At 37.7% G+C, this 144,179-nt stretch overlaps 6 protein-coding genes, 1 long non-coding RNA gene and 1 other non-coding gene across 11 annotated transcripts; 3 read left to right on the top strand and 5 right to left on the bottom strand.

Annotated features, from left to right (window-relative positions):
- The first annotated feature begins 144 nt into the window (after positions 1-144).
- LOC145791585 (uncharacterized) lies at positions 145-824 on the top strand. The gene is made up of 2 exons (XM_082871953.1): positions 145-214; positions 475-824. The coding sequence occupies exons 1-2, from the start codon at positions 145-147 to the stop codon at positions 822-824; spliced, it is 420 nt and encodes a 139-aa protein (XP_082728079.1).
- Positions 825-10,995: 10,171 nt separating this feature from the next.
- Positions 10,996-18,581, bottom strand: LOC114267495 (receptor-like protein EIX2). The gene is made up of 8 exons (XM_082871952.1): positions 18,321-18,581; positions 17,082-18,210; positions 15,558-16,818; positions 13,859-13,911; positions 11,937-11,995; positions 11,620-11,820; positions 11,293-11,527; positions 10,996-11,210 (listed from the first exon to the last, which is right to left on the bottom strand). Exons 1-8 carry the CDS (start codon positions 18,579-18,581, stop codon positions 10,996-10,998), a joined length of 3,414 nt encoding a protein of 1,137 aa, XP_082728078.1.
- Positions 18,582-34,488: 15,907 nt separating this feature from the next.
- Positions 34,489-37,583, bottom strand: LOC114320516 (uncharacterized). The gene is made up of 6 exons (XR_014328827.1): positions 37,145-37,583; positions 36,355-36,503; positions 35,954-36,263; positions 35,758-35,855; positions 35,125-35,607; positions 34,489-34,701 (listed from the first exon to the last, which is right to left on the bottom strand). It is a non-coding gene; the product is annotated as an uncharacterized LOC114320516 (long non-coding RNA).
- A 10,012-nt stretch (positions 37,584-47,595) lies between these two features.
- Positions 47,596-54,397, top strand: LOC114301098 (uncharacterized). The gene is made up of 5 exons (XR_014329934.1): positions 47,596-48,120; positions 52,101-52,170; positions 52,458-52,532; positions 52,629-52,744; positions 53,731-54,397. It is a non-coding gene; the product is annotated as an uncharacterized LOC114301098 (transcript).
- Positions 54,398-65,160: 10,763 nt separating this feature from the next.
- Positions 65,161-66,365, bottom strand: LOC114301096 (ethylene-responsive transcription factor ERF039). The gene has a single exon (XM_028246010.2). It carries the CDS (start codon positions 66,241-66,243, stop codon positions 65,503-65,505), a length of 741 nt encoding a protein of 246 aa, XP_028101811.2. The 5' UTR covers positions 66,244-66,365; the 3' UTR covers positions 65,161-65,502.
- Positions 66,366-74,045: 7,680 nt separating this feature from the next.
- On the bottom strand, positions 74,046-76,492 carry LOC114301104 (uncharacterized). Its single transcript, XM_082871951.1, has 6 exons — positions 75,980-76,492; positions 75,426-75,894; positions 74,837-75,233; positions 74,786-74,795; positions 74,462-74,686; positions 74,046-74,324 (listed from the first exon to the last, which is right to left on the bottom strand). The coding sequence occupies exons 1-6, from the start codon at positions 76,490-76,492 to the stop codon at positions 74,046-74,048; spliced, it is 1,893 nt and encodes a 630-aa protein (XP_082728077.1).
- A 3,092-nt stretch (positions 76,493-79,584) lies between these two features.
- On the bottom strand, positions 79,585-84,580 carry LOC145790773 (protein SEMI-ROLLED LEAF 2-like). Of its 4 annotated transcripts, none has more exons than XM_082869453.1 (7): positions 84,236-84,580; positions 84,055-84,137; positions 82,215-82,273; positions 81,278-81,392; positions 81,004-81,132; positions 80,334-80,381; positions 79,585-79,854 (listed from the first exon to the last, which is right to left on the bottom strand). In XM_082869453.1, the coding sequence occupies exons 3-7, from the start codon at positions 82,262-82,264 to the stop codon at positions 79,819-79,821; spliced, it is 378 nt and encodes a 125-aa protein (XP_082725579.1). In that variant the 5' UTR covers positions 82,265-82,273; positions 84,055-84,137; positions 84,236-84,580; the 3' UTR covers positions 79,585-79,818. The 4 variants fall into 4 exon arrangements, with proteins under 4 accessions (XP_082725579.1, XP_082725580.1, XP_082725578.1 ...); XM_082869454.1 differs by having other exon boundaries at positions 84,055-84,114; XM_082869452.1 differs by having other exon boundaries at positions 84,055-84,580.
- Positions 84,581-112,121: 27,541 nt separating this feature from the next.
- On the top strand, positions 112,122-112,541 carry LOC145791584 (uncharacterized). The gene has a single exon (XM_082871950.1). It carries the CDS (start codon positions 112,122-112,124, stop codon positions 112,539-112,541), a length of 420 nt encoding a protein of 139 aa, XP_082728076.1.
- Positions 112,542-144,179: the final 31,638 nt, after the last annotated feature.

Raw genomic sequence — 144,179 nt, 5'->3', positions numbered from 1 at the left:
GGAAGCTATACAGACGTTCTTATCTCGGTCCTTATCTTTTATGTGTGCATCCAAATCTGGTCGAAAATGTTCTCTACAAAATTCATGATGGGATTTGTGGATGCCACGTTGGTGGAAGGTCACTAGCGCATCGGGCCCTCACTCATGGGTACTGGTGGCCATAGATACAACAAGACGTACAGTAGTACGTTCAGAAGTGCGATAAATGTCAAAGGTTTGCTCCACTAATTCATCAGCCAGCCAAAACTCTTACTCCACTCACCAGTCCATGGCCTTTTGCCCAATGAGGTCTGGATATAGTCGGACTTTTGGCATGAGGCACTGGGAACAGGTGATTCTTCATCGCTGCAACCGACTATTTCACCAAGTGGGTTGAACTCGAAGCACTGGCAAGTATCAAAGAAGTAGACACAAAGCGGTTTGTCATGAGGAACATTGTGGTCCGTTTCAGCATCCCTCGGGTACTGATTACAGATAATGGAACACAGTTTGATGGAAAGATCTTCAGAAAGTTTTGTGTTGACCTCGGAATCGAATATCAGAACTCTTCTCCAGGCTACCCACAAAGTAATGGGCAGGCAAAAGTGTCAAACAAAACCATCATCAATGGAGCAAATAAGCGACTCGAATATGCAAAGGGAAAATGGGTTGAAGAGTTACCCCACGTGCTATGGGCTTACCAAACCACAGCATGGCGCTCAATGGGGGAAACACCTTACTCCCTAACCTATGGAATGGAGGCCATTATCCCACTCGAAGTAGGTCTCCCAACCCTCCGGTCTGAATTGTCTGAAAGCACAAGTAATGAGAAAGCTATTGCATAAGCACTGGATATGACAGAAGGCTAAAGAGAAGCCACACTGATCAGACTTATAGCATATCAGCAGCAGCTCATCAGAAGTTTCAACCAAAAAGTTTTCCCAAGGCAATTCACACCTGGAGAACTGGTTTTGAGGAAAGTGATGGATCACAAAAGGGTGCCTGGCGAAGGAAAACTTGGGCCTAACTGGGAAGGTCCGTATAAAGTCATAGTTGTTGCTGGAAATGGAGCTTACTACCTAGAGGATCTTAAAGGCCGAGCCATACCTCGGCCCTGGAATGTAGCAAATCTCAAGAAATACTATCAATAGAATTATACCCCAACTTCTCTATCAGAATGTAAAGAAATTTATCTGTTGACCAATGCAAATGCCTCCCCACTTCCCTCAAATTTACCAAATTTTTTTAATTAGCTTTGGTGTTCACCAAACGGAAATAGCTTTGATGTTTATCAGAAGAAATTAGCTTTGGTACTTACCAAATGGAAATAGCTTTGATGTTTATCAAACGGAATTAGCTTTGGTATTTACCAGACGGAAATAACTTTGATGTTTATCAAACGGAATTACCTTTGATGTGTATCAAACGAACTCAGTTTTGGTGTTAATCCAAACGAACTTAGTTTCAGAATGACTGAATGGAATTAAATTTTAGTTAGCACTCAAACAAGCCAAGTGGAATTGCTTGGTGGAATTATGTTTGGCAACTAAATTGGACTTTAGCCAAATGGAATTGCTTGGTGGAAACCGCAGTAACATATTTTAAGTAAACATCTCTGAGTCCACAAAATTTCTTAAGTATCGTCACATCAGCACTTCAGTATTGCTACGTACAACCAGAGTTGGAACAAACCTGGACCTAAAGATCATAGTCTTCAGTATCGATCTTACTTAGCTTCAGGTGAGGGCAAACAATTATTTTTCAGAACCAACCTGGACCTAAGTAAGACCTTTTTCTTTCATTACAAAACCAAGTACACCTATGTGTAGACACTCCATTTTTGACCGTCCTCAAGACTTGGACGTCATTGTTTGAACACTCGATGATCATCCATGTTCGTGTTCGTTTTGAGTTCCCGAAGGTCTCGGCCGCGAGCCTTGCCTCAGGATCTCTCAACTTGCCTATTCTGTGCTTGGTTGTGGACCAAGAACTTGTTTGTTTTTGCTTCTGAGGGCAGAGAATGGCTTGTTGGTCATCCCCACACCTCACCGGCCTTGGCTTGAGGCCACCGACCCTATTTTGTTGCTACCGGCCATTGGTGATGGCCGTTCGGCATTGTTTTTGGTTGGCCGGCCGTTTGTTTGGTCAATCAGTCATATTTTCTAGCCGGGGCTTCTTTTTTGCCTTTTTCAGGCATTGTGCATGCCAGTTATGCCAGCTGGAGCACACATACCTGTCCTCCATACACGTGTATGGAGGATTTGCACCCTTTGCACTCTTTTGCTCTAGCTTCTTGAGGAAGCTTGAACCCTTTGCCTTAGCTTCCCGAAGAAACTTGAACCCTTTGCCTTAGCTTCCCCAAGAAGCTTGAACCTTTGTTCTAGCTTCTTGAGGAAGCTTGACCCCTTTGTCTTGGCGCCCTTTTTGTTCTATAAAAGAGGGCCTCCCTTCTCCTTTAGAGGGGTTGAGCAAATCAAAGATATATATCAGAGATGTATATCACATATATATCACTCCCTCTCTATATCTTCCTCTCTCTCTCCATTTGTGTGTGGAATAGTGTTCAAAAGGTGCTTTTGTTCTTAGTTTTGCACTAAAACACCTAGTGTTGCACTATACTTCGGTTTCTAAGGTGTTGAGGGACTAGTTTCAGAGCTTTTAGGTTGGTTTTGATCAGAGGAAGGGGCTAGGGTTGGTGTTCTTGAAGTATTCTTCAAGGGTGAGCACTATTTGCTTTATATTCTCCATTTTTGTACAGGCTTTTAACCTATCTTGCATGCTGTTTTAAGCTTAGTGTATAACTAATAAAATTCCTATATTTTCATGCTTAAGATGTTTGTTTAAGGTTGCTTTTGATTGGGGGTTGTCTACCCCCTCTTAGGCCTTGTTTGGCCTCTTTTTGTACCTTTCTTGTTGAGCTTTGGTACTTTCGTGTATTGGCCTTCTCACCACTGAAATCTAGAGGATTTTCAGTGGTGAAGAAGTGGCTTTGAGGTCTTGTATAGGGGAGGGACACCCCTCTCCCTTTGAGTCTCCTTTGCTTACATTTAGGGCTCACCATAGTAGCATGTTGGCATAGCTTTGTTTGGCTTTATTTCAGAGGGCTTTTGGTGTTATTTGATCATATTATACCTCTGTTTTTGGTCGGATTGTTAGTCCATTGAATGCATAATACACTTGCCTTGCATTCCCCTATTTTGTCTAGAAATGCATCATGCATTTAGACCACCATGCTTGCATGTTTTGACTTAGCTTTGTGAAGTTTTGAATCATGTTTCACCATGTTTAAGCTCTGATTGGTGTTGATTTGGTCATGCTTGCCATGCTTTGTATAGCCACCTTGCATTTTGGCTTGTTAGCCTTGGGTGTGTGAGTCTTGAGTATGCTTCATTTGGGTTATTTCAGTGATTTGGAATCACTTCTCATGCCATTTTAGTCCATGTTCCATGCTCGTATGCTTGCATTTAATACCCTTTCAATGCTTTGAAGAGTTGTTGTCTTATACTCCATGTTTAGGCTATTATGCATGCCTCTTTGTTTAAGTCTTCGGGCTACCATATCAGTGGGTTTTGGGGCTTATTTTGACTTGTTTTAACTCTGACTTCATTAGTCTAAGTCATGCCATGTTTGGTTATAAGAGGTGTAGTGCATTTGCCCTTTTAGGCCTTGTATGCGTTTTGTTTTGTGCCTTTCTTCATAGCATGTTTTGGCTTTGTTCCATATGAGTTTTAGCTTCATTTTGGTCTGCCTCGGGACTATTTTGGGTCGCCTCGACCATTTGGGGCTTGGTTGACATAGTCATGGTTTAAGTCCCGTAGCTAGCTTTGAGCTTTAACTCCATTAACATGCTATGTTTGCATTGTGTAGTCGATTTGGCGTCATTCTTCATGTGATTTCAGAGTTTATTTGCAATGACATATCCTCATATTTATCACATCTTGCTCATGTTTGAAGGTTGTGCATCGTGGCCTAAATTGATGGACCAACATGTGTGCATGTTTATCTTGCATTTTGGTGCCTTAATTTTGGTATTTTGGACACTGTTTTGGGATTGGCTGAGGTCTTCCCATTTCGATTTAAGCCCATCTTTGCATATAGTTGCATGTTTGATATGTTGCATTTGTGTGTTGTTGCATGCTTGCATTATACCATGTTTGCGTGTTTATTATATTGCATGTCATTTAGCTAGTTGCATCACATAACCGTGTTGCATACTTGGTGTGTTTGTGTTACATTAGCTTAGCTTGCATGTTAGGTCACATTGCATTGCATCTTGCATGCTTAGCACATTGTACATTTGCACGTTTAGGTTGCACTGCATTTGGCATACTTTGCTAACTTAGCCTCATATTGCATACATGAGCCATTTTGCATATTTGAGCCATATTGCATACATGCATTGCATTGTGTTTAGTTTGGGGTATCAAACCAAACATGAGATATGAGGTGTGTTCGTACTTAAAGTGACGAAATATGTCTCAATCCTCGGTCGCCGACACTCTTGATCCCAACATGATAGTGTGTAACATTCATTTGTTTTCGTTGCATTCATTTTATATTGATTTGCAAACTTGGCACCTTTGGCCATTATGCATCGAAATGCGTGATTAGTGGCCCGAGGACCAAGAACCATGCTCCCTTGAGTTCATTGCATGATAGGGAGAGTGGCTATGCACACATTGTCTTGAAAATACCTTGCCATGCACTGTCTGTCCTCTGCTGCAGCAAAACCAGTGTTCTGCAGGAAGAAATGGCCGGTTGGCAACTTTCAGTGCCGGCCGACTACAAAAGTCTAGCCGGTGGTTCCACTTTTGGTCGATAACAGTATTCCAGTGGCCGGTGGACTTGCATTATGGTCGGTGACATCCCACGGTGCTATGAGAGTGTTCCAAAAGCATCATAAGTATTTTCACAGTTCTCAGAGGTGCAGAACAGTGCTAACAGAGGCAACAGTGGCATGGCAGCGGGTTTCCGAGCAAGGCGAATCGAGCATACATCATCCAAGCATTCCGAGGCGGGGCTGCAACGGCCTCCTGTAGACGTGCCCGTGGGCTCCATGCTACAGTTTGGACTCAGATTGTCACGGTTCTAAATCTGAACCAAAGAGTCCAGATCCGGCAAATCGTTTTTGAGAAAACAGATTTTTAGAAAAAAATGCCAAACTGGACTGCTTTGCCAGATACAGAGTCACCACCTAAATATTTTTTTATGGGGGAATTTGGGAAACCCTGACTCGTTTGCCTAAGGCCACGTGTCCGTCATCACCAAAGTTGCCTTGGCTCGGGAACTTGGGTACGATTGGGGAAGGTTAGCTATGAGCACCCCTGCTCACCCGATCCGAAGATCGGCCTCTATTAACCATGATATCTCGTTTTGAAAACGTTATGTGTTCTTATTCCGATTAATTAGCTAATCTTACTATGTGATGCGCATAACACAAAAGTATAGACTAGATCGCCTAATTTGGAACAAAGCATCGCATATCCGTTTGTTTGGAAAATGGTTTGAAATTTACTACTCACGAGTAGGCTAAAACACGGATTTTCAACGAGTTATTTCAACTCAAACAATCCAACCTTCACCCACAGGCATTCAGGCAGATATATCACATAAGCATATAGCCATATGGTAAGCATGCTGTCATGTTAACATTCACATTCATGCGAGATGCTAAATCACAAAACACTTATAGTGTACTCCAAGCCAAAACAATGAATATATTAGTAACCAAATGTATGATCTAAGTCCATGTTAAATGGCTAATGTATTGCATATAAAATGCAGTCTATAATAGGCTCAGTCAATCCTAGGATGGCGTATGGAATGCAACAAGTAACACGTATTCAAGTTAGATTTGAAATACTATGCAGTTAGCATGATGCGCCGAGCCCGGTGCATGCAAGACAAATGAATGGATGCACACATGCATAGCATAAGGTATGCTAAATTAAATATGACCTAATACTAACCATCAAAAGCAGGTAAGTAAAAGGGAGAAAGAAGTGGGGGTTGGAAGACATGCACACATGCACCCACACTTATTACACATTCGCCCTCGCTCGGAGGGACCAAAGGAATAATACACTTTAATTAACCTACAAGCTAATTAAATAAATTATACAACACTTAACTAATTAACGAATCAATTAAGCTATTGAAAGCAGCAAAGGGCCTCGGGACGAGGGATGCACGCATGCTCGGATTGGCTTCGCCCGGAAATCCAATGGCATGCACAAGCTGCCTCTATTTTCCCTGCTCTGCTCCTCTGAAAATGGCACAATTCCTAAGGTATACCTTATGAACACTGGGGAATGCCACCGGCCATGAGGGATGGTCACCGGCCAAATAGAAGTGGTCATCGACCGTCTATGGAGTTATCGGTCATAAATAATTGGTCGATCGGCACTTGATGTAGTCGACCGGCCAAAGCTTCCTGCAGAACTTGTTTTGACAGCAGCAGAGGGCAAAACAAGGCATGACAATGTATTTTAAGCAAATGTGTGCACCAATACACCCCTTATCATGTTTATGACTCAAAGGGGGATAGTACTCGATTCTCGGACCACCAATCGCGCATTTCAATGCGTGATGGCCCAAGAAACCAAGTTGTACACTTTCATGTCAAATGAAATGCAAACCAAATAAGCACATAAAGCCTAACCTCAATCATGGTGATTTCAAGAGGCAAGGCATGCATGCAAAATGCAATGCAACTTAGGCATGCAAGCTAAGTATGCAACATGAATATGAGAGCAAGCAACGCAAACATGCAACATGGACAACACACAAACATGTAACAACATGTTAAGTGGCTAAAAGAGAGAATACATGCCAAATGCATTACAACCTAAGCATCACAACCTAAGCATGCAACAACATGTCACATAGCTCAAGCAATGCAACAAAATGCAATATGGCTAAGCATTTGTCAACAATGCAAATAATGAGCATGCAAAACATCATACGACCAAAGCATGCAAACATGAAGCAATGTAACAACATTTCAGCAACATGCAAAAGGTGAACTTAAACTAATATGGACAAGCCTCAGCCATGTCTAAAATCAGTAGCCAAAGGCTATGAAAATGGGGCCAAATGCACATACAAACATGTATGCATACATGATCCAATTCTTAAGCATCAAAAGGCAACTTTTAAGCACACTAAAAGGGAGGACAATCATGGGCTAATGGCATGCATACTAAGCTCTGAAATCATGTTATAAAAGGTGCCAAACCAAGTAAACAAGACAAGCCAAGCATACAACTAAGGTCCAAGGCCTAAGGCTCGCCAAAGGGGTATTGAACTACACTTAGCAAAACTAAATATGACATGATTTGAACAACCAAAATCAGAGTTTTAGCATGCTAAAACAAAGCCAAAACACATTGATATGGTATCCTAGAGGCCTAAACATGATGGCATACGCAATGGCACATTCATGGAGCATGAAACACAAACCCTCTAAGGCCTTAAAGGAACATCAAATACAAGCATACGAGTATGCCACAAGGACTGAAGTGACATGGTAAGTGGTTCCAAACCATTGAAACAAAGCAAGTAAAGCATGCTCAACATTCACACACCCAAGGCTAGCAAGCCAAAATGCAAGGTGGCTATACAAGGCATGTCATGGATGGCCAAAACAACCACAAACAGACCTTAGGCATGCTAAAACATACATAAAAGCTTCACAAAGCTAGGCCAAAAACATGCTAGAACGAGGCTCAAAGCACAAAGCATGTCAAGGCAATTCATGGCATTACAAGACAAGTATGCAAAGCAAGCATGGTGTGTCCAAACCAACTTAAAATAGAGGTAAAACATGGCAAAATACTGCCAAATACCCACTAAGACATGGCCAACATGGTCTTAACAAGATGCTCACACATGAGGCTAAAATAGCCAATATTGAAGGCAACAAGGAGAGGGGATGGCCCTCTCCTTCTTAAGACCTTAAAGCACCATCCCCACCACTGAAATACAAGTGGTGAGGAGGCCCAAGCAAGGTGGTCCCGGAGCTCACCAAAATAGCACAAAATGGGGGCCAAACAAGGCCTAAGAGGGGTCAAACAATCCCAAAGCTCAAAGCAACCTTAAACAACTATTTTAAGTAAGTAAAAACAAGACTTTTATATGTTATACACTAAGTTCAAAAATAGATACAAGGTAGGCAAAAAGACTATGCAAAAATGGGGTAATTAAAGGTAAAGTTCTTACCCTTGTAGACCCCTTCAAGAACAGTACTCCAGCTGCTTTCCTCAGCTCAAAACTAGCTCAAAAACTTCAAGAACAACCTAATGGCTCCTCAGCAACCAAGGTAAGGTGTAAAACTAGGTGTTTGTGCACAAAAGTAAGGACAAACACACACTTATACACAAAGAGAGGGAGATATAGAGATAGAATAGATACACTATGGCTAACCCTAATCCAGACCTTTGGAACTCAACCCTCTAACCCCTGAGGAGGGAGGAGAAGCCCTCCTCTTATAGAGGATCACTCTTGCAAAGCTTACAAGACAAGCTAAGCAAGAGTGAAATCCCTCCATGCACGTGTATGGAGGGGGTACAAAGTGTATGCCAGCTAGCACAGTTGGCATAAAAATATCTACAAAAGCAGATGCACAGTGATCGGCCAGTCAAAAATGACAAATTGGCAAAAACAATGGTCAGCCGACCATCAATAGTGCCGACCGGCCAAATATATGGCCGATGGCAACAAAACAATGGCTGGTGGCCTCAAGCCATGGCCGGTGAGGTGTGGGGGTGGCCAACAAGCCATTCCCTATCCTCCAAAGCAAAAACACAAGTGTTTTGGTGCAAAACCAAGCACAAAATAGTTGAGTCGAGCAATCCTGAGGCAAGGCGCGTGGCCGAGACCTCCGAGAACTCAAGACGAACACGAACATGAATGATCACCGAGTGTTCAAACGGTGACGCCCAAGTCTTGAGGACGGTCAAAAATGGGGTGTCTACATCTCCCTTTGTAACTAATTTTTTAATTAATTTAGCGTTTTATAATATTTAATTAGCTAGAGTAGTTAATTATTTATTTGTTTTGTATTATTTATTCGGACCCTCTATGAGAGGGCAATGTTGTAATAAGTGTGTGTGTGTGTGATGTATGTTTTCCAACCCCACGTCTTTCTCTCTTTTATTTACTAGCTTATGATGTTTAGTTTAGGGCATATTTCAATTAGCATACTTATGATAGCATGTTTGCATACATTCATTCGTATTGCATGCACCGGGCTCGGCGCACCATATTAATTGCATAGTATTTCAATTCCAACTTGAATACGTGTATCGAGTTGTCGCATTTCACATGCCATTCTTAGGGTAGCCGAGCCTATCTTAGTTGGATTTTGCATGCGTTGCATTGGCCATTGCTAACATCAACTAGGATCATGCATAACTACTAACTAGTTTTTTGTTTTGACTTGGAGTACACTGTGAGTGTTTATGCTTTAGCATCTTACATGTATGTGTAAGTGTTAACATGATAGCATGCTTACCATGAGGTTATTTGCTTATGTGGTATAACTGCCTGAATGCCTGTGGGTGAAGGTTGGATTGCTTGAATTGGGATAATTCATTGAAATTCGTGTTTTAGCGTACTTTCAAGTAGCAAATTTCAAATCATTTTCCAAACAAACAGATATGCGATGCTTTGTTCCAAATTAGGCGATCTAGTCTATACTTGTTTTGTTGCGCGCATCACATAGTAATTCTAGCTAATTAATCGGAATAAGAACGCATGTGTTTTTCAAAAACGAGATATCATGTTTAGTAGTGGCCGATCTTTGATCGGGCGAGCGGGGGTGTTCATAGCTGACCTTCCCCAATCGTACCCAAGTTTCCGAGCCGAGGCAACTTTGGTGATGACAGACATGTGGCCTTAGGCAACGAGTCAGGGTTTCCTAAATTTTTCAAAAATAAAACATTTAGGTGGCGACTCTGTATCTGGCAAAGCAGTCCATGTTTGGCACTTCTTTCTAAAAATTAGTTTTTCAAAACGATTTGCCGGATTTGGACTCTTTGATGATTCATCAGTCTTGCATCACACTTCGCGAGATTAGATACAGGACCGTGACATTGAGTCCGAACTGTAGTGAGCCCCAAATAAACAAAACGAGATTCCCTCCCAGGGCGTTCGGGGATGTCTACACTATGCAACATATTCGTTAACCAGACCGAGCATCTGTTCGGCCCTGAGGTCCCAATAATGCTCGACTGGGGGCAAACAGTACAGATAGCATTCAGACATAGGAGTAAGAAAACATTAGATTGCAAAATCAAAAGGAAAATTCCATCATCCAACAAAGGCACAGATGGCCTAACAAACAGCAACAAAAAGAAGAAAATTGTCTTGGCAAATATAAGGAGACAACTCGTCAGGAAGACCGAGCCGCAGTACATCAGAAACTTGAAAACAAAAGAAAGTTAGAGAAAAACAAAAACTTCGAATCATTCCAAGGAAAACTTTAGCTTTCATCAACAGAAGGAACCTCAGGAGCAGCGTCCACAATCCTGTCCAGACCGTCTTGGAGAGGAAAAGTAGAGGCAATACCAACTTCCTGAGAAGTAGAAGCTTCCTTAACCATATCTCCCATGACTTCAGTCTCCAGGGTTTCACCCCTTTCAACGTTCACCATCTCAATGGCGACATCATTCTCTTGAGTCTTGTCGTAGAATCAACTTCCAGGAGAACCTCAGCCGGAAGAACTGCAGGAGTAGGAGCAATCTTTGAGCCCAAGGACCTTGAGGGAACAAGGACATCCTGAAACAAGGGAGACCCCTCAGGAATGTGAGCAGCGACTAGAGCACTGGACCAACCCTTCAAAAAGAGCTTATCCCGCAACACCAGCACCTCTTCTTTATAAGGAGCCCCCAAAGCATCAGAGGAGCCAAAAGCCTCAGCCTCCAACTCCACTAGCACTCTTCTTTTCGACACAGAGCCATCCCCCGTGAAACTGGGGGCAGGAGAGGGCATCCTCTCAGACGGTGCACCTTGGTTTCAGCGGCGATTCGTAACCAGAGGGGTGAGGGATGTATCAGTCTCAGTGTCAGAATCTAGAAGGGATACAACATGCCTCGCCTTCTTCAAAATGGTAGAGCGGTAAGTCGCTTGATAGTCCAACAGCTCGGGCATAGACCTCTTCTTGTACCTCAGAACGACTTTGATGGCCTCGGTGTTCTCTCGGTTCTGCCTGCGTTGAAAACAGGAAGCCTCTGCAGAAAAGAAGGGCAACATTAGATCAACATTCAAAATAAGGCAAGAAATACAAAAAGCACTAGAAGGAAAGACTCAAACCTGGGTAGCCATTCTTCGGGGGCATCCGTTCAGAATGGAACTCGGTCCTAGCAGGGAACTCCCAATTACCACCGACTTGCAAAAAATCATCATTATGTTTATCCGAGTTAGGCAGACCAGTCACAAGATGGCAATCAATCGAACGAACACGAATGTAGTACGTGATGTGATCCTTGTTATGTGAAAGAGTATAACAACCCAAAATATTCCAGATGTCAAGATTCAAACCCAACCGCTTGTTAAGAATGGACACATCGAGACGACTCAGAACAAATTAATAGACACATGCATTGGTATAAGCTGGACTTGATGCAAAAATCAACGCACCAAAAGGTCGAGGGGAAACCGAACCCCTCCCTCAACAATGGACGCAATTGGGAAAGCGACGGTACTCCTAGTGCCTATACGCTTAGCATCAACCTTTACCAGCGAAAGGGTCACGTCATCGAGGATATTATAGTCTTGATGAAACATGGCCATGGCCTCAAGGGTATCAACTAATGAACGGAACTTCCCCATTAAACAAACCTAATGGGACAGGGGCAAAACTCAAATAACAAGACACCAGAAAGAATGACGTAAGGGCCAAACAAGACGATCAAAACAGAAAAAGATAGAAAAAGAAGAGTCACAAGTGAACTTACAGAGATCAGAACAGCGGTGAAGAGCAGGTGGCGCAGAAACGTGAACGGTAGCGGAATGTCTGAGCAGAGCACCGAACAGACTGGTTCAGAGGAATGAAGAGGGTTTTGATCTCTCTAAAAGATCGAAAACAGACGAATGGGTTGGGATTGATAGCTCCAGAGCATTTATTGCACCAGCTGGTATGAAGGCATATGAAGCACGACCCTCGGTATGGAGTCAGCACACTATCTTTGTGCACTAATACCACGCTGCTACGTGCCACCATGAAAGGACACGTGCAGGGGATGTATGTCAGGATTGAACCGTCACCAAGGCCGAACTAGGATGGATCTGAAGCGATGCGACGCTTGGAGTACAGGACAGTAGCTCCTCCCAAGGGGAACCTTAGCGCGAGTTAGGGGGCAAATGAAGGGGCTAAATATGAAATGGGTCGGATCCAAACCTTAGGTTGGTGCAATCTCCTAATCCCAAACCCAAAGGGATCAATTGGGCATGTGGGCAACCCAACTAAGCCTAACTCGTAGTGGAAACGCCAGGCCAGCCGCGATACTGGGCTAGGGCCAAGCTGCATGATTCATTCTATGGGCCGAACTGATGGGCCGAACCTATCACCAGAACCAAAGTGGGCCGAGTCCATACACAGACATCCGAATGGGCCAGCTCATCCCTACAATAGTCTCGCAAAGGGCCAAGCTGAGGCATAATGGTACCGAGTTGAGGAAGTCTCTCAGAGAAACATGGAAGCTGTGAGTATATGCATGTGCAAGTTGCCACCTCAGCTGGTCCCCTACACCTAGAATCACGGAAATAGTTAAACCAAAAGAATGTGGTTTGTTATCAGCATGATCACAATGAGTATATGCACCCTTTGACAAATACCAGATGGTCCCCCACCCTGGGCAATGATTAAAAGGAAACTTGGCAGCACTAGAGCTCCATGAAACCATGAGGGGCAACAAGCAAGGAGTTCTATATAAACCACACTAACTTCACATTGAAGGTAACTGAACTGATCTAAGCTAAACGCTACTCACTAAAACACTCTACACTTAAAGAGAACATTTTTCTTCTTCCCCGATTACTAATTCCCACACCGGAGGGGTTATCCGGCCAACCTTGGCCGGGCAGCTCTGACGGTGCTCCTTGTTGCAGGACCTCAATCCCGGATAGTCCAACCAAGTGCGAAGCTCCGATCCACAATCATCTAGTGCGGTATTCGGTACGCACAACACCTATCTACCCAAACAATTTGGCGGTGTTGATTGATTTTTGCCATGATTTGAGGGTGTTGATTTTTGGTGATAGGTTTTTTTGGGATTCTAAGTCATGTGTTGTGAGGCTTGCGTTGGTGTTGGTGTTGGTGTTGGTGTTGGTGTTGGTGTTGGTGTTGGTGTTGGTGTTGGTGGTGGGATTAGGGGGTGAGGTTGTGTAACGGTGTTGGGGCTTGGGCAGTTATGGTGCTAATGGGTCTTGGGTTTGGTTGATGCTGTGGTTTGGGGCTAGTAGTAATGGTGTTTTTGAGGGTGCGGCGGTGCTGGTTTTGTAGCTAGGCGAAAGCAGAGTTAAAGTGAAGAAATGTGACAAATGTTTACAGCAAGATTTGTTAAATTTTTGGCTTTCTACACTAAAATTAAATAAATAGATGATAGTAAAAATGTAAAAATACATTTTCCATTAACAGAGTTTGTCAAATGTGACTGACCAGGGAGGTGGTTGTTGTTTTAGAAAGTTGGAGGGAGATCTTTGTAATTGTCATAAACCTTAGGGGAGGTTAGTGTAATTTACCCAAATTTTTTTAGCATTTGCTAAAAATATTTTTTTTTAGGAACAATTGTATCATAAAAAAAGTAAAAAAATATAAAATGCTAATAAATGACTTCTATATAGGACTAGAATTAGTTAGAAATTTGGATGGAAAGACCTGACAGATTGATCTTTGGACCAATGAGCTGAAGGTAGCTTCCAACATAGACCCTACACAAGAATTACAAATTCAAGCGATACATCTTATGTAAGAATTGAAAAGGAAAAAGAAAAAGAAAAAGGAATGATCATGACACAAAAATGTAACGTAACAAAATTGAAAAAAAAAAAAACCTTACCGATACCACTAAAGCCTTCTTTGAAGTCTAGCCATATTCAATGCAGTTGTCACATAAAAAAAAATGCAATTGTCACATAAAACCAATTCTTTATGCAATCCAAAAAATTAAAATAAGCATGTCTAATGGATTGTTAAAAATCATAATGCCCCAAAACTGCCCAAAATCCAAAGGTAAAACCAAGCCCCATGCTAACATAAAATCCAAGGGTAATAAACTTGTCCTCGTTGTCCTTTCTTCAATCCTTTTGTCTTTGCAATGGGATTTCATAACTATTTTGTTTCCCCGACACTTATTTGGAAGTGGAAACTCACATAGTTTAGGATTCCGAGAATATGCAGATGCATCAAAACTTTGCAATTAAGTGCTTATTGGGATTTTTCTCGACAACTTGTTATTTGACAAATTCAACACACTAAGAAAATTTTAATCAGCAAGATTGGTAGGAACCTCACTTAGAAAACTTATTTGCAGACAAGTCAAGAGATTCTTGAAAGTAGAAAAAATTCCTTTGAACAAAAGTCTCACACAGAAGCCATATTTTCATACAACAAGCAGGTCACGAGTAAATAATCATGCCCAATAATTTACAAAATTAACTAGACTTGTAATAAAACAAACATTTGATAGCAAAAACAGATTGCAATCCTTCCAAACACACAATCCACAATATAATTACCCTTGAAAATAAATATTGATGAAGTTATTTTTTCATTTCAAGAAATACATAGAGGGCCTAGTAACAGTTGGTGATGATTGCTCCGAACACGATGCTCATGTCTCTCTCAAGTGTAGCCTAGCTTCCTTGGAAAACATAGCAAAAAAATGGAAACAATAGAAAAAAAAACAACAATGTGATTATCAGTTAAATTAAAGCCAACTGACTTTGCTGATGAAAAATAAATAAATAAATATTGGGCAGCCACCAATATAGTTTATAAATAGAGGATCAATTCAGTACATTGCATGAATATGGCACAACTGTAGTGTTTTGTGTTTATGTTTGCAATGGCAGTGCACATCATGATCACTGCTATTACAAGATTAGTTTTGCAAAATTATAGTACAAGTGAATGACTTCTGTAAGAAAAGGAAAAAAAAATGTATGGAGGAATAGAAGTTCGATACAATTAAACCGAAGCGGATCAGAAGGTAAAGCTAATTTTTGGATCATTTTATCTATCAATGACAACTAGACAGATAGTGGATGTCAAGCAGATTCCTTGGTTAAAAATTAGGGTGGCAATAGAAATTACCATATAGATAGATCTTGGCAACAATGAGCTGAAGATAGCTTGCAAAATAGACGTGCACATGTGTAGGGCAATTAGAAAATAAACCTAAGTAAAACCACAAGCTCAAGCAAATAGCAAGTGTACTGTGCTTAAATCAGCTTATGTAGGATTTCAAATAAATAAATAAATAAATAAAATGCAAAATATCTAACTTGTTGGCAATGATCAAGACACAAAAAGATAAGAGGAGTAACAAAATTAAAAAAAGATACTTACCATTTACCTCTGAAGCCTCCTTTGCAATCTAGCCATACTTAGTGCAGTTGTCACATAAAACCAATTCTTTATGTGGTCCAAGAACTCGAAATAAGCATGTCTAGATGGTTTGTTAAAAAGTATAGTGCCAAAAACTATCCAAAATCCAAGGGTGAAACCCAGCCCCAAACTAACATAAAATCTAGTGGTAATAAACTTGTCATCGTCTTCTTGAATCCTTTTGTCTTTGCCATGAACAAGAACTGGAGGTTCCACAACTATTTCTTCTCCTGGACACTTATTTGGAAGTGGAAGTCCACAAAGTTCAAGGTTTCCCGAGTATACAGAGGGATCAAAGCTTTGCAATTGAGTGCTTATTGGGATTCTTCCCGACAACCTGCTATGTGACAAATTCAACACACTGAGAAAATTTAGATCAGTGAGGCTGGTAGGAATCGCACCCGAAAGCTCATTTGCAGACAAGTCAAGAGATTCCAACATTTTCATCCAACCAACTTCTTGGATGATATTTCCTGTCAAATTGTTTCTTGATAGGTTCAAAGAAACCAACCCCGCAAGACTTCCAACTTGTTTAAGAATTTTCCCAACAAGTTCATTGCCAGAAAGATCAATGATTTTTAGTAGTCTCAAATTATTTTCGTATTTTGACTCTTGTCTTTTCCACAACACCAATGCATTCTCAATATACCTGGTAAATCTAGCAAAGAAGGGTTCAAATGTCCCATAAGAAGAAAAAATGATTGCCCTAGAACTCTTACTTTCCGCCAAGGCAGTAAAATTGTGAAAACAGTGTGGTATGTTTCCTGATAAATGATTTTTGGAGAAGTCCAAAATTTGAATTTTGGTAAGGTGACATATATGTCGAGGTATGCTTCCCTTGAACTCATTGGATCGCAGACTAAGAACAATCAAACTTGTTCGATGTGTCCCTATCCACACTGGTATTTTTCTTGTGAATTTATTTCCTCCCAGATCAATCATTCTTAACTTTGTGCATCTCTTTAATGAAGAAGAAATTTCCCCAGAGAAATTGTTGTTGCTCAAGTGCAAAGAATAAATGCCTAGGGAACTCATTGAGCTTGGAATTTTCCCATACAAATTATTGTATGCCAAACTAATTATGGATAGTCTTGTGAATTGCACCCAACAATTGGGAAGCTCTCCTGATAGCAAGTTATTTGAGAGGTCAAGATAGATGAGCCTCATACCCATAATTGCGCATAGGAAAGAAAGTGAACCTGAGAACTCATTTTTGGAGAGATTCAAAACTGTTACATTAGGAGGAACTAGTGGCATTGAACCCATAAAATGACTCGACTTAAATCTATACCAAGGTAACCATGATACTTCAATGATAGATCAGGCAACACGCCTTTGATCAGATTGTAAGAGAAATTTAAATAAATTAAACATGGGGATAGATCCCAGAACCAACTAGGAATAACATCTGAAATTTCATTACTTGAGATATCAAGCCAGGAGAAGTTATTTTGTGTTTGAAGCCATTTTGGGAAATGAGGCCCCAACTTACAAGATGACAACATTATAATATCAAGTTGGAAAGGAGGAACCCAATCAGAACTGAAGTTAAAAGTTAACGGGTTTGAAGATAATGACAAAAACTTCAGACTGGAGAGATTAGAGAAGTGAGTATCAGAGCTTATGCCTTTTAATGAATTGAAAGAGACATCGAAATACTCAAGCTTAGAAAGTTGTCCAATATTTACATGCATGGTCCCATTCAATTGATTGTCTTCAAGATCTAAATGCGTCAATGATGGAAACGTTGAAAGGTTAGGTAGTGACCCTGAAATCTGGTTTCCATACAACATAAGAGAAGCAAGATTGGGATGTCGTCCAAAAGTTTCTGGGATGGACCCACTCAATTGATTAAAGGCAACAGATAATGCTTTTAAGGAAGAAAATCTTGTAAAATCAGGCAATGGTCCACTGAGTCGGTTGTAATCCATATTCAAAACTTGTAACGAGTCCTCTGCCCCAGACAATTTCTTAAGGAATTGATGAAGTTCTTCAATTAAATTGTTTTCGGACAGATCTAAAGATCGTAAATGACTTAAATTTGCAAAGGATTTTGGAAGGCTACCTTCAAGATAATTGCCATAAAGACTGAGATTTGTGAGAAAAATCATGTCTCCAAAAGAATCAGGAATGGGACCTTTTAGCTGGTTAACAGAAAGGTCTACATCAGTGAGGCTATAACTAAAGTTGAACAACCAACTATATATTGAAGATGACAGATCATTTAAAGATAGATCAAATATAGAAAGAGACAAAGAAGAATTAAAAGGAAGTGAGAGATGAGTGATATTAGGAAGACTGCACTCACTTAACCTTAACTCTTCTAGGAGAGGGAGATTATTGATAGACTGAACCCAGTTGACTGCTTTACTGAGGTTAACATAAGTAAGGTCCAAGTGACTTATCAAAGAAAGATGAGAAATCCACTCAAGATTTCCACAGTTCAGATCAAAGTTGTTGGCAAGATTAAGATATTGCAAGTTAGAAAGGTTCCTGAACTGATTAGGAATTGGACCAGAAAAGCCATTATATGCAAGGTTGAGGAATTGTAGTTTGCCGAGAGAACCAATGAACTTTGGGATGTGGATATCCACGAAATCATTTCCATGAAGATCCAAAAACTTCAAATGTTGCAATTCAAGCAATGAAGGACTAATCTTACCTCTCAGTGCTTGATATGTCGGGAGAGAATAATTGTGCGATACATGAAGATCGAGCATGGTGACATGACCAGTGTGGTTGTTGCACCCAACTCCTCTCCATTTGCAACAATCTTTTTATCTTCTTCACTCCCCCAAGAAGAGAGAATACCATAATCATCTATAAGAGTTTCTTTAAACTTGAGGAGAGCTTGTTTCTCCCTCTCTATGCACCTGGTTTTAGCATCTTCTTCAACTCTTGAGGAGAGTCCAAGAACAGGTTTCACGTATAGTAAAAGCACGATGACTATAAACACATGGAGAAGTCGAGGAAATTTTTTGCCAATCACCATTTTCATGAACATGATCATGATGCAGCAAAATCAATATCAGGATGAGGTAGCAAATACAGCAGCCAATGATAGTTTTCAATTATTGGTTCTCTTAGACATGGAGTGGTCACCTTTAATTTATACTTTAGTTACACCACAAATTTCCCAAAAATATTCATAGGAAAAGACTTGGTAGTCAATAATTCAAGGCTCGTCGCTTGAACAAAATTAAATAATCAATACAATATTCGTACACTTCTATTTTGAAATCCTTCGGTCCGTTGATTTTGCTTTTCCTTTCATTACTAAAAGTGCGAAATTAACGGACACGGTAAACCCCCTTATATTTTCCTGTGTGAACTGTAAATTCATGTTCAAACACTTCAATTTTTGACAACTTTCAGATTATTTTTTCAGCCGTTACATTGTAAATTTGTAACATGTTAATTAAAAGTTACAAATTCTCAAAATCCAATGCCAAGGCCAAGCATGTCTTTTACACATCACTGGATTTTAAAAGTGGATATAGCTAAAAAATGGATTTCTATTTCATTTTCTATTTTATTACGTTAAAAAGCTTGAAATAATGAAGCTCTGCAATTGGTTAGCAATTATATGATTATAACTTTCACCAGCTCTCACTGGTATTTTTTTTTTTGTTTTGGAACTGCAACTCTCACTGGTATGCTTGCATGAAAAATTGTCTAGTCTAGTATATGACGTAGATGAATTTTTATTTTAATCACGATCATCCATGGCTGAGTCAAGGTCATGATGAAATTTTATTTAATCTTAAGAAATGACAAATTGCAGGCCATCTGTGACTAAGTCAAGGTCAACTTTGAGTAAAAGACAACCTTGTTTCGATCCAAAGTGTACTTCAGCAAGAAAAAAACTTTTGAAAATAAAGTTAGAATTCCATCCGGTCATGATCTGGACTAGAGGAAATTGTTCATATTTGTGGAGCTCAATAATTCAAATAATTAATTTTATTGGATACTTTATGTATATCATTCATAAAAAAAAATTAAATTGATTTGATAATTGTAACCTATTTAATTTATTATTTCTGTCACTAAAAAATGAACAGGTGTGTTTTTTTATAAAAAACTATTCATTTTTTTAGTGACGAATGCAACAAATTAAATACGTTACGATTATCATATTAACTTAATTTTTTGTGTGTGAATGATATATACAAAATGCTCGACAAAAAAAAAAAATTAATTATTGAAACAAGACCCATGATGAGCCAACAAATCTAAACAAATTCCTTTGGTCCAAATCATGACCGGATAGAATCCCATTTTTGTCATAAAAAAAAAAAAATTGTATTTAATCTGATATTTTTTGTCGGCAAAAAATTGATAATCTGATGTGATCTGATATTAATATAATACTATGATATTTTCTTGGCCAAAAATTAATATTTTATGAATAATGATAAAATATTACAAAATGGAAGAAAAGAAGACTGTAAACGAACAAAAAAATTGTGAAGGAACCAACATACAAGCACCACAAGGCCAAGGACATAAAACAAGAAACAATATGCATATTTGTTACACATATTTTTGTTATATGTTACTAACTTTTGTGACAAATTTTATGTAATATTTTGATAAAATTATAATAATTTGTGATAGTGTTATGCATTTCTAATTTTTTTTGATAAAAAATGTATAACATTATCACAAAATGTATTTTTATTTTTGAACCACAAATTTTCATAATTCTATTAAAAAATTATATAACATGTACCACAAAAAAATGTAAGGGACTAATTGTCGGAATTGAAAGTGAAAGGACCACAATGAGATTATGGTGAAAGTGCAAAAATGCTAAGTGTAATTAACCCTAAAAAAAAATTCTCATGCATTTTCATTTCTTGAAAGTAAATCAATTTCCTCACAATAGACAACTCCAAAAGAAGCTATCTTCCATATAGCAAACAATGACTTCATATATAACAAAAATAAACATGAGATGGTCAAGACCGTACAGATAGATAGTTCACAACAGAAGATCCCAATCCTTTCATACATAGAATCCATAATAATTACACATCAAATATTTATCAAGTTAATATTATAATCCTTTAAGGTCATGTTTGTTTGGGTGGACATGAGTTTGGGATTGGACTAATAGTCCAATAAAATTATTAATCCGATACTTGGTTAAACAATTAAAGTAGGGACTAATTATTTTAAACTTGACTATTAGTTAAGATAGGATACATAATCCAACGGATTCGTAATCCTAAGACTATTAGTCATGGGAATGCTAATTCAATCCGTCCAAACAAACATGGCCTAAAAGTACAAAGATTGCCTAAGGAACAAGTGCCAAAAGCTCATCTTCGATCTTCTGTCTGTGAACTCACAGCTAGCGTCTCTGTTGCATCGACTTACTTCCAAAATAAAAACAATAAACAATGTGATGATCACTTTCAGCAATAGTTTTGTACAACCATAAAAAATGATCACATAACCAGACATTGAATACAAATAAATGGACAATAGAAGATACCAAATAGATGGTCTTCAGACCAACGAGCAAAAACCAACTCCACAACATGACCTGCACAAGTATTATAATCACACCCCCCCAAAAAAAAGACCTAGGTAAAACCAAGAACTTAAGCATGAAAGTAACAAAATTAGGAGAAAAAAATAAAAAAACAAAAGAAACAAAACTTTCTGATTATCTATAAAGCCTCATTTGTAGTCTAGCCATATTCAATATAGTTGTCACATAGAACCAATTTTTTCTGTGGTCCAATAACTTGACACAGGCATATCTCGATGGATTGTTTAAAAGCATAATGCCCCCATAACTGTCCAAAATCCAAGGATGAAACGAAGTCCCATACTAACATAAAACCCCTAAGGTAAAACAAATTTTACGCATTTTTTTTTAGGAAAAATTAGTCTAAGGTCCCTCTTCCATTTTTAGTAATGAAAGAAATCCACAATATTATGGTGTAATGTCTAAGGTCCCTCAGTGAGCTGCTTCCTGAAGAGCGTGAGATCAATTTGTATAGTTCAGTGAGCCCTCTCTGTCTCTCTCTGTCAGTTCCATAGAGGCTTGTTGGACTTCGATTTCTAGGGTTTCTTTCTCTTAGATTCTTCTAATCGACTCACTTTTCCTTCGAATTTTTGTTTTTGGAGGCCTTTAGGGTCAAATTCGTAGCTGATCGAGAGATATTGATGGTTCAGTTGATGAATTCTGGGAAATCTCCGCCGGAATTGGAATCTTAGAGCATGAAAATGGTGTCGGTGAAGCTGGAGGTGGAGGACCCTTTGGAGGACAAACATGGCCCCCTCAACAAACGATCTAAGCTCTTCATGGCCCTGGTGCAGAGGCTCACTGGTCTCTTTTCTTCCTCGCGATCATCTGAAAAGAATGAAACTTCACAATCTCAACCTAGAAACAATACAAATAGTTATGAAATGAAGAGTATCAAAGTTGATGATGATGAGTCCATTTTAAGCCCAACATATCAGAATTGTGGTGGTCACAAGTATCGCTCAGTTTTGTTAAAAGTTGAAAAATGAGGGCAGTAAAGTTACATGGTGATGAAAAGGAAAAAATGGTGATCAATAAAGACTCCCATGTCATCCACAAACAACTTTCATCCCCTGGTTTGCTCTCTCTTTCTCTCTCTCTCTCTCTATATATATATATACATTGTTGATTGCTAAGTGGGTGTGAGAGATAAGTAGAGAGACCTGCCATTGGAAATCATAGAAAATGAAATTTCTCTGGGTTGGAGAGAATTTCTCTGTACTTGAATTTCTCTGACTAAAAAGAAAACTGTGTGCATTGTGCATGCCCATGCTCTAATTCATGGGGCACACTTTTGTTTGTCCTGTAATAACTACTCTGGAAACAAACAAGGGGAAAGAGACCTTTACTAATAAGAACATACTTTCAAGATCTTGAATTGTCTTGGCACTTCATTTTTTCTAAAATAGTCTGAGAGATAAGTAGAGACCTACCATTGAAAATCACAGAAAATGGAATTTCTCTGGGTTAGAGAGAATTTCTCTGGAAAGGTTTCTCTGGGAATTTCATTGATTTTGAGAAAATTTCCCTGGCTTATAGTGATCCAGAGAAATTCTTCCTTCATTTTCTCTGGAGAGAATTTCTATCCAGAGAAATTCTCTAGGACTTTGGCCATTGTGTAAATTTTCTCTGAGAAATTCTCTGGGAGGTCCAGAGAAAGAGAGAAACCTTATAGAGAAATTCTCTGGGAAGTCCAGAGAAATTCTCTAGATGAAATTTCTCTGGATAAATTTCTCTGGGAGGTCCAAAGACATTTTCTGGATGAAATTTCTCTGAATCAAATTGAGGGGCCTTAGACATTATGAAAATATTTGGTGTTCTTTATGCTATAAAATCTTAATACTAGGGACCTTAAAAAAAATCTCATTTTTTAAAATTAATTTCTTGAAAGTAAAACAAATTCCTTTGGTGCATCTATCTAGTAATGGGCTAATATAACTAAAAAGTAAAAAATCCATGAAAATAAATATTTATGAAGTTAACTAGACTCGTACACTACAAGAAATTAGTGATTTAGGGACTAATATTTAGAGACCAATTGAATTTAGTCTCTAAAAACCATCATTTAGAGACCAAAATAAATTTTAAGAGAAAATTATACAAACACCGTATATTCTTTTATGATAGCCCAAAAAAAATTATTTGAAGACTTTTAGGGACCAAAAAAGTTAAAGTTTATGTTGATTTGAGTACTTGACCCCGTGTGTGAGGTAGGCAAAAGCTAGAGACGAATTAATTTGGTTGCTAAAGGTCGTCAAATACGTGCTTCACTCGATCGATCCCTCCTTCAGTTGTCAAATACGTGCATTCTTAAGCTGGATTCCTTCCTTCACTACAATCGGTCTCAGCTAGGGCTCAATCAATCTCAACTATTTCCTTTGTCTAGGACTCAATCGATCTTCAGCTTCGATCGATCTTTGTGCTCAAAACAGTTAGGACTCAATCAATCTTCAGCTTCGATCGATCTCAGCTAGGACTCAATCGATCTTCAGCTTCAATCCGAATCGATCTTTGTGCCGTCTCGTATCAGAATCGATCTTCACTTCATTTCAGAATCGATCTGAGTTCTATGGCTTCAATCCGAAGGTAAATAGCGATTTGGTATGTTTGCAATCTCTTTCTCTCTGCACAGACACATCATATATACATGTACATATCTATATATATACTCCTCTGTATTCATTCAAATTGCTTGAATTTGAAATTCTGTATTCCTCTGTACTCTACTACTAATGCTTGAGTTTTTCATGGTAGTTATTTGTGAGATCACAACAATCCATTTTAATATTTTTACGGGTAGTTTCCTTACGGTTGGGCCGAGACACCATCTCTGAGGAAGTTATTAATGAAAAATCTTAATTGCCTCAACCTTATCCTCAAACTTGATTGGCAAGGCTTAAGAGGAAATTCGGAGAATTGAGATAATGTATTGATCGTTGAAACTTTCTAGAACAAACGATCCAATTTTATTATCTATTTGGAAAGTCTCTCCTGCTTTCTTCCTCTGAATGTCATTTGTGTATGGTTCTTTTGCCAAGGAAATGATGTTATACCTGTGTCAGTTTATTTGTTACTTTTTTTATGAGTTTATTGAGTTGAGATGGATTTGGCTCAAGTCTTTCTGCCACAGTGGTAGTTTAAGGATTTGGGTTTGAACTTGGCTTGATTTGATGCTCAACTCCTTTCATAGGTTTGATCCTTAAAGAAGCTTCTTAATTTGAAGTATTCTAGATTGTGAAATTCTCTTACCACTTACCTGATGAAATGTTCCACTTTTTTGGCCTTAAAAGTAATATAAAATTCAGTATAATTTGTAAAACATGTTCTTAGATGCTACAACATTAATTAAAAACTGTTACCAACACTCAAATTGTGATAAATAAGGTCATAAATTGCTTATCAATTATTATTATTATTATTATTATTGGCATTTTTTGTGCTTGAAGAAAATTCATGGCTCTAGTTTTGATTCCTATTATATGATATCATTAAACCACGACTGTTACATCATTCAATACTGTGATTTAAAACCATGAGCTGGGAATACTGGTGTATGTCTTACCTATATCTGTATAACAATTATTTATAATTTCAAAATAAGTATACTTGTCATTGGTATACCATATTTTTCAGGGTGATACATTTCAACTTTTAGTGACCGCTTGAGCATGTGTAAGCTTCATGTTGAAATTGAATTTGATTAATTTTGCTCTCCACATGTTTGTGACCTTTAGTTTCAAACTTTAAGAAGAAATTAGGCTTAACTCTTAAATTTTTTCTTTGAAGGCTTGTGAATGGTGTTGTTGAGAAGACACGTAAGAAGATAGAGGTATCAATTGCAGAGGCAGCTGATGTAACCATTATTCCATGTATGCTGATTGATCAAGAAACCAGAGTGAACAGAGCTATATAGGTACTTGATTTCATATATATATATATATATATATATTGTTGTACATGCATATGTATACTAGATTTGTGCTTATGATTTTGGTGGTGAAGATTCTTGCTATAATATGTGACTGTTAATTGAGAATTATGAAGAGGTTCTTTGTATTCGAGCTATCTTGTGGTGGGTTGTTAAATTGAGGTTGGGATAATTTAGGCAACTTTTCTACTGATTAACTTTGAGTAGATGTCGGATCTTGTTGAATTTATGTGCTTAAAAGTGGTCTTTTCAAGTAGTTATCTGTCCTTTGGCTACATATTACATCTTGAAGTTGCCATGTTACCTTGATATATGGACCTTTAAATTACCCGTTGCTTGTAATATAATTGCCTTGCAGCATGGAAACTGTTGTGCTTGAATAGATAATGGATGGGTTGTTTTCTTGTTGGTTGAAGAGTTTAATCTCTAGTGTTGTTTTTGTATTGTTGTTGCTGTTTGAACCTAGATTTGAATATTTTGTTTGCACCTTTGATTTCTTAAGTACCTTTTTTTTTTTGATAACTCGTTATCCAGCTCATTGGACTGACTAATTAAGCCCATTTGATATTTTTTTTTCTTAAGTACCTTAACAAATGTTATTTGGTGTGCCTTGGCAATACATCCCTGAATTTATGTTTGTAGAAAGGTAGATATGAATTACATAGTCCAAAGTAGATATACATATTAGTGAAACTTCTTCAAGAATTTAGTTGTGTTCCTCCTTCAAGACCACATATAGAAAGTAACAAGATATTGGAATTTAAGGATAATGTCTTTGTGTACTTTGTAATAGGGATTTCAGGATGGATAGGAGTTGGATGCAACTTCATAATAGAAGCTAACATCAATACATTGATGGGGTAAAAGAATTTATCATGTTTGCTCGTGATCATATGAAGCCAGGGACGAGTAAGATTTGGTGTCCGTGTAATAGATGCAACAACCGTATCCAAAAAACCATAGATGATGTTGAAATTATTTGTTTACGTATGGGGTTGTCACAACTTACACTAGGTGGGTGTATCATGGGGAAGACTTTGAGTTAAATGACAGTGATCCCTTGGAAAGTGAAAATGATGAATATTTCAATGATGTGACAGAGAAATCAAATTCTCCCAATACCGAAGTGCGAGAAATTGTCCATGACATACATAGTGGACCATCCACATTTGCTTATACCGGGGAAGCAGCTAGTAGTCGTAATCCTGACTTGTTTGATGCTCATGGTAGTGAAACAAATACATTTGCAAGATTAATGAGGGATGCAGAACAGGAATTGTATCCGAATTGCCAACGATATTCCAAATTATCATCCATTGTTAAGCTGCTACATCTAAAGATGCTCAATAAGTGGAGCAACAAATCATTCACGATGATGCTAGAACTGTTGAATGATGCACTTCCCATCGGTGAAACACTCTCATGCTCATACAATGAAGTTAAACAAATAATTCGAGATTTGGGCCTTGATTATCAAAAAATACATGTATGCAAGAACGATTGTGTACTGTTTTGGAAGGAGTATGGAAATGAAGATAAATGCCCTACTTGCAAGGAGCCTAGATACAAATTTCATAAAGGTAAAGGTAAAAAGATCCCTCACAAGGTTCTGCGGTACTTTCCTTTAAAACCAAGGCTACAAAGGTTATATTTATCAAGGAAGATAGCTACTGATATGAGGTGGCACAAAGATAAACGCGTAGAGGAGAAAAATGTAATGCGCCATCCGGCGGACTCTGAAGCATGGAAAGACTTTGACAAAAAGCATGAGTCATTCGCCAAAGATCCTTGAAATGTTAGGCTCGGATTAGCAAGTGACGGCTTCAATCCATTTGAGAATATGAGTACCTTATATAGCATATGGCCAGTTTTTATTGTCCCGTACAATTTGCCACCATGGAAATGCATGAAAGATCCATTTTTTATGATGCCTTTGCTTATTCCTGGGTGTAGAGCTCCTGGATTTGACATTAATGTGTTTTTACGACCGCTAATAGATGAGCTAAATGAGTTATGGGAGATAGGGGTAGAGACCTACGATGCATCAAGTGGCTCTAATTTTCAATTGTATGCGGCATTATTATGGACTATCAATGACTTCTCTGCGTATGATAATTTATCCGGTTGGAGCACCAAAGGCAAATTGGCTTGTCCGTCATGCAATGAGAATGCATCTCACCAATACTTGCATCATTGTAGAAAAACTTGTTACATGGGACATCGTCGTTTTTTGCCTCATGATCATTTTTTGCGAACAAGCAAGTCATTCAATGGTGAGCCAGAGCTTAGGTTAGAACCTAAGTTGTTGTCAGGAGAGGAGGTTTTGGACAATTGGGGCATATAGACCCATCATTATTTGGGAAAATAGATCAACGTGGGAAAAAGTGAAAACGTTCTCCTCAATATTTAAATTGGACAAGGAGAAGCATTTTCTTTGATTTACCTTATTGGAAAACCCTCAAAGTTCGTCATAACCTTGATGTTATGCACATTGAAAAAAATATATGTGATAGTGTTCTAGGAACATTGATGAACATTGATGGAAAAACCAAGGACACATACAAGGCTCGTCTTGATCTAATGGATATGGGTATAAGGCCTGAATTACATCCAAGGGAAGTACATGGCCAAACATTCCTACCTCCTGCTTGCTTCATGTTGTCTCCAACTGAAAAGAGGAACTTTTGTGAATTCTCGAGTTCAATTAAATTGCCAAATGGCTATGCATCGAACATATCACATTGTGTGAACACTAGTGACTGTCGAATTACGGGGTCGAAAAGCCATGATTGCCATGTTATCTTGCAAAGATTGCTTCCTATTGCTTTACGTGGATGTTTGAAAAAGGATGTGAGTAAGGCATTAATTGAGTTTAGCTTGTTTTTTACGGAGTTATCATCAAAGACATTAAGAGTTGATGTCTTAGAACAATTTGAGAAAGATATTGTTTTAATTTTGTGCAAGCTCGAGAAGATATTTCCACCATTTTTTTTTGATATTATGATTCATTTATCCGTTCACTTATCGCGTGAAGCAATCTTTGCAGGACCGGTGCAATTCCCGTGATGTATGGATTTGAAAGGCACATGCATATTCTTAAGGGTTATGTGCGCAACAAAGCTCGTCCAGAAGGATCTATTGCTGAAGGTTACATTGACAATGAGGCTCTCACTTTTTGCTTTATGTACTTCCATGAAGGTGAGACAAGATTTAATAGACCTGAACGAAACTATGATGGGCCTATTGAGGCAGCACAAGATGGAAACTTGTTTGTATTTAGGCAAAAAGTTCGTGGATTAGGAGCTGCAATTAATGATGTGTTGAATTTAGCGGATTTGAAAAAAGTTCGATGGTACGTGTTGAATAATTGTGATGAAGTTTAACCATATATGCTGTAAGTAAACTACCATATGATTATATTCACTAGAATATTTTACTTTTGAATTATATTATTTTCACAACCATTTGTGTCGAATAATGTTGTTATAATTTATAGGCAATACATGGATGAACTTGAAGGACAAGGTTTGACAAATATGCAAGAGAGGCTAGAATCAGAGTTCCATACATGGTTTCTAAAATACGTAAGAGTTATAATTTTTGAACATTATTTGTGTATTGAAATAATGAATTTAAGTGTATGCTAATGCATTTCATATTAACAATGGAATTAGGTCACAATGCTGCAAGTTGAAGGGGCAATGGATGCTTCCAATCAACTTATGAACTCAGCTCGAGGTCTCGATAACCGAGTGACACGCTACAATGGTTGTATCATCAACGGGATTCGGTTTCGCACTCAAGATTATGACATGTACCGAAAAACTCAAAATAGTGGCGTGGTTGTGAAGGGAGATCATAAAGGGAAACCTATTGATTTTTATGGTGTTATTAGAGAGATAATTGAGTTGAAATATCTAGGTGGGAATAGTGTGTTTCTTTTTAAGTGTGATTGGTGGGATGTTGGTAACGAAAAAATTGGAATAAAAGTTGATACGTTTAACTACATTAGTGTAAATGTTACGAAGACTTGGTACAAAGATGAACCATTTGTGGTGCAAAGATGAACCATTTGTGCTAGCATGCCAAGCGGAACAAGTGTTTTATTTGAAAGATACGAAGTGGGGCAATAATTATCGAGTTGTACAAAGAGTATTACCATGGGTTATTTATGACATCTTATTGAAAGAGGATGAAGAGGAAGCGGAAGAGGAAGACAAAGACAAAGATGAACCATACCAACAATTTGAGTCGTATGGACTTGGGGATGTCGTGCACATTGATGATCAACCCATAGAATTATGCAAAGAAGACATGGAAATGATATGTGTTGATATTACTGGCGAATTTCACGAGGAGGAACTTGAAGTTGATGATGAAGTGCTCATTGATGATAATAATGTAGATGATGATGACACTAACATGGATGATCAAGTTGATGATGATATGATTGATGATGATAGTGATCTGGAAGATGAAATTGATGAAGATTATATCTATCGATGAATATTTTGTCTTGTTTCCAAATGATTTCCATTTTAACATCATGTAAGATTTATAATTGCTATTGCTTATTTCCATTTCAAGTTTTCTTGCCAAAAAAAGTGTGCTTTGTTTTGTTGCTTATTTCATTTTAATATTTTGTCTTGTTTCCAACGTTATCATATTTATCCTTTAAGATGGAAAAGCTTGAGAAAAGTTACTGTGTGCTTCTGTTTCTAACTACCTTATTTTGAGGATGTATGCTTTGTTTTGTTGTTCGTTTTTAGTATCATATTTGTCCTTTAAGATGTTGTGTTTGGTGTTCATGTTGTAAATTTCTATTGATCATAGGGATCTTGTGGATTTTAGGATGGGCATCAATCTTGGATCCCCCATCATGAGTAGAGAGGAATTTGAAACTCGGAAAGCTGATCTATGGAGGAAGCGTGCAACGGAATCTGTTGCTGCAAAGGTACTATCAATAAGCATCATTCCTTATTATCTATTAATAAGGAATCTTTAGTAATTTCTGCAATTCCTTCACTGGTGTCATATTTAGACTGTTTTGCAATTTCTTCACTGGTGTCATTTTTTGTTTGAACCTATAACAACTAACCGACCTCATTATGTTTGAATTTGTTGTAAGCTAACCCAATTTTTTTGCTATTTTGTTATTTATTATCCTCACTTGGCTTCTACTAAAATATTTTGTTGTTTTTCACGTGATATGATCAGGCACCTGTCCCTGCACTTGTAGTTACTGTAGAAAAGGTCCTCAAGAAGACAAGTGCAAAAGTGAGTGTACAGAAGGGAAAAATTCTTGAATTAGTGAAGGAAGTGCCACTGAATCCTGTGACTGAAAAACTTCGCCAAGAAAGGTATGGTAGAAAAAAAAAAAGCCTCAATTCTTTTGCTTAACATTCGAAAACTTATGACATTTCCATCTTGAAGTGCATAGCTACAGTTTGAAATTTAATAAAATCCAATGTTTATGTCAAAAAAATGACACAATTATTTTGTTTTTAGGGAGTTCATAAGTTAGGAGGTCTAGTTTTTGTTTTTTTAGCCAAATAGTCTATTTCATTTGTAGTTTTGATTAGCTTATTAAGTCTATCATCTTCACTAAGGAGTTTTTAGGCAATAAACTAGCAAGAGAAGTTCTTATGCATTTCAATTGAATTTGAATAAAAACTTTTAAATGCTTATTACATTATTTGGCTTGGACCTGAATGTGTTTCTTATGCAGCAAATTGACTTCTTTTTATCACTTTTATTGTTCTTGTTATTGATTTTTAGAGGTAGAGGACGGGGAGGCTATGTGCCCAACAAATTAGCAGCTACATCTTTTGCATCCACATCAACTCAGTCAATTCCTTTATTTACGTCGAAGTTTGTGCCCCTAACAACATCTGCATCAACATCTGCAGCTGCATCAACATCAGCATCTATGCATGAAGTTACATCACAATCTTCATACTTGGATACTTCTAGCACGGATTGTTGTGTTGCTGGTAGGTTTGTAAATATTTTAGTTTTATATTCTTTTTTGGTTGGTTGTTCATTCTTTTCATCCAATTCATATGTTAGACATTGATGTGTTTTTTCTATATGTTGTTTTTAATAGATACAACCGAGCGTAAGAAAGGACGTGGGAAGTCATGAAGCCTCGCATTACTCAAGATAAAAAGTCAAGGGAAGCGATTGGATGTTGAAATTTGTAGGATTACTGGGAATCCATTGGGACCGTGGTCTGATAAATTCACCACCGAGTTGGGGATCGTCACTAGGCAATATGCCCCACAAAATATGCCTAAGTGGAGTTTTATTAGCATCGAGGATAAAGAAACGCTAATTGCTTACTTTCGAGTAAGATAGTTTTTTTTTTAGTCTAGTTTAATATTCCCTTTTAGTTTATGAATTATGTTGCTTAATATTTTGAAGTGTTTAATTTTATTGGTATGGCAGGAAGGTTTCATTTTTAGTAATGAACCTTATGCTATTGCTTCTATCCTTGGAATGATGAAGCTCCGGTACAATACCTACCGCTTTAATCTACGCCAACATTTTAGAAGTTTCCCTACGATGGAATCAGCCCTTGCAAACCCACATGAAGATATCGAAAAAGAGGTGTGGCGATACCTGTGTCAATTATGGGATGATAAGACGTAGTAGGTAATTGTTGAGCACACTTGTAATGCACTTGCACACACTTGTGGTGAGGCTGCAGCTCTTGTGTAGGCTGCTTGTACTTGGGCTGATGATGATGCTACAGCTGCTGCTGTGGTGGAGGCTGCTGCTATGCATGTAGCCACAGCTGTTAGCATTTGGGCACATGGACTTGATTTCTTTTGAATATATTTTTACACTTCATGCAGGAGAAATGTCAGAAAAGCAAGGAAAATCGGTTTGAGCTTAAAGTCCTCCATACAGTTGGCTCAAAGGCATTTAGAAAGGTGAAATACGATGAGGTAAACAACTGACCTTTAAATCATAGGGTCTACATGGCATTTTTTTTTATTTCTTTTATTTGGTGATGTATGTACTGCATAGGATACTAACTATAAAGGTTTTTATAGCGAGACAAGGATGGAAAGGAGCTTGGACTTGTTGATTTGTATCACAAGACACACTTTAGTCAAAAAAGGCAAGCATGGGTCCATAATGAAGCTGAAATTAGACATTTAAGAATTTTCTAATGTTAAATATAAGTATTTTCCTATTAATGATTACTTGCCTAAGGCTCATGTGTTGTGAATCTTTAGCACTAAGAATGAACAATGTAAATGATTAGGACTAGATCATCCAAGCGGTTTTTGAGTTACAATTGGCTACTAGATTATGTCCTTACTGCCCTGGCTGTGTATTTGGTATTTGGCAACTTATACTAACTCAAATAAACTAGGTATTGTTAATTAATGTTTGCTAAGCCTGAATAATGAAACTTATGATTGATATGCTTCTGTAGGTTGTCTGGTACCTAGAAACAAGGATGGCATGGCATCTAAAAACCCATGTTTGAAGAGAATATTAAACCTGCTAATACTTTAAAGTTAGAAAATTCAGCTTTTGGAAAATGGTTTGTATGATTTGTATGATTGATTTGCTTCCTTGTTAGGAAATGGTTTGAGAATTCAGCTTTTGGGTTCACTCCTTACTATTGTTTCACACTTAAACATTTCAATTAGCTCTCTTAGTAGATAGTGTTGCTTCTATGGATCATTATCACTTGTTAGTAAATCTTGTGGGATATGGAAATCTTGGTTTGTTTGTGTTAATTATTTGTAGTGTTTGCTGCTCTGAAGTGTATGAGGGATATTACCTATAGAATTAGTTAGATGAATCAACTGGATTTAGTGCTTCTTGGTTCTCTTTTATATACTTTTTTGCTATTGTAGACCTGCTATATAGAGAGATAAGTTTATAAAATATCAACTTTGAAAGGGTTATTTGTGACTATATTGTAATTATACCATGCAATACTGATATAAGAGAGCCATTAATCAATGTCTAACAGTAATTATACCATGCAATACTTTTTTTCTGTTATTCTACCAGTTATTATGTTCTCTCTAGAATAAGTACATAGGAAAATCAATGTCTTCAGTTGCTCTGGTACAATGTATATATAAAATGACTATATTTAATTTCATGAACAATTGTAGAAAAAACTTAAAGAGCAGGAGAATGAAGCTATAGAAGATGGATCTAGCCCACTATCTGATGAGCAACTTTCCATTGAGGTGTTTGGGCATAAGTCTGGCTACATAAGTGGTTTAGGATGTGGTCCTAAACCTAGTATAACAGCATCCGGTCGATGCACTCGTGCTGCTCTTGAGATAGAAAATGAGGAAACTAGAAGGGAGCTTGAAGAGCAACGGAGAATCAATGAGGAACTGAATGCAAGAGTGCACAACTTAGAGTCTAATAGCGTGGAGGTCAATGCCAAGATAGATTTGGTGCTGCAACAGATTAGTCGGGGAGGTTTTACTTCTGATTTACCATCATAGTAAGTACCTTTTGCTCTAGATAGATCTGTCATATTTATCAATTTAGTGTTTGTTATTTAGAACATTTTATTATGATAACGTGCTTAGATTATGATAACCATATTGTGTTAATTCTAGGTGACTCACTTTCTTGTTGTGTTGATTCTTATTATAGCTCACTACTACTCCAAGTACACTGAGATAACTTGTTTTTTCATTATTTGTAACTTATTTGATTATGAATGACTATTGATTATTTAATGAGGTTATGTTGTGTTGATTATTATTATTTGATTTTTCTTTTTGAATTTTGGGTTGCAGGGATGTCCAAAGAGTGTCACACCTAAGTACAGCTTGAAGCCTCTTGTGCCAAGGCTGTGTGATATAAAGCCTGATATTGATGTTGAGAAAATGTTTTTTTAGAGATTCTCTTTGAAGAAACTATTGCTATTCTTCATTTAAACTGTTACTACTTTGATTTGAACTTGGAAATTTTCAGTTTTAATTTTTGTAAAATTTTACTTTCTATATACTCATTATGGTTTGGGAATAGAGTGCGTTTGATATGTGAATGTCAATTTTTTTTTAATATGATTGGATGACATTTAATTTTGTGCATTTTAAGCTATGAGATTAAATGATTACAAAATTTAATTTTGATTTTTAGCAACGAAAATGTGTTGTAAAGTTATATGTCTTTTAGCGACAAAATATCATTGTCATTAAAAATGTCATTATTTTGTTTTTTGCGACCAAATTGGGACGTTTTATGACGAAGTATTAGCGACCAAATGTTTAGTCTTGTAAAATTAAACATTTTGTGACAATATAAAATTGGTCGCTAATTGTCATTTTTAGCGACGTTTTCAAAAATTTGTCGCTAAAGACTTTTCTAGACGCACTTTTAGTGATTGTTTTAGTGACAGAATTAATTTTGTCACAAAAACTATTTAGAGGCCAAAATAATAGTTTTAGGGACCAAAATAATTGGTCGCCAAAAGTCTTATATGTTGTAGTGGTAATAAAACAAACGTTTGATTGCAAAAACAGATTGCAATCCTTCCAAACACACAATCGACAATATAATTACACACAAAAATAAACATTTATGGAGTTATTTCATCGTTGATAGCTCCAAACTCAATACTCGTGTCTCTCCCAGGTATAGCCCAGCTTCCTTGGAAAACATGACAAAAAAATAGAAACAAAAAACAAAAATTGATTATCAGTTAAATTAAAACCAACTAAATATTGGCTAGCCATCAATATAGTTTATACATGGGATCAATTTAGTATCATTGCATAATTATGGCACGACTTTAGTGCTTTTGTTAGGTTTCCAATGGCAGAGAGCACATCAGCATCATTATTATTACAAGAATAGTTTTGCAAAATTATAGTAGAACTGAATGACTTCTGCAAGAAAAGAAAAGAAAAGAAAAGAAAAAATGTATATAGGAATAGAAGTTGAATAATTAACCAGAAAAAGATCAGAAGTTCAAACTAATTTTAGGATCTTTTTTTTTTCCAATGATGACTAAACATATAGTGGATGTCAAGCCATTGCTTGGTTAAAAATTAGGGTGGCAATAGAAGTTACCATATAGCTAGATCTTGAGACCAATGAGCTGAAGACAGCTTGCAACATAGACCTGCACATATGTATTATAATAACAAAAACCACAGGCTCAAGCAAATAGTGTGTGCTTAAATTAGTTTATGTAGGATTTGAAAAAATAAAAATAAAAAATGTCTAAGTTGTTAGCAATGATCAAGATACGTACCGTTTACCTCTGAGGCTTCCTTTGTAATCTAGTCATACTCAGTGCAGTTGTCAATAAAAACCAATTCATTATACTCTGGAAAAGTTCGGAAAATGTATACCTGCATAATTGATAGGAGCGAACCAAGTCTATCCAGTGATGAGGCGCATACAGGAACACCAATAACAGGCAAAGGGGTTGATGCAGCTACCATGCACAAATGAGAAAGAGCATATCAATGCTCATCTGGCATTTCACGAATATTATTAAATGAGCACCACTAGCATCGGTAATGATAATCTGAATCCCCCGCTCCTTACCTGACAAGGCATAAGAAAACATATGGTTTCAGCGGTCTGGTGTGCTGACACTACTCTCATCTGCGCAACTTAAAAGCAACAATACAATTGCTAGCTACAAGTAACATATTTAAATTTTGTAAATGAACACTAAGTATAAGCAAACATGACCTCATGAGACATGCCAAACATATTCAAAATCTTTGCAGCATCCTTCATAACAGGAATATCTGAATCAGAACCCATAATGATCCCAACACGTGGCATGACTGTCAAGCAAATAATGCAAAACAACATGAATGCAAAGTTCATGTATCAAAACTGATTAAAGACAGACAATCTTATATGAAATAAGAGAGAAGACAACCTTCATGCATTTGTAACTAGCGGCAGAACAAATTTTTTTAAAAATTTAAATTGTCACTGGTTATCCTTATGCGTTTCTGAAATGTAGTGTCAAACAACATGCAGATGCTCCAAATATGACTCAACTCCACTGTCAAATTAAAATTGAATCAGACACTGCTCAAGAAATTATGTCTACATAACTGCCCTGCAGGCTGCAGTCTAACCATCCAAGATTTCTTCATTAAGCATTGATTTTAGCTTTGCTTCTGCAATGTCCATAGAAGGGCCAACTATACTTACATGACCTATCTTTCGTTGCTTTTGTATTTCTGCTAAAAGAGTGCAAGATAAGTATTAGGAGAAAAAAAGAACAAGCAAAACATGATAAACATGAACCTTAATGATTTCATATTATCTAACCTGGCTTATCATACTGATGGACACTTGCCCCTGAAATACCTAATGCCTTTCCAATCAGTTGATGCGTTAGAAGGAAACCTGGTTCTTCTTGGATGCATAATAATAGATATCATATCATATCTGATTCGTTGCTACATCCTCTAAAAGCACTAAATACAAACAAAAAAGATGTCAATGGATGCTTCATAGTCTATAATATATATATATATATATATATATATTGATTGGCACTGAGGTGTCCGGATCAAAGTTTGACTAATCTCCAGGGGTGTACAACCCTCGACAAGGAGTTTTTCGTAATTGCACCACGGTTAATTCAAGGATTTTCCCACAATCCGATGGCCCCAAGGAATTGTTAGCACTTAAGAGGTTTTAATCCTTAAACCTTAGAGGGAGCACACCCCCAAAACCCAAGGCATTGCCACCAGGCCAACCCCTTGGGATTTCATAGTCTATAATACGAATTGTGATTTTTTTTTTTATTTATAAAAATAAATAATAAAAAAAAACTTGAGATAAACCAGAAAAAAAACATGAGAAAGTCATATGAAAACATAGAAGCAGGAGATAACATAATATATGACATATATACTATGAAAATATATTGTGTATATATGGTTATGTGTATATTTGGCATTGTGTATATTAGGAATTAGGCACGTATTAGGCAAGATTGTTGTATTTCCTTTATCATATTTCTTTTTTTAGTCATAGATTTAGGGCTATATAATCTGATGAACGCTTTTGTCAATACACAAGTTGAATATACAGATTATTCAGAAACTCTTACATGGTATTAGAGTCTGGTTTGAAACCTAAGCTTGCAGAATCGAAACCCTAGTTGCTGTAATGGGTTTGCTTCATCTGGTTCTTCGTCTGACTCAAAGGTTTCGTCTAGTTCGAAGACTCTTCGACCATCTGGTTCTTCGTTTGGTTCGTCAACTCCTGGTCGCACGGTTTGTCGATCGCACCCCATCTACCATCACACTTTTCTCTCTCTGTCTCTGTGGTTTGGTTTTCGACTGGTTCGTTGATTGCACCCCATCTGCCATCACACTTTTCTCTCTCTGTCTCTGTGGTTTGGTTTTCGATCGCAACCCCTGGTTCGTCTGGTTTGTCGATCGCACCCCATCTGCTGTGCATCGCAATTCTCTCGGTTCATCTCAGCACTTCATCACACCTTTCTCTCTCTGTCTCTGTGGTTTGGTTTTGACCCCTAGTTCACTCTCTGTCTTTGTCTCTGTGTTTTGATTATCAGTACTGATTATTTGATTTTTTTTAAAAAAAACCCTTATTTCCAGTTTTATTATATTTCGACCTGTTTCTCTTTGATCTATTACAATGACGGATACCAAAATTCAAGCCATCAGATGTAAACTCACTGGTACGAATTATGTTTATTGGGCTAGTGTTATGAAGAATTTTCTTCTTGGCCAGAAAAAATGGGGCTATGTTTATAGTTCTATTCTTCGTCCATTGGACCCGAAAGAAGAAAGATATCTGACTTCCCTTGACACTTGGAATTGTGATAATGCCCAAGTTCTGACCTGGCTTCATAATTCTGTGGATGACCGTATTGAAATGATGTTTTCCAAATATAGTATTGCTAAGGAGGTGTGGGATTATTTATTAGGTGTGTATCATCAATCCAACTTTGCCAAACGGTATGAGTTGAAAACAGTTATTCAGAGTGCTCGTCAGCAGGATCAATCTATTCATGATTTTTATATTGAGATGACAGGTCTCTGGGATTAATTGGCTCTTATGGAACCATTTAGCCTCAAGGCACTAGATGCTTATATTGAGTTTCAGGAGCAGTCGTTTAGTGTAGTTTTTAACGGCTCTTTCCCTCCTAGTATGAAGCTATCCGTGGTGGCATCCTTCATTGGTCTCCTCTCCCCTCTGTGGATGCTATTGTTCGTGAGCTTCTCTCCGAGGAAACCCGCCTTAAAATGGCTAGTCAGACTCTGTCTCCATTTGTCTTCTTGGCTCCTACTCAACATCCTTTGTTGTTAGCCCCACCATCTCATCAGCTTCAAGGCCATGTGAAGTCCAAGAAAGGGCCACTAGTCTCTTATGAGTCTGATTTTTGCTATCAGAAGGGCCATTGGAAGAGCAACTGTCCCAAGAAGAGCCGTCAGTTTGCTCAGTCTTCTCAGCCACAATTCCGAGGTCCTGCTTCGAGTAATTTTCGCCCTCCTGCTACTTATACTGCATCTGCTCCGGCTTCTAATCCTGACTTGGCTTCCTTGAGTGCCCAAATTGCCCAGCTTCAGCATCTCTGGTGCACTTCTCAGTTATCTTCTTCTGCCTCTGCTCTCACCTCTTTTCATTTAGGTTTGCTTGGTTCCTCATCAGGTGTTCTTTCATTTGCCTGGCTTTTTGATTTTGGTGCCTCTTATCATATGACTCCTCACCTTTCTTTACTCAAAAACTGTATCCCCCCTCTCATTCTTATTACTATTAATACTGCTAATGGGTTTGGTATGTCTGTCCTATCTATTGGATCTGTTTTATCCTCTGCTCTGTCTATTGTTTCTATTCCTTTTGTTCTTTATGTTCCTTAACTGTCTGTTAGCTTGCTTTCTATCAGTCAGTTTGATGCTTCTGATTTTGATGTTATCTTCTCTTCTTCTGTCTGTTGTGTACAGGATCGGGTATCCAAGAAGTAGATTAGGATCGGCTGCAGAGTTGAAGATCTCTATGTGGTGGAAAGCTTGCATCTTCCTCTATTTACCTCTCCTGTTACATTTTTATCTTTTCAGTTAGATTCTCAGTCGAGTCAGTTTTATTTATGGCATTCTCGCTTAGGTCATTTGTCTGTTGACCGCTTGCGATTTTTAGCTCAGTCAGGATTGTTAGGTAAAGTTTCTCCTAGTCAACTTAATGAGTGTCGCGGATGTAAACTTGCTAAAATGACAGCTTTACTTTTTAATAACAGTACTTCTATTTCTGCTTCCCCTTTTTCTCTTGTCCATACTGATGTCTGGGGACCTTCTCCAAACAATGCACAAAATAATTAAAATACGATTACACAACCTGACTATCCCTTGTCAAAAACAACTTCATTGCAGAAATACCAGCACCCTCTAATGAACTAACAGCTTTATAGGCAACATCAGTAGCATGATTCCTGATCTTCCACGACACATTAGCAGGTGCCTTAACGATGTGACAAATGTTTTCTCTATCAAAATAAGGATCCACAGGTAAATAGAATATATTCACTGATGAAGGAGGTCACAAAGAAGAAATATAAACATTAACATGATGATGTCATCAAAATTTGAAATAAAAGAAAAAGGAAAATTGCAACAAAAAGCTATACAAACTACTAAAGCCAACATCTTACCTGTGGATAATTTCAACAACAGGATAACACAGAATAGAATTATATCATCCTCTAGCTACAATGACGGCTAGCTCCTATAAAGGAAATAAAAATTTCAGTGATTCTTCAGCCCCGTAATCTGTATCTCAAATGAAGAAAAAAAAAAGAGAGAGAGAAAGCAGCATATTGCATTAAATTAAAGGCACATAGTCTAAGTAAACCTTTATGAATGGTGCCTACATCTCAACATATAATGCATGATCATGCCCTCCAAGCACTGGAAAGAGAATGGCCATGAAAATTAGAGAAGCTGGAAGCAATTTATCTAAGAAATCAATTGATAAAGGTGAATTTGTTTTCCCACATTAGTTGCAGCATATTAGATTGAAGCTAAAGGGAAGCTCTATGAAACAGCACAAAAGCAACCATAATTTATGAAACATGACGGTATAGCAAACATATGTAATGGAAATGTTTTAACTAACAAGAGTATCGACTAGTTAAGAAAACATTTTAAAGATTTCATGACAATCCCTGGGGCAGACTGTGATGGGTTTTGAAGAATAGCTTGTTATGAAGCATACATAGTCGCATTGACTAAACTAAATAGTCGCATTGACTAAACTAAATGTGACAACCAACCTCTCATGCACAATGCATATCATGACATTCATGTATTTTAAGTTATGTCAAACGTTACATGTTTGCATTACGACTTGATAGGGATTCTAAGAGAAGGAGAAGCTAGTTTGGAAACCTAAACTTAGAAAATATTGCTTGTTTGCTTTGAGTTAGAGGATACCTTAGAACTTGATTCGAGAATCATAGTAAATGCTTTAGCTTTAATTGAGCAGCTTAAGGACCTTAGTCTAATGTGCTTGTCCATTTCATGTTATTTGTTATTTTGCTAATTAGGATTAGTGATAATTAAGTATGATTAGTGAACCTTAATTAGGATTAAGTATAAACCTTGATTAATTAGTTCTAACCTAGATTAGCTAAACTAAGTAACCAAGATTAGAGAACTAATGATGTTGCAACTTTTGCCCAACCACACCAAATAAAACCTTATATCTAACTCATCAAAACCAAACAAGCCAAAGGAAATTTGCTGGAGAAATTTGGAAGAAGCTAGAAAAAAGAAAAAGGAAAGAAAGAAGAGAGAAAAGGAAGAACTCAAAGAAGAATTCATCAAAACTCAACTTTTAGCAAATCTAAGGTAAGATTTCTACCCAAAAACTTGTAGTAATCATCCCTAACCTCTAAAATCAAGAAGAAACTAGGATTGATTTGGTTTAGAAAGGAATAAATGGAAGCAAGAATGAGGAAGGTTAGGTTATGGTGGAAAACTAGATAAATAGCTTAGAATTTCACCACTTTGATTGGAGATTTGATGTAACTAGGTCCTTATCTTCACATGTTTGTGTCATTTCTAAGGGTTTTACATACTTGAATCCGTGTGTGAAAGAAAAGGTTTGAGAATAAAATGAGAAGAAAGCCAAAAGATAGAAACTTGAAGATTTAGTTTTTGTTTTGATATTTTGATTTAAAAAGAAGGATGCATCTTTTCTTATGTTTTTGAAGTAGTTTGAAAGCTAAAATTCATGTCTTTGAACCCTAGAAAGAAATGGGAAAAAAGGGAGAAGAGGAACCATTCCCGGACCTAAATCAATCGCACTCGAACAGCCATTTCCGCATGTGCGGAAGTCATTGCCACACTTGTGGCCATCTTCCTTCGACCCAAGTGCAAGACTGAAATAATTGCATGTTCGTGGGGGCACGTGCCCTGGCCAACCGCATGTGCAACCCTGTTTTCTGCACGTGCGAAAATACCTAGTTTTGTTCGATTTCTTGTATCGAAGGCCCTGATCTCGTGGAACACCTCTTTTATGCATTTGACACTTAGGTCTCGTTTGACAAGTACTGTTTTAGTTTAAAAGTAAAAAAATTACTAAAAAATAGTTTGTTGGAGCTAAGAAATATAAACATTAACAAAAGATGACTTGTTTGTAATCGATAGTATGTGAATATAGAATAAAAAGTGAAATATAAACATTAACATAATCTATAGTATGTGAATATAAACCTTAACAAAAAGTTACTAAGAAATATAAACATTAACATGATTTTATTCATTTTTTATTTTTTTTTACCAAATTAATCTTTTGTTTTCTGAAAATAGTTTTTGACAAATCAACAAAAGATTTTAACTTTTTTATTTGTAATCTATAGTATGTGAATATAGAATAAAAAAGTGATTCACTCATGAACAGTGACTTGTCTGGTGGCGAGTTACTGTAGTAAATATTATTATAACTAGTCAAATGACTAGTTTGTTGGAGCTGTTTTTGTGCAATTTTACGAACTATTTTAACAAAAATGATGATATCAAATGATTAGTTTGTTAGAGTTGTTTTTGTGCAATTTTACTAACTATTTTAACAAAAATGATGATTTGTTTAGTCTTTTTGGAGATAATCTAAATATAAATATATAAAATTAGAAAAATTATATAAAATTTATACAAAATTTTTTACAAGAATAATGTGATAATATTATTATTATTATAAATAAATACATTTTTAATGGTATTTTGTTTTAAAATGAATGATCCCTAATGAACTACATCATTATGTATAAAAATTATATATAATTTATTTTATTTTATTTATTTCCATAGCATTACTCATAAAATTAAAAATCATGGTGTTTTGGTTGTATTTTAAAATATAACTTACTTGATATTTTTTACTTATTTTTACTAAAAAAGTGAGATTTTTTAAAGTATCTGTAATTTTTTTCAATTTATTTGGAACTCTTAAACGTATAGACATACAAATTTCATCTTTTTTTTTTTTTTTTTTTTTTTTTTTTGGTTATAACTTTTGAGGTTAGTTGTAACTTTTATGATGTTTTATTTTAGAAAATTTTTAATATACATCACTTTAAAAAGAATGTATTATATGCAGGGGCAGAGGGGAGAAGGGTTCAGGTGAGTCACGTGCCCTTCTTGGGTTTTGGGAATTTTTTTTTTCAAGCATAAAGAAAATATTTTAAATAAAAAAATTTGTAAAAATATTATTTAGAGTGAAATGTCAATGACATTTTTAAAATTATAAAGACAATAATGATTGTTTTGATTGAAAATAAAGAGATTGTGATATTATTATCTAAAAAATTTCAATATAATGGTGATATTTATCATTATTAACATGCAAATATAATTAATCTCAATGAAAGTATAGTATTTATTGAATTGTTAGTTATATTTGACATGTAGGGTTTATACTCTATGTGTTTCTTTGCTATTAGTTGATGTTATCTCATGTCAATGATGACGTGGTATGACTATTATATTGAATTTTTACGCATATTTTGTATAAAAAAATTACTTTATCATTATATAATTTATTTTAAAACTTTATATCCATGACTTTTTTTAATATTGTCCATAATATACTAATTACAAATAACATTCACTTTGTTTGATTTGAATTTTCTAAAAATACTTTTCAGAAAATTTTACTTTTTTATTTTCCGTCTTTTTTTGTTCATACTAAATTTTTAAAAATATTTTAAGCAATTGTTTAAAATTTTTAGGCACACCTAACATAAACACACTTAAAAATTATAATTTTTGAGAAAAGAAATCTTTAAAAAATTCACTAAATACTAAAAATATAAAAAAAATATGAAAAATAAGTACATTTTTCATATTTTCATGTATTTATTAATTTTAAAAAATATTTTTTCACAAATATTTTATTTTTTTAGACACATCTAAGTAAGATGCATCTAAAAAAGTAAAAAAAAAAATGCTTAAAATTTTAAAAATATTCACAAACAACAAAAAAATACGAAAAATAAAAAAACTCAATTTAAAAAAAACTTAATTCAAAAAACTTAAACCAAACACACTATTATTATTATTATTATTATTTTTTTATCTTTCTTGAAGTCAATCGTAAAACTTTATGTGAAATATTTTTATAAAAATTTTCAATATTATAATTAATAAGTATCCCCTCTGAGTTAATTTCTTGGTTCCGCCACTAATTATATGTACTTTCAATTATGTCATTTTCTTTTTTAGTTATGACATTATTTTAGTTATAATACATGAATTCTTTAATTATGTCTTATGCTGTATTTAATTACAGTATGATATATATATTTTTTAGTTAAAAAATTAAAATTATATTATATATTTTTTTAATTATAAAAAATGTGCACTATAGTGTTTCACTTTATTTTATTATAATCTTTTCATTTTATCCACCTATGATAAACTCACGAACCTAAATTTAGAATTGAACTTTAAAGGAGCCAACTTTAGAATTGAACTTTGACATGTAGGTATCCATTAATGAGACTCGTATATAATAGAACTTTATATCAACTTGGTATCATATATAATATTAAAAATGTGACTTTTTCCTAAATTAAAATTTAAACTTTTGAACGTGAGATGCCTGTGAAACTCATCAGGACTCTCGTTTCAATAATTAAAATTATTTATTTATAAGATTTTCCATATATATCATATATGAAAAAAAAAATAGATCAATCTACTCCCTCCTTTCCAAAATAATAGATGCTTTTGGAGAATCTAATTTTTTTGGTAATACAATTATTATACTTTAAAAAAATTAATTTTTCAAAATTATTCTTTGATAGTATATTTTTTTGGAGAATATCAATTGCCACAATTGTACTTTTAGTATTGTTAAAAAATTTAAAAGAAGGACAAAATAAAAAATTCATATTATTTTAGTCCTTAATTTTTTAAAAGAGACTAATATTTTAGGATAATGAAAAATGAAATAAATGACTAATATTTTGGAACGAATGGAGTAATAATTATAATATTTTTATTTCATCGTATTTATATTCAAAAAAATTAATTGTCTATTTTTTTAAAACTTACATATTGTCTTTCTTTTTTTTTGAAAATAAAATCAATAAAATGAAAAAACTATAATTATCACATCAACACAATTCTTTTTCATAAATAATATACATAATTTTTTTTTAAAAAATAAATAATTTAAATTATTAAAACAAGACTCCTAGGAATTTTATAAACCCCTTAAACATAAACTTGAGAGAAATCACGTCTGCTAGAATTAGGGCACGTTTGAAAATTGAATTTTAAATAATTTATGAAAAATATGTAAACAAAATAGAAAAAATAATTGGATAACTTACAATAATTTTTTTTTTTTGACTTCTAAACAAACCTATGTAAAATGGAAATGGGGTAGTCACTATTGTGCACCGATATGGATCTATTTCAGAGTCTATTATAATAAGTTAAATTGTTCATTTTTTAGAGTATATCAAGTAGAATATATTTACCAAAAATTAAATTGATTGGATATTGAATAGAATATATTTGTATTTATAAAAATAAATGACAAATATAATTTGATAAATTGTTCGATTAATTTAATTTTTTTCAGATATGTTTTATTTAATATATTTTAAAAAATGAATGATTTGACTTATCAAAACAAATTCCGAAATAAGCCTACACAGTAACTGTTGTGCCAAAAGTACAACCACCGCTTCATTTCTGAGTTAAAAAAATAATCAGTGTGTTTGGTTTGAGTTTTTTGGATTAATTTTTTTGAAAATTGAGTTTTTTAGTTTTCGTATTTTTTTTATTTTTAGTGAATATTTTTAAAATTTTAAACATTTTTTTTTACCCTTTTAGATATACCTTATTGAGATGTATCTAAAAAGTAAAAAAATTATAAAAAAATATTTTAAAAAATTAATAAATACATAAAAAATATAAAAAATATACTGAATTCTCATATATATATATATATATTTTATATTTTTGGTATTTAGTGAATTTTTAAAAGATTTTTTTTCACTAATTTCTTACTTTTTAAGTATATTTATATTAGGTATGTCTAAAAAGTAAAAAAAATTGCTTAAAATATTAAAAAAATTTAGTAAAAATAAAAAAAAAATGAAAAACAAGAAAGTATAATTTTCTGAAAAGTATTTTTAGAAAAGAGGAACCAAGCAACGTGAATAATAACAATAAAATAAAATAAAATTCACCACAAGTTGTATCCAAACACGACCTACATTAAGTCATCGTTTGGCATTGGATTTTTTAGTTGGCTTTTTTGCGTTGGGAATTTTTTAGGCTCGTTTGGTTTGGTTTGTTTGACTTTTATGAAAGAAAAAGTATAATGATTATAAATTGAATGTGATAATTATTTTATTAGTTTATTTAGCCTATTTTATCTTTTATACTTTTGTAGCCCAACGAAGTTGCTAAACGAAGGCTAATTAAGATAAACCAATTGGCCTTGGGCGTACAGACCAATATCTTTAATTAATGGGTAAATTACAATAATATTCTTTGAGATTTGGTCAAATTACATTCCATCCTCTGATATTTTACAAATTACATTCTCATCTTTGTAGTTAATAGTCTTATTTCACAAACTTTCTGTTTATATATAAGATAACAACACCTAGTAAAAAAATAGAAGAAATTGCATTGGAAAAAAAAGTAAAGCAACAACAAAAGAAAAAAAAAAGAAAAAGTAAAGAAAAATAAGAAAATAAAGAGTGTATAAATTTAATATCTTCATTTTATCTAAATAATTATAATAATAGAGACTAATATAATTTCTCAAATGTCAAATAACGAAATATAGGGGTGTTTTGGAAACTTGACTTTTAGTCACTTTTTTTTTGTTTGTAGCAAAAGTTAAAAGTTGGCTTTTTTGTATTTTTGTTTATTTGGGAAGTTGGTTTTTAGCCATTGTTGAAATTACAATTCTACTCCTTATGAGTCAAAATGTGCTATATGGGTGAAGTTGTAAATATTTTAAATTGAATGGAGGTAGTTTGATCATTTTATTATGATTTGACATCATAAACAAATATTAATAAAAAAAGCCAAAAGCTGCTTTACCAAATTCCCAAATCATTTGTCTAAAAAAGCCAAAAGCTTAGTTAAAAGCTAAAAAGTCATTTTTTACCATTTTTCCAAAATAAGCCATATTAAACCCAAACTTTAGTGGTGTGTGTGTAATTTACCCTTAATTAATTAGGCCATCTCCAACGGTTCACCAAATTCAACATCAAATTTAAATTTGATGAAAAAAAGTTGCTTTTTGTGCTCCAATGGTTGCACCAAAGCAGTATCAAATTGAGAAAATATCAAACGTTTCACCAAACTGAGGACGGCTCGTTCTTTTCACCAAATAACTGTGCCTAGCCGTTAAAGCAAAAATTTGTAAAAATTTTACACATGGTGGTCGACCACATAGTTGACCAACTGGTCGACCAGCTCATGAAAAAATTGACTTGCGAATTGGTTCAAATGGTTTAAATTACTAGTTCAAACGGTTCAAAAAAAATTTGAATCGATCAATCCACCGGATGTCCCTTTTCTTTTTTGATGCACACTATAGTAACCATAAACCATTAGAGCTACGTGTATTAGATCAAGAAAATCAACTTTTTTTTACTCAAATTTGATAAAAATTTTACTAAACTGTTAGAGCACTAATTTTGATTTTTTAAATAGAGCATTAATGATATGATAATGAAAAAAAAAAATTAAGATCAAAACATCACTTCAAGTGAGACCCACTATCAATCCATTAAAACTGACTTTAAAATCCAAAAATTGGAGCTGTGAAATATTTTTCTAATTAATTAGGAAAATGTCTTAGACTACTAATTAGTGGTGACTCTAATGATGTGACAGTGAACCTCACCCACTATCACAATATGTTTATACCTTGATTTTGTTTTGTTTTGTTTTTTTTTTTTACATTGTCAAGTCACTAGTGATGAAGTTAGTAATATTAAATTAGTGGTATAGTATTACTCAATTAATTAATGGGACCTTCACATCACGCCCCTACTGAGTTCTCTGTCTCTGCAATTGTGCAAAGCAAGCAGGTCAAGCCATCCATGGCAAACCTCTCAAAAAACCTTCTCTTCTCTCTCCTCCTCCTCCCCCTCCTCCCCCTCCCTCCTCCTCCTCCCATCATCACCACCACTTCTCTCTCCCCTCTAACCTCCCCTCCTCCACCACCACCTCCCCTCCTCCGCCCAAAATCGCCTACTTCATCTCCGGCACCGACGACGACGGAGCTCGATTTTTCCGACTCCTAAAAGCCATTTACCACCCCAGAAACCACTACCTCTTGCATCTGGACGGTCGATCGTCCAAGGATCAGAGGGATGAGCTCGCTCGGCTGGTGGGTTCGGTGCCAGTGTTCGTTGATGCGGACAATGTGAATGTGATTGAGAGGGCCAATTCGGTTAGAGAAGAACGGCCTTCGAGTCTCGCTTTGGTGCTTCACGGTGCGGCCATTTTGTTGAGGTCTAGGAGAGATTGGGCTGGTTTGTTAATCTCGGTGCCTCGGATTACCCTCTCATTTCTCAGGACGGTACGTACGTTTCACCTCTTCAATACCCCCCATTATATATACGGTCTGGCTTCCATACAGTCCCATATCGGACTGGAGGCACTGTTGGGCCATGGGGCCACACGAGTTTTGTTTTGATAATTCGAACCGTTTAATGTGCGAGTACTATATGTCTTGATAATTCGAACAGTTTAATTTGTAGAACATATGACTGTAAAAAATTACATTGATCGGATATCAATAGTTACGTGATCAAATTAGTTTTGTATAAAAAAAATAGATAGTGAAAAAATAAATGGTAGACAAAAATATGATCCGATGAAATAGCTATCGATATTAAATCAACGTGATTTTTTACAGGCACATATTACTCGACGAGTTGTATATATTGAACGATTCGAATTATCGAAACGGAACCCGTAGTGGCCCCCTATGGGTCCAACAGTATCTTCCAGTCAAATCCAAACCAATCTTGATTGGAGGGAAGCTAGTCCCTTATATATATATATATATATATATACGGTCCGGCTTGTCTCTAATTGGAGATCAAGATTGGACCGTCTAGTCCGGCCTGTAGGCTCACCTTTGGGCCCATGTCGATAATTCGAACTATTCAATGTGTAAAACTCGTCGAGTGTATCACGTATTGATAACTATTTGATCAAATAGCTATAGATATCCGGTCAACGTGATTTTTTACAGGCATATAGTACTGACGAGTTTTTACACATTGAACGGTTCGAATTATCGACATGAGCCCACAAGTGAGCCCACAGGCCGGACTGGACGGTCCAGTCTTGATTTGCAATTAGAGACAAGCTGGACCCATTGTCAAACTTGCTAGTTTACAGTTTTTAGTAGATTGTTTTGATTTAACCTTGATAAGATCAGTGTGTACTAGTTCTGCTGCAAAATGGGTAATTTATTTTATATTTTAGTGCTCAATGTAAAATTAGTTTTTTTTTTAATTTTTTTTTTTTTGAATATTGTTGGAGCCTTAGAAGAGACCACTTAAGGAATTTAGTGTCATAGTGCTTGTAATTAAAAGTTTTAGGTTGCCTTCCCTTATGAAGTGCGGTTTGTCCCAACAGCTATGAAGCATGGACACGGCAAAATGGGCGCCGTGGCGGTGTCGGACACGGGGACTGCCAGATGGCGTGTCCCTTTAATTTAATTATTTTTTTGTATGGGACATGTCGGGGACACGCTTGTCCAGATCTGGACAGGACGTGAGACACGGCGAGGAGAGAGAGACAGAGGAGAGAGAGTGTGAAGGAAGAGAGTGAAAAGGCAAACCTTCGACTCCAGTCGTTGAACATCCAGTTGACTCGAACCATCGATCTCACCATCGAACCATTGATCTCGTCTCGCATCGAACCATCGAACCATGTCTCGCTTGGGTCGTCTTCTCTATCGCGTCTCTGTCTCTCTCTCTCACTCTGTCTCTCTTTCTCTCTCGCCATCTCTATCCCTTCGCTTTCTTTCTTATCTCTTATATATATAAGTATATATAAGATAATATTAATAAAATCATATTATTTTGTAAGTATATATAACATAATATATACTATTTATACACATAAATAAAAAAAAACACATGTATATAAAATAAAATAAAATAAAAAATTACCAAAAACACATTATTTAAAAAAGGAAATAAATAAATAAATAAAATAATTAACATATATTAAAATAAAAATAGTTATAAAAAAAATTTGCCGTGTCCTGTTTCCGTGTCTGTACTTCTTAGCCCAATGGTAAGGCTCATCCTTGGTGACACTTGTTCGAGTCACAGAAACAACCGTTTCAGAAATGGAGTAAGGTTGTGTACATCTTGTCTTTTCTAGATCGTGCTTTTGCGGGGGTCTTGCTTTGGGTCGTTTTAGTCCATCTGTTGTTTATGGGCTTGTTGCAAAAGTAGGGAATAAGGGAACAAACCAGGCTGGGTAATTTAAAATTAGGCGCAAAAAAAAAAAAAAAAGAAAAGAAAAAAAGAAAAAAAGAAGAAGTAATCTTGCCCATGGGACCAACTTTTGTTTATTCTGGATGCTGACATGGTGTCAACATCAGACATCCATTGTGTCACCAAACATAAATTGGCACCTTTCATGTAAACACTAAGTGAGGGGGAAAAGCTTTATGCGGTAGGTGTTGAAAACCACACTTTAAGATACCTTATTTTATCTACTTCTTAAAATTAATACATCTGTACATTCCTTGGTGTATTCCAAAATGTCTTTTGCATTTGAAAGGTAAATGCATTCTCGACCGTGAAATAATTACAACCAACAACAAAGGATTGTGAGAATTTGTGCATTTAGTTGATCGAACACACATAAGTTTTATTAAATCAACTCTCTTATGTAAGTGAATGAATGAGTGCTTGCTTGTTTTCTCTTGATAAGGTCCTATCAGATTCCCAATGTGTGGGATGGAATTCCCAGCAAAGTTTTTTTCAAGATTTCAAGAATTTGTGATCATAAATGATTTTATGTGCAAATTGTTCTAGAGAACCATCTCTAGAAATTTGATCAAAGTCAACTGTCCAGTATGTGTTCATAGCTTATAGTTTTCCTGCTGCCTTGAAAATAATCAATTACGAAACTTGGAGAACAAGAAGTGAAAACTTTGCTGAAGGATTTAAAAAAGTTCCATTCACTGTCCAAAATATATCCAACAGAGATTCATTTACTGTTCTTTTATAAACTTCCTTAAAATGTATCCAAGGACATATCTGAAGAACCAAATAAGCAACTATAGCAGCAATAAATGAGCTTAATCTGGTTGGCCCTTTTAGATTAGTATTACTTTAGGTTGTATTGGAACACTCATTCCCAAATTTGCTAGCAGAAAAGAGATGTGAATAGGGGGAATCAAACACCTTGTTTGGTTCCAATTTTTGAACTTAAATTTTTTGAAAGTTGATTTTTTTTGTTTTTCGTGGTTTTTTTGTTTTTAGTGATTTTTTTCCCAATATTTTAAGAATTTTTTTTACTTTTTAGATACAACTAACCTAGATGTACCTGACAAGTTAAATATTTGTAAAATAAAAAAATAAAAAATTGATAAATACACAAGAATACTAAAATGTATTGGATTTTTGTATTTTTGGTATTTTAGTAAATTTTTTAAAAAAATTTCCACAAATATTATATTTTTTAAGTGTATTTATGTTAGGTGTTTTTAAAAACTAAAAAATTTGCGTAAACTATTAAAAAAATTCAGTGAAAACATAAAAACACAGAAAACAAGAAACTCAATTTTCTGAAAAGCGGAATCAAAATTCTGAAACCAAAAAGTTATTATGCTAGTAGTATAATCATCTCCTCCACAACTGCCAAGCCAAGTCTACTGTTAAAACTGGAACAAGTGTTCCAACTTTTAAATGAAACAAGCCATTCAAGTTCATAAGCTTGTCTTGGTGAGAAGTTTATTTGAGTTTATTCAAGGGATTAATGAGCCAATCTCTCAAGAATATGTTTTGAAACTTGATTCCTGAAGAAGCCAAACTTGACAATCACAAACAAAAGTTTTTTAAGCTTTTGAATAATTAGTATTGGTGTCCTGCGGTTATAGTGATATAATCCCTCATTAATTGTAATTACAAGAACGGCTTCTGAGGCAATCATTGTTAAATAAATGAGTAATTATGAACAAGTTGTGTTGTGTGTTCAGTACAGAAAAGAAAAGAAATTAGGAGCACTAGACTTTTTGACTCGGAAATTATTGTTTACTGTGCTACTCAAGAAACTTGATTTGACTTGGGAAGAAGGGTTTTGAGTTTTGAAAATAAGAAATAGAGGGCTGGTGAAGTACATGCTAGTTGAGCTTGACTCAAACATCATGCTCATATTGAGTTTGATAAAATATCTATCAAAGTTTTTAACTACTTAATATTCTGATTTATTACAGCCCTCAACTCCAACCATATTAAAACTGTGATATCTATCAATGCCAGTGCATCTGACCACTTTTCTGCTTCACCTCTGTTTTTGCCACAGTTGTTGCTGGCGTGCTACTACTATATCACTATGTGACTGTCTCATGGAATACTTACAAGGCCTTTAGTAGGTAACACATCATTTGTGCATTTCTATTCGTCCATGTTATGCAGTTCATGTTTTATCATGAATTTTTTTTTTTTTGGGTGGGAGAAACCATCAATTCATGTAGCAACTTGTGCAGGTATTCTCATTTGAAACATCTTATTTGTGTGTTACATGCTAGTTCTTTTTCTTGTTCTGTATATATATGATCCTTTTTAGAGGTGCACACTATGGATTTTTTCATGTATATATGTATATATTATTCTTTGCCTGTTTGGGGGTTAATATATTTCAGTACTCATCTATTTACAGATTTTCTTCACGTCCTGTCCTTTGCACCAAGGGATTTTAACTTCTAGAGCATACGAGTAATACTAGCTGGAAGGAGTGAGTGCTATCCTTTATCTAGGGCTTGTTTAAACATTTTTAGCTGCCCATGATTGGGAAGTGGATGCTGATTATAAGCTTGAATTCTGTGTCCAGGTATCAAAGAATTACGGAGGTAATTGTTGATCCTGGCCTATATCTCGTATCGAAAGGCAGAATGTTCACCGGCAACAAAAAACGCACCCTGCCCAATGCATACAGATTTTTCACCGGTACATTACTCGTAAATATTACCTTGTTAGCTTTAATATTTTGATGACACATTTACCAAGCATAAGAAAGTACTTGTAATTTAGGTTAAACTATTTCAAACTTCCTTCTTGTAGGAATAAATTAACTGCATGCACATGACCTAAATTTATCTTACCAAGCATAAGAAATTACTTGTTATTTAGGCAAAACTATCCCAAGCATCCTTCTTGTCGGAAGATATTAACTGCATGCACATAACCTGAATCCGTTCCAAATTTCTTGGTTGGTGAATCTTTTGATATGAGACCGTTGCGGGCTTTTTTGTTATGTACAAAACTCTGTGAGAAGTTCAAGTAATTAGCTTATGTTTGTGATCTTTGACTATCTTATTATTTTCTAGACACTTCTATTCCACTCTATGTTGACATGGAATCGGGCATGGTGGTCGGATGCGGGTATGCGTCTAAGTGTTCAAATCATCTAATTCGATATCGAAGGATACAAGGATACGGAAAAATATTTATATTTCTTATTTTTCGTCTATTTTCTAATGTAAAATGGTGTTCACAAGGTTCTATAGAGCATTTCATGCGAATTTTGAAATTTTTACATTTATGGTAAAACTTGGATTACTAAATATGTTTGTTGGGTGATTGTCTAACTACACATTTCAAACACATATCCCATACACTTGACACTAGGTGTCCGACACATGGTTACTTAGTGGTGGAGCCACATAATGATCAGAGGGGGTAGTTGTCCCTCCTGAAATTGTAAAATCCTACTATTCCATTCTGTTTCTTTCCGTCAACAATGGAATTTAATCACAGACCCACCTTGCTCTTGTAAATAAATTTACCACTGCGTTGTAGCGCTTATCTTAATAGTTTACTAAAGATAACTCATATTTCTTTTGTCTTCCTCGTCTCCCATTTGTGGAATATCATAAAATATATCCGTTATTTATTTACTGCATTCTTAATCGATATTCCCTTTATTTCATCAGGTTCTCCACCCCTGATTTTGAGCCGGAAGCTTGTTGAGTTTGCCATCCTCAGATGGGACAACCTACTGAGAAAACTCCTATTATTTTTCTCCAACATTAAATACTCACAAGGAGACTACTTTCAGACGCATGCTTGCAATTCCAAAGACTTCTCCAAAACTGTTGTCAACTCCAACTTGCGCTTTACTGTATATGATGATAATCCTCGAGACCTAACCGTAACTGATTTGAAAAAGATGTTGAGCAGTGGAGCTGCATTTGCTGGGAATTTCCGTGCAAACGATCCAGTTTTGGACAAGATTGATTCTCTTCATAGGACTGCGGGTATGATATTACCAGGAGGTTGGTGTTTGGGTGGGCGAGGAAGGGGCTGAGATCCTTGTCAGCTTTGGGGTGACATGAGTATTTTAAGATCGGGCCAGCATTTGAGAAACTTGAGAAGCTTCTTTCGAGTTTAATGCAGAACACTACTTTCCATTCCATTCAAACCAATGTGTTTTTAAAGGGTTGTAATTTGTTTCCATTTCTTGTAGCACGTTGAAAATATCGGGTAGATTATAGATGTAAGAAACTGTATGAGAGAGTTCAAGAATGTGGTCTAAAAATTCGAAGATCTTCGAAGAAAACTTAAATTCTCTATAAATGATGAGAGGTTTAGATTCTTCAACAGTCGCAACTAGAAACACAATAATGACAATGTTTTCTTATGGATCTCCCACTTTCACTCTCAAGGTAGAGAGAGAATAATGACAGTAGTTAGTCACACATAACCAATGATACCCAATCATGCCAAAAGATCAGGGGTAGTTTTAGAGAATGCCCTGCTGTAGAAGGGTCAGGAGTAGTTTAAGGCCTCGTTTGTTTTCAGAGATAGAAGGGAGGGGATTGATAGTGAGGGGATTAATAGTGAGTGGATTGTTAGTGAGGGTCGTTTGTTTTCAGAGATAGAATGGAGGGGATTGATAGTGAGGGGATTAATAGTGAGGGGATTGTTAGTGAGAGGATTAATAGTGAGGAATTATTAAATTATTTTTATATAAAATAATAAAACAAATAAAAAAATATAAAAATTAAACATTAATATTTAAAAAAAAAATTCCAATATATAAAAAAAAAAAAATTTTTTTTTAATCCCCTCACTATTTTTCTAATACTATCTCTATCTCCTCACTATGAATCCCCTCCACAAAGGTATTAGTAATACCAAAGTATTAGTAGTACTCTCCCCATCTCTCAAAACAAATAAGGTATTAGTAATACCAAGGTATTAGTTAGTCTCAAAGTATTAGTAGTCCCAAGGCTATCTCTCAAAACAAACACCCCATATACTAGTATCAAGGTATTAGTAATCTTAATCCCTTTGCTATAACCTCAAACAAACGGGGCCTAAGAGAACATCCTGTCGCAAATATTGCTGAGTCTCAGGGACCTTCTAGATTGTGCCACCTCGACTTGGGTATAGGTTAGTTTAACTGAAGAGTGAATTTATCTCCACTAATCGTCATCGGGATCGGGTCTATTTGATAGTGATAACTGACATTAATTTCAACAGCAAAAATTTTAATTATTTTTTTTGAAAAAAAATTATGGCCAACATGGATCTTGTTTAATATTGGCGAGAGAGTTCTAAAATTTTTAATTTTATTAAAAACCAACACATACATCAAAAGTTAAATCATTTTAAAGTTTAAAATATTAAATTAGTCACTAAAGATATTTTGATAATAATGAAATGTATTGGATTTTTTAAGAATCTTTTTATATTTGTTCTTAATGTATGAAAGTTTTATTATGAAGAGGTTTTGACCAAATTCGCCTTTGAAATATTATTGGAACAATGCCACACTGAATAACTTCTTAATAATACCTAGATCCCAAAGTAATAATAATTAGAGCAACACTACAACCTCAAGAAAAAAAATTCAAAATTTATCCAGATTCAAATTGTGTGGATGAGATTCATTCTACGTGACTCACTACACAATTTTTTATCTAGACCGCACACTCATTTCTAGATAACCTTCATGGTTGATAAATTCGAGACAGTATATATACATATCATTAATTGTTACTAATTTTATTCGAAAATTATTTGGTGATTATGGAGCAAATATTTTTACCAATTAAAACAATAATTTTTTAGTACTTTTGCATTATATTTGAGAAATAACATCACATGTGTCATGTAATGAGTAGTGTAAAGTATTACTGCAAAATCACCAAATAACTTCTCATACTTTATTGTTTATTTTTTATTTTTTTTTTGGGTACATCGGAAATGAAAACCAAAACAAACAGACAAAACAAACAAACAAAAAAGAGAGCTAAGAGTCCCTAGAACGGTGTCTGAGATAATTCTGACCAACCATATCCGCAACTAATTGACCTCGGATTTCTTCAGGAGGATCATCCATCACAACCAGCACTTCATTTTGATTTACCCCCATTTTAGCAAGACCATCAGCACTCATATTGCCTCCCTCTTGACATGTTGAATCGAAAAGCCACATCTTCGAATGAGAAACTTGGAATCCTCTACTAAACTTCTCAGAGGTGAAAAAACCTCAACGTTTTCCTTTACCATATCAATAGCATATTGGGAATCTATCTCGATGCTAAGATCCTTATAGTCTTTCTCGGTGCTAACACTTTATTGTTTATGCATAGTCATATAGGTATTAGTGTCATTATCAATGGGTTAATACCCTGGTTGTCAAGAAAATGAAACAAAGGATTGTCAGTGATATATAATGTCTAGTCCTTTTCCTCGTTAATAATATAGAAATTTTGCAATCATACCATTATTTTTTTTAATGATTTGCTGAGTTTCTTCACTTGTAATAGAGATCGGAAGAATTTGAGGATGTGTTTGAATTTTGAATTAATAAAAAAAATTTACTAAGATAATAGAAAAAAACAAGCAAATCAATTTGAAACTTTTTTTTTTCTCACTTTTTTCATTTCTTTTTCTTTTCCTTTACAAATCTACTAAATCTGAGATAATCTTGAATAAAATATCAACTACCAACTATTGTGAAATTATAAATTTCTACCCTTTCTCTAGCTTTTCTCATTGGATTCATTCGATGTCATTTAATAATGTTTACCATTTACTATTTATTTAAGCATTAAAAAAAAAACAAATCTGTGATACAGATTTATTTTGAACATAAGCAAGTAAAAGTGACTAGAAGTAATGTCCAAAGGTGTTTTTCAACTGTCAGAATTGAATACAAATTAGCTACAAAATAATTATGAAATTCCAAATTCCTTTGCTTTCCCTCTATTTCCCATTCGATTCATTCAAAAATCTCTGTAGGCAACTTACGTGTAGGTTCTAATAAGTAAACTTATTATTGAATCGGTCCTATTATAATTAATGACATTTTTCATTAAACACTATTAAAAAATGTCACTAATTGTTAATTTTCAACGATAGTTTAAAAATTGTCACAAAAAATGCCACAAATTATAAGTTTTAGCAATAGTTTAAAAAAATCATCACAAAAAAAGTCACTAATTTGCAGCTTTAAGTGATAATTTGAAAAATTCATCACAGAAAAAAGTCACCAATTGTAAGTTTTAGCTACAGTTTATGAAAACTGTGACAAAAAAGTCACTAATTGTCAATTTTTCGTGACATATGTAAAAAATATCACAAAAAAATTATTTTTAACGACGATTTTATTAGGACTTATTTTCAATATGACTTAATGAAAATTAAGTCAAAATATTAGGATCTATTGATAATTTATTTCCCCCACATACCTTGATAATGATTTTGAATTCATAAGTGTCACCCAAATAATTAAGCTCCTTGTGGGGCCACATAATTAAGAATCTTGTCACACGTCTCTCTCTCTCTCTCTCACACACACATATATATATATATATATATTGATATTGTTAGATGATATTTGAGAAATATTAGCAATTAGGATGATATTGAGAGATGTTGAACATTGTTAGCATCGCGAGAATGTTGTAGAAATTGGGAAATTGATTATTGAGAATGTATTTCATTGCATAGCTTTTGAATTACGTTTTATTAAAGTTATGATCTTGGAAAATCAATTTATGGTTTTGAGAAACCTTCGAACTTGAATTATTTGGGGTAAATATGTTTGGTAAGTTCGGATAGGCGGTGTAATTTGGTATTTGTTAAGTTGGCTTGAGGTCTTTGGTGAATGTAGGGATGGAAGAAAAATCGAAAAAATCAACCAATCCGATTGAACCAGACTGAAACAGCTATATTTGATCTGTTTTTTTAACAAGAATCGATCTGTGCGGTTTTTTTATTTGATTTTTTTTTTCTATTTTTGGTTCAGTATCGGTTCAAGCATCTTGTGCACCGAACTAAACCGAAATCGACCGTTTCAACATATATTGTATTTATAATATATATATATATATATATATATATATATATATATATATATATATATATAAGATAATGATATTAATAAGTATAATAAATTATTAATCTCAATTAATTAACCTTATCATCTCTATAATTTAAGTTAGTAAACTCTTATTATATATAATCTTAATTCTAACTTATTATTCTTGAAACTTTGGTATTTATTATTTTTTTGTATTTTTGTTCATTTAGGAATTTGAAAGTATTTATTAAATAGATAGATTGAATATGTTTGAAGTGGTAGACAAATAACTAATTCAATTATTTTTATATAGATTGGTGACTATATTAAAAAATGGCTCAAGTTTAAAAAGTCATAAACTGATTAAATCGTACCAAATCAAACCCTTTCAATCGGTTCGGTTTGGTGCGGTTTGATAGGAGAAATGGTCTGTATTGGTGCTCAAAACAAGAAAACTGACATTATCAGTTCGGTGAAAAATTTCACCTAAATACTGACCGAACCGAACCGAACCGAACCGAACCGATTACATCCCTAGGTAAAAGTCCAGAAACCGCGCAATAAGTTCCAAATTTTCTTTCGGTTAAGAGCTGGTAAAGTAGCTATTGATAGTACTTGATATGCTTACTTGCAAACACCAGTGTAAGAATTATCTGAGTCGTATTTACTGCCCCGTATTTGTATTTCAAATTCATTGAAATGAAAGTGTTTTTAAAAAGAACATTGCATGTGATTTCAAAGGGATAAAATTCATGGTTTTGGAGCATGGCATGACATTGCATCCATATTATAAGGCAGCTTAAAATATGTACACTTTGTTAAGATCTTCCTACTGGGTTTTGTGTCCACCCCTAGTGGATTTGTATATGAAAAGATGTGGTGATTCCGCCGCAGTGAAGGCGGGTGCATGTTTTGAGAGCGCAAGGTTCTTGTGCTTTATTTGTTATGTTTTGACAAGCCAAGGGCTTAAATGTATGAGTTGTAAACCATTTACTTGTAATCAGGCCTTGGAACTTGTGGCCTGAGGGGCTTTATTTTGTATTTGTTCTATATTATTATTTGTCTTACATGCTATAGATTCATACTTGAGAGGAGATTGAATATATAATTGCATGTGGACTTCTTTTGTAAATCTCTTATATGTTATGAAATACAAATATAAAGACTTGATTAGTAAATGAGGATCAGAGTGTTATGAGTATTTAATTAAGAAGGATCTCACACACTCTCTCTCTCTCTCTCTCTCGCGTAATGGGGATCACCACCGGTGTTCTCACCAACCCTACTTCTATTTATCCTTGTCGGATCTATCACCATTGGAGCATCCCACCATCTCTATAGCCATTAGATTTATTACCGGTGACTTCGAATTTATCACCGACGGCCTTAGATCTATCAGTAATTTGTTACAACCAACGCCAGTAGATTTATCAACAACCGACACATATCTATTTTATTTTTATTTGATCTAGTAATATGTGGCTAGTGTTTTATTAGCTGATATGCTCTGTTTTAAAATGGCAATAAAATTTTGCTCTAGTTTGCTATAACAATATGTAATCTGTCTTTTGTTTGATGACTCTATTTTAAATCAACAATAAAATTTTACTTTGTCAAAATTATCATTTCATTGTTTTAATAAATTTTTTATTCTATATTTTTACTTGTGATGGTAACAATTATAGTGACTATGATGTTTAGTGATAACGATGTGGTATTTCACTATTTAAAACAAAAATTTCACAGTAAAATTTACTATGAATCAGAATAAAATTTTACTATAAAACATAATAAAATTTTACTGTTGACATTAATTTCGAAAGTAAAAATTTTAATTTAAAAAAAAAATAAATTTATGGCCAACATGGATCTTGTTTAATATTGACGAGAGGATTCTAAAAATATTAATTTTATAAAAAACCGACACATATATCAAAAGTTAAATCAATTTCAAGTTTAAAATATTAAATTAGTCACTAAAGATATTTTGAAAATAATGATGTGTGTTGGACTTTTTTAAGAATTATTTTTTTTGATACTTGTCCTTAATACATGAAAGTTTTTGACCAAATTTGCCTTTGAAATATTATTGGAACAATGTTACATTGAATAACTTCTTAATAATACCTGGATCCCAAAGTAATAATAATTAGAGCAACACTACAAACTTCGGAAATTTTTTTTAAAATTTAGCCAAATTCAAATTGTGTGGATGAGATTCATTTTAAGTGTGACTCACAACACAACTTTTCATCTAGACCACACACTCATTTCTAGACAATCTTCATGGTTGATAAATCTGGGACAATATATATACATATTATAGCGATTGTAGTTTAGATCCGACCCGTTGTTGTTTTGGATCTGGGTTTCATTGTCTTATATGGTTGTTCATGTCTTGTTTCCCCTTATTCCTCATTGAATTTGGTTATCAGGGTGTGCTGGTTGCATTTGGAGTAGGTTGGTTGCATGTTTCTAAATCTACTGTTGCCCTGAATTTTGTCTTTACGCTCCAGTGAAGCTTCTTGCGCTCGAGCGGTGTTTGAAAACTCTCAGTATTTTTACAAGTCTGCAAAAATACTAGGAGGGTGAATTCTTCGCTCGAGCGGTCACATTTGTCGTGTCTGGACGCTCGAGCGACACTTCTTGCGCTCAAGCGGACTATCCGAGTTCAACAACTAAAAAAGTCACTTTTGGTCACATCTGGATCACTTTTCTCTCTCTCTTCTCTCTCCTTCCACCATTATTGAGCTCTCAAGCTCTTTCTCCTTGGTTTTCATCTACTTTTATACATCTTTGGCTCCTAGTTCCATATACCAAAACGTTGAGCTCGACGAGGGCTTTCATTTGATTTGAGCTGATCGTGTTTTCGTTAAAGGCTTTCTTCTCTTCATTGCTTGAGGTAGGGATTTTTTTGCTCATTTTTAATACTTCTTCTATAGATAGACATGCGGTATCTTTTATTGCATGAAAATCATGTCCATTATGGACTTCTTTGAAAATCATATAAGGGGGTCTAGGATTTGAATGTTTGGAGTAGAAATTGGAAAATTGATTGTTGTTTGGGTTAATGGAAGGGTGGCTCATCTTGCCTATGTTGAAACAGAGAAAAGACCCTAATTTCATCTTTTGACCTAATGGATTAAAAATGGGTAAAGTTGAATAATGGTTGTGTTTTGATAATTTGAGTTATGTTATTGTGTTATTAGCATAAAGGGTGAATTAATTTTGGTATTAGAATTTAATTGGATAACCATGTTAAGTTAAGTTGAGTTATGGCTTGGAATTCATGGATGTGATTTTATTAAAAAGTGGAAATTGGTTTTTGGAATGAAAAGGACTCGGGCATGTTAACTTGGAAAATAAAAAGGGTTGATTTTGAAAAGAGAAAGAAACCATGGTATATTTTACATGTAGAGATGAACTAGAGGTTGAATTTTGAAATCTTTGAATATTATTATCATGGTTGTTGGTCTTGAGGTCAAATGAGCATTGGATTATCGTATGATGTGTTTTTAAATAATTATGCTTAGAGGTTTTGTCCTTGGTCATCAGTGGAGGATGACATTGTGATGTTGAATAGATTATGTGTATGTAGTATACTTAGAATTATTTGTATTGGTTGAACAAATTTTGTGCATGTAGTACACTTGAATTATGCTTGTTTGTTATGTGATGGTTGGAAATATGCACGCGTTGAGAATAAGAGGTACCATTACCTTCCAGCTAGCGCTTGGAGAATTGGCTGCGCTAAGAATGTGGGGTGCCAGCACCTTCCAGCTAGCGCTTGGAGAACTTGGCAGAGGTACCATTATCTACCAGCGCTGGCGACTGGTGAATTGGCATGGGTATTGGAAAGGTGTATCCTTGGCTTATCGTGCTTGAGACAAGTAGAGCGTTGTTGGGTTTTTCGTTATCATTGTGGTTCCATTTATGTGTATCATGCTCTGAGATGATTATTTTGTTGAGGATGTCAGTATCTTAAATGATTATGTAAGGAGTGTTTTATACATATCGTCATCGTGTTCGTTTGGGATGTTTCTATCTAGAAATTTAAATTTGGAATTGGGTTTAAGTTCGGTAATTGGGGAAAGAGAAATTGGACTTTGTGAATTTGTTTTCAGATACTTGTTATTGTTTGGCGAGTTTAAAACAATGAGGTAACAAGAAGAAAGAAAAGCGAATGGTCCGTGTTGTTGAATAAATCGAATGATCTTGGGAAAAGAATCTATGTAAGTATATCTTCATGTATAAACCGATACTTATGTATATGGTATGACTTAAAACATTCATGATCATAGCTATCTTTATGTTGTTATTGTTTAGGATCATGTTGGGATTCCTATTGGACTTTATATTCATCCCATGTTGCTAATCTTTTTTCAAGTGAATATTGAGAAGTGTTTCAAGATTAAGGAACTTCATTATCTGTTGGCCATGGGGCCTTGTAATTGTTGGCTGAATGCCATTGTTGTAAAAAGGGTTGAATCCCTTTCTCTTTCATGTATTGATGTAAGCTTGCGGGCAATTTATTGTAATTATGTCTTATGTTACATTTGTTATGTATTCGAATGAGAGAACATTTACTTAATTATCTTTATTGATGCATTGAAGTTCCATACGTTATCTCTGGAATTGTATTATAATAAAGGATTTGGTAATATTACCTGAGTAATAAAAAGTGGGGTGCGACACATATCATTAATTATTACTAATTTTATCTGAAAATTATATGGTGAATATGGAGCAAGTATTTTTATTAATTAAAACAATAATGTTTTAGTACTTCTGCATTGTTTTCAAGAAATAACATCACATGTGTCATGTAATGAGTAGTGCAAAGTATTACTTTAAAATGGCCAAATAACTTCTCAAACTTTATTGTTTATGGATAGTCGTATAGGTAATAGTGTCATTATCAATCGGTTAACACCATGATTGCGAAGAAAATGAAACAAAGGATTGCCAATGATATAAAATGTCTAAGTCTTTTTCCTCATTAATAATATAGAAATATTGCAATCATACCATTATTTTTTTAATGATTTGCTGATTTTCTTCACTTGTAATAGAGATTGGAAGAATTTGAGTATGTGTTTGAATTTTGAATTAATAAATTTTTTTACTAAGATAATAGAAAAGATCAAGCGAATCAATTTGAAACTTTTTTTGTCCCTCACTTTTTTCATCTCTTTTTTTTTTTTTTTTCCCTTTACAAATCTACCATATCTGAGATAATCTTGAATAAAATATCAACTACCAACTATTGTGAAATTATAAATTTCTACCCTCTCTGTGGCTTTTCTCATTGGATTCATTAGATGTGATTTAATAATGTTTACCATTTACTATTTATTTAAGTAATAAAAAAAAAAAAATGCCTCATCACCCACTGGGGGTCGGCCCCCAGTGAGGTGGCACTCCATAATTGGACAAAAAAAAAATTTTTTTTTTTTTTTTTTGGGTGTCAGCCAATGGGGGCGCGACACCTCACTGGGGGTGCGACCCCCACTGGAGGTATGCAGCAGTGTTGTAAAAAAAAAATAAATCTGTGGTACACATTTATTTTGAACATAATCAAGTAAAAGTGACTAGAAGTAATGTCCAAAGGTGTTTTCAACTGTCAGAATTGAATACAATATTAGCTACAAAATAATCCTGAGATTCCAAATTCCTTTGATTTCCCTCTGTTCCCATTGGATTCATTTAAAAATATCTCTAAATTAGGTTGGGCCCATATCTTGATAATGGTTTTGAATTCAGAAATGTCACCGAAATAATTAAGCTCCTTGTGGGGACAAGGACAACAATTTGTTTATGTATATGTATATGTATATGCAAGATTTGTTGAGAAGACAGATATTATAATTTGTCCCTTTTCTAGCCACCATATAGCCTCCTAATTGAATTGTGACCAAAATGATGGTGGAATAGACGATGGAGGAGAGAGAATGTGATGGTGAGGTCAGTTATCACTAGCAAATAATGGCTTAAATAATGTGTAATAGGGCATAGAATACTCTTTTGCTTTGCTTAGTTAATTCTTCTTTTAATAAAGAGAGATAGATTTTTTTTCCTTCTTCTTCTTTTTTTTTTTTTTTTTTTTTTTTTTTTTTTTTTTTTTTTTTGAAAAAGGTAAATCTACTTTGCTTAGAAGATGCTGTCACCTCCTTGGGCACTTGTGTATTTGCTATAGGCATCGTCTCAATTGCTTAATCATAGTATAAAAAGCGAGGTAGGAAAAATTGAAAAAAATATGTATTTTAAAATAATATTTTAATTTTTTTAAAAAATAAAATAAAATATATGGTGTAAATTTAAATTTAGTATAGGGTGAGTTGCATTTAGAATAAATTTAGTTAATATATTTTATTTTTGTAATAAGTTTTTAGATACTTTTTGTAATAGGCAAAAATATTCTACAATTAATGAATCCTCTTTACATAGAGATTCTTTTTGTGATTTGATAGATAAAAGTATGAAAGCAAATGTAGTGTAAACATATCATGCATTTCATTAAGTGAATTACATTTCTACCAAAATAATGAGAAGAATCTAAATTTAATAAGGATTAGTTATTATGGAATGAGATTGTACTACTAACACAAGTAACTTAATGATTGTTTGAATTATAAAATGAATCGTAAATATAAATTTCATAAGTTTGATGCTCAATAGTGAGACATGTCAAGTTTAACTAATATTACACGTTTTCTGCGATTTTGTGTATATGATGAAAATTAGTCTTAGGCCTCGTTTGAGAACAGGCTAATTTAGTAATTTTTTGGTTATTTGGTTAAAAAGGTAGGTAAAAAAAATTTGTATGTTTGGGATGACTTTTTGGCTAATTACGAAAAGATGTGCAAAAAGTAGAGAGAAAAGAGAATCTTTGACTTTTTGGTATGGGTTGTTGGCTTTTTGATTAATTTAGTAACTTTTTGCCTAATTGGCTAAAATAGCCTCTGGCCAAACGAGGCCTTAATATCCTAAAAAAATGTAAGTTAAAAAGGCAAATGCACTAAACCCCCTTAAATTAAACTCTTCCAAAGATAAAACGACAAACCTTGCCCAAGATATTATTCCAATGACAGTACATTCATATACTTGCATAGAAACTTGTGATTTATTTATTTATGTATACAATATGCTCAAATTTTTATATAGATGAAAGTTAACAACCATGTACACATTAGTAGGCGCATGTTAGCACCCTTTCATGCTTCAAATAAAAAACTGAGCCAAAGTAGAAAGAAACCAAACTCAAATTATCAGATATAAACATCATAATCACTTTCCACATTTGGACAATGCACTGACCATATGACAATCATACCTGAAAGTTAGTACTGTTGACACGAGGCTTCTAAGCACTAGTACTATATAGCTAATACTACTCCCATAAAAAGGGCTCCTCGTGTCGGAAACCCGTGTCGACTCCAGCCAGCTGCCATGATGAAGCATAGTAAATATACTTATCGCTTGGATCCGTGGCGTCAAGAGAGAGATCAGGTAGATCAAGAAAAGTGTCGTCGTTGTCGTCGTCATCGTTATCTGATGAAAAAGTGGTTGAGGAGCGAGAACTAGGAAGCTTGGCTTGGCTTGGCTCAGCTTCACATGAGAGTGTGGTTGAAGTGGCGGCCGAGGCTGCCGCCACTTGGATGTCCTTGGGTGAGGTGCTGGCAGGGCAGGGGAGTCTATGAGCCAACTCAGGGAAATTGAGATATGCTGACTCACCTTTGATCGCTAAAGCTGCCACATCATGGGCTCGAGCCGCCATTGTAGCCGTTGGGTATGTCCCGAGCCATATTCTTGATTTCTTCATCGGCTCGCGAATTTCACACACCCATTTGCCCCAACTACGCATCCTTACTCCACGATAAGTCGGATGCTTGCTCTCACCCCCATTTTTGTACCTCATCCTATCCTCATTGCCATTTTTCACCTCTTGAAGAACTCTCTTCAAGCCTTTTTTAGCCTTGCTCTCTTCTGGAGCACTCCTTGTAGTTTTTTTGAAACTTGAACAAGAGTTTAAACTATGAGAATTTGACAAAAAAGAGGAGCTTGTGGTGGTGGAAGAGGAGGAGGTAGTGGTGGTGGTGGAAGATGAAGGAAGGCAGTCTAGTTCTTCCATGACAAGAGGTGTTGTGGTAGCTATAGAAAAGAATGGATATATAAAGATTAGAGAGGTGCTCTTGGGCTATTATGATTTTTCCATAATTGGACTTGGATTTAAATAAGAGAAAAGAAAGAAAAAAAAAAACAAGTGCGGTGGGGGACTACACAGTTCAGTTATTTTGTTACCCATCTGGCATGTCAATGATGTACGATTGACATCATCTTTTTAACATTTCCATTTCTTACTCGCCTTAGCATATTCATCTCAGTACATATTCTAACTGTGTATTGATGACTTACCCATTTCCCATGTTTCATGTGTATCCAAGTTTTGGCCTCATTTTGGATCTTTTAACAGTGGTAGGGCATAGGTGTTTGAGAAGTGATTATTTAAATTGATTTTTGATTTTTTATAAAAAAAAATGTATAAAAAAAGTGACATGATTTAGTGTTTTAATTTTTTTAGCTATTTTACCAAAAAGCCAAGACTCCAAACGCGGCCATCTACATAGTATTTTGAGAAGTTGGTAAAAAGTTAGTTTTTTTTTAGTTTTTTTAATCTATTTTGTCTTTTTGTGAGCAAAAAATATGAGAGATGATGTGACTCAAATAGATAAAAAGAAAAAAGTGACTTTTTTTTCTTCTTCCCAAAGCATACTTACATTTCAAAAATCTTACATGCAAAAAAGTTTAAGAGGAATGTCTAAATTTAAAATATGTAGTGTAAATTAAACTTGTGAGGTCATATTTAGAACTAATATGCCCATAGATTTCAAATGTTGAGAAATTTCTCTGGCATTGACGTCCTCAAATTAGTATTATTATTTATTTTTTTTCAAACCATGTATTTGGCATGCAAGCTGGCTGAGGCCCACTGTAGGGTCATCAATGGTGCAATACCCACGTTCATCATGTCGTCAATCGTTACACTTAATTATGATTGATGAAATGTGAAGCACAAATAAAAAATAAAACAAATACTCATAAATATAAAAATTTACGTAATTCATCTTAAAATTAGGCATGCTTTATGACTATTGCAGTTTTATTATGATTAGAGAATTATAAATACAAAAATAGTTGACTCCCTCAATTGGAAATACATAAAATTAGGACAATAAGACACGAATACAAAAATATCAAAATACCCTTCAAAAATTATAAGGATTCATACTACTCCAACAAATCATATAGTCTGTTAGGCAGTGGCGGAGGGAGTGAAGGCTCAAGGGAGTCACGTGCCCCCTTTGGATTTTGGAATTCTTTTTTTTTTTTTAAATTTTGCAAGCGTAAAGAAAATATTTTAAATAAAAAAAATTATAAAAATATTATTAGAGTGAAATGCCAATGACATTTTAAAAATTATAAGAACAATAATAGTTGTTTTAATTGAAAATGAAGAGACTACTATAAACTATATTATCTATGAAATTTTTTGAATGTAACGGTAATGTTATTATTATTGACATGCAAGTATAAGTAATCTCACTATAATGATATGAAATTTATTGAATTGCTAGTTACATTTGACATATGAGGTTCACTCTCTATTTGTTTATGTATTATTAATTGGTGATATCACATATCAATGATGACGTGGTATTACCATTAGATTGAATTTTTAATCAAATTTTGTATAAAAAAATTTATCATTATATAATTTATTTTAAGACTTATATCTATATTTTTTTGTATTGTCCATGATACACTAGTTATAAATAACATTATTTTTCTGATGTTTCTCGAAATTAATCGTAAAAACTCGCGTGAAATATTTTTGTAAAATTTTTCGATATTGTAATTAATAAATGCCTCTCTAATTTAATTTTTTGGCTCCTTCACTATCTACAGGTCACACAAAAAATCCAAATCGCGGATCAATTCCCAGATGTAGCATCTCACCCCACATTGATCATGTATTAAAAAAAGGGTGCTTTTCAGTAAATCCATTAACTGAGAGTGTTATTCCATAAGACCCATAGTGTTTTGTAATATTTCATTAGGTTCACTTCATACTAAAAGACCAAAAAAACCCTCAAACAAACCCGCGCCTATCCTTTCTTTGAATCAAATAACCGTCTCTCTTCCCCTCTCTTCTTGCGGAAAATCACGCACAATATCTCCACCATTCTAAAAATCTAAAGCTGTATTCCATATCGTCTCAACGCCTAGAAGACTTTCATTGTTTCATCGTCGCATTGTCTCATCATCTTCTTCGTCATCCCTACGTCGTCGGTCGCCGAAATCGTGGAATCACCATTGTTGAACATCCGTAAGGTCTATCTTCATCAAAATCACCTTCGACGACAATTTGTGACAATGTAACCGTCGAAATGGGAAAAAAACGTAAGTAAGTTACTCATTCGTGTATGTAAACCCTAAATCTCTTTTTCAACAAACAACATTATGAACTTTCATAAATATTCCCTATTTCTATTGATACAATATATAGGAGTCCATATTGTTCATACCCTAATCTTTAATCTGAACCCCTCAATCATAATCCCTAATTATATTGATTTTTTCACTCAAAAATATTACATTTGCCATTATGTTGTGTTCACAACTGTGAACATTCAAATGGTTTGGAAGAATGTTGGCCAAACCAAATTGTTTATGTTGTTGTTGTTATTGTTGAAAGCTGTGAACATTTACATGGATTGAAAATGTTTGGACAATCAAATTATTTCAGATATTATTGTTGTTATTGTTGAAAGCTGTGAACATTCACATGGATTGAAAATGTTTGGTCAATCATTATTTTGTAATATTGTAGTTATTTTTTTTTTCCTTTTGTGAATATTTGCCTCGTTGGTATTGTTAATTGTTAATGGTAATACAATAACCTGAACCTTCAATTCTTGATTATTTTCCATGAAAGTGGCATGAAATACAGTCCCTGCGAATATTGACACTATCCTTCCCCCCCTCTATCAAATTGTTGTTATTAACTGTAGTGAACATTCACATTTAAAATTCTTTGTGTTAGATGTTGTTGTGATACATAATTATGTTGTGAACATTCATTACATGTGTAAATTAATTAGACACTTTGTGAACATTAACCACTATGTTTAGAGGAAATATATCACTTTTGTTATCCCACATTTGAAATTGTATTTCAATTTTGAGGTTGTATTATAAGATTGGCATTGCATGATTGTAGTAAGAATGTGCATTGTCACAAATTAGAACTGTAAATGTTTACAACATCTTTTTATATGTTTGTGTTAACATCCACGTGTTCTTGAATGTTGTTCATGGTTGTATAAATATACATTGATTTTTACACACTCAAACAATATGCACATTGTGTTTGTGCTGACACAGCCAACATTCACATCCATGCACAAAACTGTGGACATTCACACGCATGCATACAACTGTGAACATTCACATCAATGGTAATGCTGTGAATGTTCACATCTGTTCCATTATGCTAATCACATGAGCCTTGTCTTAATTTTTTTTAATGCTCCATTTTGCAGATATTGCACAGAAAAAAACCTTAAAGAGAAAAAGAGATGAGTACCATGTCAAGGAAGAAAGCGTACAAGCAAATACTAGCAGCAATGTTGACATGCGGCGTGTCAACTACATATCTAACATGACTGGACTAGTGAAATTAATGAAAAACACCAAATTCACATAAGCACAGCTTGGCTGCCTGCGGAAAACACCTTTTTGGCATTTATTAGATGCATTGAGAAATGGTGAGATCGATCTTGACAAATGCATGAAGTACGATGATGTTGTTGTGCATGTCCTACAAATATACAAAGCTTCAAAAGATGCCTTCTACATTGGAGAAAAGAAGATGAACATACACGACAACGATATCAAGTTGATTTTTGATGTGGACTGTGGCTCCAAGCCAATAGACATATCATATGGTGCGAAACCAAAGATTGGAAGGTGCAAAAATGTCAGCCGGTTGACTTCAAAATGGATAAGCACCCTTTTGACCGAGGCATTGAAAGGCAAAAAGAAAGATGACAATGAAGAAGTCGCCCGACTAGTCTGCATGTATGCTTGCCAAAAACTTTTTTTCTCGACAAGCGGTGAGACAATAGGATGGGGCTACTACGCACATATGGTCCCATCGGAAAGCATGCAAGAATATGATTGGGCCAAGCAAATTAGAATAACGTTGACATCCTCCATTTCCCAAAATGAAAAAAAGCTGGCAAAAGTCACCGGCTGTGTCATGTTATTGATGGTAAGTACCCATATTCTCAAATAATAACATTCACATGTCCTTGAGTGTTGTTCATCTATGCCAACTGTGAACATTCACATTTGTACCATTGATGTAAATGTCCATATGCACTTATGTTTCACAGATGTGAATGTTCATATCTGTACAACTGATGTGAATGTTCATATTCACTCATGATATACTGCTGTGAATGTTCACAATAGTGCCACTGTTGTTAATGTTCACATATGTTGACATTACTATGCAAATACTAAATAACATGTCTTTGTTGTTTTGTTGAAGTATTAGTTGTGTGAGCATACAACCATCCTATAATTTCACAAGCCCAATGCCATTCCTCACTGTGTCAAGTGGGATCTGATTGTTTTACAAAAGAAGATAAAATCCACCTCTTTGGTTGATATTGGTTTTAATGAGGTATGACCTTCAACTATTGATCAAAACATTTACATTATGACACCATCCAAATATATACGTTAAGTAACATAACTTTTTAATTTCAGTTTAATGCCGGCGAACTCTTTGCAACCCCAACAGAATTACAAAAGTTTAGGCGTACAACATTGAAGGTGGAGCTCGAAATTTATGAACCAGCCACCACATCTCCCAACCTTTCTAACATCAATGAAGAACAACACAATGACAGCAACTCTCAATTTTCTGGGGATGGAGTTGAACTAAATGATAGTAATGAGAACATTCACATTCCCTTTAGCAGCCCACATGATGAGAGAGCTATTATCATAGTAAACACAAGCCAACCCTACATCATCGATATGATTGTTAAAGAAAATTGTAAGGCTTGGGGTATCATAAGGCAGTGGAAAGCAAATTACAAACATCTTCAATTTTTATGGGAGTTAAGGGCAAGAGTCATAGCTGATCTTGAACATAAATTGTTCAACAATTATCAAGGCCACCAAACATGAATACTGAAATAAAAAAGTGCATGGAGCAGAAGGATGAAGAAATTAAGGGCTTAACGCAGCTGGTCATCGACTTAGAATGTGAGAAAACAATTCTTCAGGACCTTTACGATGATCAGTCAGTCTACATTGTCACATAAGCTGAGGCGCAGAAGCAAACCCCCCCTCCCCCCCCCCAATGCAACACAATCTCAGCTCACCTTCTAGGGTGAAGCGTATCAAGGAGAAAGATCGAAAAGAGTATCGCTTGTCTGACTTCCAGTACCCAGACTTACCTGGCCAAAAATAGCCCTATAAAGTCGACATTGTTGAAGATGTGGACAAACACCCACCAACGAAGCACCCAAAAAAATTATTAACCTTGACTAACAAGTTCAAAGTCTGGAGCATGATGTCCAAACACGACAAGCAAAAGGTCCAGGCTTTACAAAAGAGTGGAGGCGATGAGTAAGTGACTGTACAAACACCTAATGTCAACATTCACATTCCATAATTGTGAATATTGACCACTGTGCTTATTTATTTGATTTGTTCAAAACTGTGCAATGTTAATATTCACATTGGTTTGTTTAAAATGCAAAGGCTGCTTGTGTGGAATGGAGACACGAAGTCTACATACGTGTATTTTGATGACATTGTGAACCTTATCAAGGAGGAATCGATACACAACAATGTATGTCGTTACGAAGATGATTCACTGTTCATGCATATATACACACACACACACACACACACACACACACACACACACAGACACAGACACACATTGTTCACCTACCACAAATAATATAATACGACCCTATGTTTGTGCAGCTCATAGATGCATATGCCGAACTATTACATGAACAACAAGATGTGGTCAATCCAACTTCAGATGAAGCATCATTCATCTTCACGAGCATGTGTTTGGTAAAATCTAACACTCCATTTTTGCTAATGTGAAGTTGAAACTTCACAGTCCATTAATTATTTGTCCAATGTGTACAGAAAGTGATACGAGAGTACCATCCTCGCAAAAGAAGTAAACACATTGATGCACATGTAAAAAACTACCAAGGAGAGAGATACCTACTATTCCCATTACACCATGACTTCCACTGGACGATAGTTGTGTATGATGCTAAGGACAATTTGTGGAGGCATTATAACTTATTGCGCCCAAGGACAAGCATACATAACCTACATATCGACAAGCACAGGAAGTTGTAAGTGGCTCTTATTGTACACAAATATGAATTGTTGTCATGTGTTAAATTCCAAAAATGAATGTACACACACATATGTTCGTTGGTGCCTAATGTGAAATTCCCTACACAGAGGAAGTACATCGAGAACGTTGTGCGCATTATTGGCGAGTCATCACCGCTATGGACTAAGTTAGTAGGCCAATATCCATCACAACTAATCATATCAGTTGATGTCTGTCCTCGGCAGGACGACGACTCGTAAGCCTCACTACATTTTTTTATAAATTGTCCATAACCATTATGCAAACATACATGTCAAGTGCTAATCAAAACCATTTTGCATTTACAGGGTGGACTGCGGACCTGCAGTATGTTACATCATGCGGGTGCACATATACCATGAAGAAATTGTTGGCAGCCTCACTAGTTCTGAATGGTGTGGACTATGAGACTTATTAGTACATAGTTTTTTGAATCATAAGAAAATAGAGCATCATTAAAACTTATAGGTAGGGGGTGTCCACCTACAAACTAACCAACACTCGATATGAATGTTAATATCAATTGCTTTGACATTTTGATACAACAATTGATTGTAAATCAATGATACAACATCTATTAATGGGAAAAAGCCACTTGTGAATTTTGATCTACATTTGGTGTTGTTATGTTAATTTATGCGATTGTTTGAACCCGATTGTTCTATAATACACATATTTTGTGCAGGAATGTTCACACTGTCTGCATGACATCATTACGGATAACATACACATGTGTAAATATTCACATTTGTTCTTATTCATAACAGTTGTGAATGTTATTCATCTTTGCCAAATGTGAACATTCACATCTGTACCACTAATGTGAATGTTCATATGCACTTATGTTTTATAGATGTGAATGTTCACAGTTGTACCACTGATGTGAATGTTCATATTCATTTATGATATATTGATGTGTTGTGATGTGCATAATTTATGCGATTGTTTGAACTCGATTGTTCTATAATACACATATTTTGTGCAGGAATGTTCACATTGTCTACATGACATCATTACGAATAACATACACAGGTGTGAATATTCATATTTGTTCTTATTCATAACAGTTGTAAATGTTCACACTATGTCAATCTCTATGCATATGAAATTTCACATCACAGTTTATATTCATGTCAACATTGACAACAATAATGTAAAAAAGTTCAATCCATGTGCGAGTATTCACATAATATGATTCTTTTACGCAAGTGTGAATGTTCACGTCATGTATTCATCATTAAAACATCAACAAAATATTAGTTTGGTACCCAAAAAGAAAAGAAAAAACACAAATCAAATACTAAGTTTGCCAAACCATTATTATGTTTGCCAACACAACGTAATCTTATTGCAACACAATGTTTGCCAACACAACACAATCTTATTTCAAAAATCAATATAAGAATCCCATGTAAAACACAATGTTGAAATGAAAAATGTACACCCTATATCGGCTCATTGCATGATTTCTGATTATGGCTTCCAAACTTATCACATCTCCCGCACCTTATTTGCTTAAGTTTCTCACCCCTTGATGGGATTCTATTCTTTTTCGGCCTTCCTGGAGATCTTTTCACAGTTGGTGGGTATATAGTGAAGTCCGTGGGATCAAAAGGCGGCTTTTCTACCGATGGTATAGGGAATATGGCACCCCAATAGGCTGCACGATATGTCTCTACATGAAAGTAATGTTCCACACAATCATTGAGATTGTAGCGGCTCTTCTGAATAGCAATCACAACATGGTCACATGGGAATCCGTTGATTTGCCATTTGAAGCAAGAACACGTACGCCTTGCAATATCAACTGTAATAGATGGTATCGAATGAACTTCAAACACATTCTCATTGGCTTGCTAACTTGCCAAGACCTGCTGTTGTTGAACAAATCAAGAAGCATTGTTTTGAATGTAGGACAAATAAGCTCATTCCACTTGTTTGCTTGGTCACGTCGTGCAGACATTTGCCGCATCAACTGAGTACGAATTGTGTCTACCATTTGAGTGATAGGAAGATTGCGTGCTTCTTTAATCCAATTATTAAATGACTTCGCTGCATTGGATGTTATCTCCCCATAACGCATGCCCTGCACAACATCACAAACATTGTACAATACTGAATTTAATTTCTTCGAAACTGAATATGAAATTTCACATTGCCACAAAACATAACTGAAAATTCATACCGCTACCATTCTGAACTTGACAAATGGAATACATTAGGAAACTACTATTACCTGAAGTACGAATTTGCCCAGTGCTCAGGTGCTAAGTCCTTGAAAAAATTAAATGCTCGTTGCTTACCCTCCTCTTTTAATTTCTCAAGCTTTTTATGGAACCCTACCACAGTTGGCTCGTAAGCACAGTCACCTAAACTACTAACTAGGTGATCCCTAAATCCATTATCAATTCTTTTCATCCGGTATCTTAAATTGCTCTTCAAGTGTTGTAAGCAATAACCGTGGTGAGTTGATGGGAACACCTTTGGCATAGCTTCTAGCAGACCAAGATTACAATTCGAAATAAAAGTAATCTGGCGCTTACCATCAACAACCTTTCCAAGTTTGTGCAAGAACCACGACCAATTGGCTGTGGTCTCTGAATCAACAATCACAAATGTAACATGGAATAGACCTACAACAAAACACCATTAACCCAACTGATCACAATATTCCAATGTGAATATTGGCACAAGTAGTTTACAGAAACACTATAAAGAAACCAGGTCATGTAAATGTTCACACTGTGTAATGGTCAGTCATATATCTACATTGTGCCACTCAATGTGAATATTTACATAGATACATAGCTAAAAAAAATACTAACCATTGTTTCCATCTTTCGCCGTTGCCACAAGTAGCTGACCTTTGTACTTTCGTTTAAGGAATGTTCCACCTAGGAATAGCAAAGGCCGACAAGAATTGTATCCAGAAATACACGCAGCGAATGATACAAAGAAATGACAAAATTGTTGACTTCTTGTGTCATAATCAATATAGACATAACTCCCCGGATTGTAACGCATCATAGCATCCGAATACCACTGCAGCTGGTCAAACGATAATAAGTGATCTCCATAAATAATAGCATTTGCTTTCTCCACGCCCAACCATACCACGTGGTAACTCATATCTAGCCCATAATCCCTCTTCAAAATAGTCACCACCTCACACGACCGAGTCAACGACTTGTCCCTCACAATTTCAGAAATAGTACTCGACACCAAATCAGAACTCACTCTCAGAATCTTTGATGTTCGGACATCCGTACCACAACTATGCACATCACTGAACCTCTTGATATAGAAAAAAACCATTTGCTTGTTGTGCTCTACAATGTATAGACCACACACAACCTTTTCCCTTGTGTATTGCACATACCGCAGTAACCCTTGTTGTCTCGTTCTTGACATAGATAAATTGAAACCCGCATTGGATTGCATACTTACATAAAACATCACGAAATTCTTGTACACCTCCAACAAACCATTGTCCCACATGAGTAATATCATTTGCCCAAGGGGCTGACAACAACACCTTCTCCTTATGGTGGCAAAATCTCTGGAGTGCATCAATTTCTTCCTCACCCCCCATATGCAGCGACCCAGAGCTACTCGACTGACCAATATCACGTTTCAAATCAACGACAACCTTTACATGGTGTAACCCCATTGATTTGGCAAGCAATGACATGTTTTGAAATTCTTCGTCATTGCCTAAATCACATCTATTAATCCCAGGTAGTCGACGGAACAATGAAATAGAACAAGCAGACAACTCATCCCACTTTTTACACAACCGCTCCACTAAACGCGAATAACACAATGCACGAACCACATTTATTACAATTGTACTGTAACGATATGTGCACACCAACATCATAAAGGTATCCATCTCCTATAAAAACACAACAAAACAAAAGTCAACAACCACACAACCATACGAACAACAATACATATAATAATCCATACTATATGAACATTCACATTGTGTAAACTAAATGTCTATGTGTATAGTTTTACTTCTAAACCCATAGTGAAAACTACCACCACCATCCTTGCACAACATAAAATATTTTACAAGTTCAAAATCACAACACCACAATAAGGTGACATTACACAACATGCAAGCAACCCTCCATAACCTTATATTAACAAGAAGTGAACATTGACATTGTTACATCTACTATGAATTATCTCTCCCACACAGAGTTTTATTAAGCAAACATCAAAGTAAAATGAAAACATCCACATTCTTCACATAATCTGAACGACCTCCCCTCTACAGGCCCATGTAAAATGCATATAATTAAACAAACAGAGCATCCGATCCTCAATAAAAAAACAGAGCATTTCATCCATCATACAAATCAAAACATTAACTGAAAATGCATTCATAACGAAAATGACACTAACTTTAATCATGCAATCCTACACTCGTCCTGTAACTTGAAAACAACTGATTTAAACTAGTTATACTCTAGAAAATGTCACAACCAAACATCGTCCAATCCGTCGTCTTTACTCCAAAATCACCAAACCATACTACAACAGCAACAATGAAACCCTAGCACACCAAAGCTTTAAAACGAGCATGAAAAATAGAAATGTATTCATCTGAATTAGAATGATGATCAAAAGCGTGAATATAGAAACTACCAAAACAGAATAAACGAAAAAAAAGACAACGTCGTTTGTGTATCAACACAATATATATATATATATATATATATATATATAAGGTCATAATAGTTTATTTAAAAATATAAAATTAGTAAAATGGATATGATGAAATAAAAAGAAAAGAAGATGAGATTAATTAGGTTATAATAATTCTTTATAAATTTAATGGGTTACAACAACTCTAAAATGGATTTATCAATAAAAAAACTTTTAAAAAAAAGAAAAAAATTATAATCTACATAAGTGAGTTTATGGGTATGTTTGGTTTGTGTTTGAGAGATGTGTTTTAGAGATAAAAAGTACGAAAACATGTTTGGTTTGGTTTTTTTTAAAAAATGTTTTGGAAAATTATTTTGAGATAGAGTTTTGGAAAAAGTGATTCATTTGATATGTGTGAGAGAGAGATTTGTTTGGAAAACTTGTTTGGTTTACAAGTTTTGAAAAATTTTTTTGGGAAAATTTGTTTGGTTTGATTATTTTTGAAAACTTATTTGTAGAGAAAATTTCCCAAAATTTTTTCAGAAAATCAAACCAAACGAGCCCTATATTTCTTTCTATTAAGGGTTGGTTTGGGATGTTCTAAAAAAGTACATTTTTTGACTTATTAACTTATATGGGTTGGGTTAGGTTTGAGTTGGGTTTGATGTGATGTGTTAGAGAGATGATGTAATTTAAATAAGATAATGCGACTTAAATAGGATAGTAACTTTTTAAATTTTTGTATTATTTAATTTATACCAAACCAACCCTAACAATGCGTTTTAACCTAACTAAAAATGAACAATATTGTTACAGTTCAAGATATATTTTAATTTTAATTTTTATTTTTGGCATTGAGAGAGGCATATGGCTATCGGTGCCGATGCCAGGCTTGTTGATACGTCAGCTTCAAGTGGGTCCAATCATGTCTCAAACTTGTGACCATTTGGTACAACATTGTCACTTTGTTTGCTTCTAGCCATAATTTAGGGGTGGTTGGACATTTCTTAAATAATTTATTTTTTTTAATCACATTATTTTTTTATATTTTTTTGTAAAAAATTAAAAATTATATTTATTTAGATAATTTCAAATAACCTCCTAATTTAATTATGCTTTCGTTGTTTTCTTTCTCTAGTCAAAGCTTTTTTTTCTTTTTAATTTTCCATGTTTGCGTATAGAGTTCTCTTAATGAAGTTTTGTTTGTTAGTGAAGAAATTTGCGTATAGAGTTCTCTTAATGAAGTTTTGTTGTTAGTGAAGAAACAATTGATGCAACATACATACACATGACTCTATATTGACATCATGTATTTTCTGAATATTATTGACTTTATTATAGTCCGGCCTATTTTTGAAAGTGAGTTATACGTTCCGTTTGGTAGAACTGTGAGAAAGTGATTATAACTTATACCTTAACAGCTTATAACTTATAACTGTGAACATAAACAGATTTTGACTTATAAATTAAGCTTCTCTCCCCTCACTCAAAGAATAAGTTGATTTTTGACTTACAAAAAGCTATAAGCTGTATTGTTAAGCTGAACCAAACACATTAAAATAGTTTAAATTAAGCTAAAAACTGAAATAAGTTAGAAATAAGCCCTACCAAACAGGGCCACAATCCACTTTCACTACTAAAAAAAATACTTTTTGCGACCGCTATAAACCGTCGCAAATAATAAAAAACAGTCGCAAAAGACTTTTTGCGACGGCCCATGCGACGGCAAATGGGGGTCGCGAATATGGGGGTGGCAAATACTTTTTGCGACGGCAAAGCAACGGTCGCAAATTATTTGCGACCACCTAAACTACTTATGGCGACCCCTATTTTGCCGTCGCAAAAAACAAAGAAAAATACTAACATGATCTTTGGCGACCATCTTGTTACCGTCGCAAAAAATTAAAAATAAAAATAAAAATAAATAAATAAATAAACAAATTGTGAAACATTAAAGCCCTTTTACCTATCCAGCTGTTTATCAAACAAATTAGACAAATCAAACCCACAGCTAACCTCTAGATATTCTTCCTATTTTCTTCAAATATTAAAGCTTGAACAAAATAAAAACAAAAAATGTCACAATTAAACAATTACTTTTAATATGTGAAACTTTTTTTCATCATATTCCAGTTGGGGTAATATTTGTCAAAACACTTCCAATTACTACTAATAGAACTTATAAAAGGCGTGACAATGAAGCACAAGCATTTCAAAGCCCAAATGATGAACTAAAGGTTTAAGATCTAACACGAGGCCTTTAAAGGACTGGGAACATCATTGTGAGAAGACATAAAAATGCAATCAAGTAAAGACAACCAAACATGCAGAACTAAGCTTCTTATGGAGCTCATCCAATTCCGATTGATAGCATGAGAAACCACATGTTTTAACAGCATTAAAATCCACAAGCAAAAATAAAGGTGAATAACCAGTAGCAACAATAATTCTTTGTTCTCACATGATAAAAAAATCTTATTCCAATCTCTAATCAGAGTAAGAGGGGAAGGGGAATGGAGGCAGGATAAGACAAATCATTGCTTACTTCTAATATCCATACTACCCTTGTTTTTTACCGGTCATACCTGCAACCACCTGCAAAGATGCAATCCGAATAATCAAATTAGTTAAAATTACCCGTGCACAAAATTCTTCTATCAGGTACATATATATTTGAAGTAGTACATAAAATGCCCGTAACGTAAAAAATCACTTTCGAAATGTTGAAATGCATAAAAAAAAACCTTAGGGGTAAAGTACATGGTTTTTATAGGGGAAGAATCCTAGTAATTTTTCTAGGCAAGACATCAAAAAGGAGCCCAAAACTCCAGTTATCAAGGTCTAGAGAAAGCAGCTGGGAAGCACTAGGGTCTACAAAAGGCAGCTATTGGAAGAGATAATAAGTAGAGAGAGAGAGAGAGAGAGAGAGAGAGAGAGATTAACAGAAAGCCAGACAACAAGATCAATATTGATGAGATAAACTACCAAACTAAAAGTCGAACTGAGATTGTGATAACATGTACAGGAACAAGCTGTTTTTAAAAGGAAAATTGAACAAGTTGAAATTTGCTTACATTGTCAAACTCAGATGGAATATGTGAGTTTTGACCCATAAACCAAACCTACACAGAAACAAAACATAGATTAACATGAAAATGATGATAAAATGATTAAGAATAATATAGGAAAATAAGCATATAACCCCCATGGTTTGTGAACTATTAAAGTGCACCATCAGGCCTGTCAACAATTTTAGTGAAAAGCCTAAAATATCCCTGTACATAAGTAACCTCACTGTGCAAACCACGAACATTTTTGTAATTTTTTTGGGAGGCAAAATTCACTTTAGCCCCTTGTGCTTTACTCCATGAGCAGTTGTCCTGGCAGGAGGGGGGGGGGAGGGGGGGGTTAAACCGCACATGGACTAAACCACAAGGGGTAAAGTTAAGTTTGCTCAATAATATATGCGTATGTAAAAAGGTTCGAGGAACACAAATTGTAAAGAAAAAAAGTGAGAAACATAGCTAATAGCTATGACAGAATTTTGCTAATAACAATGGACGGATGGTGGATTCATGCAACACTAACAGAGAATTTTTCTCACTAGATGACATTGCTTAGATCCACACGTTAATATTGAAGCCAATTGCCAAATGACATGATATTAGTATCAGTTTTACGTTTAAACCAAAGATAAAACTTTTTTTTTTCCTTATTTTTATTTTTTGAAAGTTGAACATATACCAGTGAAGAAAGGGCTTGCATCCCAGCTGCACGAAGATTCGTTGCTCTCTCCTCTTCCCCTACTTCTTGAGCTAGTCGACAGAGTTTTGGAATATATCCTTCTACATTAAAAATGCAAGTCCCATCTGTCTGCAAAATACAGTAGATACGTAAGTCCAAAGTTTTCTGTAGGCTGCAAAATCTACAAGACAAAACATTTCAAAATTATGCTGAATTTCTCTAATTGAAGGATAAAGAATAACAAAACAAAGTATAGATACTCAATAGTACCAACCAGATTAGTTACAAAGTCAAAAAGTGTCTGGCATCCCATAATTCGCATATCATCCTGTTGAGTTTGATCCAGCAGAATGTGAATGATGCTTAGTAAACTACTTGCAAAGAGAGGCCTGTCATATAGTCACAGATTATAATGCAGATACATAAGTATATCCCACAGAAGAGGAGTAGAAGGTATACATCAAATCATGATATCCATTAGTCATAGCCCTGTTTGGTGTCGTAACATGCTGAACATAATTAGACATGTCAGTGCAGCTTGAAGAGCAGAGTTAGGACATCAAGTATTACTAAATAATGTAAGAGCTGAACCTTTTGCCTTTTTATATGTAATAGAGGTAAAAGGAAACTGTGACAATCTGGACTTAAAAACATCATAATTCATATAGATACAAACAATTGCCACTCTTCCCGTGGACATAACTTTAGCATTGCTATATATATATATATAATACTCTATTGATGAAATTATGAACAGCAAGAAGCAATGTTCTGTTCCTCTGCAGGCTACTAACTTTCCCTTTTTGTTTTGCCTGTTCTTTTGTTTTCTTTACTTATTTCATTTGTAGTAAAAATATTTGTGTCTGCAACTGTTCCAGCACAATGATGCATATTCTGCCACTAAAGCTGAAGGAGAGGCGCTGGTCATCAAGTCAAATGGTAGTAATGGGCTTCTAACATGCTGCATCTGTCCTAGCAGCATTTTCTGTCCTGGTGATAAATTGCTTGTTCCATCATTGGTATCTGCTGCGAGGGCAGGGAAATCGAAGGTAACCAAGTTTTTTGTCCATTTAATTTCTCATGTTGTGACTGCCTTACATATTGGTTTTATAATGTTCTAGAAATTCATGTGTTTCATTCAATATCAAGTTGGTGGATAGCTAGGTTCTTAATCATTTGAAGCCATATAATTAATAAATGACATAATGTACCTGTTCTTTCGCGTAGGGCATGAAAAATTGAGTATTTGTGCTGCATACATTCTCTCTTTCTGTAAAACACTAAACCAGTTACTAACTGAAAACATTTGTATAAACCATGAAACGTGGGCAATTGGCTTTAAGGTTCAAAACTTGCGTCATAAAATATATACAAATACCACTAAAAAAAAGTTTCTATTTATTTAGACAGTAACAAAGATGAAGAGTACATATAGCAGGTTTAACTGAACAAAATACAGTAACAAAGATGGAAGGGCACCAATGTAAATAAGAACCAGTTGTACCATATTTCACAAAATAATGAAAGGAGGAATATGATCCACAAACATAAAGTTACACCAATTAAGATAGAAAGTTTAACTAGAGAGATGAGGAGTAAATAAGCAGCAATTGTATCATATTCCACCAGGAAAATTATTAGTAGGTCTAAAGTAGCACATAGTGCATCTCATGTACATGTAACATGCTTATATAGTCTTGGAATACATGTGCTTGATCCTTGTGAACTAACAAGAAAAATATAGCCTCCGGGCCTCGACTCCTTAGGGTCTATCTCAAAGGTCACCCTTCTATAGTTAGGCTTTTTTAACATGGGGAGTAGAAGGTTTTAATCCTTTCCTTATGAGAGGAATAACCTCTCATCATCTTTATTAGTAGGTCTATTCTATCTTAGCGTCCACACGTCCCAACATCTATGCAATGGATTGCATATGGGCAATATTGAAAAAGTTCTTCCTAGTATATTGCTGCTGCCTTTCTTGCAACTTTCATTCTTTTAGAACTATGTGGTATGGTTCAGCTACCTACCCGATTGAATTATTTGGCCCACTCATTATCAATGAGATCAGGGTACTTCCAGCAAGAAACATATCGAATAGTCGAAGCTCGGTTAGCTGAAAATCAAAATTTAGAACTACCAGCAATCATAAAGGACCTACATCTTAAGGAGTAGATGAAGTGAAGAAGTGCCAAAGTACAGCCAATCAAATTCATCAAGCCAAAGTTCAAATTGTTTGCATAAACTTTTATTAGTAATCTTAACAACCATCCATTAGAAAACATGAAGAAAAAAGATAGATGCATATCTATAAAACTATTGTCACATAAATTTTATCCCGATTGAAGTCACTTATAATGAGAAGAAGCTCTATTTCATACATAGTCTAAGTACAATCTAAGTGCCTCCAAGCCATGTAACATTTTAAAATCATCAAAGGGAAGGGGGAAAAAAAACAAACAAACAAAAAATAGCCTTTCAAATTACCTAATTCAGAGAATTCTTGATTCCATCCTATTTACTATTTTTTATTTTTGACAAGTAACTCAAATTACCAGACCAATTTTCTTCAATGCACAATTAAGTCAAGACTTGAGAGTTCAATCACAAAGACAATTCACATTGTAGTCGAAGAATTTACAAAACATGATGATTGAATCGTGGAAGAATGGACGATAACAAGTAAAATCACAAAATTAATGTTAATCACGTGATTCAAAAAATTCACAATCATCGAGATTGCTTAGTCAAGCATACAAAGAGAGATTTCTCACAGTTAAAAAAAGCTTGCTCGATACCGATTGTACAGTAGATAATACTGTACTCGTCGTCTCAGAGTAATCTGATTCGTTTGATGGACATAGAAATGGAATGTATGTATGTATATAGTTATACATTACATGGATATATATATATAGAGAGAGAGAGAGTACCGAAGAGCAGAGAAGAGAGCTGGATTACAGAGACATCAGATGGATTATAGATATCATTAAACACATATAATAGATATAATAGAGAGAGAAAGTTGGATTCATTCATAGAAATTAGGCTTACCGATTATGAATCAAGCGAAATCTTCAAATCTTCATCAACAATCGATCAAAACCTTCAAATCTTCATCAACAATTGATCAAAATCTTCAAATGAACAATAAAATTGTGATGGAGAGTCCAAAGAGAGAGTCGAACAAGAGAGAATGAAGAGTGAAGAGTGGAGAGAGAGAGAGAGTTCATACCGTTAGAGGTCGGTCTTCAATGAAGAGAGTGAAATCGATTTGGGAAATAAGGGATAGATAGGGTTAAAAGAGATAAGGGATCGATTTGGGAAATCGATTTGGGAAATACGGGATAGATACCGTTGGAGGTCGGTCCTTAGGTCAATCGTTTGTTGGGAAATAAGGGATCGATTTGGGAAATTGAAAGAGAACCGAAATCGATTTTTCCCTTCCTTTTTTTTTTTTTTGTTTAAGTTAAGAACACGATTTGGGGGTTTAAATAAAATGACAGTTTGGTGTAAAAAGTGATTTTTTGCGACGGTTAAATAATCAGTCGCAAAAAAATAGACGCAAAAAGTCTAATTTCTAGTAGTGTTTTCAGATTATAACCCACTTCCTCTCTTACAAAAAAACTATTTATAAGTAATTTTTTATCAAAAAATTGATTATAATCATCTTCTCAAAATAGCCCGTTAATCAACAATTTTTTAGTTTTTTTTTTTCAAATTTTTTTGGAAAAATTTAGAGGTATAGGTGGATCTAGCTAGAACGCGGATAATGTACTATTATTTTATTATTAAAGGACTGAAATGGACTGAAAATTGTACCACACTCGGCACATGCAAGTGGATCCACACTCATTTAAAAGTGGGCCCTAAAATAGATTTTGCTGGCCTAAATTTTTTAATTGTATTTTAATTAGGTAAATTACAAATATATTTTTTGATATTTGATTAAAATATGAATCGTCCCTCTATAGTTTTAGAAATTTCATTCTATTTCATGAGGTTTTTAATTTCATAATAAATTACCTATTTCTTCTATTAATGAGATTTTTATTGATAAGTCCAATTTAGAAGTGTTTTAACCCAAGAAGTCCATGAAGGAATTTTTTAACCCATTTAGTCCCATGTATGTATAGTTTTATTCCATAAAGTCCATTTTCTTAATTTACACTATTTTCTTGGACACTTATGTCCTTATATTTAATTTTGATACCCTTATAAATATTTTTTGAATGATTAGCAATTTAATGATTTGAACATTCATATTTTAAAATTCATATTGGTAGGAATGTAAAATTGGCCCGTGGGCGGCCCCAAAACCCGACCGCGAGCTGGGGCGGGCCCGGCCCGTTGACAATGTGAATATTCACATTGACATATTAACATTCACATTAATAGAAGTGTAAAATTGACCCCCGTCCCGGGGCGGTCCCGATCCGGCCCGTCGACAATGTGAATATTCACATTGACATGTTAACATTCACATTGATAAGAGTATAAAATTGGGCCGCGGCCCATGGGCGGCCAAAAGCCCGCCCGCGGCCCGGGGTGGGCCCGGCCCGGCCCGACCCGTTGACAATGTGAATATTCACATTGACATGTTAACATTCACATTGATAGGAGTATAAAATTAGCCCGCGCCTCGTGGCTGCCCAAAACCCGCCCACGGTCCATGGGCGGGCCCGGCCCGGCCTGTTGACAATGTGAATGTTCACATTGACATGTTAACATTCACATTGATAAGAGTATAAAACTGGACAGCAGCCCAGGGCGGGCCCGACCCGGCCCGGCCCGTTGACAATGTGAATATTCACATTGACATGTTAACATTCACATTAATAGGAGTGTAAAATTGGCCCCCGTCCCGTGACGGCGCGAAACTCGCCCGCGGCCCATGGGCGGCCCGGGCGCGGGCCCGGTCCGGCCCATTGACAATGTGAATATTCACATTGACATGTTAACATTCACATTGATAAGAGTATAAAATTGGGCTGCGACCCATGGGCGGCCAAAAGCCCTCCCGCGGCTCAGGGCGGGCCCGGCCCGGCCCGGCCCGTTGACAATGTGAATATTCACATTGACATGTTAATATTCACATTGATAGGAGTGTAAAATTAGCCCGCACCTCATGGCTGCCCGAAACCCGCCCACGGGCCGTGGGCGGGCCCGACCCTGTCTGTTGACAATGTGAATGTTCACATTGACATGTTAACATTCACATTGATAAGAGTATAAAACTGGACAGCAGTCCAGGGTGGGCCGACCTGGCCCGGCCCGTTGACAATGTGAATATTTACATTGACATGTTAACATCCACATTAATAGGAGTGTAAAATTGGCCCCCGTCCCGTGGTGGCGCGAAACCCGCCTCGGTCTATGGGCGGCCCGGGGCGGGCCCGGTCCGGCCCGTTGACAATGTGAATATTCACATTGACATGTTAACATTCACATTAATCAGAGTATAAAATTGGCCCGCGGCCCATGGACGGCCAAAAGCCCGCCCGCTGCCTGGAGCGGGCCCGGCCCGGCCTGTTGACAATGTGAATATTCACATTGACATGTTAACATTCACATTGATAAGAGTGTAAAATTGGCCCGCAGCCCGTGGGCGGCCCGAAGCCCGACCTCAGCCCGAGGCGGGCTTGGCCCGACTCGTGACAATGTGAATATTCATATTGACATGTTAACATGCACATTGATAGGAGTGTAAAATTAGCCCGCGCCCCGTGGCTGCCCGAAACTCGCCCACGGCCTGTGGGTGGCCCGGGGCCGGCCAGGCCCGGCCTGTTGACAATGTGAATATTCACATTGACATGTTAACATTCACATTGATAAGTGTGTACAATTGGCCCGTGACCCGTGTGCAGCCCGAAGCCTGACCTCAGGCCGGGGCGGGCCCGGCTCGTTGGCAATGTGAATATTCACATTGATATATTAACATTCACATTGATAGGAGTGTAAAATTGGCCCGCAGCCCGTGGGCGGCTCGAAGCCTGATCGCAGCCCGAGGCGGGCTTGGCCCGACCCGTGACAATGTGAATATTCACATTGACATGTTAACATTAACATTGATAGGAATGTAAAATTTGTCCGCTGCCCGAAGCTCGCCCGCGTCCTGGGGTAGGCCCGGACCCAAACCCGGGCCGCCCGTGGGACGCGAGTCAATTTTACACTCTTATCAATGTGAATGTTAACATGTCAATGTGAATATTCACATTGTCAACAGGCCGGGCCGGGCCCTCCTCGGGCCGCCCACGGGCCGTGGGCGTATTTCGGGCAGCCACGGGGCACGGGCTAATGTTACACTCTTATCAATGTGAATGTTAATATGTCAATGTGAATATTCACGTTGTCAACGGGCCGAGCCCACCCCGGCTCGGGGCCGGGCTTCGGGCTGCTCACGGGTCACGGGCCAATTTTACACTCTTATCAATGTTAATGTTAATATGTCAATGTAAATATTCACATTGTCAACGACCCAGGCCGGGCCAGCCCTGGGCAGCGGGCGGGTTTCGGGCCGCCCACGGGCCACGGTCCAATTTTACACTCCTATCAATGTGAATGTTAATATGTCAATGTGAATATTCAGATTGTCAACGGGCCGGACCGGGCTCGCCCCGCGCCACCCACGGGCTTCGTGCCGCCTATAGGACGCGAGTCAATTTTACACTCTTATCAATGTGAATGTTAACATGTCAATGTGAATATTTACATTGTCAACAGGCCGGGCCGGGCCCACCCCGGGCCGCCCACGGGCCGTGGGCTGGTTTCGAGCAGCCACGGGACGCGGGCTAATTTTATACTCTTATCAATGTGAATGTTAACATGTCAATGTGAATATTCACATTATCAATGGGTCGGGCCGGGCCCACCCAGGGCAGCCCACGAGTCGCGAGCGGGTTTCGGGCCGGCCACAGGCCGCGGGCTAATTTTACGCTCCTATCAATGTGAATGTTAACATATCAATGTGAATATTCACATTGTCAACGGGCCGGGCCGGGCTGGGCCCACCCCGACCCGAGCCCGGGCTTCGGGCTGCCCATGGGTCATGGGCCAATTTTACACTCTTGTTAATGTTATTGTTAATGTTAATATGTCAATGTGAATATTCACATTGTGAACGGGCCGGTCCGGGCCCGCCCCGGGCGGCGGGCTGGTTTTGGGCCGCCCACGGGCCGCAGGCCAATTTTACACTCCTATCAATGTGAATGTTAACTTGTCAATGTGAATATTCATATTATCAACAGGGCGAGCCGGGCCTATTTTTTTGGCCCGTGGGCCGGCCCGGCTCGGCCCGACTCGAATTTTTCCGGGCACCCACGAGGATCGACATGGGTCGGGCCCCTACACATTGACGATATGAACATTTACGTTGATGGTGTGAACATTCACATTAAGGGTATTTTGGTAATTATGTCACTCATAGGACTTATTGAAATATAAGAAAATAATGTGAACTAAATTGAACATAAGTAGATGAAAAGGGTATTTTGGTCTTCTTATCTCAAATTGGACCTAATGGAATAGCCAAAAAGAATATGGGTTGGATGGAATAAAACTCTTAGAAAATGGATTTATCAAAAAAGCTCCCTTTATTAATAAATCATCAAGTCAATTAATTTTTTTAATAATATTAGAAATATGTTGTAATTAATAATTTAGGTGATTTTATTAGTATATAGGAGAGCAATTATGAATTTTATTTTTTAATTAATTCTGTTAAATAAAAAATACCAATAAGGAAGTATTTGTAATTTTCCAAACCACAAAAGACAATTTGTACTTTAAGCAAATCTCATTAGGTGTATGTGTAATTTATCCGTGAACTCATTATTAAATTTAGAAAAATACTATTTAAAAAAATTTTTACAAAATTTTGTATTAAAATAATATAATCGTGTTATTTTTTTTAATTAAAAATTACTTTAATAGATATTTGATTCTAAAATGATAAATTAGAATACAATCTCGCTAAAAATGTTCAGTTGACATACTTAATGTATTTTTTTAAAGAGCAATGTAACGTACTTCGAATTTGATCTTACTTCAAATGGCTCGAATTTTGTTTTGCCGGTCGTCCGGCCGGTTGTTCGGTAAAAATGTTGATAGCCACGGTCGACAATGTGACAATTGCGGTAGACAAGTGCTTCACCTGGTCGTCTAGGTGGTCGTTCGGCCGGTCGATCGATGAACACAAATTCAAGCCATTTGAAGTAGCTCAATTTGAGACACCAAAGATTTCCTTTTTTTTAATTAGATTTTATCACTTAAGCCTTGTTTGGGAAGACTAAGGGCTTGTTTGGTTTGTGTTTCTCAAAAAATTTTGGGAAAAATTCTCTACAAATAAGTTTTCAAAAGTAATCAAACCAAACAAATTTTTCCAAATTTTTTTTCCAAAACTTGTTTGGTTTACAAATTTTTTAAACAAATCTCTCTCTCATACACATCAAATCAATCACTTTTTCCAAAACTTTATCTCAAAATAATTTTTCAAAATATCTTTTGAAAAAAAACCAAACCAAACAAATTTTCGTACTTTTTATCTCAAAACATGTTTCTCAAATACAAACCAAACAAGGCCTAAATATGTCCACACTTTTTATCTTTTTATCTTTTTTGGATCACATCAATCAACATCTCCTCTCTACTTTTCTACACATCTTTTTATAAAAAGTCAAAAAATACACTTATTTAGAACCTCCTAAATTCTCTTTTAGTCAATTTACTCTTTCAAACAAAATCCTACAACACAAATTTTCACTACACACGTTCCCACACCACCATGAACCCCTACGGCCATGAACATCCTCCCACATAAACCCCTACGGCCATGAACATCCTCCCACACGTTCCCACACCACCATGAACCCCTACGGCCATGAACATCCTCCCACATAAACCCCTACGGCCATGAACATCCTCCCACACGTTCCCACACCACCATGAACCCCTACGGCCATGAACATCCTCCCACATAAACCCCCTACCATCATGAATATTCCCTTGCCAATTACTCTTTGTTACTTGAACTAGTCTTTCTCTTTCTTTTACCTGCATGGCCAACCATGTTAGGGAAGGAGATGAGGTTGTCGTCGACAGTAGGGGTGTAAATCTGGCTCGGTCCATGTTGGATCTCGTGGATTCCTACCAAAATTTGGGTCGGGTCAGTCCAGCCCACGAGTCAAAAAATTAGGTCTAGATCCAGGGGATTTTCGAGCCTTGGGCAGGCCGGACTATTTTATTTTATTTTTTTAATTTTTTTCTACCAAAATTTTATTATTTTCCACTAAAAAAGATACTGGGCCTCGGGCGGGGCCTTGAGTGGACCTTAAACGGGCCAATGGGCTGGGCTATGGGCCCGACCAGGTTGTAAAATGATGGCCCAGGGGCTTGGGATGGGCTTGGGCCCAGGCCCAAACGGCTCTAAACGAGCTGAGCCCACCACGAGCCGTGGACGGGTTTCCGGCCGCCCACGGACCGTGGGCCATTTTTACACTTCTAGTGGATAATAGGTGATGGATTGGAGTTGTCAGAGAAAGGTGAGATTGGAGCAGTTGGGGAAAGATGTAAGAGGGGTATAGAAATAGTAAGGGTGGTTGGGGAAGGAGGTTGCGCTGATTGACCCGTAGTAGTTAGGGTTCGAATTAATGAGATTAGAGATGAATGTATTGTTTATATAAATGTGTATTGAGCAAAAATAAAATATTTAAATTTGTAATTGTGTACATTGAGAAAATATATGCTCTGAGAGAATTAGATGTATGAAAATAGAAGCTCCTTACAATCACATCATTTAGTATACAAATGATATATCATTTCTTAAATTTATTACATGTTCTTTAAATTCAATTTAAATTTACTTTGTGGGTTCATTTATTTATTTATTTTTAAATAAAACAAAAATTAAATAGAAAAATTAAAGCAAGAAGATTGTTTATAAATGCTTTATGGGGCACATTTACTGTCCTTTTATTGAGAAAATCATTAATCTCAATTTTATCTCCTAAACCATTGTAGTTTTGTCATTTTATATTCATAAAAAATTGATTTCATTTATTTAATCAATAAAGTTTTTTTTTATTTCAATTCATGTGATTTAACTGAAAAGTGATTGTACAAATTAATAACCGTTGAATCTATATTTGATTTGCAAAAAAAAAAAAAAAGGTTCTACATATATCAAAGAAGTCTAATACAAGAAGTTCATTGGGCATCTAGTTGATTAGTAATACAAATAGGTGCAGAAATAAAACTACGAAATTCTAGATACAATAAGGCACTCATCTTTCATATTATTTTGAACAAATTAGACCGCACAGTCAATTTAATGAGTGTTTAGTTGTATGATTAAATTATTTAAATATTGAAATAGCTTTTTTCCTAATCAAATTAGACTTCACAGTTACTAATTTATATAATTGTCTTCAATTGGATTGCATGAACTAAAATAATTTTTTTTGAAATTAAATAGATAAAATAAATTCAAAAACATTAAAGATTAAATAGATAAAATTGATAGTTTAGATATTTATATGTAGAACCTTCTATTTCTTCTCTCTTGGCCAGAGACATGGTTATATTTACAGTTCGAAAACTTCTATTCCTAAATTCTTCCAGCTGAATATATTTTTAAATACATCTCAAAAATTTTATATTTTAAATTTTTAGGACATCAAGCCCTGAAAGAAATATGTCATGGTTTAAAATTAGGATAAATTACACTTTGTCCCATTTATGTTTGACCACTTTCTCACTTGGCCTTTGAAAATTATTTTCCCACTCTGGCCTTTTATGTTTTAAGTTTTTCTTAGTTTACTCCTAAAACTAATTTTCATTCAAATTTAAACAAAAAATTCCATAATAACTGTCGCATAATATAAAAAAATATGTTATTATATTAGAATTTAAGTTTATGTTAGAGATGTGAGTTATATATAATAAAATATTTTTAGGTCACATGACTGTTGATGTGTCGTTTTCTGTATATTTTTAACAAAAATTAACTTTAGGAGTAAACTAGAAAAAACTTAAAACATTAAGGGTCAAAGTGAGAAAAAAAAAATTTTAAAAATCAAAGTGAGAAAGTATTCAAACATAAAAAGGACAAAATGTAATTTATTCTTAAAATTATAAGCTTTTCAATAAAACAGTTAATTTCAAAGGAATGAGAAGCAATTGCTTGGTAAGTACAGAGAAAGTTTAAGTAAAGAGTAATTTTAGAGATTCATAAAATTTTACTAAATTTTTTTTATCAAATATCAGATATGGATGTGGGATTCATACGGTGTGAGTCCCACGCCATATGAGATATTTGATAAAAAATTTTATAAAACTTTTGAGGTCTAACATTTTTTTGTAAAGTAAGCCTAACATAATTTCTCCACACTGAGTAAAGTATTGATATCATCATATATGTATTATTAAAAGTAGTATTTTTTCTCTTACTTATAGGAAAAATTTTGACAAAAAAATGTTTATAGAAGTAATTTTTAAGCCATGAGAGAAGAATCTGTAATTTTATAGAACATTAAAGAGTGTGTTTATAATTTATCGTTAGCGACGTATATATCACTCTCACGAAGGTACCATCCAGACCGTACGTTGGATTTGTGTTTGCCATCTTCAGTGGTTTATACTAGGGGTATTCGCGGATCGGTTTTGTACGGTTTGTGGTTCGATTTTGACCCGCCCGCATCTATGCGGTTTAGGAAAAAGTCAACCCGCAACCGCCCGCAGTGCGGTTTGCGATTTGTGCGGATAGGGTTTGTAGATGTGCGGGCGGTTGTGGGCGGTTTGCGGTTTACATTTTTTTCTTTAAAAATTAATTTTTAAGTTTTTTTTTTCCCATCGAATTTAAGCATTAGATTCATTTTATATATTTGTGATCATTTGATAACAATTTTCTGATGAGTTTACAAATAAAAATTTAATATCACTAGCATTTTTCTCATGAAAAAAATGTATATCAATGTATTGAAGGTTGTACTCAATTAGAATTGTCAATTCAGTAATCAATAATCAAACTAGAAGCTTCATCGATCACCAGAAGAAAAATTTTATTAGGAAAAAGTGGATGAGTCATCAATGAAAATCATATAAGAAACCAAGTTTAGGACTTGATAATTTTATGAGATTAAGAAAGTTGAGAAATACTTAAAAATAAGGATCCTAGTGTCATAGAGAACACAATGGTGCTCCTGTTAAAGTTACAAAGTTGGTATATAAAAAATAATAATAATAATACTAATTAAAGTGCGGGCGGTTTTTGCGGGTTGCGGTTTTAACCCGCGACCCGCCCGCAACCCGCAAATTTGTCATATTTTAAACCGCATCCGTCCGCATTATGTTTGCGAAACCGCCCATTTATATGCGGGTTGGGTGGGTTGGGCGGTTTGAGCGGTTCGGATAAACCGTTGCCCACCCCTAGTCCATACAACTACAGAAATTGCAGAACCTCTTCAGAACTAAAGGAAAATATTTTGAATTTAAGGTGTTGTTTGGGGTATCTTGAATAAGGTACTTTTTAATTTTTTAGACTAAAAAGGTGAGGAAAAAAATCTGGTTATTTAGGATATTTTTTTTACTTTTTATGAAAAAATATGTATTAAAAAATTGTATAAATTAGTGTATATGAGAAGATTGTGAGGAAATAAGCGGACAGTGTGCGCAGAATGTACTTGGGATATGATTCCCTACTTTTCGGGTATTGAATTGGAGGTGCTGTTCGGCTCATGGGGGCCTACCACGGGTCCCGTTTTGCTAATCAAAACCGTTTGATGTTTAGAACTTGTCGAGTACTATCTGTTTGTAAAAAATCATGTTGATCGGATATCGATAGGTATTTGGTCGAATTAGTTTTTTTTTCAATCGTTAACTATAACACCATCCATTTTTATAAATTTTAACTGATTTGATATATCGATATCCAATCAACGTGATTTTTTACAAGCATATATTACTCGACGAGTTCTACACATCGAACGACTCAGATTATTAAAACGAGACCCGTGATGGGCCTTTACGGGCTGAACATCATCGTGTTATTTGTGCACCTAAAACCGTGCAATTTTCTCCAAAAGTCACATACTCTGTTGGACCGCAGAGCCGTTTGAAATGTAATTGCGTGTTAACTTAATTTTTTAATATTTTTTTTAGTGAATAGTGATAACTTTTTAACTTTTGAAATAATTTTTTGATTTTTTGTCTTTTTCAAGACATGCCAAACTTGGCCTAAATTTGTTTGAAAGAAAATGTATAGGACACCCATAAAAGAGGATTTTTATGACCTTCATTGATGTATTGCCCATTGATATATTTGAATTTTTTTTAAAAGTTGTGTCTGACAGTGACATGAATGGCTCAGATCATTTTGGGAGTTGTGTCTTGTGGAGGTCGCTATCATTACTATATGTCTGAATCATTTAAATTTGTGCATACATCACCCAAACGATTAGTGCAACATTTGTCTATCGTGGTTGTCACTCTTATCGACTGCGACAATCACCTTGTTGCCGGATGACCGGTCGGACGACCAGCAAGCCAAAACTCTAGTCATTCGGTCAAACTCAAATTCGAACTCCATAGTATTGTTGTAATTTTTATGTATAATAATGTAATTCAATGAGAACCTTTCATTTAAAAAGAATATATTTATGAAGATTAATTTATTTATAAGAATGATATTATCTTTTTATTCTTATAGAGTATTTTACATAAATCTTATGTGTGGATAGAATTTTTTATATGCATAAGGTGAGGTCATATTTTAAAAGGGGAATTACATGTTAGTGGGAGAAAAAAAATTATACAAATATGAATGGGTGCAATATCACGATCCTACTCGCGCCCACATATTTTTGTAATTTTGCTATGAGTAATGATTCATCCCCCCTTTTCCTCCCACCCCCTTTGACCCCCTCTCTCTCTCATTGGTTATCTTTTCTTTTTCTTTTTCTTTTTTTTCCTGCTCCACCAATCACCCCCTGCCACGTGGCAAAGGGGGGGTGAGGCGGTGACCCCCAAGAGGGGGTCCCAAGCATTATTCTTTTGCTATTTGCTTTACTGTTTTGAAATTCTCTCAATTTTAAAAACCAAAATCTAATACCCTGTTTGGTTTGGGCTCTCAAATATTTTTGGTATATCATTTTCTTTTTTAGAATAGCTGTAGGGATAGAGTTAAACAAATGAGCTTTTAATTTGGGTGTGGGTCCCACACCCATGTAAGACATTTGGTAAAAATTTTTGAGGTCTCTAACATTACTCAATGATATACAAACTTACTTTTTAAACCCATTTTATAAACTTAGTGATGTATAAGTGATATGATTGATTAATAATTAGAGAAAATATGAAAAAAAAATGTTACTTTGTCACATCATTAGGCTTGAAAATTGGGTCAAATTGTTTGTCTTAAATAGCAATACTCCAAACAAAATTATTCTAAATTTATTTCTATTTCCAAAATTATTTCAAATCTTTTTCAAATTTATCTCTATTATCAAAACTACAATAATTGAACAAATATTTATGTTGGAGCACGCGGCACATGTCGTCCTGTCAAAATCAATTTTTTGTAGATGAAAGTTTGTAAAGAAGTTATTTGTCAATTCATATAAAAATTTAAAACAAAATAAATTTTTATTTGAATTAATAAAAAAATATTTTTGAAAATAGTAAAAATAATGTGTTAAATTTAAAATTGAACAACTAGTGTGGAATGAGTAAATAATTTTTAAAATTTTGTTTGGTTTTAAAGAATTCAAAAATAGTTTTTGAGTTTTTAATTCGTATTTTTTATTTTTTTTTATATTTATGATGAAAATTTTTAATATATCGGCCAATTTTTATTTTATTTTATTTTTAGATACATCTAATGTAGATATAATTTAAAAGTTTAAAAAAATGTGAAAAAATCTTTATTACATACGAAAAAATATTATTTTTTTAATATTTTTTTGAATATTTTTTATTATTTATTGATTTTTTAAAGATTATTTCATAAATTTCATATGTTTTAAGTGTATTTAGATTTGGTGAATCTAAAAACTGAAAAATATTGATAAAAATATTTGAAAGGTTCATTACAAACAACAATATACGGATTGAAACTTAAAAATTATTTTTGAAAACTCCAAAAGTAAAAAAAAATTACTAAAATACAAAAAGTACATTTAAGATTAGGTGCATCTAAAGTAGTACATAGATTAGGTGTATCTAAAAAGAAAAAAAAATACTAAAATATGAAAAAAAAAAATCACTAAAGACAATAAAATACGAAAATAAAAAACTCAAAAGCTAATTTTGAAAATTCAAAGCCAAACAAGTTTCAAATTTTCAAATTTTAAAAAACTATTTTCAAAATATGCAACCAAATAATTTTCAAATTTTGTAATTCTTTTCAAAAAAATAATATTTCCAAAGGGCACTCGGTCTATAAATCCAAATTTGAATTTTCGTTGTCCAACAATCCAATCGCTAGAATATCGTGTCCATAAGGACAAACTCTCACAAAATGACCAAACTAACCTTATATATATATGATTCAAGCGTGTCTTCCCTCATATAATCAAACCGCTCTGTCTCCTCCATCTTATTATCTGTTGGTGGTCATTTCTTCACTACTGTTTCTCTCTCTACCCCACTTTCTCTCCCTAGACATTCTGGTAGGTCACCATTTGAAATTCTTGCAAAACTAGGGTTTTGACGAGTCTATCAACCATGGCGTCGACGTTTCTCCCAGATCTAGCGACGGAGATCGCGATTTCGATGTACGCAGTGGTTGAAATCCACAGATCCGTCGTCATTCCTCATTTTTCTCTACTCTGCTCCTCCGTTGGTCCGAGATTTGAGTTAGATTCCATAGATCTATTGCCGGTGATGATGGCAGAGAGACCAAATTTGGTCGATGGTTGTTACGACCCGAACCCCACCCCGTAAGGGTCGGTGAAGTAACCGACCAGTAATCTGAGATTACCAAAGGCCTGCTTAATGGTAATAGAGTAATAAGGGTTGGCAGAAGCCAATCAATATTAAAATATAATGTCCAATGAGCTATGAAGACTTAAATGAACAGAACAAACCTTTATATATATATATATATATGTATATGCGCACAAGTCCATGTCATGTTTAAGTACAAAACATAAACGAAACTTAGGAGATTTAATCCTAACACAAAAACTGGTCTAGTGGTTAAATCACATATAACACTTGGTCACAACACAAGAGAGTGAGGCACAATAGTTGGCTTCACAAAAAGCAGAGTTCAGGTTGACACCACTAAGTCCGGTCTAGCACTTGATCACCTATATACATATATAAAATAGTAAGCTGGAGCCCAATGAATAACAACAGTGTAAAGGAGTTATAAATGATGTCCTTATAGTATTGAAAACAATCAATTTAACAAGGGATCACTCCCTCAATCAATATATCATAGCTTGTCATTCATATTGAAATCATAGTAGTCATACGTGGTACATCAAATAGCAAAACAGTACAGTAGGTCATAAAGATCGAACAGTCATATATGATGGCCATCAATTCAGTAAACAGAAATTGGAACTGACAGAGATTTATGTAACAGTAACAGTAACAGCAACAGATGCTATGGATACCACGAACACATTTCACAAATAGGACAATCATTCATGTAGTCAGAAAATATTATTTCATATAACAGAGTATAACTAATTATCAGAAAACACATATAAGTAAACATATCTTTACAGAGTGGTTACTCATAGTTGGTCTCTGAATAACGTGATCAGAATGCGGCGTCTGACCTACACAACATATTCAAGCAGAACATCTTAATACACGTGCAATTCAATCAGTTGGTTCTTAAACTTATTAAGTTCATTCATTACTTCTTCATTCAGTTAGTTTGATTTATTCTGTAATTTCTTCAATGTGCATGATATGCATATGAATGTGAAAAACATGTGAAAACCATGCAAATGGAGACCCGAGAGTCCAAAAATAGAAAGAAAACGAAACCGGAACTGCTCTAAAAACCACACGTGCGGGAGCACTAGCCGCACATGCAATTTTTGCAGAACACAACTTGGAACAGAGGAGGTTTGGCTGCACGTGCAGGCGTTAGGCCGTACGTGCGATCTGGGTTCACTTCTAGTTCGAAATTCTACTTCAGTTCTTCGAGCTGAGTTTTGCAACCCAACTTCCATTTTAAGCATTTCAAGACCCAAAACTCTTCAAAAACACCCTGAATATAACATATCTAACTTTAAACAAAAATCATAACTTCAAATGGAAGCTCAAACTCCATACAAAAGATCAAATTCTTTGGAACATTGTAAAATCAAAAAAGGGCTTCAACTCAAACTTATATACATAAATTCCTTTGAAATCATGAGAGGCCATGCAAGAAAAGAAGTTTATGCTCATGATTTTCATGAATGTATGCCATACATGCTAAAATCTTGAACTAAATTACACAATTCTTCTCTTTGCTTGTTTCTTTTATTCCTCTTGCTATATTCTTGAGTTCTCCAGAACTCTCTCTCTCTCTCTCTCTCCTATTTTGAGCTCAAGAATATGAGCTTAAACAAATACACATCATATATATAGAGGCTCAATTGGTTAATTAGTTAATCATACTTAAGCTAAGTACTTAGAGCTTAGGTCAATTGAATTTAATCTAATTAATTTGATTTGAATCAATTTTGAATTAAATTTCACAATAGACTCTAAAAATTACACTGATCACAATAAAATAATTAATTTCAGTTTCTATCACCTTTACGGCTGTCAATTTCAGATTTTAGCAGCATTCAGAACAAATTTTTCTACGATGAACAGATATAGAGTCAAAACCCTTACAAAACACATAATTAGCTTCCATAAGCATATTAAACACGTAATCACATGTACAATTAATGAAATAATAGCTTAATACAGAACAAGATTGTCACATTCTTCCCCCTGTAGGATGTTTGGTCCTCTAAACTTAGGTACCTAATATCGGATACAGATCCAATGTCCTAGATTCATATTATTCCCCATTCAACTCTGTTACAGAAACTCGGTTCATTCTTCAGTCATTCAACGATTCACAATTCATTTGGTATTCGATTCAATGATCCATTTCATTCTGTCAAAACATTCAGAAGTCATCAAGATTACAAAGTGAGTTTAGATAATACTCCCATGATAGAAAAGGTAATACCGAAGCAATTAGTTACATGATGTACATAATTGGTATATCCTCATAGCAGAAATGGTAGAATTTGATATTACAAAAATAGTCAATCTCTAGCATAATATGAATGTTCTAAATCAGCTAATAATCTATGATTCAATTCAACTCAATTTTGTAGTCCATCATAGTCTTCTGACATTAGCCGATAGTTATCAAACAATCATTGATTGGCCTTACACAATTCAGTTCCTCTATAATACACATATCCCCCATAGCACAGGCAATTTAATTTCTCTAAGCTCTACAATTCGGTCATTTGTTCTATCGAATATCTTAAAAGCAAATATTCATACAATTTTGTTATTCTGTATAAGCAAATTGATAGGAGATTTCATACCAAAGGTTTCACGAGCAAAATTGGAGTAAATGTCATTAACCCATCGTAATATTTCAAAGAAGTCATGGTGCAGAACGTACACGGTATTTCCAAAACACAGTAGTTATAGTATGTTCCCATGTCTATTTGGTTCCAGCATAGTTCAAAATATCATGCAGAACAGTTCATATTACATTGTCTACATATGGTGTAAAGAACCAACCTAGCAAATTCTGAAAATTCAAGATTTGTATGTATACTGAAGTGTGTCATCAATATTTGGATAACTCTTCCGAGTATAATGAAGTTAGGCATTCAGTTGTCGCAGAAAAGATTTTCAACCATGATTCGATAGTGTAGCACAATCGGGTTTTGTTTCTCACAATAGATTGACAGATTATCAGTCATTTGATGCTTTCACACGCAGTCCATAATACTTTAGGTGAGACAAATCATTTAGTAATTATATAAGCCACGGTGTCACACAAATGAGTAAGTCACGTAGTTTAACCATGCCATATAAGCAGATGATACCAAACCCATTCGCGTTATCACAGATTCCCATAGGCAAACTCTTAATCTACTATGAACAATACTCATCTGAAATTCATATTTTAAGAAGCACACAATATGGCGACAAGTAGTCTCACTTCCAACCATTCGTGTAAATCAGCATCATAACTAATAGTTTACGGAAGATTCAATTCGATAATTTTCTAAAATCATAAGTCCATCACTAGTTCTCAAGAGTATTCAAAATACAACATTCAATTCCTTCATATTCAGTACATTCACAAATTCACAAGTCTATTGGTAGCCCACTACTAATTCACTGAGTTTAGTTAGCATGTTCACAATTCATTACAAGTTAAGGAATGTACAATTCCCACACTAGTTCCACATAACCATTTTGCACATAATCTGCGTCAATTGTCTTACTATTCCGGTTCAACTTCCATCGTTTATATTTTCTAGTTGGTCAATTTGAACATTAGAGGATTCAAATTCATCTATAATTCTTGTTCTTCCAATTTTGCTATACATGTATATATATATATATATATATATATATATATATATATATATATATATATGCGCATCATGATATAACGAACAGAGATGTACATGTTGGTTCACGTAAGTTACATAACTTTTACGTTCATACGTTCATGGTCACATAAGTTACACATCAGATATTGCAATCAAAATGACACATTACTGCACATAACTTCTTTGTTTTCATTTCATTTTTCTTATCAAACATGTACAGAAGAATTCACACACACTCACACATTTGATGTAATGCCCTAATTCCTTTTCTAGGACATCCTGTAGCTCATTTGGACGCATGTGTGCGGTATAACTCATGCTCTAATACCATTCTGTCATGACCTAAACCTCGTTCCGTAAGGGTCGGTGAGGTGACTGGCCAGTAATTCGAGATTACCAAAAGCCTGCTTAACGGTAATACAGTAATAGGGGCTAGTAGAAGACACTCAATATTAAAGTATAACGTCCAATGAGTTATGAAGACTTAAATGAACAGAACAAACCTTTATATATATACATATATGCACACAAGTCCATGTCATGTGTAAGTACAAAACATAAACGAAACTTAGGGATTTAATCCCAATAGCAAAAACTAGTCTAATCAACTGTCAAATCACATATAACACTTGGTCACAACACAAGAGGGTGAAGTCTAAACCACCCATGAAGCCTTGAAGCTTGACCTGGTTGGAACCTCAAAGTGAGGCATAGTAGTTGGCTTGACAAAAAGCAGAGTTTAGGTCGACGCCACTAAGTCCGGTCTAGCACTTGATCACCTACATACATATATAAAATAGTAAGTTAGAGCCCAGCGAATAATAGTAGTGTAAAGGGGTTATGAATGATGTCCTTACAGTATTGAAAACAATCAATTTAACAAGGGATCACTCCCTTAATCAGTATGTCATAACTTGCCATTCATATTAAAATCATAGCTATCATACGTGGTACAACCAATAGCAAAACAGTACAGTAGGTCATAAAGACCGAACAGTCATATATGATGGCCATCAATATAGTAAACAGAAGTTTCAAGAATTGGAACTGACAGAGATCTCTGTAACAGTAATAGTAACAGTAACAGATGTTATGGATGCCACGAATACATTTCACAAATAGCACAATCATTCATGCAGTTAGAAAATATCATTTTAGATAATAGAGCATAACTTATTATCAGAAAACACATATAAGTAAACATATATTTACAGAGTTATTACTCATAGTTGGCTCCCTGACTAACGTGATTAGAATGCAATGTCTAACCTACACAACATATTCAAGCATAACATCTTAATGCACGTGCAATTCAATCAGTCGATTTTTACACTTACTCGGTTCATTCACTACTTCTTCATTCGGTTAGTTTGATTTGTTTTGTAATTTCTTCCATGAGCATGACATGCATACGAATGTTAAAAACATGTGAAAACCATGCAAATGGAGACCCGGGAGTCTAAAAAAAGGAAAGAAAATGAAACCGGAACAACCCTAAAAACTGTACGTGCAGGAGCACTGGCTGCATGTGCGAAACCTCCACTGCACGTGTGCCCACAAGTGCAATTTTTGCGGAACACGGCTTGGAATAGAGGAGGTTTGGTTGCACGCGCGGTCTAGGTTCACTTCCAGTCCAAAATTCTACTTCAGTTCTTGGAGTTGAGTTTTGCAACCCCAACTTTAATTTTAAGCATTTCAAGATCGAAAACTCTTCAAAAACATCCCGAATATAATATATCTAACTTTAAACAAAAATCATAACTTCAAATGGAAGCTCAAATCCCATACAAAAGTTCAAATTGTTTGGAACATTGTAAAATCAAGAAATACAACTTGAAAAGCTTTAACTCAAGCTTATATATAGAAATTCCTTTGAAATCATGAGAGGCCATGCAAAAAAACAACTTTATGTTCATGATTTTCATGAATGTATGTCATACGTGCTCAAATCTTGCACTAAATTACACAATTCTTCTCTTTTATGTTCATAAGGGTTCACAACCCTAAACTTATCCTTAAAACTCTTCAGTAACCATGAATCCCTTCAATTTAAGCTTCAATCTTTCAAGATGATGAGTGAATAAGCCCTAATTTCATGAGATTAGAGGGAAATTCTTCCCTTAGTTGGTTGATCTATGAAAATTTTCTTGTTTCTTTTCTTCCTCTTGCTATCTTCTTGAGGTCTCTAGAACTCTCTCCCTCTCTCTCAAGTTATCTCTCTCTCTCTCTCTCTCTCTCTCTCTCCTATTTCGAGCTCAAGAATATGAGCTTAAACACATATACATCATATATATAGGCTCAATTGGTTAATTAGTTAATCACACATAAGCTAAGTAATTAGAGCTTAAGTTAATTGAATTTAATCTAATTAATTTGATCTGAATCAATTTTAAATTAAATTTCACAATAGACTTTTAACATTACGCTGATCAGAATAAAATAATAAAATTCAATTTTCGTCGCATTTACGGCTCTCAATTTCAGATTTTAGTAGCATTTAGAAAAGATTTTCCTACGATGAACAGATATAGAGTCAAAACTCTTACAAAACACATAATTAGCTTTCAAAAGCACATTAAACATGTAATCACATGTATAATTAATGAAATAATAGCTTAATACAGAATAGTGTTGTCACATTCTTCCCCTTTAGGATGTTTGGTCCTCCAAACTTAGGTACCTAATATCGGATATAGATCCAATGTCCTAGATTCATATTATTCCCTATTCAGCTCTGTTACAGAAACTCATCTCATTCCTCAGTTATTCAACAATTCACAATTCATTTCGTTATTCGATTCGGTGATCCATTTCATTCCGTCAAAACATTCAGAAGTCATTAGGATTACAAGGTGAGTTTAGACAATACTCCCATGATAGAAAAGGTAATACCGAAGCAATTAGTTCCATGATGTACATAATTGGTATATCCCCATAACACAAATGGTAGAATTCGATATTCTTGAAACAGTCAATCTCTAGCATAATACGAATGTTCTCAATTAGTTAATGATTTACGATTCAATTCAACTCAATTCTGCAGTCTATCACAGTTTCTGACATTAGCCGATAGTTATCAAACAATCATTGGCTGGACTTACACAATTTAGTTCCTCTATAACACACATATCCTCCATGGTGCAGGCAATTCAATTTCTCTGAGCTTTATAATCTAGTCATTTGTTCTATCGAATATTTCAAAAGCAAATATTCATACAATTTTGTTATTCTGTATACGCAAATTGATAAGAGATTTCTTATTAAAGGTTTCACGAGCAAAATTGGAGTAAATGTCATTAACCCATCGTAATATTTCAAAAAAGTCATGGTGCAGAACGTACATGGTATTTCCAGAACACAGTCAGTTATAGTGTGTTCCCATGTCCATTTGGTTCTAGCATAGTTCAACATGTCATGCAAAACAGTTCATATTACATTGTCTACGTACTGTGCAAAGAACCAACCTAGCAAATTCTCAAAATTCAAGATTTGTATATATACTGAAGTGTGTCATCAATATTTGCATAACTCTTTTGGGTATAACAAAGTTAGGAATTCATTTGTCGTAGAAAAGATTTTCAACCATGATTCGGTAGTGTAGCACAATCTGGGGTTTGTTTCTTACAATAGATTGACAGATTATCAGTCATTTGATGCTTTCACACACAATCCATAATACTTTAGGTGGGACAAATCTTTTAGTAATGACATAAGCTACGGTGTAACACAAATGAGTAAGTCATGTAGTTTAACCATGCCATATAAGCAGATGATACCAAACATATTCGCATTATCGTACATTCCCATAGGCAACTCTTAATTTACTATGAACAATACTCATTCGAAATTCATATTTTAAGAAATGCACAATATGGCGACAAGTAGTCTCACTTCCATCCATTCGTGTAAATCAGTGTCATAACTAATAGTTCATGGTAGATTCAATTCGATAAGTTTCAAAAATCATAAGTCCATCACTAGTTCTCAAGAGTATTCAAAATACAACATTCAATTCCTTCGTATTTAGCACATTCACAAATTCACAATTCTATTGGTAGCCCGCTACTAATTCACTGAGTTTAGTCGGCATGTTCACAATTCGTATTGAGTCAAGGAATATACAATTCCCACACTAGTTCCACATAACCATTTTATACATAATCTGCGTCAATTGTCTTACTATTCTGGTTTAACTTTCACCATTTATCCTTTCTAGTTGGTCAATTCAAACATTAGAGGATTCAGATTCATCGACAGTTTTTGTTCTTACCATTTTGCTATATATATATATATGTGTGTGTGTGTGCACATCATGATATAATGAACAAAGATGTACATGTTGGTTCACGTAAGTTACATAACTTTCACGGTCATACGTTCATGGTCACATAAGTCACACATCGGATATTGCAATCAAAATGACACATTACTGCACATAACTTCTTTGTTTTCATTTCATTTTTCTTGTCAAACATGTATAGAAGAATTCACAAACACTCACATATGTTGATATAATGCCCTAATTCCTTTTATAGGACATCCTATAGCTCATGTAGACGCTTGTGTGCGGTATAACTCGTGCTCTGATACCATTCTGTTACGACCCGAACCTCGCCTCGTAAGGGTCAGTGAGGTGACCGGCCAGTAATTTGAGATTACCAAAGGCCTGCTTAACTGTAATACAGTAATAGGGGCTGGCGGAAGACAATCAATATTAAAATATAACGTCCAATGAGCTGTGAACGATTAAATGAATGGAACAAACCTTTATATATATATATATATATACATATATGCACATAAGTCCATGTCATGTGTAAGTACAAAACATAAACGAAACTTAGGAATTTAATTCCAATAACAAAAACTAGTCTAATCAACAGTCAAATCACATATAACACTTGGTCACAACACAATAGGGTGAGGTCTAAACCATTCATGAAATCTTGAAGCTTGACCCCATTGGAACCTTGAAGTGAGGCACAGTAGTTGGCTTGACAAAAAGCAGAGTCTAGGTCTACGCCACTAAGTCCGGTTTAGCACTTGATCACCTACATACATATATAAAATAGTGAGTTAGAACCCAGTGAATAAAGCAGTGTAAAGGGGTTATGAATGATGTCCCTACAGTATTGAAAACAATCAATTTAACAGGGGATCACTTCCTCAATTAGTATCTCATAACTTGTCATTTATATTGAAATCATAGCAGTCATGCATGGTACATCCAATAGTAAAACAGTACAGTAGGTCATAAAGACCGAATAGTCATATATGATGGCTATCAATACAGTAAACAGAAGTTCCAAGAATTGGAACTGACAAAGATCTATGTAACAGTAGCATCTATACACTACTTGTTTTCTATCTTTTCTTATTGATTTTGAACTTTTTTCAACTGTTTTTATGGGCTGAAGCTTGTGGTTTAAGGTTATTAAAGGTAGAGGGGTTAACCACCCTTCTTTGAACCTTGTTCTCTAAGCTTTTACCCTTTTGTTTCCCATTATTTTCTCAACTTTTTTTGAGCTTTTTACCACTGAATTTTAGAGTTTTTCAGATGCTAAAAAAGTTGTTTTGAGGTCCCAAAAATGGAGGGGTTAGCCACCTCTCCTTATGCTTGTTTACTAGCTTAAATTCTCCATTATTTTAGCTTACTCTTTTAGCTTTTTTTTACATCAATTTCAACACTGTTTTAGTCTAATTTAGGACTATTTTGAGGTGTTTATTTCATTTAAGCTTTGTATAGTATGCTTGTAGTGTAATGGTCCTCATAGGTTTGGTGTTTTAGGCATTAGACACCAACCTATTTGAGTTGATAGCATTTATTTCAAGCTTTCCATACTTGTGATCACCTCTAATCATCTCTGCAATCTCTCTCATTTTTTGGCTTTTCCTTTGCTTTGGGAGTAGTTTCAAACCGATTGTTTGTTAAAGCTTGGGATTGAGATCGTTCTGCTCAATGATTTAGTCTCTTCGAGGTTTCATTATCAAGGGCATGACATCTCTCTTAGGCCCAAAACAACCCTTTGTTTGACACTTCTTTTCGTTAGTGGACTCAATTTTCATTATTGGACTTAATTGACTAATGAAAGGAAATGTAATTAAAAGAGGCAATAAAACTTGGAATAAAATGGAGCAAGATAATAAAATGGTTTGGGGTTCAATCGGATGTTAATTGAATCCATTGAGTCTTGAGTCGTTTCATGCTTGTTAGTGATGAAAACAGTTCAAGAGTCGATATTAACCGCTTCCCTTGATCAATATCATGATAGGGAGGAGGTTCATGAGTCTTTCATTGTGCATTTATTGAAATTGTATTCCTTGGTTCATAAGCCATAACGCAATGAATTTGCGCCGATTGATGGCTTGCGAATCGAGCCTACCACTCATTTGAGCTGTTCGATGATAAGGAGGGGTAGGATGGACAAACATCCCCTGAGAATGCTTTGTTTGTGCTCTGTTCATTTTTTATTGCAGTAAGAGAAACCCAACATTAGTGGTCGGTAGGCCACCTTTGCTGGGCGGCAGCCTACTATTAGTGGGCGGCCGGCCACCACTTTTGGCCTGCTGGCCACCTTTTTTAGCCAGGCAATACCACTTTCTTCACTGAGTAGAGTAGAGGCCGAGGTGTAAAAATAGTGCAGAGGTATTCTCGGGGGAGAAATTCATGTGCATGCATAAGCCATTTTTTTGCTCCTCGGGACCCGTTACCTTTGTTAATAGTAGTATGTTGTACAACTTGTAATTAATTACTTTATTAATTAGTTCCTTAATGTAACTAATTAGTTAGTTTAGTTGGTTAAGTTGTATTAATTAGTTAGAGTAGCTAGTTGATTTAATTTTGTGTTGTAACTATTTAATTAGCTAGAATAGTTAGTTAAATCCGGTGTTGTAATAATTAGTTAAGTAGCTTAGCTAATTCATTCATTCAAACCCTCCTGCGCTAGGGCAAATTGTAATAAGTGTGTATGTTTTCCAACCCTATGTCTTTCTTCCTTTTATTTATTTGCTTATGATGGATAGTATAGAGCATCATGTTTACTTTGCATTTCTTATGATTTGCATCCATTGTCTTGCATGCGTTAGGCTTGGTGCATCATTCTAACTCACACTGTTGTTTATTACTTCTTTGAAAACGTGCCTAAACCGCATGCTATCAAATTGATTCACATGTCATAATTAGTAGCCGAGCCTATTAATCATGTTGCATTAATCATGTTGCATTAGTTAGAGCATTCATTTTTCTAACTCTTTTCTTTTGGCTCGCCTTGGAGTACTAGGTGAGCATTTCTTGGTTTAGCATATCACATGCGTGTGATTGTTGCCGTGACAAAGCATGATACCAAGAGGCTAAGTGCTTAATTGATATACTCTCTTGAATTCCAATGGATGAAGGCTAATTGCTTGAATTGGAATAATTTGAGTAATGTATATATGAGAGCACTTTTTCAAGTGGTACATATTCAAATACTTTTCAAAATAAACATGAAATCAAAGTGTTCCAATTTTTGCAAATTAGCCTATACTTGTGTGCAACACATAGTAAGGTTAGCCTAATAATCGGAACAAGAGCATGTAAGGTACATAAAAATCACATCATGATTAGTAGAGATCTTTGATTGGGTGAGTGGGGTGCTCAATTCATGACTTTCTCCTCTCGTACCTAAGTTCCCAAGCCGAGACACTTTGGTGATGACGGATAAGTGGCCTTTGGCCCGGGTCCTGGGTTTCCTAAATTTTTCAAAAATATTTAGGTGGCGACTCTGTAATCTGGCAAAACAATCCATTTTTGGCATTTTTGATTCAAAATTGATTTTTCAAAAGATTTTTCGGATTTGGACTCTTTTGTGTTTATCTATTTCACATTGCACTAGTGAAATCAAATTCAGAACCACGGAGTCCGAACTGTAGGGTTAGTTGTATCCGAAAGGAGCACGAAAAATCAAGCTACAATGACCTTTCCCTCTAGTACCTAAGTTCCCGAGCTGAGACAATCTTGGTGATGACGGACATGTGGCCTTTGGCACGAGTCTCGGGTTTTCTAAATTTCCCAAAAATATTTAGGTGGCGACTCTGTATCTGGCAAAACAATCCATTTTTGGCAATTTGATTCAAAATCAATTTTCCAAAAGAATTGTCGGATTTGGACTCATTTATGTTTATCTATTTCACATAGCACTTGTGAATCAGATTCAGAATCACCGGAGTCCGAACGTAGGGCTAGTATTATCTGAAAGGAGCACGAAAAGTCAAGCTACAGTTTCTGGTGATTTTGCTGGGGAAATTAGCGAACTTGACTCGAACTTCATGATGTGAAATTTTATCTACACTTATATGTTCTTGTTATTGCATTTGCATTGGTGCGCATAAGTCACTGTGTGTTTGCCATTTGCTATTCCTGGACGGTTTGCTGGAGGCTTGCCCAAAAGCTTGCCAAAAGGCTGACCGGTCGTGGGCTTTGCCATGATGGGAACACAACCCTTGGATTTAGACTACCACTGTACCATTTGATCCTCCTTTCACTTCTCGGTGTTAGGTGTGAGAGGTATATTAGGTAGTCTTGCTGAGGTACCCCCTTTGAACATTCGGCCTAGCTACATATAGTAAAGCCCTAGTGACTATTCCAAACTAGGACAGGATACTCACCCAAATGCAGGATTGCGTGAAACCGCTTGATTGAAATAGTGAAACCTAGTTCATGACAAAACTAGGACAGGGTAACCCTACCCCCTCATTAGGGTGTTTTGGCTCTCTCTTAATTAGTATGTGCTTTACAGTGAAGCTGTACAGGAATGTGCATATCAGTTGCAAAATTGGTATCTATTTTGGGGCAAGATTCAGTGTGGAGTGCAGTCCTAGAGCTTTGATCATATCTGTGTTGATAAAACGTCTTAGTTGAGGCACTGTGCAGTTTCTGATTGTTGTTTCTTTTTTTTTATTTCTTTTTGCTAGGTAGTTTAAAACCATAGCTTCAGAAGGTTCTGATATCCCCCAAGTACTCTGGACCCGAGTCGGAAGACTATGCAAGGCTGGGGATCCTATTCAGGGACAACCTGTGTTTACCTCACTGCCACTAGTTACAAGGCAAAGGAGAATCAGACAGAGTTCACCAGTCCATTTCTTACAGAAGTCATCCCTTAGCTCACTTGGGTTTAGTCCAGGTCAAGAAGAATTGTCTACTTCCAGCTCAGCTCAAAGATAATCACCCATTCGCATGGCACAGTATCCCTAAGTCGATATGGAGGAATTAATACTTTAATTATAGCAAATAGTTGAGACACTACAGGTTATAACTAGACTACAACAACAATAACCATAGTCGGCTGCGACCTCTGTATCCCACGCACTTATCGCTGTTATCCCAGCACTCAGAGCCACCACTCATACTGCCAATGTTCAAGAAAACCATGGCAATCCAGCAGAGCCAATCCCAGCACAAGCCTCCAAAGCCTCGGTTTATCAGACCGAGGCTCAGTTCGAGTTTGAGGTTGATCAAACTGCGCCGATGGGCTTACCTAGACTATAGAACCTGTCTCTCTTTAGTCGCACTATGTCAGGTATAGCGGCCATTTGGTATGCTAAGTTGGAAGATTCTGTCAAACAGAATTGGAAAGAGCTGGCCAAGGCCTTCATTACTCAGTATTCTTACAATACATAGATTGAGATCATAACTCGTGATCTTGAGGCAACATGCCAAGAGGCGAAGGAGGGTTTCTCTAAATTTATGACAAGATGAAGAGCTAAAGCCTCAATGATGACCACAAGGCCTTCCAAGGAGGACTAGATCAGAATGGTGGTTCGAAATTTGCATGGCAAGCTGTTGCAAAAGATGATTGTCCTACCTCTATTTACATTCACAGAGCTCTATGAAATGGGGGTGCAAATTGAGGATGCTATGAAACATGGACTTATTACTAAGGATAAGGAGCTAGCCAAGAGGCCATTCGTCCGTAGTTCCAATGCTGCCAGTGTAACACAACTGCGAGGCCATCAGATGTAAGTGTTGTCACCACAACCAAGACTGTTGACCCCTTCACCAACACAAGCTCACAAACATCATCCAACCCTACCTGACCCCAGAGGACTTTTAACCAACTGTACATGACTCTTTCTAAAGCCATGTAGGTGTTAGTCAAGAAAGGGCACCTAAAACCCTTGGAACCTCGCCCATTGCCTGACCCTCTTCCATCCAAGCATAACCCTGCAAAATACTGTTCATTTCACCAGCAGTACGGTCTTGACACCGACCAGTGCTTTCGATTGCGTCGTGAGATTTAGGATCTCATTGACAACAAGGTTATCACTCCACCTTAAAAACCAAATGTAACCACCAATCTACTCCCAACCTATAATCAAGTCCCCCCACCTCGAAACCTTAACCTTATCCATACACTGCCCATTTCTTACGACCCTAACGTATATATTACTCCATCTCACCTACCAAAACTGACGTTGTTCATTCCTAAAGGTGCAAATCTGTGCATAATGGACACGTCCAAACCTCAACCCAAGCCTATGGTGATGAAACTTACAATAAAAGAGGAGTCAACCTTAGAGGAAAGTATTAATCTGTTGTCGGAGTGTCCTGGTAACTTATCTGAGACAGCGTACGACCTGAGTTACTATATTGTGTCAATTAGTTAAGCCAAGCCTGAAGTGGTGCTACCAATCTCGGTAGGCATCAATGTGGTCAGAGAGGAGGGCCCGAGCCAAGGGTTAGACGATTTGGCCGACCTCGAAGAGGATTTGGATAACCTGCAGTTCTTCGATGAACATGATCAGGGAGATGTACAGATCGGGTGGTTCGACCTGAACGGATCAACAGATAATACCGGACGGCTGAGTGATGAGCTAGATAAGGAAGAAGAAACCAGGGTAAAACTAGAGGGAAAGGAAGCAGAGGTAGCTACAGTGGCTGAGAAGGTTGATGAGAAAGGAAAACTGCCGGAGGGTACATGCATGGGAAAACCAAGTCAAGAAATAAGAGTTGTGAACACCACAGATACCGAACAGGAAGCTGCACTGAGGCAGCTTGAACAAGAAAGAATTAAAGACAGCCGGGGAACCGTAATTACATGGCACCTTCTGGGGGACACTTATGATATGAAGATGATACAAGCAGATCTGGACAACTGTTTGTCGGCCGCTGAGGGCGAATGGTGGGACAATAACAATCTACATTTGGCTCATATTGATGAAGACTAGGGCGACTGTGCCCCGAATAATACATGGTATGCTGAGGAAGTAGACCACCTGACAAGAAGTGGGTGGTATTTTAAGCCACCACACTTGGATCAAGAAGAGGCATCTGGAAAAGATAAAGAGGCCAAAAAATAAAAACAGAAACAACTAGAAGAGGAGTTAGTGCTGAAGCAGCTTAAGAAAATCCAAGCTGATATCTCTATATGGGGTCTTCTCATGGCCTTACAGGTGCACCGACATGCAGTATTGTTGGTAATGGATAAGGCTAAATTGTCCATTGATACTACGCTCGAGTAACTTGTGGGTCTGGTCTTTCCAAGCGAAGCCAAGCCAATGCTCACCTTTTCTAACAAAGAGCTGCCGCCGGAAGGCTTGGCTTATAATAAGCCATTATACATCTTCGTGGAATGTCGAGAGAAATGGGTGCCGGTCATGTTGGTAGATACTGGTTCTGCCATTGGCCTCAAACCGGCAGACTTTGTTCCCACAGCCCAGGTGATATCAGCGTATGATAACATACGTAGAGAGGTCATGGTTACAGTGCAAGTGAGAGTTCAAGTGGGCCCATCAGAGCAAGAGATCGAGTTTCACGTCTTGGATGTGCTGGCTACCTTTAATTTGCTGTTAGGGAGGCCTTGGTTGCATTACGTGAAGGCTGTCTCCGTCACTCTCCATCAGATGTTGAAGTACCCTCATGGGGGAGAAGTGGCAATTGTTTTGGGAACTCATCCATCCATCCACCGCCAAAGGTGACTACGCTAGTACTAGAGATAAAACATGGCGAGGAGGATGTGTTCCTCTCAGGATTCACCCTGGCTGAAGCCTGAGTGGTGTAGACCATTCTGGCAGCAGACGAATGGATGTACGTCAGCGCCCAATCCATCTATTTTATGAACAAACTGTGGCACGTTCTAGGAATAGGACTTGGAAAGACTGGCGGGAAAGGTGTTGCAGCACTGGCGGAGGTGCCACACAGGCCACATGCTTTTGGACTGGGCAATGTATCCATCAAAGAAGACTGGATCAGAAAGGGAAAAGAAATGAGAGGTAGAGCCAAGGCCAAGTAAGTCGGAAAACACTATGAACTCATCCACAGGCCAATATGGGGGACATTGAATGGCCGTTTTGTTTCGGAAAAAGAGGATTTCCCTTTTTGTGGCTTTCTCGAGCCTTGGGAAAATTCCTCGAATGAGCGTGTCCCCGGGTTCGAGATCTTCTTTGACCATCAGCTGTAGGACAGTGACGATGAGGAAAGTGCTGAACTAAGCATCAAAGCTGAACAGAGCATGGATGGTGACTCAAATGATAGCGAGCCTAGAGTAGGGGTAGCACTGGCTAGTTTCTTGACAGATCCTGCGGCCGTCCTAAAGAACTTAGGGGTTACTATCTTGATGATCGGGGAAGAACCGAGTGTGAACCCAACTGGTGGCATTTTGGATGCATTAAAGGCACCTGTAGACACCCCATTTTTGACCGACCTTAAGACTCAGACTTCATCGATTGAGCGCTCGGTGATTGCGCATGTTGTGCTCGTTCTGAGGTTTCGGAGTCTTAGTTGAGAGCCTTGCCTCCAGACTTCGGGACTCTTTTGTGCTTTGCTTCGGTTTGTGAACCAGGTCTTGTTTTCTCTTCCCGAAGGGGGGGGGAGAGGTCTCGTAGACCATCTCTCAGTGGCTATAGGCTACTTTTCGTGGTCGTAGACCACTGTTCCCGTTTAGAGACTAGTTTCCGGTTTTCGGAGCCATCGGCCGTGCGCCTCCGTTCGGGACCGCTTAACTTTCTCCGTTTGCTCTGGTTTTTTTGGCACACACCTTGTTTCCTCTCTCTAGAGGGACACTACGGCCCGGGAGACCACCTTCGTGATCGCATGCCACTTTCGATGCTTAACAGTCAGTTTTCGGGGCACCCGACTGTGCGTTTTGGCCCCCGAACCCTCGTTTTGCATCCGTCTTGGTTCATTTTTGGCATGGACCCTATTTTCATTGTTTGGAAGGTGGTACAAGGGTGGGAGACCACCTTTTCTCCTTGGAGACCACTTTTCCCTCGCCGGCCGGTTTCCTTGTCAGGTAGCTGGTCTCCCTCACTTTTGAGCCACAATTACTGGTCTCCCACCATACCACTAGCTTACATTGAGTTGGGAGACCACCCCTAGAGGCTGCCGACCAGCTTTTGAAGCTTGAACCTTTTGACCCTGGTCGGCTGACCATGGTAGGTGGTCGGCCGACCAGCTAAACTGGTCGGCCAGCTTTCTCCTTTTTTGTCTCACTGAGTTGGTGCCAGCTGTGCCAACTGGAAACCACAGATTGAATCCTTCATACACGTGTATGGAGGATGTTTAACCTTGGTTTTAAGCTTCTTAGAGAAGCTTTGAAGCCTCTTGGCTATAAAGGAGGGCCTTTCCCTCATTGGAAAAGGTTTAGAAATTTTCTAAGGCTTATACATACACCCCTCTCTATATCTCTATATTTGAGCTTCAAAGCTCCATAGTTCTTGCCATTTTTGCATACCACCTCCTAGCACAACACCTCCACTATCAACCTAAGTATCTTGGAGCCCATTTTCAGAGGTTGAAGGCTTGCTGTTTTGGTCCAGAAGCTGCTGGTCCCTTTGGCTACAAGGGTAACTCTCTATTTCCCTCTCTTTGGCATTGTTTTGTTCCATCTCTTAGCCTAGTTTTCAAGCATATTTGGGCTTTGTCATAAACTAAAAAAAGTCTTATTTTGAGGTCCTTAACATGTTTGTTTGAGACCATTTTTCTGTTGGGGGTCATCTACCCCCTTGCATGCTTCATTTCATCTTGCTTTAAGCCATGCATTAGGGCCTTTGTGTTGAGCTTTGTTGGCCCTTTTGACCACTGAAATCCAGTAGATTTTCAGTGGTTATTATGTGTTTTTGAGCACCAAAATCAGAGAGGGGTGACCCTCTCACCCCTTGTCTTGTTTACTAGCACTTTTGGCCTAACAAACTCTTTCCAAAGCTGTTTTTTCCATATTAGGTGTCCCTCTTGCATGTGTATAATAACCCTCTTCATAGCATATCAAAGGAGCCTATACTTGCATGCTTCCTAGCCTCATTTTAGGCCCTTTTCAGTGAGTTTTAGGGCTTGCATAACCTCTGTCCAGAGGTGATTTTGTCATATTGGGTGTCCATCTTGCATGTGTAGAATAACCCTCTTCATGGCCTATCAAAGGAGCCTATCATTCTTGCATGCATAGACCATGTTTCAGTGGGTTTTTGGGCTTTTTTTGGCATGTCATAACTCTGAATTTTGCTGGTTTAGTGGCCTCTTCATTGCCTCATATACTTGTAGTGTAAACCCTCTTCACTAGCTTGTATTGCATGCTATTTTGGCCTTTGATTCTAGCACCTTTTGGCCATGCTTTAAACTGATTTTGTGCATGTTTTGGACTACTTTAGCTCTGTTTTTATGCCTCATGGTCGATTGATGCTTGCTATGGATGGTTGTAGTTCAATACCCTTGCCTAGCTTTGAGTTTTGGAGCCTATTGCATGCTTATGTTGTGGTGTTTCCATGTTTTAAGGCCATTGTGCATCATATTTCAGAGCTTACATGTATGCCATATTCCCATGTTTTCCACTCTTTAAATGCGTTTGAGAGTCGTGCTTGTTTGCCTCGTTTTTGGACCATTGCATGAGCTTCATTTCTATGCATGTTGAGCTATCATTTTAGGCCATTTTCCCATTGTCTTGGACCTACCTAGGGTCTATTTGGGGCTGGTTTTTCCATTTGTGCATTGCTTTGTGTACCTCTAGTGTAATGCACTTCACTAGTTTCAGTATTCGGGCCATCTAGCATGCATTGTGTGACATATTTGCATGATTCGGGACCATCTTGCATATCATTTCAGAGCTGGAAAATGTATGATTGTATGCCATATTTCTTCCCTTGCCATGGTTTGGTAGAGTGGCATTTGATGCCTTAGGTTCGGTCCCTTGCATCGGGCATGTTTGCATGAGTGTTCCTACCTTTCATTCCATCATGTTTGGCCACTAATTTGAGTGTGGCTGAGGCCCATTCATTTTAGTTTAAGTCCATCTCACATTATGTATGCCATATCCATGTTGTCGCATGTTTGATCGTCGCGTTGTGTATGCCTTGTTCATATCTTCGTGTGTGTCCATCTTTGTATGTGTGCATTGCGTATGCCATATAGTTCATATGCATTGAGTATGCCATTCTTAGTTCATAGCATTGTGTATGCTAGTTGCGTGTTTACATATCAACCCTCGTATGCTGGCATGTCTTAGTTGCATTGCATTTAGGGTTACATGCTAGTCGCATCGTGTATGCCATGTATGTTGCATAGTGTTTGGAGTAGGGTTTAGTCCAAACACGGGAAACAAGGGACGTTTCGAACTCAAAGTGACAAAACGTGCTTCGATTCCCGGTCGCTGACACTTCGGATTATCCATGCTGGAGTTTAGGCCTTGTTGTGTTTATATGTGCATTTATTTTACATCGAGTCGTACAATCTGACTCCTCGGCTATCATGCATCGAGATGTGTGATTAGTGGCACGAGGATCGAGAACTACACTCCCTAGAGCTTGTGCAATGATGGGGAGAGCGGTCATGCACACATATGGTGAAAATCCATTGCCATGCCCCTTTCTTGCTCTCTGTTGCAGCAAACAAGAAACCAGTAGCAAAAACTGGTCAGCAGCCTTTCTAGAGCTTTATGCTTTTATAGTGCGTCTCTACAGGAATGCATGTATCAGTCTGCAAGTTTGGGTATCAGGCCTGCAGGCACTAGTTCAGCATTTTGGGAATTAGTTATCTGTGGGTATCAGATTCAGATTTGGGGGCAGTAATTTGGGGACAATGATTAGTGTTTGAGAACAATGTATTCAGCTTATCAACTGCGTGTTGTTATACCCAACTGTGTGTTGTGTTTATTTAAGTCGTTATGCTGTCCGTTTTCTGGTTGTTTATTTCCTTATTATTGCTTTATTTATCTTTTTGGTAGGTAGTTAAACACAATTGCTTCAGGCCAAGCAGATATATCCCAAGCACTCTAGACTAGAGGTCGCCGACTCAATCGATCTGAGGATCTGGTCGATGGACAACCAGTGTTTTATTCCTTACCCCCGATTATCAGACGGAGGTCGAGAAGATGCAGTGTATCCGAGCAGAGGTTGACAAAACAGTGGTCTACCCCGTCAGTGAACAGTCAGGCTGAGGCTTCAGTTTTTACCACAGAGATAGATATACCAATCAGTCAGCTGGAACAGCAGAATATGGCAGGAATGGAAGAAATGATGTGTCAGCTTCAGGAGACCATGAAAACTATGCAGCAGGACGCCGTTCGACATGCGGAATTTGCCAAACAACAGGCTGAGATCATGGCTCAACAGGCGGAGTTAATTACCAAACTTCAGCAGCAAGCCGGGGCATCCGCTTCACATCAAGCTCCTCTCCCACCAAGAGTCTCAATACCCGGGGAGACGACAAATATCTAGAATATCCAGGAGGATACAGACATCCCAACAGGGCCGGCTCCGCCCCCGATTCTACCTCAATTATCCAAGGCACCTACGCCTATCAATCAATTGGACTCTCCCTTTGAGTTCGAGGTGGACCCTACGACGTTGAAGTTGAGCAAGCTTGAAAAGTTGTTCAAGAAATCCCAAGGGTTAAAGTCCATCCCAGACATTGAGGACGGATATACCGACACGGCTGTGACGCTGCCAGATCGGTTTGAGATGCCATAAATCGATTGTTTTGACGGGTCCGGGATCCCATGGTGCATCTACGTTTGTTTTCAGACATACTAAGGCCGATGGGCCTCACCAGACTACAGAAGCTTTCATTGTTTGGCCGGACCCTATCAGGTGTGGCGGCCATCTAGTACGCAAAATTGGAAGACGATGTCAAACGGATTTGGGATGAGATGGCCGAGGCTTTCATTGCACAGTACTCCTATAACACTTAAATTGAGATTACAACCCGTGATCTTGAGATGACAAGGCAGGAGCCTTAGGAGAGCTTTTCGGATTTCGTAACCCGCTGGAGGGCGAAGGCCTCAATGATGACCATAAGGCCGATGGATAAGGATCAAATACGGATGGTTGTGCGCAACCTCCAATCCAAACTGATGCAGAAAATGATCGTGCTCCCCTTCCTTACCTTTTCAGATTTGCATGAGATGGGAGTACAGATCGAGGATGCCTTGAAGCAGGGCTTGATTGATAATGATAGAGAGCAACCCAGGAGAACCTTCAACCGAAACAACAATGCAGGCCCGAGCGGTGCTGCAACTGTAAGAGCCTCAGAAGTGAGCGTGGTCACCACCACTCCCCCTCCAAGAGCCATGGCAGCTATGCCATTCTCCAGTTCGTCCGGAAGCAACACATAAACAACCAAATTCCAACCTCGAGGCCAAAGAACCTTCACTCCATTATATATGCCCCTGTCCAAGGCTCTAGGGGTTTTAATCAAGAAAGGGCACCTGAAGCCCTTGGAGCCGCGACCATTGCCAAATCCACTTCCCCCCTCCCATAACCCAGCCAAGTACTGCGCATATCACCAACAACATGGTCACGACATCGACCATTGCTTTAGATTGTGTCATGAGATTCAAGATCTCATTGACAATAGGGTGATTGTGCCTCCAGAAAAACCTAATGTCACAACCAACCCTCTCCCTACACACAACTAAGCTCCACCTCCCAAACACATCAACTTTATCCAGACTGGGGTCGTGTCTTACGATCCTAGCATCTATATCACTCCTTCTTACCTACCTAAGCCGGAGGTGTTTATTCCCGACAACATTGACTTGTGCATGTTGGACATCTCCTGAACCCAACCTAAGCCAATGGTAGTGACTGTCGAAGACAGAACAGGGGACATTTCAGAGGAGAATGGGATTGTTAAGTTAGAGTTTGGGGAATCTGAGAGCTTTGTTGAGGGGGTATACAATCCAAGTGGCTACATCGCATCAGTGGGCCAGGCTAGGCCAAACTTTGAATTGCCAGCAGGGGCAGAGCTTTGTGTCATATAGGGGGATGGATTTGAGCAGAGGATAGATGACTTGGCGGCTGTGGAAGAGGACTTTATTAACCTCCAGTTTTTCAACGAACAAGATCCAGGGGACATGGCAGTCAACTGGTTTGATTTTGAGGAATCAACAGAGGTTACCGGGTGGCTTGATGATCAACCAGACATTGTTGAAGAATCTCAACCGGAATAGGGCCTGTCAGGGACAAGTACACCAGTTGTGGCAGGAAGGGCCGGAGGTTAGAATGCATCGCTGGAGAGCACCGGTGTCATGAATTTCACTCGGGATTTGGGCATTTTGAATACAGGGAATTGTGAACAGCAAATTGCACTGATGCAGTCAGAATGGAAAGAGATCGAAGATTTTGAAAGAGCTAGGAAAGCCAAGGCTCCTGTGGGGGTTGAACGTGCTGTGTGCACAAGGACAGAAAGTGCTGCAAGTACAGGAACATAAGGTGCTGTGGGCACAGGGACAGTTGTAATGGAGCCGGACAGGTGTTTGTCGACTGCCAAAGGCATGTGGTGGGAAGACGATGATCTATGTCTTGCCCACATCGATGAGGACTGGGAGAGTAACCAGCCAGACAATACCTGGTACATTAACGAAGTTGACCATATGACTAGGAGCGGGCGGTACTTCAAGCCCCCGCACCTAGATCAGCCAGAGGCGTCTGCAAAAGACAAAGAGGCAGAGAAACAGAAAGAGAAGCAACTCGAAGAAGAGGCTGTGTTGAAACAGTTGAAAAAGATACAAGTAGACATCTCTATCTGGGGACTGCTTATGGCTTCTCGAGTACATAGACAGGCCATCCTTTCAGCCATGGATAAGGCCAAACTTTCGATAGACACCACGCCGGAGAAGCTAGTTGGATTGGTTTTTCTGAGAGGAGGTTCCCCGACATTGACCTTTTCTGACAAAGAACTACCGCCTGAGGGCGCAAATCACAACAAACCTCTCTACATCTCTGTGGAATGTAGAGGCAAGTGGGTACCGGTGTTCTTGTCGACACGGGATCTGCTATTAATGTGTTCCCGTTGAGGATGGCATATACAATCGGGTTGAAGCCCGCGGACTTCGTGCCAACTACCCAGGTGATTTGGGCGTATGATAACACAATCAGGGAGGTGATGGGGACTGTCAAAATTCAGACCCAGGTTGGTCCAGGACAACACCAGATCGATTTCCATGTCTTGGATGTTCTCGCAACCTTTAACCTACTTTTGGGGCGACCGTGGTTGCACCAGGTAAAGGCAGTTTCTTCTACCTTGCACCAGATGTTGAAATACCCTCACGGGAAGGGGGTTGCTATTATTTTTGGAAATTCATCAATCCATCCATCGGCAGAGGTGTCTACACCAGTCTTGGAAATCGAGCACGGCACGGAGGATGTGTTCTTATTGGGGTTTACTCTGGCTGAGGCTCGAGTCGTGCAAAACATCATGGCTGTTGATGAGGGGGTGTATGTCAGCACACAATCAATATACCTCATGAACAAGCTTCAACACATCCCCGGGATGGGATTGGGAAAGAGTGGTCGGAAAAGCATCGCAGTATTAGCCAAAGTGCCGCACAACCCACATACCTTTGGCTTGGGTTATCTACCCACCAAAGAGGACTGGGTGAGGAAAGGCAAGGAAATGGCTGGGAGAGCCAGAGCAAAGCAGGTAGGGAAGCCATATGAGTTAATGCATTGACCCATTCAAGGTACCCTAAACGGACGCTTTGTCCGGGAGGGGGAGGACTTTCCATTTTGTGGCTTCCTAGAGCCATGGTTGAATGCAGAGAGGAAGCGTGTGTCAGGTTTTGAGATATTCTTTGACTTGCAGTTATCCGAGGATGATGTTGCCGAAGAGCAGACAGACCCATCAGCTGAGGTTGAGTAGTGCAAGAAAGTGGATTCTAAGAACGCCAAAATCGAAATGGGAGTAGCGCTGGCTTGTCTACTTCCAGATCCTCCGATTGAACAGAAGTGCTTGGGGGATAACTTCTCGGTGTCCATGATTGGGAATGAAACGGCTGCGGGCCCACCTGCAAGTATTTTGGATGCATCCATCGCACCCTCTCTTATCTGGCAGTACGAGAAGGGATTTTTGTGAAGCAACACCGGGTCAGGTAGTGAGCCGGAATCTGATTCCTCCGAATCTGTTGAGTCAGAATCAGGTTCCAGCTCGACTGAGTCTGAGTCCGGTATTCCTGGGGGTGATAACCCGGATGCCACAGTCCTGTTTAGGTCGTCTTTTTCTTTCTCTTTTGAGTCTATTGTAACAGAAGAATTAGACGATTTGGAAATGCTTAATGAGAATAGAATGGATGTGGTTTCTGAGTACTTTTCTGTGCCCTTGATTTATTGTATTAATTAGGACTTTCAAAATTTTGATGAAAACGACGAGGAAGAAATTCCTCCAGTTTTGCAATGATTAATTGATCAAGAGCAAGAAAGATTTGTTAAACCTTTAGTTGATGAAATCACTACTGTTAATGTTGGTACTGAGGAGGACCCGCGGCTGGTCCAGATCGGGTCCACGTTGTCTTCGAAGGAACGCGAGCGCTTAGTCGCTTTATTAAAAGATTTCAAAGATGTTTTCGCGTGGTCCTACGAAGACATGCTTGGAATCGATCCTGAGATTATACAGCACCGGATCCCTTTTGACCCAGAGGCCCGACCCGTTAAACAGAAACTCAGAAGGATCCACCTGGACTGGGCCCTCAAGATTAAAGAAGAGGTCACCAAGCAAATTGACGCAGGGTTCCTGCTGTTATCCGAATACCCAACTTGGTTGGCCAACATTGTTCCGGTGCAGAAGAAGGATGACAGGATCTGGGTATGCGTGGATTTCAGGGATTTGAACAGAGCCAGTTCAAAGGACGACTTTCCCTTGCCGCATATTGATGAGTTAGTGGACTTCACAACGGGGCATGCTTTGCTTTCATTCATGGATGGATTCTCGAGCTATAATCAGATAGTGATGGCACCTGAAGACTGGGAGAAGACTGTTTTCACCACCGCGTGGGGGACTTACTGTTATAGGGTGATGCCGTTTGGGTTGAAGAACGCTGGGGCTACATATTAACGGGCCGCGACCACAATATTGCACGACATGATCCACAAAGAGGTTGAGGTGTATGTGGACGACATGATTGTCAAGTCCAAAGAAAGAGAGGGCCACTACACTGCCTTGCAAAAGTTCTTCCAAAGGATCAGAGAATTTCGGTTGCGGCTGAATCCTTAGAAGTGTACGTTCGGTGTTACAGCAGGGAGAATGCTGGGGTTTCTGATTACACAGAGAGGTATCGAAGTCGACCCTTCCAAAATCAAGGCTATCATAGAAATGCCACCACCAAGGACTGAAAAGGAGGTGCGAGGCTTTCTGGGTAAAGTGCAATTCATAAAACGATTTATCTCAAAATTAACCTTGACTTGTGAACCACTTTTTGGTCTCCTACAGAAAGGAAAGAAGTTCTAATGGGACGGCCGATGCCAAGCTGCTTTTGAACAGATCAAGGAATACTTACAGAACCCACTCGTGTTGTCACCGCCTGAGCCGGGGAAACCGTTTATTTTGTATCTTTCAGTAACTGAGACTACAATGGGTTGCATGCTCGCACAAGAGTCTGAGGACAAGGTGGAGAGGGCTATTTACTATCTGAGCAAGAAGATGCTGGAGTATGAAACCCGCTACACACCGTTGGAAAAGGCTTGCTTAGCCTTGGTATGGGCTACCAGGAAGCTACGGCACTACCTGTTAGCTCACTCTGTAATGTTGGTTTGAAGATTAGATCCCATCAAGTATCTCTTCGAGAAATCGGCACTTACGGGTAGGCTAGCTTGTTGGTTGCTGTTGCTTTCCGAATTCGATCTGAAATATGTGACGCGCAAGTTAGTCAAGGGAAGAGCAGTAGCGGAGTTCTTAGCCGATCATCCAGTGGAAGGAGGTGAAGCAGTTGAGTACTTATTCCCAGATGAGGCCATTTTTCATATCGAAGACGAAACTTGGACGATGTACTTTGGCAGAGCGTCAAACCAATACAGGTATGGGATAAGAGTGTTGTTGATAGCACCCGACAATTCCCGTATCCCTCTAGCCTTCAAACTCCGGTTCAAAGTCTCGAACAACGAAGCAGAATATGAAGCATGCATTGCTGGTTTAGAAGCAGCCTTGGAACTAGGCGCAAAACGGTTGGACGTCATCGGGGACTCGAACCTTGTTGTATCTCAAGCGAAAGGAGATTGGAAAGTCAAAGAAAAAAAGATGATAATGTATCACCAGACCTTGGACTTGTTAATTCCTTGGTTTGAGAAGCTAAAGTTTGCTCATCTGTTAAGGGAGAACAACAGGTTCGTAGATTCACTAGCAACTCTATCTTCCATGATAGACATCCCTTTCGGAGTCCGGATGCGTCCGATCATCATCGACCAGAAATTTGTGCTGGCCTACGAGTCAATTGCTGCTATAGAGAAAGTTCAAGATGAGAACCCCTGGTATTACGATGTCTGGAACTTCTTGGAGAAAGAAGCATATCCACCAGGGGCAAATGCCAAGGATAAAAGGGCAATTAGAAGAATGGTCGTTTAGTTCATTATTTGCGGGGATAAATTTTACAAAAGAGGTCATCTGGGAATGCATAAGTTGTGCGTTGATGCTGAGGAATCGAAGCGCTTAATGGAGGCCATCCATGAAGGAGAGTGCGGAGTGCATATGAACGGAGTAATGTTAGCTCGGAAAATCCTCAGATAGGGTTACTACTGGTCCACCATGGAGGAGGATTGTATCGGCTTTGTTTGGCGATGCCACAAATGTCAGATCCATGCAAACCGCATGAATATCCCGCCGTCGAAGCTGTACAATATGACTTCGCCATGGCCATTTTCAGTTTGGGAAATTGATGTGATCGGGGCCGTCACTCCGAAGGGGTCTAATGGGCATGAGTTCATTCTGGTCACGATAGATTATTTCACGAAGTGGGTTGAGGCCCAATCTTATGCGGTGTTGAAGGCTTCACACGTTGCGAAGTTCATCCGGAACAACATCATCTGTCGCTACGGGGTCCCAAACAAGATTATTTCAGATAACGGTTCCCACTTCAAGAAGGAAGTGATTAATTTGTTGGAAAAATACAATGTGGCTTTTCATAAGTCATCCACCTATCTGCCGCAAACCAATGGAGCAGTCGAGGCCGCCAACAAGAACATCAAACACATTTTGCAGAAAATGGTGGAAACCTACTCGGACTGGCCAGATAAGCTGCCATTTGCTCTGTGGGGCTACCGGACTTCGATTAGAACTTCCACCGAGGCAACTCTGTATTCATTGGTTTATGGGATGGAGGCCGTTCTACCTATCGAGATTGAAGTTCTATCTCTGAGATTGCTGGCTGAGTGTCGGATAGCCGAAGCAGATTGGCAGCAGAGCAGATTTCAAGAACTCATGCTCTTTGATGAAAGAAGACTGAAAGCACTGTACCATGTTCAGGGTTATCAGCGCAAAATTGCCAGGGCTTTCAACAAGAAGGTTAAGTCCCGGAATCTGAAAGAAGGAGATTTAGTGCTCAAAGACAATCGAGCTCCCATCCATGACCCTAGGGGCAAGTTCAGACCTAATTGGACTGGTCCCTACATCATCAAGTCTATCTGGTCAGGTGGAGCTGTTGTTCTGATGGACCTAGATGGCCTAGAGTTCTCACAGCCAATCAACATGGACAAGTTGAAGAAATATTACCCTTGAGTGGCTCGTTAGGCCGAAAACCCGAAAGGGCGACCTTGGCAAAAGTAAGAGCATGAAAAATTTGAAATTACAAAAACTGAGCTCGCAAGGTTCAAAACCCGCAAAGGGCGGCCTTGGCAAAAGTTAGAGCGTAAAAGGAGAGTGAAAATACCCGAGTGAACCTGAGCTTGAACTACGTAAGGCTTGATTCCCATCTTTGGGATACGTAGGCAACTTCATCCTGAAGTTCAGCCATAAGCTTTTCCCCGATCAACTTTGTCCATTTGATCATCTCTGTCATCTTTGTCCATTCAGCATTTAAGAGCTTCGGTTGTGATCTCCGGTGCAGTGTTATTCAGACTAGGGGCAACTTTCCAGTTGCTGGAATCCGGGGTTGTGCTTCTCAGTGACAGATCTCATGCGTGTTCAGTTTTGATCCATGTCGAAAATGGTTTTGAAAAGTTATAACAAGAGTTGATTTTGTTCAAATTAATCTTTTTACAACGTAGACCATTTTTGGACCAAAGCGGAAATTTTCAGTACCCACAACCTTCAATTTTATTGATTTCAATACAGAGTCCTCCTGCTCTTGCATACAAATTGAAGTTTCTTTTCATTACATTCATAAAGAAAAACTTGAAAGAACTGATTAAAGCAATAAATTTGGGGCATAGCTACGTCAGGTGTTCTTGTGCCCCCTCCTAGAGCTGGTCGAAGCCTTTGATGCCAAGCTGGGCCCAATCTGTGCCTCTTCATTGAGCCAATCTACCCACTCGTCAGACAAAGTGCAACTAAAAGTGGGAGCGGGGCCCAGGAGTTCTCTCGTCCTCCATGCTGTGGCATACCGAGCAAGCTGTGCGCCTCAGACCGGGAATGCAGCAGGGTACTCTATCCTTTCTGGTGGGCAAGTTTGATCATGGCCGAACTGGCGCTGGAACCGGAAAGGAAAATAAAACACGCAGTGCGTCAGACCAATCAACTGAACCCCAGTCTGCCGGGACATGTTGTAGCTCATTGCTAGTAGATCGAGCCAAGGACAACGCCAAACAATGCGGTCTACGGACAAAATTGCACATCCAATCAAACCACCATCCCTCATCCAGGGCATCGACTAGACGTTGACAAAAGAAGTAGCTGCGAGCTGAGTACGCTGGGCAAGAGTCCACAACTTGCAACTTATCCATCAACCACACCTGGGGAGGGATGAAAAATGAGAGATTAAAGAATAGAGAGATGTACGATGAGAGAAAAGTGAGAAAAGGGCTTTGAGGGAAAAACCGAGCTTGAGGGCCGAGTGATGTGAGCAATATATATGTGAGATAGGGTGGGAAACATTACCTGAAGCAGCAGTGGACTCCCCGCAAATCTGGTCGTCTTTCGGCGATGAAAAGCATCCAAGCCTATCAATGTCTCGGCCAATGACATGGTGATGCAGCTTTTGCCCTCCCTTAGTTCTTGGGCAACCTCGATCAACCGGACACTAGATCCTCCGGAGCCTGAGGCAAGCAAGAAATGAGATAGCATGCACAAACAAAGGGCATGTTGCCGAAAGCCTTGCCAATGATGGTCACCGCGGTCACTGGCATCGAAAAACTGACAAATCAAACTCGGAATATCCAGCATTCCGTCACGAATCAAAGATCAAGCGTCGTGCATAGTGAGCCCACACATTCGTCCTAAGGCTTGAGCATGGCCGAAGCGGAGTTGGGGCAACATCTCCTCGTTGCGCTCGGACTCCATCAAAGCTTGGAAATCTTCGAAGGTTGGACACATCTCTTGCCCGCAAAAGCTAAAGACATGTGTTACCAGATTCCAAAACCTCGCCGCGGCATGGAGAAAGGGAAGATGCAGTGGAGTGCAGCTCAACATGAATAGTGCATTCAAGCCAAAGCCTCGGAAGTTCAACTTTTCCGAGCCGTCTAAAGTAACAATCTAAGCTGCGAGATTTTCGATGAGGAATGCCTCTATTTTGATGCAAAACTGAGATGAAATGAAAGAACCACAAAGCTTGAACTTTTATAGAGGATAAGGCACTGTTTGGGGACACGTGTCAAGAATCTGGTGGTCGCCAAACCAGGTGGTCGGCCGACCACTTTTTCTGGTAGGCCGACCACCCCTTTGGTCTCCAAGGAAGAAAACTGGTCGGCCAGCTCTCTCTCGTGGTCGGCCATGGAGGAAATTTGGTATTTGGTCCTTTCCCAGTCTCTAAAAGAGGGCTCCTAGCTTTTCCATGTGTTGGGAGTATCGAAGGACCGCGTTTCCCTCTATTTCGGACACATTTTATCGCCCGTTTTTTCCAAATTGCATTTGTTTATCGAGTTGTCGTTGAGTTTTGTTTATCGAGTTGTTGTCGAGCTTTGTTTATCGAGTTGTTGTTGAGTTTTGCTTATGAAGTCGAATTGTTAAGTTTATTGAGTTGTTAAGTTTTATCGAGTCGTTGAGTTTTTGTACGTCGAGTTGTTACTCTTTGTTTATCAACATTGTCGTGTTTTGTTTATCGAGTTGTAAACTTGCTAAGGTTTCGTTGTTTCTTAGTAAGTTAAGTTGTTTTGTTTGTTGCGTCGGTTCACTACCTGACTTGGTGATACACAGTGCTCAATTTTCATTCAATCTCATTTTCGTGTAAAACGATGCAATGTGATGCTAAGAATATAAAATACAACACTTTTTGAACAAAAGCTGTTTCATTCCATCATATTCCTTTTTTACAACACTTTACAACAAGGGTACAAGTTTTACAGAAAATAAAGCTGCTGAAATAATGTACAATGTGCTACAACAACTGGTAAAAATGGAAAATAAAGCAAGAACATCTCCATCAGTGCTATCAAGCACAGGAATAAGAGGCCCTCTTCGTCTTCTTTTGCGGAACAACCTCCGCACCAGCATCATCATCTGAATCGGAGCTGCTGTCCTCGGAACCCTCCTCGGCATCATCTCCACTATCAAAACCAGAGCCAGAGTCCCCCTCTCTGTCAGCGGATGTCTCTGACTGGGGATGCGCAGACTCTTCCTCGTCTTCGCTGGACTCCTCATCTATAATAGGCGCTCTACGCCTGCCTTGGCTGCGAGTCGAATCCCCTCTCCCAGCTCCTCGAGAGGGTTTGGATGGCCCAGCCTGTGGCTCAGCCTGGAGAGGAGGCATCTGAAAAGGAAGAGTGCAATTTGAATACATTAGCCAATATGTATATCAGATGCAGAGACAAGAATGCTACATAGAGTGGGTGTGTGTAGATACAATGTATGAATGTGGTGTATGTCAGATGTGCTCTACATATACAGTCAACCAAAGCAGTGAAATGGTCAAATACAGCATGTCATCAGAAGTATGATAAATGCAAGAAATTTGAAAAGTACCGAAACACTGGCGATGAATAGCTACGTCTCTCTCTGCAGGACCATGCGTTCGAGTGAGGCCACCAACACGAGCAACCCCTCAGTATACTCGTTGGGAGGCTACAGATGCAAGTGCAAGTCATCAGTAAATGAATGAATGTCCAAATATCTGAGTGATAAATCAAAACTGTAAAGCATACCAGTGGCGAGTCAGGGTCTCTAACATATCGGTGATTAGGCATAGGAGGCTCTATGGGAATCGGGTAAGATGACCCGTATCGCCATCCAGTCAACTCGGTCAAAATATCTGACCATCCAGCACGATGGTAAGTTGGAGGAATCAGAGGAACCAGTCCAGCCCCACCTCTCGATGTGCTGGCCCTGCTGGTCGAAGGAGCACCTATAGCCCGGACTCGACTCGATGATGGCATGCCAGCAGACCTCCTCGTGGGAGTGCGGACACCTGTCAATGGGGGCATCAAGTACGTATGACGGTAAATCGTGTACTCCCCCTCCTCTAAATGTAGAACTACATCAGTGCCCAACATAGCCAAATCAACCTCCTGGGGAGTAAGTCCCTCAGTGGACCGCATGTCGTCCGGAGGTGCTGCGGGGATACTCTGCTCGGGGTAGCCCATCGTCTGGCGCATGAAGCGGTCCCCTAGAAACCAGGCCCTGCTAACTGGCCCCTCGAATAGGATCCTGTACCGAGAAGTGGCCTACTCCCCAGGAAACTGAAATCGGGTATCTTCACCCAAGGGCGCCCGGGGCTGCCATGTGATCTGCGGATAACTAATGCATAAGCTGATTAGAAATCATAAATGTGCAAGATGAATCAAAGATGAAAACATGGAGAACTGAGAGTTCTGAATTACCTCGGTCGTCCGCACCGTATCGAAGAACTGTCGCAGATAGGGCAGAGTCTCCTGAGCTCTCGGCCGGTACTGGCCCTCAAATACGAGCGAGTAAGGGATCACAAGAGGCGCCTCCACCTCGAGCTCTGGGGCTAGCATCGGAAAGTATGCGAAAACCCATAGCTGTGGAAAACAAGGCAATAGCCATCAGAATACAGAATGTACAGAGAATGCAGAATGCTGAGAGCAGAGTGCAAAGTACAGAATGTAAAGTGTGCCGTGTGTGCAGTGTACAGGTAATGAAAGGCATAAATGTAAATCAAGAGGGCAGAAAGTACCTCCCAGGCTCTCCAATAGCCACCGACTATGTTCTCCCGCCTGCGGGAGGTCGCACTCATGTAACAATAAAGGGTAGTGAGGCCGACGCCACCCCAGTCATACTGACTGACCTGTGATAGGTCCACTAGAGCACTGAGCAAATACAGTCCAACCGTGTTCCTCCTGTCGGAGAACAAAGTGGTCCCAAGAAGGAACATCAAAAACCCTCGAGCGTACTGCTCTATCTCCTCGAGAGTCTCGGGCGTATTCCCCTTGTAATGCGTAGAGAACCAGGTGTACCTGACTCTACCCTAAGATCTGTCAATCGGAGGGCGAGCTCCCAACAGATAGATCCAGGCAGCCTCCCACTCGCCCATATCCTTGTCATAGGGGACCGGTCAGCCGGCCACATCAAGGCCAGTCAGCATCGCAAAGTCAAACGGGGTCATCGTCATATCCCCGGTAGCCGAAAAGTAGAAAGAGTTGGTGATGTCCCACCATCTCTCCACGAGTGCCCCCATCAGCATCCTACTCGCAGGGTAGTGAGATATCCTTGCGCAGAAGGATCCAAACCCTGCCTCATTAACTAGATCACGAACGGTCTCTGGGAGCTCTGCGTACCACTCCCTAGCGATGATCGAACCATAGCCCCGTGTAACACGAGAAGATACCTGCATTCAGAATGAACAGATGTATTCAGTTTCAAAATGAAAGTATGAGCTGTGTGCAAATCAAATCAGATACAATGTTGTGCACTACGTGTTCAGTATGAGCTGCGTGCAAATGCAATGAATGAGCTGTGTGTTCAAAATTGAAGTATGTGAGCTGCGTGTTCAACATAAAGTATATGAGCTACGTACAAATGAAATGTATGAGTTGTGCGTTCAGATTCAAGAGTTTGGGCTGCGTGTTCAACTTTCAAAAAATGTGAGCTGTGTGTTCACCATCAAGAGTTTGGGCTGCGTGTTCAACTTTCAAAAAATGTGGGCTGTGTGTTCACCTCAAGAGTTTGGGTTGTGTGTTCAACTTTAAAAAATTGTGGGCTGTGTGTTCACCATCAAGAGTTTGGGCTGTGTGTTCAACTTTCAAAAAAACTGTGGACTGTGTGTTCATCATCGAGAAGTTTGGGCTACGTGTTCAACTTTCAAAAACTGTGGGCTGTGTGTTCATCATCGAAAAGTTTGGACTGCGTGTTCAACTTTCAAAAACTATGAGCTGTGCGTTCAGATTACAAAAAGTTTAGGCTGTGTGTTCAACTTTCAAAAAAATGTGGGCTGCGTGTTCAACTTTCAAAAGCTGTGGGCTGTGTGTTCATAATCGAGAAGTTTGGGCTGTGTGTTCAACTTTCAAAAACTACGAGCTGTGCGTTTAGATTACAACGAGTTTGGGCTGTGTTCAACTTTCAAAAAAAACTGTGGGCTGTGTGTTCATCATGAAGAGTTTGGTCTGTGTGTCCAACTTCCAAAACATGGGCTGCGTGTTCATGACAAAAAGTTTGAACTGTGTGTTTAGATTTCAAAAATGTAGGTTGCGTGTTCACAACCAGAAGCATGAGCTGCGTGTTTAGAAATTCAAGTTCTTGAGCTGTGTGTTCAAAATGCAAATAGAATACTGTGCTACAGACTGAGTGTCTAAGAACCAGCTTTGTGCTAACTCAATAGAATTCTGTGTTGTGAGCTGTGTGCTAAAACGAGCAAAGTCTAGTGATACATAAGCTGTGTGCCAAGTGGACCGGATGGTGTGTGAATGTGTTCAAAACAAGCAGATGAACATATATAGCGAAAACAGGAAATGCGCAAGAAATGCAGAATACATTGCAGAGAATGTAAAAATGAAGTACGTACCTCTCGTGCCTGGTGAGAGAGGTGAGACTTTGGCTCCCGTAGCAGGAGATCCGCGGGTGCTCATTGATCAAAATCAGTAAAATGATAGAAAGTACTCGGGGGAGGATGTGCTCCTGAGGGTCGTACCTCTTAGGATCAAAGGGCCGAACTCTCGGGGGCAATGACATAATGTCTGGCTTATCCCCGGCACCTGAAGGGCCTCCACCATGAGGGAAATGACCCGCCATTTCAAGAAATCTGCAAAAAGGAGCAAAATGAGCCAAAATTAGAAAAAGTCAACAAAAGTCAACTCTCGGAAAATGAAAAAGTCAACAAAAGTCAACTCCTGAGAAAATGTTTCAAATGTTGAGACAAACTTACCCCAAGTGGTGAAAATGGAGAAAGAAGCTCCGAAATCAAATTTTAATCGGTCCAAAGTGAAGAAAACTGAAAGATTTCACGAAACAACTTTGCGTGGGCCGTTGGAAAACACGTATAAAGAGCAGATCTGAGAGAGAAATGGTTTAGGAAGGAAGGAGAGCTGATTTTGGCCTTGAGGTTGCGAGGAATAGTGATTGGGACATGTGCATTTAAAGAAACAAGTGTAAAAAGACAAAACTGTCCCGGATTTGGACAGGTGGTCGGCCGACCCCCTTTCCTGGTAGGCCGACCACCCCTTGCACCAAACCTGGTCGGTGGCCTCCCTAGGTGGTCGGTGGCCCTCCTGGGGTGGTCTCCAATGACCCTTTGTTCTCTCTGCAAATTTTGGTAGTGATCGGAGTCCCTGGCTCTCGAGAAAGTACAAGGAAAGTGCACTTTTTGGTGCGAAATCCCTCCGCGGGAACTTCAAATCCAATCTTCAACGCGTGGATCGTTGTTGCTCGCCAAGAGCATGGTGTATCCTTTTTGAGTACGTCGCGACCCCTCCAAGAGGTAAACCAGAGGTCGCATTTGAGTTGCCCTCGTCAAGGCTTACATTTCTTTGCTCGATGTTTTGTTTCACATATGCTTTTGAAGTCGCACGTATCCTGCATTGTTATGCATGTCACTTGCATTGTTATGCACGTCACTTGCATCGTTACGCACGTTTCATCGGCATTGTGATGCCCTTCATGCATAACTTGCGTTGTCGCGCACATTTCCTCTCGCATTGCAATGCACTTTTCCATTGGCATCATGTCTATCCACGTTTGATGTAACGTTGAACGTATGTTGCTAACTATGTTGTGCCTATTAAGTTTCTCTCTTTCGCAGGCACGATATTGTATGTACGGTTCATTTGAAGTTGGTGCGACTAGACGAGCCGCACAGGTATTGTATCTTCTCTGTGTGAGACGTAGCGAGAATTGTAATTCTCTTACATTTTTTCTGCATGAAATGTAGTTTGATTTGCATTTTTGCTTAAAACTGTTGCATTTATTTGTGAATATTTGCTTAATTACAGCTCGCTTTGCATAATCATGAGTTATGTTCAGCTTTGTGCATATCATTTTGCATTTTGCCCCCACCTGCGGGCCCATCTCTTGTTTATCTAGCCTGTTTGTCTAAGTTTTCGGCCTTGTCAAAAATGGGTCGTCTTTAGGCTTTGACATTCAATCCCGTCACTTATGACTTTCGAGTTCTGTCAAAGAGGGGCAACTGTAGACACCCCATTTTTGACCGACCTTAAGACTCAGACGTCATCGATTGAGTGCTCGGTGATTGCGCATGTTGTGCTCATTCTGAGGTTTCGGAGTCTCGACTGAGAGCCTTGCCTTCGGACTTCGGGACTCTTTTGTGCTTTGCCTCGGTTTGCGAACCAGGTCTTGTTTTCTCTTCCCAAAAGGGGGGGGGGGGAGAGGTCTCGTAGACCATCTCTCAGTGGCCATAGGCTACTTTTCATGGTTGTAGACCACTGTTCCCGTTTGGAGATCAGTTTCCGGTTTTCGGAGCCGTCGGCCGTGCGCCTCGGTTCGGGACCACTTAACTTTCTCCGTTTGCTCCGGTTTTTTGGCACACACCTTGTTTCCTCTCTCTAGAGGGACACTGTGGCCCGGGAGAACACCTTCATGGTCGTACGCCACTTTCGATGCTTAACAGTTAGTTTTCGAGGCACCCGGTAGCGCGTTTTGGCCCCCGAACCCTCGTTTTGCATCCGTCTGGTTCATTTTTGGCATGGACCCTATTTTCATTGTTTGGAAGGTGGTACAAGGGTGGGAGACCACCTTTTCTCCTTGGAGACCACTTTTCCCCCGCCGGCCAGTTTCCTTGTCAGGTAGCTGGTCTCCCTCACTTTTGAGCCACAATTACTGGTCTTCCACCATATCACTAGCTTGCACTGAGTTGGGAAACCACCCCTAGAGGCTGCCGACCAGCTTTTGAAGCTTGAACCTTTTGACCCTGGTCAGCCGACCAGGGTAGGTGGTCGGCCGACCAGTTGAACTGGTTGGCCAGCTTTCTCTTTTTTTTGTCTCACTGAGTTGGTGCCAGCTGTGCCAGCTGGAAGCCACAGACTGCATCCTCCATACACGTGTATGGAGGATGTTTAACCTTGGTTTTAAGCTTCTTGGAGAAGCTTTGAAGCCTCTTGGCTATAAAGGAGGGCCTCTCCCTCATTGGCAAAGGTTCAGAAATTTGCTAAGGCTTATACATACACCCCTTTCTATATCTCTATATTTGAGTTTCAAAGCTCCATAGTTCTTGCCCCTTTTGCATACCACCTCCTAGCACAACACCTCCACTATCGACCTAAGCATCTTGGAGCCCATTTTCAGAGGTTGAAGGCTTGCTGTTTTGGTCCAGAAGCTGCTGGTCCCTTTGGCTACAAGGGTAACTCTCTATTTCCCTCTTTTTGGCATTGTTTTGTTCCATCTCTTAGCCTAGTTTAAAAGCATATTTGGGCTTTGTCATAAACTAAAAAAAGTCTTATTTTGAGGTCCTTAATATGTTTGTTTGAGACCATTTTTCTGTTGGGGTCATCTACCCCCTTGCATGCTTTATTTCATCTTGCTTTAAGCCATGCATTAGGGCCTTTGTGTTGAGCTTTGTTGGCCCTTTTGACCACTGAAATCCTGCGGATTTTCAGTTGTTATTATGTGTTTTTGAGCACCAAAATCAGAGAGGGGTGACCCTCTCACTCCTTGTCTTGTTTACTAGCACTTTTGGCCTAACAAAGGAGCCCTTATTTGCATGTTCCCAAGCCATGTTTCAGGACATTTTTGGTGAGTTTTAGGACCTGCATGAGCTCTTTCCAGAGCTGTTTTTGCCATATTAGGTGTCCCTCTTGCATGTGTAGAATAACCCTCTTCATAGCATATCAAAGGAGCCTATACTTGCAGGCTTCCTAGCCTCATTTCAGGCCCTTTTCAGTGAGTTTTAGGGCCTGCATAACCTTTGTCCAGAGGTGGTTTTGTCATATTGGGTGTCCATCTTGCATGTGTAGAACAACCCTCTTCATGGCCTATCAAAGGAGCCTATCATTCTTGCATGCATAGACCATGTTTCAGTGGGTTTTTGGGCTTTTTTTGGCATGTCATAACTCTGAATTTTGCTGGTTTAGTGGCCTCTTCATTGCCTCATATACTTGTAGTGTAAACCCTCTTCACTAGCTTGTATTGCATGCTATTTTGGCCTTTGATTCTAGCACCTTTTGGCCATGCTTTAAACTGATTTTGTGCATGTTTTGGACTACTTTAGCTCTGTTTTTATGCCTCATGGTCGATTGATGCTTGCTATGGATGGTTGTAGTTCAATACCCTTGCCTAGCTTTGAGTTTTGGAGCCTATTGCATGCTTATGTTGTGGTGTTTCCATGTTTTTCACTCTTTAAATGCGTTTGAGAGTCGTGCTTGTTTGCCTCGTTTTTGGACCTTTGCATGAGCTTCATTTCTATGCGTGTTGAGCCATCATTTTAGGCCATTTTCTCACTATGTTGGACTTGCCTAGGGTCTATTTGGGGCTGGTTTTTTCATTTGTGCATTGCTTTGTATACCTCTAGTGTAATGCACTTCACTAGTTTCGGTATTCGGGACCATCTTGCATATCATTTCAGAGCTGGAAAATGTATGATTGTATGCCATATTTCTTTCCTTGCCATGCTTTGGTAGAGTGGCATTTCATGCCTTAGGTTCGGTCCTTTGCATCAGGCATGTTTGTATGAGTGTTCCTACCTTTCATTCCATCATGTTTGGCCACTAATTTGAGTGTGGCTGAGGCCTATTCATTTTAGTTTAAGTCCATCTCGCATTATGTATGTCATATCCATGTTGTCGCATGTTTGATCGTCGCGTTGTGTATGCCTTGTTCATATCTTCGTGTATGTCCATCTTTGTATGTGTGCATTGGGGATGCCATATAGTTCATATGCATTGAGTATGCCATTCTTAGTTCATAGCATTGTGTATGCTAGTTGCGTGTTTACATATCATCCCTCGTATGCTGGCATGTCTTAGTTGCATTGCATTTAGGGTTACATGCTAGTCGCATCGTGTATGCCATGTATGTTACATAGTGTTTGGAGTAGGGTTTAGTCCAAACACGGGAAACGAGGGATGTTTCGTACTCAAAGTGACAAAACGTGCTTCGATTCCCAATCGTCGACACTCCGGATTACCTATGATGGAGTTTAGGCCTTGTTGTGTTTATATGTGCATTCATTTTACATCGAGTCGTGCAATCTGACTCCTCGGCCATCATGCATCGAGATGTGTGATTGGTGGCACGAGGATCGAGGACTACACTCCCTAGAGCTTGTGCAATGATGGGGAGAGCGGTCATGCACACATATGGTGAAAATCCAATGCCCCTTTCTCTCTGTTGTAGCAAATTGGAAACCAGCAGCAAAAACTGGTCAGCAGCCTTTCTAGAGCTTTGTACAGTATCCCGGGGTCAGTCGCAAACAGAGGCAAATCGGGGCATTGTGATGGATTTCCCGACAAGGCGGCCCGAGCATGCATGCATCCTTATCATTCGGAACAGAGCTGAGGCAGTCCATTTTTTTATTTAAATTTGCATGCTAGCTTATTTATCTTAGTTAATTTGTTAATTAATTAGGATTGTGTAATAATTAGCTGTAATTCGTTATTCATTCGGTTGTGTATTATTTATTCGGACTCTCCGAGGAGGGCAATGTTGTAATAAGTGTGCGTGTGCGTGATGTATGTCTTCCAACCCCACGTCTTTCTCTCTTTTATTTACTAGGTTATGATGGTTAGTTTAGGGCACGTTTCAATTAGCATCCTTATGTTCGTATGTTTGCATCCATTCATCTGTCTTGCATGCACCGGGCTCGGCGCATCATACTAACTGCATCGTATTTCAATTCCAAGTTGAATACATGTTATCTGTAGCATCTCATATGCCATCTTAGAATAGCCGAACCTATCTTAGCTGCATTTTGCATGTGCTGTATTAGCCATCTTTACACGAACTAAGATCATGCATTGATTACTAACTAGTTTCTGTTTTGGCTCCAAGTACTCGGTAAGTGTTTATGCTTTAGCATCCTTGCATGTGTGTGAGTGACTGCCATGATAGCATGCTTGCCATGAGGCTAACTGCTTATGTGATATACCTGCCTGAATGCTCGTGGGTAAAGGTTGGATTATTTAAATTGGAACAATTCATTGATTGCTAGTTTTAAGCCCACTTGAGAGTGGCAAAATCACCATTTTTCTCTAAGCCCACTTGAGGGTGGCAAAATCTGCATTTTAGCCTACTTGCGAGTAGCAAACTGCTTTAAAAAACAAACATGAGATGTTTTGTTCCAACTTAGGTGATCCAGTCTATACTTGTATCACGCAACAATTCTAGGCTAATAAACCGGAATAAGAGCACATATTTGTAACCAGCCCGCGGGGGACCTCGCTACAGCTCGGACTCGATTTGTGTCACGGTTCTAAGTGTGAACCAAAGAGTCCAAATCCGCCAAATCGTTTTTGAGAAAAACAGATTTTTTTGAAAGAAGTGCCAAACATGGACTGCTTTGCCAGATACAGAGTCGCCACCTAAATGTTTTTTTTTAATAGGAAATTTAGGAAACCCTGACTCGGTGCCAAAGGCCACGTGTCCGTCATCACCAAAGTTGCCTCGGCTAGGGAACTTGGGTACGATTGTGGAAGGTCACTTCGTGAGCACCCCCGCTCGCCTGATCAAAGATCGGCCTCTACTAACCATGATATCTATTTTTGAAAACATTGTGTGTTCTTATTCCGGTTATTAGCCTAGGTTACTATGTGATGCGCACAGCATACAAGTATAGACTGGGTCGCCTGAATTGGAACAAAATATTTCATGTTTGTTTATTTGAAAGATGGTTTGCTACTCGCAAGTAGGCTTGAAATGCAGATTTTGCCACCCTCAGGTGGGCTTAGGGAAAGATGGTTTTGCCACTATCTAGTGGGTTTAAAACAAATAGTTGATAATTTATTCCAATTCAAGTAACCCAACCTTCACCCACAGGCATTCAGGCAGTTATATCATATAAGCACATAGCCTCATGGTAAGAATGCTATTCATGGCAGTCACTCACACGCATGCAAGGATGCTAAAGCATAAAGCTTACCGAGTACTCCAAGCCAAAACAGAAACTCATTAGAAATCATGCATGAATCCTAAGTATACAGAAATGCCTAATGCAACACATGCAAAATGCAACTATAGCAGGCTCGGCTATTCTAAACATGGCATATGAGATGCTACAACTATCATGTATTCAATTTTAGAATTGAAAAATACAATGCAGTTAGTATGATGTGCCGAGCCCGGTGCATGCAATACAGATGAATGATGCAAACATGCTGTGATACTGTATGCTAATTTAAACATGCCCTAATCTAACCATCAAAAGCGGATAAATAAAAGGGAGAAAGACGTGGGGTTGGAAGACATACAAAACACACACGCACACTTATTACAGTTGTGCCCTCGCGCAGAGGGTCCGAATAAATAATACAGTTCCAAATGAAAGAATATTACAGTCCAAATAATATACAAATTCCTAATTAATTAACGAATTAACTAAGAAAACTGTAAAAAAAAAACTGGCGTGCAAGCCAGGGACTGCCTTGCTTCTGATGAATGATGTACATTTAGGCTGCCTTGCGCGGAAATCCATCGGGATGCCCCAATTAGTCTCTGTTTAGCAGTTATTCTTGAAAAGCGTGCCAAGTCCCGAAAAGTTACTGATTCTTCATTTTGCTGCAACAGAGAGCAGGAAAGGGGCATAGCAATGTATTTTCACAAATATATGCATGCCTCGATCCTCGTGCCACCAATCACGCATATCGAGGCATGATGGCCGAGGAGTCGAAATGCACAATTCAATATAGGATGAATGCACATGAAAACATAGCTAAAACCTAACTCTATCATGGATAATCCGGAGTGTCGGTGACTGGGAATTGAGACACATTCCGTCACTCGGAGTACGAAATGCACCTCGTTTCCCGTGCCCGGGCTAACTCCTATCCCGGATACGATGCAATATGCATGATATGCATGAAATGCGACTAAGATACAATCTAGCATGCACAATGTTATGAAAATGAGATGCCTCGAAATGCGTGCACGCGGACACGCAAACTGAGGAAATGACATACACAATGCAAATGACATGGAAATATGATATGGGCTTACACTAACACGAGAGAGCCTCAGCCACACTCATGTAAGAGGCCGATGGATGAAAATGAAGTGCCTCGAAATGCGTGCACACGGGCACGCAAATCGAGGTAATGGCATATGCGATGCAAATGCATGGAAATGACATATGGAATGCAACATGGACTTATACTAACATGAGAGAGCCTCAGCCACACTCACATAAGAGGCCGATGGATGAAAATGAAGTGCCTCGAAATGCGTGCACACGGGCACGCAAACCGAAGCAATGGCATACACAATGCAATATGGCTAAAATGGCATGGAAAATGCAACATGGACTTATACTAACATGAGAGAGCCTCAGCCACACTCACGTAAGAGGCCGATGGATGAAAATGAAGTGCCTCGAAATGCGTGCATACGGGCACGTAAACCGAGGCAATGGCATACACAATGCAATATGGCTAAAATGGCATATAGAATGCAACATGGACTTATACTAACATGAGAGAGCCTCAGCCACACTCACATAAGAGGCCGATGGATGAAAATGAAGTGCCTCGAAATGCGTGCACACGGGCACGCAAACCGAGGCAATGGCATATGCAATGCAAATGCATGGAAATGACATATAAGCATGCTAATGGATTTTCAGCAATGAAATGTGGGGGAAAACAGCCCCGAAATGAGGCGAAAACACACCCGATGCAGGGAATAGTCCCAAAATATGAATTTTGGCACCCGAAATGGCCTATAGCTATACCAAACATACAAAATTGGCACATACAATGAATAGAAAGAAGCAAGGAAGCCCCTAAATATGCACTTTTCCAGTTTATAGCATGGCCAAACAGCAAACCAAGACAGGGCAAAACTAGCATGCAAGAAATGGCCCTAAACATGAGATTAAGAAGCAACTCACATCTTCTGTCCTCAAACAGGTTAGGGCCCTTCAACAAAGTTGAAGAGGGGCCCAAAATATGATGTTTTCCAGAACTGTAAAAACCCCAAAAACAAACACAGGTATGGATGCACTCCTATGCAAGAAAAAGGGCCAAAAGGTGGCCAAAGAGGCAAGGGGTATATGCAAAGCCCAAACTGAAAAATTTCCTTCTACAACATTGAAGAGGGACCAAAAATAACCATATTTACAGAACTGTAAAAACTCCAAAACAGTATACAAACATTCTAGAAATGCAATGCAAAATAAGGCTCAAAAGAGGCTATAACATGAGGTATGCAAAATATTCCACAAAAAGCCAAAGACCCTTAATGAAACATGAAGAATGGGCCAAAATAAGACTATTTTCAGAACTGTAAAATGGCCAAAAACAAAATCATAATAGGCTGCCAAGTCATGCAAGAAAATGGCATTCAAGGAGGGTATTGAAGCAAGTGCAAGAAGGAGGGCTCAAACAGGGTTGAGCCCTTAATGAGACATGAAAACGAGCTCAAAAAAATGACCTTTTCATTTTTGGGCGGAGCTCAAATATTCAAGAAAGAGAGGCTAAGAAATGATGCAAAAATGAGCTAGAAAAGAGGGAAAATGGACTCACCCTTGAAGATCAATACTTTTGTTGCTTCTTGGACCAAATTTGTTGCCCCTTAGCTGTTGGAATTCCTCTCCTTGCTGCTGGAATGGAGTGGTGGTGGTAGAGCTTGGTGGTGTAGAAGAAATGGTGGTGTAGGACTTAGGGTTTTTTAGGAAATGAGAGAGATGGAAGAGGAATTTGTGTATCAAGGCTTGAAGACAATTTTTCTAACCCCTCTCACCAATGCCACCTGCTGGTTATATGGACCAAAAGGAGGGGGAGCATGGAAGGAAAGGGTGGGGGAAAAGGACCAAGCCTTTCCCCCACCAAAATATCCCCCGGATATAGATCTTTTCTAGGGGAAAAGGCTACACAGCTGTAAAGTGTATCACACAAGGAACATGGCCGGCCCATTATTGGGCTTGGAAGTGGCCGGCCGGCTAGGGGTCAAAAAGGCCAAGTAGAAATAGTGGCCGGCCACCACATATTGGTGGCCTCTCAGGTCTCCTCTTCACAACCCTGTGGTTCGAATTTAGAAACTCTAAAACAGGAGAGAGAACAAGCCAATTTGAGGAGGGGTTCAAAAGGTTCAAATGGAATTAATGGCCGGCCATCAACTTTTAGGGTCCTCCCATGTGTGTACAACACAACCCTATGGTTCAAAATTCAAGAAAAAGGGCCCAGGTTGTTCAACATTAGCCCGGAAGGAGGGGGTCAAAAGGGTCAGGCAACATTACTGGCCGGCCACCAACTTTTAGGGTCCTCCCATGTGTGTACATCACAAGTATGTGGTTCAAAGTTCAAGAAAGTGGCCCCAAGGTGTTCAACATTGGCCTGGAAGTGTGAAAAACGGGCATCGGAGGGCGTCGGAGGATATATAACTGGTTGCTGCAACAATTACTGGCCTCCCACCCTTCTACGGCCTTCCCAGTGATAAAACAGAGGTACCTGCCAAAAATGAACGAAAACCGTTGCAAAACGAATGTTCGGGGGCCAAAACGCGCAGTTCGGAGTCCCGAAAATGGGCTGTTAAGCACCGAAAGTGGCATTCGGCCACGAAGTGGGTTTTTCAGACCCCAGTGTCCCTTGAAAGGGAGAAAATAAGATGTATGCCAAAATTTAGAGCAAACGGAGATGGTTAAGCGGTCCCGAACTGAGGCATACGGCCAACGGTCCCGAAAAACCGGAAACCGGGCTCCGAAATGGGAGAAATGGCCTACGGCCACAAAATGTAGCCCATGGCCACTGAGAGATGGTCTACAGGACCTCTCCCTCCCCTCAGGAAAAGAAACAGAGAAAACCGAGTCTGGTTCGCAAACCGAGGCAAGGCACAGAAGAGGGTTCGGAAGTCCGGAGGCAGGGCTCGCAGCCAAGACTCTGAAACTTCTGAACGAGCACATTATGCAATATCACCAAGTGCTCAACTGGTGACGTCTGAGTCTCAAGGTCGGTCAAAAATGGGGTGTCTACAATATTGTTTTCAAAACTCGATATCATGGTTAGTAGAGGCCGATCTTTGATCGGGCGAGTGGGGTTGCTCACGAAGTGACCTTCCCCAATCGTACCCAACTTCCCAAGCCGAGGCAACTTTGGTGATGACGGACACGTGGCCTTAGGCAACGAGTCAGGGTTTCCTGAATTCCCCCCAAAATAAAATATTTAGCTGGCGACTCTATATCTAGCAAAGCAGTCCATGTTTGGCACTTCTTTCAAAAAATCTGTTTTAAAAAACGATTTGCTGGATTTGGACTCTTTGATGATTCATCGGTCTTGCATTATACTCTACGAGATTAGATACAGGACCGTGACATTGAGTCCTGAACTATAGTGAGCCCAATGAACAAAACGGGATTCCCTCCCGGGATGTTCGGGGACGTCTACAGCACCACATCTTACTCGGCTGCTGGAGAAAGGCTATATTTCCAGTTCTGAATCGGGTGATGAGCCAGAATCTAATTCCATTGAGTCTATGGGATCAAGATTGGGATCAGATTCAAATTCTTCTGAGTCTGAGTCTGGTATTTCTAGAAGTGGTAACCCGGATACCAAAGTCTTGTCTAGGTCTTTATTTATTTTTTCTTTTGAGTCTGTAATTGAAGATCTGGACCTTTTGAATAAAAACTCTGCAGATTTTGTGTACTTTTCTGTACCGCTGGTTTATTGTATTGACCAAGATTTTCAAAATTTTAATGAAAACGAAGGAGAAAAAATTCCTCTAGCTTTGAAAAACTTGATTAACTGAGAGGAGGAGAGGTTTGCTAAACCCTGTGCTGATGAAATCATTGCCATTAACGTGGGTATTGAGAAGGATCCGCACTTGGTCCAAATCGGGTCCACATTGTCTTCGGAGGAACACGAGCGTTTAATCGCTTTATTGTTAAATTTCAAAGATGTTTTTGCATGGTTCTACAAAGACATGTCTGGGATCGATCCTGAGATTGTATAGCACCAGATCCCTTTTAACCTTGAGGCTCGACTAGTCAAGCAGAAGCTGCATAGAATTGGTCCGGATTGGGAGCTGAAAATCAAGGAAGAAGTCACCAAGCAAATTGATGCAGGATTCTTGTTAGTATCTGAGTATCTGACCTGGTTGGCCAATATTGTCCCAGTGCCGAAGAAGGATGGTAGAATTCAGGTTCGCATCGACTTTCGGGACTTGAACAAAGTTAATCCGAAGGATGACTTTCCTCTACCACATATTGATGAGTTGGTAGACTTCACTGCGGGCCATGCATTGCTATCATTTATGGATGGGTTATCTGGGTATAACCGGATTTGATGGCACCCGTGGATAGAGAAAAGACCGCATTCACCACTTCGTGGGGTACGTACTGCTACCGGGTTATGCCGTTTGGGTTGAAAAATGATGGAGCTACCTATCAGAGGGTTGTGACCACCATTCTGCATGACATGATCCACAAAGAGGTTGAGGTGTACATGGATGACATGATTGTCAAGTCCAAAGAATGAGAGGGCCACTACACCGTGCTGAAGAAATTCTTTCAACGGATTAGGGAATACAGATTGAGGTTGAACCCACAAAAGTGCACTTTCGGGGTAACAGCAGGAAAAATACTGGAATTTTTGATTACACAGAGGGGAATTGAAGTAGATCCTTCAAAGATCAAGGCCATCTTAGAAATGCCACTACTAAGGAGTGAAAAGGAGGGCGCGACTTTCTAGGGAAATTGAAATTCATAAGACGATTTATTTCAAAATTGACCTTGACTTGTGAACCACTGTCTGGTCTCTTGAAGAAAGGAAAGAAATTCTTTTCATGAGATCGGAGTTGTCGAGAAGCGTAGGCAATCACTTTTCCATTTTGCATTAACACACACCCCAACCCTTTGTAAGAAGCATCACTGTAAATTTGAAACCCATCAGTACCATTAGGCAAAGTTAAAATTGGTGCAGTCACTAACCTAGTTTTCAACTCTTGAAAGGCTGCCTCTCTTTGTTCATTCCAATCAAATGACACATTTTTCTGAGTTAACTGGGTCAATGGCAAGGCAAGTTTGGAAAAGTCTCTCACAAATCTCCTGTAGTAACCTGCAAGTCCCAGAAAACTTCTAACCTCTGTCACATTCGTTGGTTTAGGCCAATCCACAATAGCTTCAATTTTTTGAGGGTCAATAGAAATACCATCCTTGTCGATTACATGTCCCAAAATTGCCACACTGTCAAGCCAGAATTCACATTTGGACAATTTAGCGTATAATCTCTTTTCTCTCAAGGTCTGTAGAGCAATTCTCAAGTGATTCTCATGTTTTTCCCTGCTTTTGGAGTAAATCAGGATATCATCAATAAACACAACAATAAATTCACCCAGAAATGATTTAAACACTCTGTTCATAAGGTCCCTAAAGGCAGCAGGTGCATTGGTCACCCCAAACGGCATTACTAAAAATTCATAATGTCCATATCTAGTTCTGAATGCAGTTTTCTCTATGTCTTCAACCTGAACTTTTAATTAATGATACCCAGATCTGAGGTCAATTTTGAAAAATATTTGGGCTTCCTAAAGTTGGTCAAACAAGTCATCTATTCGGGGCAGAGGGTATTTGTTCTTGATAGTTACTTTGTTTAGTTCCCGATAGTCTATACATAACCTCAAAGACCCATCATTCTTTTTGACAAATAAGACTGGAGCACCCTAAGGTAAAGTGCTCGGACGGATGAATTTCTTGTTCAGCAGTTCCTGAAGTTGAGTTTTTAATTCTTTCAGTT

This window comes from Camellia sinensis, chromosome 5 (genome assembly GCF_055761805.1).
Source record: "Camellia sinensis isolate YWXY chromosome 5, ASM5576180v1, whole genome shotgun sequence".
Classification (NCBI taxonomy): Eukaryota; Viridiplantae; Streptophyta; class Magnoliopsida; order Ericales; family Theaceae; genus Camellia; species Camellia sinensis.
The sequence above is the reverse complement of the archived record's forward strand: the minus strand, read 5'-3'. Positions and strand labels throughout refer to the sequence as shown.

Bases quoted from the DNA above. Each gene is read 5' to 3' on its own strand.
- LOC145790773 (XM_082869451.1), bottom strand. From the start codon at position 82,309: ATGTTTTCAGTTAGTAACTGGTTTAGTGTTTTACAGAAAGAGAGAATG. The intron at 80,382-81,003 runs GTATATGTTCAA...GTTTCTGTGTAG, and splicing joins TGCAAGCCCTTTCTTCACTG to GTTTGGTTTATGGGTCAAAA. The intron at 79,855-80,333 runs GTAAGCAAATTT...GCATCTTTGCAG, and splicing joins TTCCATCTGAGTTTGACAAT to GTGGTTGCAGGTATGACCGG.
- LOC145791585 (XM_082871953.1), top strand. From the start codon at position 145: ATGGGTACTGGTGGCCATAGATACAACAAGACGTACAGTAGTACGTTC. The intron at 215-474 runs GTTTGCTCCACT...TACTGATTACAG, and splicing joins AAGTGCGATAAATGTCAAAG to ATAATGGAACACAGTTTGAT.
- LOC114301096 (XM_028246010.2), bottom strand. From the start codon at position 66,243: ATGGAAGAACTAGACTGCCTTCCTTCATCTTCCACCACCACCACTACC.
- LOC114267495 (XM_082871952.1), bottom strand. From the start codon at position 18,581: ATGGTGATTGGCAAAAAATTTCCTCGACTTCTCCATGTGTTTATAGTC. The intron at 13,912-15,557 runs GTAAATGGTAAG...ATTCTTGTGTAG, and splicing joins TTGCAAAGGAGGCTTCAGAG to GGTCTATGTTGGAAGCTACC. The intron at 11,528-11,619 runs GTGCGTTGATTT...ATTCTTAACAAG, and splicing joins GGTTTCCCCTCGACCTTTTG to CGGTTGGGTTTGAATCTTGA.
- LOC145791584 (XM_082871950.1), top strand. From the start codon at position 112,122: ATGCTCACCTTTTCTAACAAAGAGCTGCCGCCGGAAGGCTTGGCTTAT.
- LOC114301104 (XM_082871951.1), bottom strand. From the start codon at position 76,492: ATGGATACCTTTATGATGTTGGTGTGCACATATCGTTACAGTACAATT. The intron at 75,895-75,979 runs GTATGTGCAATA...TTCTATATCAAG, and splicing joins AGACAACAAGGGTTACTGCG to AGGTTCAGTGATGTGCATAG. The intron at 75,234-75,425 runs GTTAGTATTTTT...GTTTTGTTGTAG, and splicing joins GGCGAAAGATGGAAACAATG to GTCTATTCCATGTTACATTT.